Source organism: Podarcis melisellensis (assembly GCF_964234715.1).
Source record: "Podarcis melisellensis genome assembly, chromosome: 7".
In the NCBI taxonomy this organism is placed as follows: Eukaryota; Metazoa; Chordata; class Lepidosauria; order Squamata; family Lacertidae; genus Podarcis; species Podarcis melisellensis.
The window spans coordinates 32,941,596-33,085,774 of record NC_138539.1 but is presented as its reverse complement, the minus strand read 5'-3'; the positions used below and the strand labels follow the sequence as shown (position 1 = coordinate 33,085,774).

At 42.7% G+C, this 144,179-nt stretch overlaps 3 protein-coding genes and 1 long non-coding RNA gene across 7 annotated transcripts; 1 reads left to right on the top strand and 3 right to left on the bottom strand.

Annotated features, from left to right (window-relative positions):
* Positions 1–35,265: 35,265 nt before the first annotated feature.
* On the bottom strand, positions 35,266–51,227 carry TRAM1 (translocation associated membrane protein 1). Of its 2 annotated transcripts, none has more exons than XM_081919819.1 (11): positions 50,930–51,227; positions 48,387–48,450; positions 47,317–47,438; positions 47,041–47,157; positions 46,825–46,883; positions 46,417–46,501; positions 44,699–44,769; positions 41,009–41,113; positions 39,909–40,052; positions 37,667–37,824; positions 35,266–35,856 (listed from the first exon to the last, which is right to left on the bottom strand). In XM_081919819.1, the coding sequence occupies exons 1-11, from the start codon at positions 51,050–51,052 to the stop codon at positions 35,783–35,785; spliced, it is 1,122 nt and encodes a 373-aa protein (XP_081775945.1). In that variant the 5' UTR covers positions 51,053–51,227; the 3' UTR covers positions 35,266–35,782. The 2 variants fall into 2 exon arrangements, with proteins under 2 accessions (XP_081775945.1, XP_081775946.1); XM_081919820.1 differs by lacking the exon at positions 50,930–51,227 and adding an exon at positions 49,461–49,532.
* Positions 51,228–52,592: 1,365 nt separating this feature from the next.
* On the bottom strand, positions 52,593–63,841 carry LACTB2 (lactamase beta 2). Of its 2 annotated transcripts, none has more exons than XM_081919861.1 (7): positions 63,678–63,841; positions 62,027–62,187; positions 59,873–59,999; positions 59,248–59,426; positions 57,434–57,582; positions 54,131–54,212; positions 52,593–52,838 (listed from the first exon to the last, which is right to left on the bottom strand). In XM_081919861.1, exons 1-7 carry the CDS (start codon positions 63,797–63,799, stop codon positions 52,795–52,797), a joined length of 864 nt encoding a protein of 287 aa, XP_081775987.1. In that variant the 5' UTR covers positions 63,800–63,841; the 3' UTR covers positions 52,593–52,794. The 2 variants fall into 2 exon arrangements, with proteins under 2 accessions (XP_081775987.1, XP_081775986.1); XM_081919860.1 differs by having other exon boundaries at positions 62,027–62,190; positions 63,678–63,840.
* A 118-nt stretch (positions 63,842–63,959) lies between these two features.
* Positions 63,960–84,297, top strand: XKR9 (XK related 9). 2 transcript variants are annotated; one of them, XM_081919814.1, is made up of 5 exons: positions 63,960–64,582; positions 68,994–69,099; positions 70,812–71,323; positions 78,475–78,698; positions 80,474–84,297. In XM_081919814.1, the coding sequence occupies exons 3-5, from the start codon at positions 71,064–71,066 to the stop codon at positions 81,169–81,171; spliced, it is 1,182 nt and encodes a 393-aa protein (XP_081775940.1). In that variant the 5' UTR covers positions 63,960–64,582; positions 68,994–69,099; positions 70,812–71,063; the 3' UTR covers positions 81,172–84,297. The 2 variants fall into 2 exon arrangements, with proteins under 2 accessions (XP_081775940.1, XP_081775941.1); XM_081919815.1 differs by lacking the exon at positions 63,960–64,582 and adding an exon at positions 65,543–65,565.
* A 23,269-nt stretch (positions 84,298–107,566) lies between these two features.
* LOC309374739 lies at positions 107,567–114,711 on the bottom strand. The gene is made up of 3 exons (XR_014170700.1): positions 114,625–114,711; positions 109,598–109,668; positions 107,567–108,310 (listed from the first exon to the last, which is right to left on the bottom strand). It is a non-coding gene; the product is annotated as an uncharacterized lncRNA (long non-coding RNA).
* Between the last annotated feature and the right edge of the window lie 29,468 nt (positions 114,712–144,179).

Genomic DNA, 144,179 nt, shown 5'->3' with positions numbered 1-144,179 from the left:
GTTTTGTGTTTTGTTATCTTGTATTTTTATGTTGTGAACAGCCCCAAGATCTGTGGATGGAGGGCAGTATACAAATGTAAAAAAATAAACCTACTAATGATAAGTAATCCTCCTTTCATCATTGGTGGCAATCTGTCCTTCCACTTATTTGCCACTAGTATGTGGGCAGCAACTATTAAATTCCATATCAACTTTTTATCCTTGAGTGGTTCAGCCAAATATCCTAACAAAACTGTCAAAAGATCTGAAGATAATAGCATAATGGACCATCAATGAAAATATTTTAATCAATGAGTATGACCACCAAACATGTTGCACATATGCCCTTGGTGATCTACACCTCCAACATTTATAATCTCATCCGTTACAGTACATATTTTACTCAATCTATGTGTTTCCATGTACCACTGATAAATCTATTCATAATTATTGTCTTCTATATATACACAAGCAAATCTTACTGGTCCCTGGTTAAAGAATCCCCCCCCCCATGCTTGTTCAGAAATTTCCCTGCCAACTACTTTCATTTACTTTCTCTGAAAACTTATACCATGTAGATTTAAGTTGCACAATAACGCATACACATTGGAAAATACCTCCTTCAACATTTTTTTTTAAATTGTAAAGGTAAAGGGACCCCTGACCATTAGGTCCAGTCATGACCGACTCTGGGGTTGCAGCACTCATCTCGCTTTACTGGCCGAGGGAGCTGGCGTACGGCTTCCGGGTCATGTGGCCAGCATGACTAAGCCGCTTCTGGTGAACCAGAGCAGCGCACAGAAACGCTGTTTACCTTCCTGCCGGAGCGGTACCTATTTATCTACTAGCACTTTGACGTGCTTTTGAACTGCTAGGTTGGCAGGAGCAGGGACCGAGCAACGGGAGCTCACCCTGTCGCAGGGATTCGAACCGCCAACCTTCTGGTCGGCAAGTCCTAGGCTCTGTGGTTTAACCCACAGCGCCTTAGCTTTTAAAAGGATCATTGACATATATGCCATTTTTTTGCCCTCTCATAGTTTCTTCTATGTAACTTCTAAACTTCCAGTTAACTGTGATTGGTTATATTTTACTGTAAAGTTTGCAAAAGTCACAATGCAGAACTCCTGAGAACAAATGTGCAAAAGATCTGACTGTTCCGTCACAGGGACTTTCTTCCGGACTTGCCCTGTGGCAGCACCTAGCAGCAAACTACGCTTCAGCATTTACTGATTTACTGTTGGGAGCTGCTCTGGGGAAAGCGTAGAAGAAATCTCAAAGTATGTATGAAGATATTTTTACACATGCACACTCTGTTCTTCCGGTTTGTGTTGCATGTGCATTTTCATTCACTGATCATTGGGCTTATTCCTCATTAATCCTGAGCTATGTTTCATATTGTTATTGATGTTTTTATTGAATTTGCATTCTAATGTAATCCTTCTAGGCACTGAATTAGTCTTTGGTGCTGCAAATATTACTGTAAATAGTACTTACTTGTTAGAGGGCAAAGGCCAACCAACCACTGAGTTTACTACCCAATAAGAAAGATAAAGTACAATGGTGCCTTGACTCAAGGAAGAAGAAGAGGAGTTTGGATTTGATATCCCACTTTATCACTACCCGAAGGAGTCTCAAAGTGGCTAACATTCTCCTTTCCCTTCCTCCCCCACAACAAACACTCTGTGAGGTGAGTGGGGCTGAGAGACTTCAAAGGAGTGTTGACTAGCCCAAGGTCACCCAGCAGCTGCATGTGGAGGAGTGGAGACGCGAACCCGGTTCTCCAGATTACAAATCTACTGCTCTTAACCACTACACCACACTGTAATCATGTGCACAGTTAGGCTATCTAATTCCCATGTGCCTCAATGGGTCAAGCAGTCTGCCTGTGTACACAATGGTTTACAATAGCCCAAAACAGAGGCAGTGGCATTTCAGAATGGGGTGGAAAGGAAGGATCATTTGTGTTGAAGCAGTAGACAAGCAGCAGTTGGTTTCCTGCTTGCAGACTTAAGTCTTGGACACAGTGGAGTAGTGCTTTATATTTAAATAGGCTGTTCTCCACTTATGGGCATACTCTAATTATCTCCACTAGATGCAGTCTCCAAAGGCTCCTTAATTACCAGTAGTATATGTGCTCAGCCTTGTACTCTGTGTAGACAGAGGGGTTCTCCCTTATTGTTTTTGTTTGGTATGGATCCCAGCTTGAGACAAGTCTAAACACAGATGAGATAAAAGGACTAAGGATGAAAGGGGTATTGGTTAAATTGGCAGCTTATGTGGATATTGTTTTGCCTTGCCTTGCCAGACATTATTTCTCAAAACGTTTTGAAGTGAAAGCAAAACTTAAAACTAATCTAACTCTTACAAAGCCAATGTCCATTACAGATAAGTGCTTCACAAAAATAAGAGAAAAGTGGGAAAGGCCTACAGATTCTGAAATGATGGAGGGGATGTGTTGACTATATTAGAAACAAAGGCTAGGATCCAAAGAACCGTTCTGTGGTCTCCTACAGTCCAAATGAACTTTGGATTTGCTCCTGGAAAATCAGTTCTCTTTGGCACACTGGTTTCAAGGAAGTTTCAAGTACTGCATATGACATGCTATGTGTGATCTTCCCCTGAGAGATATGGTAAATACTTTAGAGAATTAAATGGGAGAGCCCTGAATAGCTTTTTGTTTGTGCTGGCTTTCAGTTGCTGAAGTCAAGCCATCATAGGATTTGTGTCCATGATCATTTTTTGATGGAAGTGTTTGCTGCCCAGCGGCCCAGGATTCCTTTGCAAGTAAGGGCAGGGTCTAAATTTAATAAATAAATATTGAATTAAGTAAGTGGAAATCATGAAGGAAGAATATAAACAAGTAGCCAAAATTTGCAGAGAAGCTCAGGCAGGCAAAAACTCAGAATAAGCTGGAGCTCAGGCTTTTCTTTCTTGTTGCAATCGTCTGCAGTTGTGCCTTCAGTATCTCACCATTAAATAATAAAAAGGGCATCTAAAGAAACCAATGTGTCCCGCATAAGGAGCTTACAGATTTAAAATGGGCATACTGTATTGGGTAAAAAGTCAATCAAAGCCAAATTACACCGTGGTTAGGGGCATGTACCTCCCCTCCAAAGTAAAATGCCACCAGATGGGATAAAGAATTTCCTCCAGTTTCAAGATTCTACTTCTCGATGGCAGAAACCATTAGGGAATAATCCTATTCATGCCTATGCAAAAGTAAGTCCCATTGAGTTCAGCAGATCTTGCTCCCAGTAAGCAAGTATAGGATTTCAGCCCAAGGCTGAGATAATACAAACCCAATTAATGCTTCACACAGTTACCTGTGAGCAAGTTCCAATGAATATAGTTGGACTTACTTTGAAATACCGTATTTTTCGCTCTATAAGATGCACTTTTCCCCTCCTAAAAAGTAAGGGGAAATGTGTGTGCGTCTTATGGAGCAAATGCGGGCAGGAAGCTCTGCTCAGCGCTCCCTTTAAAGAGCCGCGTGGAGCGTGTGTGTGGTTCTTGGGGCCTTTTCCCCGAGGAGGGAGCGCGGCTCTTGCGGGAGGTTGGGGGGGAAGCCAGTAGGCTTGCTTTCACTGAAGCCAGGAGGGCAAGAGGGATCGGTGCGCACTGATCCCACTTGCTCTTCTGGCCCCACAAGGCCTCCTGAGCAAAGATGGAGGAGCGCTCCCTCTTAGCTCAAGATGCTTTGCGTTGCTTTTTTATTTCTTGTTTTCCTCCCCTAAAAACTAGGTGTGTCTAATAGAGCAAAAAATACACTAGGTCTTAAATACCCAAGAAGAGGAAGCTCAGGCTGAAAGTCACACGTGCTTAAATCACAAGAAAGCCAGGCTATCAAATTAGAGTGCCCCTCCCCCAAAAAATTATTCTAAAATATTTCTTAAATACCATTTTTATTTATGGAAGAGTTTTTCAGGATATGATGTTTACTGTTTTCCTTCTGGTCCCAGGATTTTACCTCAGCACTACCCTTGCTCCGAGCTTCTCTTCAGCCAGTCAAACTTGAGTTTAAATTCCACTGCTCGGTAACTTAACAGTTATGTTTAAAAATAAATAGGAAAAGTGCTATATTCAGTGTAACAACAGAAAATAGCACAGAAAAGCGTAAGCATTGGTTCTATTTCAGCAAGCTCAGGGCTTTCTTTTTAAAACACTAACCTGCAATCTGAAGCGTATTCAGCCCTACTTTCATTTCCTCCCTAGAACAATCTGGAAATTGACTTTGCAGTTTATTTTAATATTTCCTACCATCAAATTACATGGATAAGAAATCCTTTATATTCAAGTCATAATCCCATTTCCAACAGCAAAAAAGTATATATGGGCTTATATATGGGCTGGCAGCAGAATATTGTCACACCAGCTAATCAGTGTCTTTGCATTTTAGACTGCCCAGACTCAGAAATCTATTCATGTTACCAGGATCCCCCCCTCCCACCCAATAAAATTGTTGGTAGATGAACACAGGAACTTCTACTTGGGGAAAAAAATGAGATACTATCTTTAAAAGATGACCAAAATAATTGATTGTGAAGTTGCCATATGGCATGAGTTCTCTTAAAATTCCATTAAGAAATGAAGAACAGCACTGTAACCATTGCAGAAAAACAACATCACACAAATTAGATTTTTCTTAAACAGCATTGAGACTGGATACGTATTTTGCAATGGAACAAACAAAACTCCATGTATCAGAAAAACAAACCCCCAATAAATAAATGACTTTCCTTCTGCTTTTATGTAGCACATTGGGTTTTTCCTCTGACAACATGCTAAGATACAAAATAATAATAATAATAAATTTAGTTTCTTAGAGAAAGTATTTTGAGCATGCACTTCTGCAGCATGAACTAACCTGCTATGATTGAATTCAGTAGAAGAGCTGCACAATTACGGCTGTAAACACACCAAACATTTAAAGGGCATTGTTTTCCCCAAAGAATCATGGGGACCGTAGTTTACCATTAACAGAGCTACCATTACCAGCACCCTTTACAAACTCCAACTCCCAGGATTCTGTGAGAAATCATGTGCTTTAAATATGCTTTAGTGGTGTGTATGCAGTTTAGGAAGCAGAGAGACAAAACAGGCAGTGAGGAAGAGGAGCTTCACATGGCCATTTTCCATTGCAAAGGAAAAAGGGCAACATGAAAATTCATCTGTAAAAAATGGATTACATTTTGTATCACTTTAAGTCAAGCAAGAGTTTTTTAAAAAAAATTATTGGAAAAGCACATTTTTCACCCTTCCCAGTTTCCTAAACAGACAATCTCACTGAGGTCAGAAAAGAAAGCAACAAATGATAACCTTATTTTAATTGCCAAACTGCAATTTGTTTGAGCAACTTCACAGTTGCTCTTCACTATCTTCACTATGCTCTAGTATGCATGTTGGGAGAATCTCAGGTATGAAGGAACACATGCATTTCCACAGCCAGGGGCGTAGCGCTGACAATGGACTGTCCTTCCATTTATGTTATCATGAATGCTCTTGTGGGCAAATACTGGAAAGACAGTTGAAATGTTTGTAACAGTTCTTGTTTTTATTTCATTTCGCAATATATACTAAACATCTTTTTAACAAAATCCATTGATTTCTGGAGATTGGGCTACTACTACTAAAGTTGTGTACACATTATACCTTTAAAGCAGGTTCAGAACAAATTATTTCCCTCAAATAGTTAAGGTCACAGTAGTTTGTTGAATAGGCTTCCAAAGGTGTATAGTGTGTAGACAGCCTCAAGGCACAAGAACAATCAGCTTCAGTTCTGCAGTTCTGTCATCAAGCCCTCTCCAAAGCTCAGCACTCCAGGCAGGGTAGAGTGGCTGCAAGGACTGCCAGCAGAGGCGCCAATTAGAAAAAGGATGTTCAAAGAAAGCTGATGTAGAAGGCCCAAGCAAAGAGATACCAGTGGTGGTAAACAAGCAGAGAACCAAGCAGGCTGAGTGCAAGTAATGAGTTAGATAAAGGTAAAGGACCCCTGACAGTTAAGTCCAGCCGCGAACAACTCTGGGGTTGCGGTACTCATCTTGCTTTATAGGCCGAGGGAGCCGGCATTTGTCCGCAGACAGTTTTTTCCAGGTCATGTGGCCAGCATAACTAAGTTGCTTCAGGCAAAACCAGAGCAGCGCATGGAAAAACCATTTACCTTCCCGCCAGAGTGGTACCTATTTATCTACTTGCACTTTTTGGCGTGTTTTTGAACTGCTAGGTAGACAGGAGCAGGGACCGAGCAATGGGAGCTCACCCCATCACAGGGATTCGAACCGCCAAACTTCTGATCGGCAAGCCTAAGAGGCTCAGTGGTTTAGACCACAGCACCACCCACATCCCCCAATGAGTTAGATAGGCAAGGCCTAAGCTAAACTTTTGCTAGCCTGGCCTGGCAACATGTTTAGCTAGGGCACATCAGAGGAAACCAATGAGCTCTATGAATGGTGGAGCTATGCCAGACCCTGAAGTTTCAGCAAATGGGGTGCTAGAATAAGGGGTCAATGGAACACAGGGGGTTACTAGAATCCAGGCTGAACCTCTTGGGTTATACGGAACAGCCATTTGGGATAGAGAAGCCTGACCAGCATGTCTGGCTGCAGATACTTTAAAGCAGCACTTCTCTGCCTGAGGGCCACATTGCCTCATGGAAAACCTTCTGAAGGGACCTCATGCCACTGGTGGGTGTGGCCAAAGGAAAAAGTTGGCAGAGCAACCAATGTGAGACTTACCTTTGTACAGTAGGCTGCATTCCACCCCCCACAAAAGTTAACAGGTTTCTACACACCCATCTCACCATCCATGCAGACAAGAGGCATCATCACAGTTCAAGAACACATTTAAGAGGATGCAGAACAGGGCCAGTAACAGATGCGGCCTGGGGAGCGGTATGGTTTGGGGGGAGTCCTGAGGGCCAGATAGAGGGGGGCACATTTGGCCCCTTTAAAACTAAGATATATGCAACAGCATTGTAGCAATTTCAGAAGTGCAGGATCACGTCTTCATAGCCAGGGCCATATTCCCTTCTGATATTATATAATCTCATAGTATAATAATAAATAATAATAATAATAATAATAATAGATGCAATGCAATGGCCAATCTCCATATGTTGCCTTTCAACTAGATCTACTATTTTCTGTGCATGTGCATGGACAAATGATTTGGAGTTCATCTAATATCTTCTTCTAGAGTGACTTAAGTTGTGTTTTCCTTGAAGTTCCGTTGTGCATAGCAGAACTTGCACACCATTCTCTCGAAACTGAAGCACCTTCTGGTTCTAGAGTGCCTTGGAGCATACAAAACAACTTTACCTCAGTGTTCTTCCTGCATGCCTTCTCCAGAATGACCCTAGGAGCCAATCCTTACCTCCTTTCTCTCTTATTGCCTCCAGTCAGCACAAGAGGTGAGAAGCCTTCTTCTCATTGCCCCAAAACCTCCAATTTCATGCTAATTGTATGGCTCTTGGACACTGGAGACAGGAACCCTGCTGCAGAAATAGTAATGGGTCTTCAACCTTGCTGTAATCTCAGATCACTACACCACTGGATATATCAATGTGGGGCATTATGAGGGCTTTGTGATGGCCAGCATGTTCCTAAAGGTATGTTTATATTGGCATTCAACTCCTTCCAATGCCCTTTAGATGAAGGGCAGTGGTTTCGTTACAGTTATTTCTAATATCACAGTTTTGCAACCTGCCGAAGTTGCACAATAATTCTGCAATTATATTTTCTTACTTGGGTTGAGAATAAGTCCCTTTTTACTCAGTTTTTGGTAGAAACGTAAAGGATTGTGCTGTGAACATCTGTTATTTTGTACAGTTTTTTCATCAAGCACAGAGAGACTTTACTCACCTCTTTCCCAATTTCCTGGATTGAGAGTTTGGATTTGATATCCCACCTTTCACTCCCCTTAAGGAGTCTCAAAGCGGCTAACATTCTCCTTTCCCTTCCTCCCCCACAACAAACACTCTGTGAGGTGAGTGGGGCTGAGAGACTTTAAAGAAGTGTGACTGGCCCAAGGTCACCCAGCAGCTGCATGTGGAGGAGCAGAGACGCGAACCCGGTTCCCCAGATTACAAGTCTACCGCTCTTAACCACTACACCACACTGGCTCTCCAATTGCAGATTTTAGTCTTTTCCATGACAAATAAAAGGCAGCTGACTTTAAGTTACTGAGACCATGAGAATCAAGTGAAAGTGGGCTCCCGTCTCCTCCAGGAAGTTTAAAACAAGGATTTAAGAGGCACTTTTAATTCATTGCTACAATGCAGTTACTTTTTCTGAATAGCCACTATACATTGTATCAACATGCATATTATTAATTTTCAGAGCAGTGAGAATGAAATGTCAGTAATGCCTATCACTTTACATTTAGCAAATGATCTCTGAGGTGTGTCACTCCCCTGCTCAACCCCATCGCTGTTATACAAAATACTGCCTGCACATTATAAAAATGACACAGTAAATTTAAAATATTAATGTTAACCTTCTCTCCTCCTTTTCTGCTTGTTTTAAACCAGAAAAAAATGTATAGAAAAACAGATCACAAACAGATTGCTTGTCCACTCAGTTCTGAAATCAAAGACAGCACATAGCAAACAAGTGTATGGCATATTTAATTTTGCACCAACAAAAATCACATCTATTTTTATATACAGTACAGTTCTACCAGGCATATTGTATGTTTCTAAAAATGTAAGAATTGAGGAGAAGCAGAAATAGAAATGGAGGGGTGGGGACAGCTTGCTAAGAAGAGCTTTTTGTCTGGCAACACTGTGGGTAAAGATAATCTTTGTTTATTTTGTATGTTTAACTAGTATCTAGTATATCCAAGGTGTTGGAAAAAATGTGGAATTAGAACTGAGTGAGTGAACACACCCATAATAGAGGGTATAATTTCTAGTCATGCTGAAGGCAAGGAAAAACAAACTCAGCAGTTATTATGGCATATTATTTTCTCTGTAATCTCTCCAAGACTTCTAGTAGGATAATTTAACAACTAAAATATACTCGGGCTGGCAATTTTACATCATGAAAGAAAATTATGCTGCATTACTCATGCAGGCTTCCATACTTGAAATGCATCTTCACTACAGTTTGATTCTGAAACAATTTAATGATAAAAGTTCAAGAGAGAAGGAGAGCTTATAGCTGCAGAAAACCGAGAAGAATTTAAGCATTTAGAGCCAGCCAATCACTGCAATATGATTAATGCAGCTTGAGGAAAACTCTGCTTTTTCTTCTTCTAATAACAAAGCAGGCTGGGAAAGACATATTGAGCTTTTAAATGAAAAAAAGGCAGCAAAATTCTACAAAGCTAAAGCACAAGTTATAACACAATTGCTTATTTTCCTCAGTGTGATTATAGCCTCCCATTTCCCTCATTACAGGCTAGATATTATTGAAGTAAAGCCAACAGCAAGTTAGAAAGCCAGCAGGAGAGCAAATTGATTATACAGTTAGCAGTGGAAAAACTGAGGGATTTTTTTTTATTAAGGGAAAATGAAATACAGTCAATTTATGCTTCATCTCAGCCCTTTCCACACTGCACTTGCTTAGTTGACTCTTTAAAGACTTTTCCAGATGGTAGGTTCCTCCATGTAGAGTTTCATGCCATAGTACTAAACCAGAAAGGGGGAGATGAATGTACCATAAAAGCAGGTACCATGTAACACAAGGTTTTTGGACTGTGATGCTACTCACATGGATCCTGCCCAGACTGGAAGGAACCAGCACAGGGAATTGGCACAAGTTCACACAGCCTGCACATGTCAAAGTGCTTGCCACTCTGAATCTTAGTTCTGACTATATCTACTTGAATCCACAACGAAAAAGCTAATATTTAAACATTGGGCCAGAACTTCCACTCTCTAAATCCCTGGTCAGCAACTAATTTTCTTGAAGGACACTTTGAAAATGGAGTGAAGGTAGGTGAACTAGTATTTCAACAGGCTTCCTGGAAGCAATCAGCAAAGTAAACACAAAATAAAGGTAAAGGTAAAGGTACCCCTGCCCGTACGGGCCAGTCTTGACAGACTCTGGGGTTGTGCGCCCATCTCACTTAAGAGGCCAGGGGCCAGCGCTGTCCGGAGACACTTCCGGGTCACATGGCCAGTGTGACATCGCTGCTCTGGCGAGCCAGAGCTGCACACGGAAACGCCGTTTACCTTCCCGCTGGTAAGCGGTCCCTATTTATCTACTTGCACCCGGAGGTGCTTTCGAACTGCTAGGTTGGCAGGCGCTGGGACCGAGCAGCGGGAGCGCACCCCGCAGCAGGGATTCGAACCGCCGACCTTTCGATCAGCAAGTCCTAGGTGCTGAGGCTTTAACCCACAGCGCCACCTGTGTCCCTCAAACACAAAATAACCCAAAGCAAATCCCAGCAGAATCAGCAAAGCCATCAACATCACCCAAACACTGCCTGAATAACTGTGTTTTAATCAGGTATAAGAAAGGAAACAAACTTAAGTCCTGGCAAGCTTCCCTGAGGGCAATCCATAGTATTTGTGTCACAACTGAAAGGGCACTGCTCTTTGTCCTCACTTGTCAAAAAAGCAAGACCTCAAATGTTGACCAAAGTACCAATATAGGTATATGGAGACAGTCATTTCAATACTGTGGTTTGAAGCTGTTTAGGACTTTAAATGTGAGAACCAGCACCTTTAATTAAATCCAGAAATGAATAAGTAATCAATGAAGGCAATACAGTACAGTGGTACCTCGGTTTTCGAACGTAATCTGTTCCAGAAGACAGTTCGACTTCCAAAATGTTTGAAAACCAAAACATTTACTTCCGGAAAACTCAATACGAAAGCCATGTGACACGTTCGACTTCTGAAAAGCGTTCAAAAACTGAAGCAGTTCCTTCCGGGTTTTTGGCATTCGAAAACCGAAACGTTTGACTTCCGAGACGTTTGAAAACTGAGATACCACTGTACCGAAAATAATATGCTCCAGCCAGACAACCCCAAGCAAAAAAAATAGTAGCAGCTTTTGGCATGGGCGTAGCCAGGATTTTTGTTAGGGAGGACAGAACCTCAAATTTATATTGATTTGTATGCCCACCCAAGGCTTTTGGATGCTGTATATAAGCAGTCCCAAGCAGAGTAAATAAAGACTACTATAAAGCATGAATAACTGTGACCAGTCTTCTCCAGGAAACAATGTGGCAATTCTGGCTACTACTACCATCTAACCAAACACAGTGCCTTTGACAGGTGATTTGTAGAAACACGAGGTTAAAGTTGCAAGTCCTGATTTTCAGCATCACATTCATGACTCACAAATATCAAGGCATCCTAAATTTACTAGGTTAAAATATGATTCAGGATCTACAATTACTACTTATGCCTGGCTTCTACATACAAAGTGCTTACAAATTGCATCCAAGTCCCTCCTTCTCAGGCAGGTGGCTATCATACAATGCTAGCCCAAGGCCCAATGTGTCAGGAAATAGGAGCTCATAATTAGGCGTAATCACTACTTTGGCAGTGTAACATCACACAGTCTGTTGTGCCGGTACTTTGATTCAATAGTGGTACATGTAAACTTGACAGCATGTCCATGTCAGCTATACCTTCCTCTGATTCAAGGGCTAGTTCCAATACTAGCACTTGAATAGGAGGGAGGGGTTGTTAAGGAAAGCACGCCTTATTTCTGTACTGTTCATACACATCAAAACTTTCCTGCTGAACATATTATTTTTCACGAGGGCTCATAAGGTACCATTCTCCATCAAGATATTGACCTCAGCTCTTTTCTAGGAAGAGGAGTGGATCGCACTTTTGTGTGAACAAACAGTTCAGTAGTAGACGAGCATGCTGGTCTTTAAATAGAAGCCCATAACTTGATTCATCCTCACTTCTTCCCTCACTGGGGTAATTTCTGGTGCTGAAAGCATCACACCAGTTTCATGCTAGAAGGAATTTCCTAAATTCCGAGGGCTTAGCTGTACCTCCTTCACTCCGCTAAGACTCCCCCCAGTCTCCAGTCACCATGCCATAGGACCAAAAAAGCATAAAGAGAACCCTGCTGGATAAGAGCCAGGGAACATCAAGTCCAGCATCTTGCTTCCCACAGCAGCAAACTGGATGCCTCCACAAAGTCCACAAACAAGGCAAGAAGGTGTCTGCCTTGTATGCAGAAGGTCCCAGGTGTGATCACCAGCAGGTAGGGCAGGGAAATACTCCTGCCTGAAACCATGGGATGCTACTGTCAGCTGATCTAGGCAATGTTGAGCAAGGTGGACCTTTGTCCAGACTGGAGCTAGAGGGCCTAAGGACCCCTGCCTCTAATTTAGAGGCATAAGGCCTATCCCTGAGCTATCGTGCCTAATCTCGGTTGATAGGCCTATCCTCCATTATGAATGTATCTAATAGGCCTTTAAAGCCATCCAAGACAGTGGTCACTACCATATCTCATGACAAGACATTTCTGTAGCCATCCACACGGAGTGCATGAAATGTTAGGGGAAGGGTAGGCGACATGTCATTTCATTGGGTGTTCCCAGTTTCTAGGAGAGAAGGAGAAAACTTCTCTCTGTTCACTTTCATCAAAGCATTGGAGGCAACTGCCTCCCCATGACAGAAATGTCTTGCTCCCCTCTGCGCTGCCAAAATCCTGCACCTGAGGCGGTTCCTTTCCTTTACATTTAATAAGGCTACTTCTGGGGATTGCTTACAAAACCATGGGCTTATCTCCCCTGTCAGAGAGAAAACGAGCCCTCAATGACAGCAGAACAGAAATTAAAATATGTTAAAGATTTGTTAAATAGTACTCACCATTCCTGTAGATGAAGCCCAAGCCTTGCCTTTTTCCTGCAACAAAACGAGCATGAAACTCTCTATGTACAAGCCTATCAAAACAAGACTTGCTCGTCTCCCTTGTCAGAAACCAGTAAGTTGCATGTCGGCTAAATTTAAATATAGGAAATAGCATTGCATAATAAAGTTTAAATGATAGGTATGACAAGCTGAAAAGTTTAAGTAAATACTGTGCACACAAGTAAAGCTTTTGTTCACTGTCTCAGCTGAGCACTGAATAGAAGTTTATTAGTGCAACTCCGAGAGCAGCTACAGGGGTGGGGGGTGGGGATATGTCATTTTAGAGGAGCACAAAGCTGCACTGAAACTGTTGTATAATGCAAGCCCTGGGTGCTTGCTTTCTGACACACAGGGAGTTGTCTACACAAGGAGTCATTGCAAGGTACACAAGGCTGAGTAATGAGGAAGGGCCTCAGATGCAAAGCTGATCAGGTTTCCTAAAGGGAATACAGGAAATTCTACAAAAACAGGTATGTAGCAGTAGTAATACATCTGAAACAGCATGATTTCACACCCAGTGGTTTTAGTGATGGGATGCAAACAAGGGAGCTCTCCTTTCTCCCCCCCTCCCCCTTGTTTTCTTTGGGTTTTTTTTTTATAAAACATTTTTTAAAACTGTTCTCTGTTTGCTAGACAGTGATTCTCCCATCTGCACCTGTCTTTGTTTGTAAGGTAATACTCCAGAGGCACAGTGCGGTCCAGATGAATAGGTGCCATGAATCTTTGGACGGGAGAAATTTGACATTTTGTATCTTCCAAAGAGTTGGTTGGAAGAGCAGATTCCACATCATGATACCCTGCCAGTCACATACAAAACCAGCATCCCATTACTTTACCTTGCTGTCTGGAATTAAAAAAGCTTGCCACCTGCAACCTTACTTACTAGAGACAATTGCTGGAGTTAATTGCCTCTTCCTGCAGCATTCCCTGCCTATGCAAGTCCCCCTCATAGGTCAATTATGCTTCTATCTGTCAGTCACTATCACCCCAATTAAGCAGCATAAAATATGGCATCATGCCCATATATGTTGTCACTCATCTTTTAGCTACCTCCAGAAGCTACCAGCTGCATTAAGTGAACTGGTGTCTGCGTAGGAGTGAAAAACAACAGTTAGCATCAAATAAAAGAATTCCTGTTCTAACTAGGGTCTTACGTCAGGTGTTTAGTTTTTGAACGTTTAACGGCGCAACAATCTGCAAACAAGTCAATGGATAATGAGGCTCCTGCATACAGCTGAGTGCTTGATTTGGCCTGGGAGCAGGCACTGAGGAGGCAATTTAAGTAAATTGATCTTTGTTGCAATCTGAGATGTACGAATGATTTTTGACTGCAAACCAGCCTCACCTCTGACTTGCAATATCGCTAGTGGATTGTATTGCAAGGATGCTGGATGTTACTGTCTCGCAGCACAGACCTCCAGCTTACAATACTGTAGTAGTATAACAGCCAACCACTCAGCAGGACTGTTGTAGTTTCTGCTATTGAAGCCTGAAGGCATGGAGAAGCTTCTTGGCCGGGTTTGTGCAACCACTTTTGTCTTGGGCCCTTGCCTCTCATGGCTTGTACAATCTTGCAGCTGGATGGGCTAGGAAGATAATCAACACCTCACTTCAAGAAGGAGAGATCCCAGGCTGACAGAAGGCAATGGTACTATGACTGTTTCTAAACAAGCCTTCTTTGGACCCAGAATATCTTAACAATTATAGACCAGATGCAGAGGTCCACTTTATGGGCAAATTTACTGAGAGGGCCATTGCCAACCACATCCAGGTTCTCTTGGGAGGATATAGATTTTATAGATCCATTTCAACTGGGATTCAGACCTGCTTTTGGTATGAAAAGTGCCTTGATCTCCTTGCATAATGATTTCCCTGTTTGGGGAGAGAGATGGGGGGACGTGACTCTGACAGTAGAGGTAGAACATATCCATTGTGGCTTGTAGACATTGATAGCCTTGTAATCTTATTGGAGACTGGAAAACAGTGAAGCCGTTGGACAGATGATAATCACAGTTCAAGTAGGCAGCACAATCAGACAGTTTAGGTCAGTTTTAGGATGTTTGAAATTGTAACTGGCTGTTAAATCCATGTGATGTATTAGCTTTAAACAGGACAGTCAGGCACACACATATGTAAGATTACTCTGGATTTACAGTGCAATTCTACACATGTCTACTCAAAGGTAAATCCCACTTAGGCCAGTGGGACAGGAAACTAGGTACAGGATTGAAGTCTTAGAAAATAATTGCCACCTCTTCCAGGGGATGGTAGGGACAGGAAGAGGCACCCTTCATTTTAACATGTTATTGTACACTGACTCATCATTGCCTAATGTTGATTGGACAAAATGTAAAAACCAAACGGTAGTTGGGTCAGTTTAAGAAGTTTAGAATGATTCACCTGCCAGAATTAAAAACATTTCCTGCATGTCACCAAAGAAATGAATGCCATGTTGCAAAACTAGCTAGATGTTACGCTGCCTTGCCTCCATGAAGAAAAGCTAATGAAAACAGACTAAAATAAACTCTGGGCACATGCATAAACATTTGTTATTTTACAGTTTTGTTCACTTGCAAACCACAGTTCAGAGCCAGTATCGTTGGTTCTTATAACCTAATGGCTACTGGTTTTAATGTCCAGAGTTCCTGTTCTCTGATTCTAATGACTGCATTTCCTGGGAGAAAAGGAATTAAGAAAAAACATGTAAGAAGAGGAAAAGGCCAGTAACTACAGAAAGGCATTGACACAATAAAATGTATTGAATTAGTGAAGGGTACAATCTAGCAAAAAAATACCATTTTAGACAGCAGTCCTATACAGTGGTACCTCAGGATGCGAATGGGATCCGATTTTGAGCCCTGTTCGCATCCTGAACGGAACGTAAGACAAGAACGTAAGTCGTGTTCCACTGCTTCCGCGCATGCGTGTAATGTCATTTTGAGCATCTGCGCATGTGTGAGCGGCGAAACCCGAACGCGCTCAACCTGAAGCACATTCAACTCGAGGTATGATTGTATTGACATACCTTTGGGTAGGTTCCATTTACTGGTAACTCAATGGGACTTATTTCTGAGTAGGCCTGTTTAGGATTGGGCTGCTAAGGCTATAATCTTAAACACACATACTATAGAGTAAATCCATTAAACTAAATAAGGCTTCTGAATAAGCATGTGGGTGATCAACCCACATATTTCAATGGGAGAGATTTAAATCAGTGGTACCCAAGTGCTTAACTGCATCATGCCCAAATCTTAGTGTTTTAATCGTGGTCAATACACCATCCTTGTCAGAATCAGGTTACAAAAACTAATTGCAATCCAGCCACAGTTTATGCATTTTTTAAAACCTACTGATTTTAACAATGCTGCCAAACACAAGTATTATTGGAATTCAGTAGACCAGGTGATAAAAGCCAACTAACTTTTTATGTGTATGCACAGAAACTCTTTGATACTAACCCTTTCTCAGCGAAACAGTGGCTGCTGCGAAGCAAACAGCCTTTTACTTCATAAGTAAGCTATTTAAAAACCAATTCTTGCAGTTGTTTCTTAAAATCCTCTGAGGGGCTTGTTTTCCCCTTCAAATCAGAAACCCTCTCTTGTCCCCAGGTGTGTTTGTTTTGGGGGCAATATGACAAGGTGTATGGATGCTGTACCATCAGCATGCATGTACCCCCATTATGAGCTGGGAGAGAACCCTGGGAAAACAGACAAGCTTTTTCTGAATGCTTGCCAAGAAAGCTTGTAAATACTGAGATGGTTCCAAATTGAGCTGAGGGGAGTTCGCCCATCACTAATTGATTTCAGTGGGAGAAGTTCATCAGGTAATTAAGCAGGCCATAAAAGTTGCCTTTTGTCTAAAAAGCTAACTTGGAACATCATGCGCATCTGTTAATGTGGGAACTGCAAAAGTCCAGTCTGGACTTTGGTCTGCATTGAGTAAAATGGAAGAAGATACCTAAAGTAATAGGTTTTTGGAGCTGGCTGTTGTTCTCTTTGATCTCAGGTGCTGGGGTTACTTGGAGACTACTGTCATCTGCCCCTGTCCCTAGTTGCTTGCATGTACCAGCTCAACTTGCATATCTGTAAACAAATTGATAATATGACAGAACTATAAATCTCCACTGTGCCCTTCTCCCAAAAAGCTTTTCCAGAATTGCCTACCTGGGAAAATGGGAATAAAGATGTATGCAAAATCACAGGAAACCAAGACTAATATTTCCCAAAGGGGATTCATATATATATATATATATATATATATATATATATATATATATATATGCAGGTTTTGGTGTCCTCGGGTGTCTTCCCGTGTAAAAGTTGGGGTGTCTAGGCGACGTTTCGACGAGGTCTCACTCGTCATCTTCAGGCTGGTGCTTTCGGCTTCTTGTTACTGGAACAGAGCAGGATCTCAGTGTTTGAGTTCCTATAAATACTGTTGAGGGGGTGTGGTGTATAGCCTCCAATGTTCTGGGCAGAGAGGAAGTTCCCAGGCTAGTGTGCCTTTTCTTCTTTTGTTCCTTAATTACTTGAGGGATATCTTGAGTGATTTCTTGAAACGTCGCCTAGACACCCCAACTTTTACACGGGAAGACACCCGAGGACACCAAAACCTGCATTCCTGTACCCGTGAAAATCTACGAAAGCAAATATATATATATATATTATTAAGGGTTTTCTTGTTTTACAGTGTAAGTGTAATTAATATTGTAATAATTATTATTAAGGGTTTTCTTGTTTTACAGTGTAAGTGTAATGCCTCGTATTTTTTTTCCCATGTAACATTTTTACAAATCCGTTTCATTTGTTGAGGCATTAGGGGGAGAAGAAAAAAAAAGAAAAAAAGAAAGGGGGGTGGAGGGAGGGGAGATGGATGGGGGTGGGGTCGGGTAGTGGTGTTTCTATTATGCTTAATGTATGTAGAGTTTGGTGTCAGCGTGCTTGCGTTGTTCACTTGTGTTCCTTTGGTGGTGAGAGAGGTTGGGGTTGGCCTAGGGTGTGATTGTTTGTTTGTCCAAAGGGGATTCTTCATGCTCATTCAGCCTGCAGCAAAACACACTAAAACAGTGAAGCCTATTATAGCTCATTCATATTTTCATTTCTAAATAGTCTCTCATTTGGGGTGTTAGAGGAGGGGTAGTACATCTAGTGGGGGACACATTGTGCTACTTCTGGAATAGTTTGTCCACCTTTGATCCCCACCCTGCACTCAGCTCTCACCTGTGGCTCCTACAAGCTGTCAGCATGTGGCAGCAGCCACCAGTGGTGGAGGAAGGGGTGTGTTTTTGCCCCGTCTATCATTATCGGGGGGGCGGGGGGAGGTGTGACAAAATGAGTTTTTTAAAAATGGGCTCACGAAACTTTTTAGGAGTGACATGGTGGCTTAGGCGCCTGCAGGTTCTGTGCTGCCTGAAACGGCAGCATGGGACTTGCCTTTGCCCACTGCCTCTCCCTCAGCTGCCCTACAGCTGAGGGGGAGGCATAGGAGGGGCTCACCCTGCCCCCATGAGCAGCTCACCCCGCCCCCATGGGCTGATTGCCCCGCCTCTAGCTGCAGGACACGCCCCTGCACCAGGCACCCGAGCGGCTAGCTACGCCGCTGGCAGCCACACTGCAGAAATGGCTTTGACTGTCCGGCTAAACCAGGTGAGGGTAGTCAATGGGTCTCAAGCCCTCAGTGAGTTAGGGACTTCCCCTGCATATGAAAACAAGCTCCAGCGGATTGAGTGGATGAGACCAATAATGGGCCCAATGGTCAAGAAGGCAGTTTCTGCGTGTGCTGTAGAGGAAAGTGAAGGGCAAGTGGGACTCGTCAAACTGCCCATGGCAGTTCCCCATTTATTCTTCCTCCTGTGTCAGAACCTGCCAATCCAAAATCAGTCTCAACAGTGCTGAGGGGCTCATGGCAGCTACATAATCAACAGTGTTGCTACCCTACAATACAGAAGATGTCATGAAGCACACATGAAGGTCACTTGGGACTAGTCCTTCAAAAACCCAAGGCGGTTGGGTAAAATTGATAGTAATCCTTTACTTATCCACACCTATTTTGCCTGATAGACAATCCAGGTAGGGAACTTCACTGAATACCCCCTTTCCCTGTCAACAATACCTCATATATTTCTCTGAATTTTCTTTTTAACACTATGCAGTTTCTACACCATCTACTCTTATATTAAAATTATTAGCTCTAGAACTCAGTTTTTGTCACCTCTTAAGTTTGAGAGAATATAAAGAGGTGTTTACAAATAAACCATTTCAGATCAATCAAAATCAATCAAAATCTACAACTCCAAATGCAAAATCAATTTTAGCAGCTTGATTTTCCAACTAAAACTACTAGCTGAAATATATTGTCTTCTCTCTTCCTAAATATTCAACTTGACCAGTGTTTGCTAAATTTCCCCCCACCCAAAGAATCTAAAGTGCAAACATTGTTGCTTTTACAAGTTTATTTTAACATAAATATACCTACCTGTCTAAAGCAGGGATGGGGAACCTGTGCCCCTCCAGATGTTGCTGGATTACAGGTTGTTTGTTTGTTTAATTAAAGTTATATCCCTCCCTTCTTTGTAAGATCTCAGGACAGTTCGATGACACTGCAACTGCTGCAATTCCCACTAAATTTATGTAATCCACACCCTCAGTCAACAACAGTCTCAATGCTTTCCCCCTATAAGCTTACCCTATATGGGGATAATCCAATAAATTCAGAAAAATTGGGCTCCAAACCAATCCACTCTGGGTTCCTGGTGATTTGTTTCTGTTTCTGGAGGGATGAATCAGTGTTCACTTTCTGATACTCCCCTTTCCACACCCACTACTTTTTCAGTGTTTTCATTTCTTTTCCTGCCATGCTCATAACTATATCTGGCGCACTCCTGAACGGAGGAGCGTAGCCTTAAATTTATACATTTCACTTGATTCTGCACAAAACCAGAAACCTGCCCAAACCACATTGAAAAGTGTGTTCTGAGAATTTACAGTTGTCTGAGTGCTTCTGCATACTTCCTGGGTGTTGTTATTGTGTTTAAACATGGTGCGTTTGCCCTGTCAGTGCTTAATTGGGCATAATAGAGTTAACAAACTAGGAGGTGTCAATAAACACACAAAAATAATGCTTACTGGTATATATGCTCCTCATATATAAATTCAAATATATGTGGGTGTGAACTACAGTACTCTGGTTTCATTCGAGTGGGGCAAGGGAGTAGATTAGCAACCAAATAAGGCTGCATCCCCGCTTCACCTTGGAGCTCACTGAGTGACCTTGGGGCCATCATCAGTTCTCAGCATCACCTACCAAGGTGAGATATAAATGTGATAAGAATGAATTAATACATTAATTATTCTTTCAGCAACAGCTGCTTCTCCCCACAAGGGTTTAAAAGAGCTTTCCCTCACTGAAGGCCATCCTTCAAGTGGAAGGCTTGAAAATATATTCCCCAGACAACAAAAACAGCATCACTTCACAATCTCAACCACTTTATATACACCTCATACTTACTTTTATAATACACATATAAACAACCCACCGTTCCTTTGGCCCCAGAGGTGGCAAACCTTTTTCGAGACTATACTTTATACTTCAGACGGGGGCTTATGTAACAGGAATGGGCCTCTAAACTAGGGGTGAGCATGGAAGTATATGAAGAGAGGATGTGCTGCCCTCTAGATGTCCACTCACCACATTCCTGTTTGTATATATCTAATCCTCTGCAGGGCCAAGAGCAGGGAAAACCAGCTCTACCAGTCCTGAAGCAGCCACAACTGTTGAGCTGGTATTGTGAAGCAACAAAACCCCTCATCACTCCCCCAGCAACCTGTTTTGAAGTTGTATTTTAAATATACTTTAAAAAAAATTAAAAGAAGACATTTTGATTGTTTCAACATACACTTTTCGGACTTCAGGGTGGCTTACTTACCGTAGTTTTGCTCCTCTCCTTTTTATCCTCACAACAACCCTGTGAGGTAGGCTAGGCTGAGAGCGAGTGACTGGCCAAAGATTTCCCAGTGGGCTTTGTGGCTTGGATAACTCAGTTTGTCAGAGCATGATGCTGATAACCCCAAGGCTGCAGGTTCAATCCCCATATGGGACAACTGTGTATTCCTGCATTACTGAGAGCCAGTGTGGTGTTGAGAGCCAGTGTGGTGTAGTGGTTAAGAGCGGTAGACTCGTGATCTGGTGAACTGGGTCTCTGCTCCTCTACATGCAGCTGCTGGGTGACCTTGGGCTAGTCACACTTCCTTGAAGTCTCTCAGCCCCACTCACCTCACAGAGTGTTTGTTGTGGGGGAGGAAGGGAAAGGAGAATGTTAGCTGCTTTGAGACTCCTTCGGGTAGCGATAAAGTGGGATATCAAATACAAACTCTTCTTGCAGGAAGTTGGAGTAGATGATCCTCAGGGTACCTTCCAACTCTACAATTCTATGATTCTGTGAGATTCGAATCACTTAGGCCTCCCAGATCTTAGTCCAAAACTTTAACCACTATACAACACTGTCATTTGTTGTTGTTGTTTTTTACACCACACTGTCAGTTTGAAGAATAAAGAAAGGGGGGAAGCTTCATTGAAGTGGGCAGGCTGGAGCTGTGGTGGGGTGAAATAGTGAAGCAATTGATGGCAAGTACTTTCCCCCAATGTCTTATGCAGGTGGGGGAAGCTGAGCTCACTAGAGGGCAGGACAAAACCACAGAATAAGTATGAGACTCTTAATCTCAGGGTAGTGAGCCCCATGGTGGGCAAAAGATCCCTGCATTGCAGATGGTTGGACAAGATGACCCTTGTGGCCCCTTCTAACTCTATAATTCTACAAGTCTAAGTACTGTTTGGAGTTAGGTCTATAACACGGGTCCCCAACCTGTGGCCCATAGGCCGGAAGCGGGCTATAGAGGCCGTTTAACCGGCCCATGAGCTGCCTCTGAACCAGGCTGCCCACTCGGTGAGTCCCTGCACGCTGCGCTAAACCAGCACAGCGTGGTCCGGGGACTCTCTTTCGCGGCTCTGGAAATCACTTCTGCGCCTGCCCAGATGCCAGAAATCGCTTCTTCACATGTCTGTAGCATCAGAAATCGGTTCTGTGCATGCCCAGACGCCAAAAAGTGCTTCTGCGCAGGCCCGCTTTTGGGCATCTGGGCATGTGCAGAAGCAATTTCCGGCATTGCGCTGCGCCCGCCTGGCCCATGAAGGATTGCGGGAGTGATCCGGCCCATGCCTGGTTAGCCTTGCCAACCCCTGGCCTATAATATACCGGTACTCAATATCAGTGTTGCTGGACTACTATATCATTCAAGCTGGCTGGGGTTGATGAGAGTTCTACAGTGGTACCTCAGGTTAAGTACTTAATTCGTTCTGGAGGTCCATACTTAACCTGAAACTATTCTTCACCTGAAGCACCATTTTAGCTAATGGGGCCTCCTGCTGCTGCTGCGCTGCCGGAGCACGATTTCTGTTCTCATCCTGAAGCAAAGTTCTTAACCCGAGGTACTATTTCTGCGTTAGCGGAGTCTGTAACCTGAAGCGTATGTAACCTGAAGCATATGTAACATGAGGTACCACTGTATATGCATCCTAGACATTAGGGACAAATGTCATAGATTAGCTGTCAGACCTGAAATATGGTTGCCAGCAGTGCTTTATTTCTGTGAAAAAAGGTGCCGGTATTCACCGTGCCCCCCCATCCCACCAATGTTTGCCTGCTTGCATCCCTGCCACCTTCCTGCCTCTGCCACTTACCCGCCTGCCCACCCCTTGCTCCACCCTCCTCCTCCTCATCTGCTGCTTCCACTGGCAGCAGGCACAGCCTTCTGCAGTCGCTTTAGAGCAACCCTTTTACTTCCTTCCTTCCAGGAATTTGCCTCATGACCATAAGAGGGTCATTCCTAAGCGCCTCTGCTCTGGTATAACCTTTTTAAGATCAGCCAGGACCTTCCTGGAAGGTGCTTTGGTGATAATAAAAGGGTTGTGCCAGAGCACTCCCAGGAGGCTGTACAGTGGTGGTGGCAGGCAAGGAAAAAACAATTGGTGGGACGGTGTAGCAGCGTGTACCGCCTCAAGAAAAAGCGTTGGTTGTCGACATAGTTCAGCAACAACAAGAATAACATTTCAGAGTGAGACTCCAACCTGAAACCAATGAGTTTCATTAGCAAATCTGAAACTTGGACTGGGAGAGGCCAGCTCCTTACAAAAAGTAATCTCCCTCTTTAGATGCTTATTTACACTAATATATTCATGTTGCTTTTCTAATTCATAATCAGTAGCTTCTTGATGAGACTGGATCACACCCACACTGACTGAACGCTTCTGCCATTTGGTTGGATCTTGTCTTACATTGTGCTCTTCAGAATAATGCAGCGTGTCTGCTGTTCCTTGCAAACTCCTTAGAAAAAAAAAGAGCCCATGTTTCTCTGACATTTCCCCATCTAGTAAAGTGGCTTCTGCCACAATTAATGTGTTAGTTTTAAAGATTCAACAAGACTCCTGTTGCTTTTGCTGCAACAGATTGACACGGCTCTCCTCTGGATATTGTGTTCTACCGCTTCTCCACCCAATTACTATGATGAATTCAAAATGCAGGTTTGGAGGTGCTCTCCTGTGTCTAGGATCATTCAGCATTCTTGTTTGCAACCTTCTTGCTTTAGTCTCACAAACCATCTGCACACACTGTATCAGCAGTCTTGAGGGGAAACCCAAGTTTTGCAGAAGTACAGTGGTATCTCTGGTTACGAACGCTTCAGGTTACGAGCTCCGCTAACCCAGAAGTAGTTGCAAACTCTGCCCCAGGATGCGAACGGAAATCGGTGCTGGATGCACGCATGCAGCGGGAGCCCCATTAGCAAAAGCGCGCCTCAGGATAGGAATGGTTTCAGTTCATCACCAGAGGCACCACTTGTGGCGTTCACACAGGGTCCCCCAATCGTCTCACGGACTATTGACCCGTACACCACTAATCCACTGCCACCAACCAGGTCCTCCCTGGTAAAATCACTTCAGTCTCAGTCAGGTTCTCAATTAATAAAGAAGAGTGTATTTTATTTCAGACACAAACAAACTTTTACGGCATTCCCAATGTTGTTGCTCTTTACTTTCTTAGTCTTATTTTTCTCTCTCTATCTCTTCTACCTCCCCACACTCAAGAACCCACTGCCCTAACTGTCTCTCTATTACCAACTGCCTTTTCCAACCAGCCAACCCACTAAAACCAACCAGCTATCCACCAACAACTCCCAACCAACTCCTCCCAGAACTGGTTTTATAGTCCCACTGACTCCACCCCCCTGGGTCCTGTCTGTGCAACCTATTTAACTAATTCCCCTCCAGCACTCTCTCATATATGTTAATGTCACACCACTGTATAACAAAATAATTTTTTAAAGGAAAAATAAACTAAGAGGCAAAACCCTGAAAACAGCCTGAAGAGAATTGAACATGGACTCATAGAATTGTAGAGCCGGAAGGGACCCACAATTTTTTGCCCTACATGGAGCTCAAACCCGTGACTCTGAGACATGGGCGTAGCCAGGATTTTTGTTAGGGAGGGCAGGCTTTTTGGTGGGGGAGGGGTAGGCCTTTTGGTGGGGGGGCAGAACCTCTGTTTGCTATGTATTTTTATTGATTTGGGAGGCAGTTGCCCCCCCTGCACTACACCCATGCTCTGAGATTAATAGTCTCATGCTCTACCAACTGCGCTACCATGCTGCAGTGTGACTGCTGGAGATGGGTGGGGGGAAACCGGGAAGGACAAGGGAATAAAGTGGCTAAAATCCTGAATTAGAAGCAATCCACGCTGCACCATTTTAGTGCAGTGGCCCAACTTGTCCTGGTTAATAGACATTGATAGACTTGTCTGTCTTGATTAGTTTCTTTGGATGACTGAAATTCTGGTGTTATGAGCAGGAGGGAAACCAAATTTATCTTCCCCCACTTTCTTCACACCCTGCATTATTTTATAGGTTGTGTGTGTGTGTGTGAGAGAGAGAGAGAGAGAGAGAGATTGCAGATTCACTTTTAATCCTGAAATGATAACCTTACAGTGCTTCATAATAAGCTGATCACCTACATTCCCCCTGGAACTAAACTCCTGACCCCCCTCTAGTGTTACAAAATTGAACTGTAATATCTATATATGGAACCTGCTACTAGATTGTGGCTTGATTTAACAAAATACTCAAAACAAAACCCATCCTGGATAAGTACAGCACAATAGTACTTCTGATGCATATTTCTATCATCTGTATTGTTCTGGGGGGGGGGAATCGAGCTCATAATTCTCGTACAATGAATATTATGAAGCAGATATGTACCCATTCTTTTTATGTATGCAGCTTTAAAAATTATCCACATTTCCCCAAAATGTTGCAAAGTCCCATTCCACAGACATCCTGAAACAAAAACCAATTTCTGCTGGGTTGCTGTGTCTTTCAAAATTCCAAGTAAGTGATAGAATTAACTTTTAATGACATCTGTTGAATGAGGAACAGCTGCTAGCATGAAATAGATAAGTTTCTGCACACACAGCCAGTAAAATAAGTAATTAGTAAAATAATAGACATGTAACTTTGACAGGCAATTTCAAACAGCATAATGTCAATATGTCATAAAATATGCTACGCAAGCAGACAGAACAATGTTGCATTAATGTAGCTCGATGTAATTATTATCACATAAGCAGCTTTTCATTGGGAAGGATGACTATTCAAATCCTTTCTTATTTTAGGCAAGCTCACAACAGCCTTGCAAGGTAGTAACTTTTCCAATTCCACCCTGGGAAACCAGAGCAGATGCAAGTCTGCCAATTGCTTGACCACGGTTAAGCAAGCAAGAGTAGACCATAGGATTAAGCTGTCCCCCCTTCCATTCCTTCTGGAACAAAGTAAGAGTGAACTGTAATTATTGGCAGCAGGTCAGGACTAATCCGAGTTCCTGCTTAATCCAGAATCAAATAAGAATGTGATCAAATAAGAATGAGGTATGTGTATTCTCATCATGCTTAAATGTCACCAGGCCCTGTTCAGATAAAGCCTGGCTTATTATCTGTTTAATAACAAGAGTGCTTAAACTTGTGTTGGATTGATTTCTTCCCACCAAAATGACAGGTTAATATCAAGCATTTGGGACTAGAGATTCAGAAAGACATGTTAAAATAGTAAACCAACAACTCAACGGGGACACATTTTGGGTTTCAGAAAAGATAGATGGACAGAGCATAAAGTGAAAGGACACTGCCTGGACAAAGAAAATAAATAGTTTCCTCACAACCCTAATTGTCCGAGGGAATAACTTTGTTTGAAAGCTGCGAACAACATTTTTTATTTGTTCAGGCTGACTTTAAGTACATTATGTGCAATACTGTCAAATATGAGATCTGTTGCACCACTGAGGACAGAATTTTCACAAGCACTCAAGGACACAGTCCTGGCTTTGAAAACGTTTGTTCATAAACAGCTGCAGCTCAAGGCAGAACACATGATTTGTATGCAGAAGGTCCCATGGTCAATTGTTGGTACTGGGGTCGGCTCACCCATGAAGCAAGGTGAGGCTTCTGCCTCAGGTGGCAGGATCCACAGGGGCAGCAGATCCCAATGTAGATATTTATTCCCCACTTTCTTGATGTAGAATAGATCTTCAATCATCATCACTTCTTCCCAGCAGGGAGAGGGGAGGCCATTTTGCCTCAGGTGTCTTGGGCTGGCCCTGTCTGGTATCACCAGGAAGGGCTTTAAAAAGGCTGTAAAAAGGCCCCTATCTGAAATCCTAATCTAGGGTAGACACTGCACTAGATGGACCAATGGTCTGACTTGGTATAAGGTACCGGTAGCTTCCTATATTCCTACAGCTGTAACATCCAAGTGATGACCATTTTAGGTGTGCCCTTGATCACCAACACATGGATTCCTATTGGACCCTGAAGAGGCCAGAACGGGGGCATAATGGGGCCATGCTGGGCTCCCAGTACATTTCAGAGCACAATTCAAAGTGTTGGTGCTGACCTTTAAAGCCCTAAACGGCCTCGGTCCTGTATACCTGAAGGAGCATCTCCACCCCCATCGTTCTACCCAGACAATGAGGTCCAGCGCCGAGGGCCTTCTGGCAGTTCCCTCACTTCGAGAAGCCAAGTTACAGGGAACCAGGCAGAGGGCCTTCTCAGTAGTGGCGCCCACCCTGTGGAACGCCCTCCCACCAGATGTCAAAGAGAACAACAACTACCAGAGTTTTAAAAGACATCTGAAAGCAGCCCTGTTTAGAGAAGCTTTTAATGTTTGATGTATTACAGTATTTTAATATTTTTTGGAAGTCACACAGAGTGGCTGGGGAAGCCCAGTCAGATGGGCAGGGTATTTATTATTATTATTATTATGGTGGGGTGCACTTATGCCCGCTCCACCGATGCGTGCAGGGGCCAGGAACGTAACCCCCACATGAAATGATCCTCACTTGTCCTTTTTTATTGTAACACTTACAGTACTAAATTGTATCAAGATTTTACTCCAAGTGATTTATAAAAAAATGAAGTTGGGGGAACCTTGGGAAATGCAGAGTACTGGCTATGTTATGTGGCTTGAGGAGAAAGAGACAATCCCCGGAATAAAGATCAATTAGGAGGTAAAAGCTAACACTGGTTTTCAGTGCAGGTGGTGAGCAACACTATAAATATTTTACAATAACCTTATTGCAAGCATATCAGGTAACTACTGGAAAGGCATACTCCACATATGCAGTCTCCACAGCACAAACTGTATACATGTACAAATAATGGGGGGGGGGGACTAAACTGATGAGAGGATCATTTTCAATTGAAATAATTAATATTGATCTGAGATCCTGTGATTTGTGGGAGGGCATTATTCAAACAAAAGCTTCTCAAACATTCTAGGAGGCGTAACATGACCAACGTAGATTCAGTGAGCTTAAAAATTTCCAGTCAGCCAAGAATGCACAGTATAAAAACATCTATGAGGACTAGTGTGGATTTTTCACAGCATCTGCTTGGCCAATCTTCAATCATTTCCTACAGGAAGTCCTTTGCTGCTAGCTAGTAGAATGTACTACTAGCTGGCAGCAAGGTCAGCGGTTCGAATCCCGGTGACAGGGTGAGCTCCCGTTGCTCGGTCCCTGCTCCTGCCAACCTAGCAGTTTGAAAGCACGTCAAAGTGCAAGTAGATAAATAGGTACCGCTCTGGCGGGAAAGTAAACGGCGTTTTCATGCGCTGCTCTGGTTCTCCAGAAGTGGCTTAGTCATGCTGGCCACATGACGCGGAAGCTGTACGCTGGCTCCCTTGGCCAATAAAGCGAGATGAGCGCCGCAACCCCAGTCGGCCACGACTGGACCTAATGGTCAGGGGTCCCTTTACCTTTACCTTAGTAGAATGTAAGGAAAGTGCGTATCTTAGTGCCTTTGGGAACTCATCATCCTGCTTATTTCAGTTTAATTTTACTTTGTTAAACATTTAATAGAGCAAAATTGCCCAAGAAAATACACAAAGTAGTATTAATTACAAACCTATTAAAATAAAACAATAACTTTTATATTTATGTCTACATTTTTTAAGAAAGCAAAACAGGTTGACAAATCTCCAACAGGGCCCGTTTCTCTTCCTTGTTCTTACAGGAGCACTTAGCAATTTATTCATGTATTTGACATATATTTGTCAACCAGGCATTCTAAATGGATGCGTATGGCTTCTGCACTCTGTAGTTTTATAAATATTTTTACTGCCATATGGTTTATAATTTTTTTTAAATAAATGTTACTTAGGGTTTTTTTTTAAATAATTAGTATTTGTCTCGAACATTTGGATGTGGCATAAAATTTTTCAAGCAAGTTATCACACAATAGTCATTGATCCTTATCGGTTTGATGTAAGGTTAGTTGAGCTACTCAAGAAGAATATTTCCTAATAGGAATGCTAACTAGGCTAAATTGGTATGGCATCTGAGTGCAATGTAAATTAAGCAGAGCTCAGCAAGCTGAAGATAGTCACATTTTTGAAAGTGTGAATTTGAATACCCAAGGGGGATTTTGCTGAACTCTTAGATTTCAGAGGCAGTTTGAACTCTTAGATTTCAGTGTCAGCTGCATAATTGCTTCAATTACTTACTTAGTAGCTGGAGGAACAAGAATGCTGCTGTAACACTTTTAAAGAAAATCTAACGTTTGCATGGTAATGGGAGACTGAAAATACAACTCCATTTGCTGACATGATTATAACAACACTGGTCTGTTTCTCTCATTATTGCTTATCCGTATAAGGGCTAAAATTTTGTCAGGCCTTCTGATACTGAACTTTCAGTGTGTGGAAGTCAAGGGGAAGGAGCGTTTTTAGTATCTTTCCTGTGATGCAATGGGTCAGTGTGTCTGGCTGTTAGCAAAAAGGTTGGTGTATTGAGCCCACACAGAACTGCAGGGGGTTGGACTATGTCACCCTCAGGGTCCCTTCCAACTCTACAATTCTATAACATACCCTTTCCCACCGTGTGTACTAATAGAGATCTCACTGCTCCATGTACCAGTCTTTAAACAGCCAAAACAGCACCACCCAGACATTACGTAAACATGCTTGTGTGAATGTTCAGGTCTGCAGAATTGCTGCGCATCTCAAGGAAAATAACTCTACGAAGACAAACAGCCCGAGCATGTTCAGGAGACATGGAATACCGACTGTGGGAAGAAAAACAAAAAACTGGATGGAGAATTGAATGAATGTGTTCTGATCGCTTCTTGGCCTTTTGGCTAAGATCAAGTGTAGAATGAATGTGTTCTGAACCCCTGGCCTACCTGGTAGCAAGTCAGTATGTCAAGGCCAAAGTCCAGGGGACAAGCCACACAAGCAAAGTTCAGAGTCCAAGAAACGCAGTCCACGGTCAATCCAATTAGCCAAGTCTGAAGTCTAGCAGTTAGAATACCGTCCAGAGTCAAACCTGAAGCACAGTCCCATAGGAGCATCCAAGCCAAGACCCATCTGTTGTGGAGGATGGGCGCAATTAAAAAAAGATCAGTCCTCCTGTCCAATTGGAAATACCTCCTCACTCATGTAGTTTAGGATATTCCACCATTCTTCAGCAGAGTTTTCTTTTCTTTCAGCAAAGTAAGCGGCTCACGTATACGTCAAACAAAGCTTTAATAATAAAGAAGATCATAACACAATAACATACCATCTGAGAGAAACTCTAACAACTTAAGGCAAGAAAGAGGCAAAAAGCAAGAATGACAGTTGGTATCTAACTGAACTTAACTGAACACCCAAAGGAAGGGGCCGATTCCGGAGCACAACACAAAAGCTCCGCCCACCAGATGTCAGACATTCTACTATTAAAATTAGGCCCCAGTGTTTTCCTAACACCATCAACATGGGCAGTTGAGCAGACACAGCACCTCAGCTCTGCTTCCCTTTTGTACTTTGCATGTTGATGGCAACATCTGGGCTTGATGAGGCAGATGACCCTCACCTGTTCTAAGTCTACTGAGGAATCACACACCTCCTCCCAGAACTAGCAAGCCCCACCTGCCTTGCCTGCCTCAGCCTCTTAAAGCACCCCTCCCACTGCCCCCTACAACTCAGAGCCTGCCATGTTTGTGGGGACAGGGCTCCCTCTAGCTCTGGTGATGGGTTCAGCTGCTCTGGGTCCCATGTATTGACCTCCATTTCCTCACCATCCTTGGTCACCCAGTGAGTACTTCCTTCACCATCCCCCGCATGCCCCAGTGTGTCCCAGCCCCAGCTACACCTCCCGCTGGGATCCTCTTCCTCCTCCCTGTCCTGCCAGTTCACGACAGCCCTGATGCTGATATTGTTTACTGTGCATTTAAAAATATGTAACTGATTTTTACTTTTAAGCTGCCTTGGTAGGATTTGTAACCTGAAATGTGGAATGTTAATAATTGTAGTAAATCTAATATGTAATTTGGAAAAAAAAACAAACCAAGGCTATTGCTTTGTTTCACATCAGCTACAGCATAGCCATTTCTGCTTTGAGTGTTAAAGAGATGAGCTGTGCAGTACATTTCCACATAAAAAGTAGCCAGAGGTTCTGCAGACATTCTGAGACATTCGGACAAGATCACAGTTCCTCCTCCCCTCCCCTCTCAATTTCTGCTGAGATGCTATGTTTCTCTGTTCCTTCCCCTTCCAAGAAAAATTACCGGCTAAGCAGAGAGGGGCTGTAGGACAGAGAAAGGTGGCTAATGGCTCTTAGCTATTGTGTAATTGCCCACAGGATATCCCAGTCATCTCCAGGGGAGGTTTCCGCATTCTCAAGAGTGAGAGCTTGCTTACATGTGACTCCTTGTCAACTGGCAGATATAACATGTCACCAAGTGTTGAAGCCCCTATTGAACACTCAAATGTACATTCCAAAAGATGTCCTTTCCCCACATCACACACCCAACATATGCCACTGCTCATTTGTAGCCAAGGCTGTGCCAAGGCGATCACAACACAAAGGGATAAAGGGGTGAATTTGCCCAAGGGAAGGATCAAAACTCTGTTTTGGCACTTTCTGAAGCCTGCAATCAGATCAGGCTCTCTCTGCATTGCTTGCTACAAAAAGAGTTTCCCTGAAGACATGAGCCATTCAAGGACACTGCTGGAGTCTGCAGCTCTTCACCCATCATTCAGAGAAATGGAAGTGACAGTTGTTGATGTTAATACCAGTTCCACTCCCTTGGCAAACAAGCACCTGCCATCCAGTTGTGCAACACGTTATCAGAGCCGACTTATAACACAAAACTGATTTAAAACTCGCTTCTCCTTTGACACATACATTTTCTTGCCTTAAAGATGGAAACTTGCCAGCTTCTGCCAAATACATGAAGGCAGAAACTGAAAGAAGGCATGCTCTTTAAGTGTTTATTATATATTTATATTTCCAAAGCAGCAATAGCATACCCAATCCATCTTGCAATAGCAATAACTTATTCCCAATCCATCTTGAAAATCTCTTCCAGAAGCTTCATCTGCTATGATCTCCATTTTGTAATATTACGCCTTTTTTTGGAACTTGTGATGGATGGACCTTGGGTCAGCCTCCTGGGGATCCAGAAACCAATCAGGGCTAGGTAGAGTGTTATCCAACCAGGAGAGAGTGGATAGTTAGATTCTGACTTAAAATGTCAGTTAAATAGGCTTAGCTACAGCCTGGATAAGGCTTAACAGTCAGATAGGGCTCAGATTACAGCTGGGAAAGGTCTTGGTTAGTGGTTACCTAGGCAGGGAAACTCAGCTTCTCTCTCTGAGGGGAAGATCCTTGAAGAGGCTGGGAGTTTTACACCCTAAAGTGAGTGTTTTAAGTGTAGAAAGTTTTGACTGAAACAAAGTGTTGTGCCTCATCAGAGTAGCCATTAAGCCATAGCCCACATTGTGTTTAAATACAATTCCAGTTTTGTTTACAAAGTGCCTCATCATTACTTTAATTTTCTGATTGAGGGATAAGTGGTCACAGATTTTTGTTCATATTATTAGAAATCCTTGCTACTGGATATGAGGAAACATTACCACAGACAGATAATATCAGACCTCTCAAGTGTTACTGATAGGGAGAACCTAAATTTTAACGCACCCAAATCTGGTCATGTTACCTCCCTCCCTTCTTTATTGAGGGAGGTTACCAGAGAAACATTTTCCCAGGTGAGAATATTTGAATCTTTACAGTGCTCCACTTTAGGCAGAAAAGGAAATCTTAAAGCAATTAAGATTTAAGCTTCCAGGCAACAAAAATTAGTAAAGTAATCCAATTACTCCAGGTAAAGAAACATTCAACAAAGACTACTAATTCCAATTGTAATGAAGTGCTATCTTAGGAGCACCCTGGTCGCAAGGGAAACAGACCCGGTACGTATGTGGGATGGGTCTTGGATGGGCAAGATGAGGAGCAAAATGCATGGGACTCACATCTTGCATGCATAAGATGCTTGGGAAAGTGAACATTCCAGAAAAAGGAGCCAGTCATTCTATGGGAAGAAGGATTGATGTGCATGATTTGCACTAGTACCAGATCATGTTCAAGATCTTGTCATAGTAATAATAATAATAATAATAATAATAATAATAATAATAATAATAATAAGTTATTTATACCCCGCCCATCTGACTGGGTTTCCCCAGCCACTCTGGGCGGCTTCCAACAAAATATTAAAATACAATAGTCTATTAAACATTAAAAGCTTCCCTAAACAGGGCTGCCTTCAGATGTTTTCTAAAGTCTGGTAGTTGTTTTTCTCTTTGACATCTGGTGGGAGGGCATTCCACAGGGCGGGTGCCACTACCGAGAAGGCCCTCTGCCTGGTTCCCTGTACTTGGCTTCTCTCAGCGGGAGAACCACCAGAAGGCCCTCGGAGCCGGACCTCAGTGTCTGGGCAGAACGATGGGGGTGGAGACGCTCCTTCAGGTATATTGGACTGAGGCCGTTTAGAGTTTTAAAGGTCAGCACCAACACTTTGAATTGTGCTTGGAAACGTATTGGGACCCAGTGTAGGTCTTTCAATATATAAAACCCTAAACAACTAGGATCCAGGTTACCTGAAAGACCCCCCTGCCCCTGTATTGACTTGTAAGACCAGTTGGATCATCTGGAGAAACTCTATTCATGGCACTGCACTCTACATATCATAGGGCGATGACCTATGCTTTTACCCCTGTTCTGTGGAATGTCCTCCCCTCTGCCATTCAGGAAGCAGCAACCACCAGCTGCTTCAGATGTCTTGCAAAGACTTCCTTTTTGGTCAGGCTTTCCCTGACCCATATGACTGGACCCCAATTTATGTACACGAATCTCCTGAACTTGTTTCACTTGCTTTTATATTGTTTTAAGGTTGTATTTTTCTTTTAATGGACAGTGTGTTTACGTTGTACATAGTGGACACCATTTATGAGAATTTAAAAATATCAAATAGCTTAGAAATAGTTTTAAATAAATAAACCAATGATCTGTAGCAAGCGACGAAGCAATAAAAGCACAGAAGAGAATGCAAGAGTCAACAGCACTGTTTGGAATATTTAGCATTTGGACTGCTGATGGTTCTTTCTGTAGAGCCCAGTACACTCCGTATTTGGGAAATTTCTTGGATACTGTTTCAATTGCATGTGGCTTGCTAGATGACTTGACCCTTATTATCAACACAGCTTTAAAGACTTGAGTGTTCTAAGTAAAACTGAAAGACAGCTGTGGTGAGAGGACAGGACTTGTTGCTTAACAAAAGAGCAACGCTGGAAACTACTCTAATGATGCACTCCTAGCCAACTTCCAATGGTAGGGTCACTCCCAGGATCCTATGCCTAGCCTATCCTTCTCCAATTGTAACCAGGATGCTGCTGTTGTTCTCTTTCTTACTATGTACTCAAACATCTCTGCTCAGTGATCTTCCAGGGTGGCAGCTGTTCCTCTGGTTTGACCACTGTGCCTTCAAAGTTACATCAGGTCACTAAATTAAGGAAAACTTTGAAATAGCCACTACAATGCGCCTTTCTGAATAGTCAATACTGGCTCTTTTGAGCACCATGCTAGCTACCACCTGCCCTATTCCATACTTATAAGCGGCCCAAAATGCAGTGACCAGGCTCCACTTAATGAATATAATCCTTGTTTTAAAATAGTTGCACTGGCTGTCAAGTTGTTTCCAAGCCCAATTCAAGGTGCTTACTTACCCTGATGCTTAGGGCTTTAAACAACTTAGGCCCCGTCTTCGTTCTTGGGCATTCTTTTAGTTCCATCACTAAGAATTGGGTGGGAAGAAATGGCAGCCTGGGAAAGGGTTGTCTCCATGTCAGCCCAAAATTGTGGAATTCCCTTCCTACAGAGGTGCATCTAGCTCCATCGTTATTCAGCTTCACACCAATGATGCATATATTTACCTGGACCTTTAACAGTTTAGGCATTTCCTGCCTTCTGACATTCCACCCAAAGATCTGAGGCTGCAGCTGGTGGAGATGGGAGACCGGTGTGACTGGGGCTAGTAGTGTGTGATGCTCGCTCCTGTTTCAGCATGCTTTCAGGTGCACACTTGAATATGGCTTGGCAGAACAAGATCCGATGCCCTGGTTGGCGTGTAGGCACCAGGAAAAGGGTGTTGTAGCTGCTTTGCTGGTGTGTTTGGCTTAGTGCATTGTCCAAACCCAGTCTTGTGGTTTAGCTTCTCCCTGACAAACCACAAGCCATAAAACAAACTTGTGGTTTGTCAGGAAAGAGATAAACCACGAGTCTGGATTTGGATGAGACAAGAAACCAAACTGTGACTTAGCTCACCATGGCACAGCAGAAAAACCCCCAGGGAAGAGGAGCAAAGCAGCTGTGGTATCTTCACAGGGAGCCTTCAAATTCAGGAATTTGTGAATGTAAACCAGGAGGATGCCAAGCAGCATTCAATATGTACTCGCAGTGTTTTGTCATTGGCTATCCAGACATGCTGATGTAAGTTCTGATGGCAACAAAACTCACAGTATACTTGACAATATACATACACAGCAACATTTCAATCAGTCCAACTGTGTTTTAATAAGGGAATTTCTTGAATCATGGTAGAGATTGTCTACAAAGTAACAAGGATTATCTTGGTAGTTTACAAATTCTGTTCGGAACTGTAAAATCAAAATATACACCTAAGTGTTAAGAGAATATCTAAAAAAAAATATGGCACTACTATTTTACTTAAATGTTCAATTTCTCCTTAAACAAGAATTTCATATTGTGTTTTTTGGAATGGACTAGATTCATCACTGTAAAGCTGGAAGGAATGGCAGATTGTATCACTGATTTTTGGCAAGTGGATTCCAATTAACACTCACAACATTTTCAAAGATACTAAAAAAATAATGTGGCCCCCTTTTTCAGTTTAAAAAGCTGCACAAACATTATGGTAGCAATAACAAAAAAGTATTAATTTTATTTTATTTGTTAACCATAGGAACTTGGGTGCTGAAGGACTTTCCAAAGTAAAAAGCAGTTCTCTTTGGGGATATTAGTCAATTAACTTAATAAAGTTCTGTTTTAAGAGGATTTTTCTTTCCTGCTGCGAGGCGAGTCTGCTCCATTTGAGGTTAATGTTCCATTTATTCCATTTTCTAAAAATAAGACAATATACATTGTTAATCTCTTTTCTAGGTACCATATCTAGAAAGCATTAAAAAAAAGATTATTCATTTAGTAGAAAGCCAAACTTAAAACAAGACAAGACTAGCCCTGCTGAATCAGACCAAAGGTCGATTTTGTTTAGCATCCCATATCCCACAACAGCTTTAGAAGAAATGGTAAAATTATGTCCAGACAACTTTATATTACAACCAGATTTTCAAAAATAACATTCACCATACAAGTTAGGTGTGGGGAACCTTTGACTCAGCATATATTTTTGGACTACACATCCCATCATCCCTAGTCATTGGTATTGTTTGTTGGGGCTGATGGGACTTGACAGTCCAGCAACATCTGGTAGGCCAAAGTTTCCTCACACCCGATATAGATATATGTTAATAGTGCCCAGAGTGGCTTAGGACAAATAGCTACAATAGTATTCTATGCTTGGCAGAAAGGCCACACTATCTGAAAAACACCACTGAGGGCTGCCGCCAAGAATTAGAAAATTGGCCTAGAAGTGGGTAGACTTGGAGAAGTGTTTCCCAAACTTGAGTGTCCAGTTGTTTTTGGACTACAATTCCCACAACCCCTGACACTGGTCCTGCTAGCTAGGGATGATAGGAGTTGAAGTCCAAAAACAGATGGAGACCCAAGTTTGGGAAGCAGTGACTTAGAGGCTCAAATCCTCAGTCAGTTATGAAGCTTACTGGGTGATCTTGGGCCTGTCACCAACTCTCACCATATCCCACTTCACAATTGTGAAGAGGAAAGGAACTGGATCCCTGCACACTACCTTATATTTCCTTGTAGAAAAGGGGAAACAATAAAAAAAATCTAGATTTCCAAATAGGTAAAGCCCTGTAATTTATGTCATTTTCAGAAGATCCAGCAGGCAATGAATGCCTAGGGGGGCACTTGGTTACCCCTTTCCTGCCCTTCTTAACTTTTCATCCTAGGTCAGCTTACAATGCAACTAAAAACCCCAAACAGTAAAATGCACCAGTAACAAAAATATACATAATAAATTTCAAGAGTCAACGAGTGAAACTAGGTAATGACTCCGTATGTCTAATTCTCAGCACTTTCATGACTGCATGCAACCCAAGAATCTAAAAATAATAAAAAAAGAATTGGGGCTTGAGCAGTTGAGTGCTACTGAATGAGTGACAACCATTCTGTGATCCACCCTGAGATCTTACAACGAAGGGCAGGAATCCAATAAAAAAACAACTTAGCCAGAATTCTGACATTAGAAACGTCTTGCTTTATTTGCAGAGACCTCTCGTCCTTTATGCGCCGCTAGAAGGTGCAGTAAATTAAGATCACCACTCAAGCCTGTGGATTGTCTACACTCTTCAGTTGTGATCACTAACCCAGGGCAAGAAGATAAATGAAAAGAGACAAGAGCTCCTTCCAGAGACAGAATACTATGAAGGATGCTATGTGTGACACACCCACACCATACATTTAAAGCATTATTTCACTGACTTTTCACAGTCATGGCTTCCCCCAAGGAACCATGGGAGCCACAGTTTTGCAAAGGGTGCTGAGAGTTGTTGGGAGAACATTAACAAATGAAAGTTCCCAGGATTCTTTGTGGGAAACCAATTTTATCCCCCAATGAATCTGTCTGGCCAATATTTGGTTATGTAAGAAATTAGTATCACTGCCCTTGAATTCAGGGAACGTAGCATTGGCTTAAGCGTCACTGGTAACGAGGTTCCTCAATGTCTTGTGGAACTTGTTTCATTTCCCCCTCCACCAAAACTGTACAGAGTAAAGGACTGAAGTACAAACCTCTTTCTTTCTTGGAAGGCTTGCTTTTAGTTGTTGCAAACTTCTTTTTCACTGGTTGGGGAGGTGAAGAATGTTCTCTCCACCTTCTCAGCTGGAAATTGATGAACTTCCACATCATAAAGGCCTGTGTGAAACAGATAGATGCCAGTACGCTGATTCTACAAAGAGAAGACAGATTACTGTACTAGGATTCCTGAAGATCCGGAAATGAGAAGAATCAGGAAAACTGTTCCCACTGGGCAGGATGTTTCTTGGCCATTTATCAAGCCTTTTATTTCCTTGTTATCTAGGAAAGTACATAGAAAGCCCAGAGAGATTAGGTTTAATGGAAGCATAGCAAAGCTTCAGGAATTTAACAAGGTAATAACACAATAGGAATGCATAGACTGAAAAGCATGTTCTGAAATTGGCAAATTCTCTCGTTCCCATGCAATAACTAAACTACACTTGGCTGTGAGTCCTGGAAGACCTGCTCCCTGCCTTGCAGGCCTTTTCCCACTTGACCTGGGAAGGCAAGGCCCTGACTGACTCCAGCTACAAAAGCTGAGGCTGCTGAACAGACTCTTGGTCTCGGGTTTTGTCTGTGGGGTTTAGTTGTGTGCTGCCCGGAGCATGGTTTGAACTGTGGAAAGGCAACATACAAATAAAATTTATGTATTATGACAAAGAAGATAACATCCAATTCTCTAACCAGGAGGGCGACACTTTTTGTACTCTGATCTAGATGAAGATATTTCACACTTCGTTATCAGTGACATACACTATGTGGCTAGATAAACAGCAGCCCATGATCTGCAGCTCACTGAAACAACATCCTTCCAGGAACTATAAATATAGTCACGGTACTGTGTAACTAGAAGCTGAAATTCATACTGAAACTGAGCCAAAATTCTTTGTGGAATGGTTTCAACACTTTCTGGAGTCATCACAGATAGACCCTAAACATCTACCCTCAATGTGAAGGAGTTGCACCAACAACATCAGGTGCTCAACATGCTCAAGTGTTTAAATTTAAGGATTTATGCTTGAACTACAAAAAGAAACGTTTCCTGAAAAGACAGGCAGTGCACACCACACATTTTTAACAGCATGTTTTACATCACATTTTATTCTGCAAAACATGTACACAAGGAAAGTTCTTATCTACTACAGTGGTGCCCCGCAAGACGAATGCCTCGCAAGACGAAAAATCCGCTAGACGAAAGAGTTTTCCGTTTTTCGATGCGCTTCGCAAGACGAATTTCCCTATGGGCTTGCTTCGCAAGACGAAAATGTCTTGCGATTTTTTTCGCTCCCCCCCCTTTTTCTAAGCCGCTAATAGCGCTAATCCGCTAATAGGGTTGCTTCGCAAGACGAAAAAACCGCTAGACAAAGAGACTCGCGGAACGGATTATTTTCGTCTAGCGAGGCACCACTGTATTTTTATAGTTCTACAACTCAGGTAATTCACCCTTAACGTACCCTAATCCTGCATAGAGAGAGGTAATTTTCATCTGTTTTACTATTTTAACTTTTGTATGTTTTAAAAGTATGGTTGTGATTTTTTCTTGATTTTAATGTTTTATCTTTTTTTGTAAAATACTTTGAGGTTTTTTTATAATAAAGCTTAATTTTAATAATAATTATACTATAAAGTTCATGAAATAAATTAAAAATATTTTTTTGACAGGAGCCAAATATGACCCTCCAGACCTCTGTACCCTGTCTTTGGGATACTCCTCCATACCTCACCAACAACACTGCCTTGTGTCATCTTCATTTTTGCCTGGCTGGCATGTGTCCCTTACCTACAAAAACAATACTTGCTTGCCTTGACAGAGGGTGACCGATGGGGCAGATGGGGTGTAGAACACACAAATTAAGAACCTCAGCCATGGCCCCACCCACTTGTGGCTCTAGTCCCACCCACTTTTTGTTTCTCGCCCTGCCCACCAATGGAATGCAGCTTCTGGAAGGCTTCCCTTCCCGCCTTCCCCTGCTTTATGAAAATGCTGATTAACTGGGAATTGTACAAGTTCTAGGTAAAGCCAGTTCATACAAAAGCAGAATACTCAAACAAGTCTCATTCACATGAAGCTATGACTTTAAAGCACCACAGAAGAAAGAAGCCCGCCAGCTGTTCATCTGATGCAGCCTCTTCTTTCGAACAGAAGCCCACCAGATGCTTTTAGGAAAGTGGCCCCCAAACAACTCATGAAGTTTCACTGCCTCTAACTATGAAGCTGTGCCTGTCGTCTCATACCTGATGGGCAGCACATTAAAGTTTCCGGTACTAAAATCCAATGTTTGATCCTCTGCTCTAGCAAGGCCAAATCCAACAGTAAGGACGGAAAGAATTAGGGTCAGAAGTCTTCCCAAAACAAAAAGGACGGCCCAGATTGAAAACCTAGAGGGAAGAGACCAGATATGAACATATTATTACTGCACCTCAGTAGAATTCCATCCATTCATTGTACTACTTGCAGCAATTATTTCAGAGGCAGATACGATTAACATATGTATTGAATATTAAGGTGTCATGGGCCAAAAGTACTTCACCACACATACATTTTAGAACACTGTTAAGCCAGAACACTGTCCCTTCTCACACATCCAGGAAGGCATTCTAGAGGATATAATGTGGTGGGGCTCTTCTGTCATACTTCTTCCATCTCAGAGGGCTCAGAAAAATGTGTGAAGCCATCTAAGCTTCAAATAGCTTCTACATTAAGGAATTGTTCAATGTGGATATATATATCATCTTCTATAAACAGGCTGGTCAAATCCTTTCTTCAAAACTAATGAAGCTATTCCAGGTTGGGGGAGGTTTTTTTATGTGCATCTGAATGCACACCAATCTCAAGAAGAAGTAGTTGGTAACTGTTTTGTGCATAGGAATTCTGTGGTTGTACTGAAGGTAATGAAGGCTTTGTAACTGAACAGCAAGTTGTCTTTATGCCAGAGGGGAAAGGAAGGAATATATCTGGCTAAGCCGCACTGATCCTTGAGGGCAGGAGGTGGCAAGATCAAGGGAGTGAGAAGTGCCTGGAACATGGTGTCAGAAGTGAAGAAAATCTAGGAGAAAGAGGAGGGGGTGCACCTGACCAAGAGATACACAGGTAAGCCAGGCCAAAGTCTGTGTACCTGAAGTAATCAGCCAGATATTTGCTTGCAGACTTCAATTTTTATCTTAAACAGAGAACAAAACTATCTCTATTATTATTAGATGTTCTTTTAATGTACAAAAGAACAGATATCATTTGCTGAAGCAGCCCAATGTTAACTGTACACGTTCAAGCATTAATTAGAAGTTGCATTTCCAGACATATTTTTAAAGGTTGGAAGTTACCGTAAAGTACTTACCCTTTCTGATATTTTTCGTCACTGAAGTAAAACAGTCTGGAGATGTGGAACAGAAACTCCACAAAGTAATGTAGCACAAGAAGAACAAGGCCAAGGTGGGTCAAACTGTAAGAACAAAAATGAAAGGAAAGAAGTTTCGAGTTGGTAGAGGGACACAAGGTCTTTGATTAAACCCACTCATTTGGCCTTGCATTAATTAAATTTGGCACAGGAATTCAGGGCTCAGTGACAGTTTCCTATGTCCGCTTTCAAACAGGCCCAGGAATATACACACATGTTCTGCAGCAGTATAGATTCCTCAGTGATGCAGATCATCAGAATGAAAATCTGATGCATGCCTTTTGTTTTTTAAGATATTTATTATTTTTTTTAAAAGAGATACATAAAAACATATAAGAAATAAAACAAAACATAAAGCAAAGAAAATAAAGAATACATAAAAAAGAAAGAATAAGCATTTTCCCTTTAAAGTTCTGAGTTTCTTAACCCTGTTTCTTGGCTTCCCCACACCTCCCTTCCTTGTGTTCCTGTTTACCATCAGATTCAGCAAATCCCTATCCTCTTTCAAATCTCATTATCTGTTAAAATATTTAAGTAAGTCTTATTTCCATATTTTCATCCCTATTACATTCCTTATTGCATAATCATCACTTATTCACTAATGCCATATTATTTTATATCTCACATGCATGCCTTTTGGTTCCCTAGCCATCCAAGGCACAGTTCATAGGTGTGAAGGATAGGTTGGCTCAGTTGTGGTGCCAGTTACAGAACACCTTCCTGATGGAAGCCCATCCGACTCTGCCTTTATCACCCTTCTGCCAAACAACGAGAACAGAACTCTGCCCTAGAACAGTTCAGGGCACGTGTCCTTGATGGCAACTGTTATGAATTCTCCTGGTCTTTGCACTTTGACAGTTTTACTGATTTTAATGTTTTATTGGCGATTTTAAATTGATTATCCACTGAAGCAACTCTGAATATAAATAAAAATACACACACACACACACACACACACACACACACACATATATATGCATACACACACCCACACACCCACACACCCCAAAACAACAACAACTTGATGTTTAAAAATTTAAATACAAGCTTTTCTAGGGGACAAATTTTTTTTGTAAAAATACACTGCCATTAGACATTCAACTTGAAAACTGAGCATTCAAAGTGAACCATGGGCTTATTGCATCATTCCTGTGAATGTGAAGTTCAAGCAACTGCTTGACCCATTTCAAAGGCAGGGGAGAAATGCTATATATATATATATATATATATGCAGGTTTTGGTGTCCTCGGGTGTCTTCCCGTGTAAAAGTTGGGGTGTCTAGGCGACGTTTCGACGAGGTCTCACTCGTCATCTTCAGGCTGGTGCTTTCGGCTTCTTGTTACTGGAACAGAGCAGGATCTCAGTGTTTGAGTTCCTATAAATACTGTTGAGGGGGTGTGGTGTATAGCTTCCAATGTTCTGGGCAGAGAGGAAGTTCCCAGGCTAGTGTGCCTTTTCTTCTTTTGTTCCTTAATTACTTGAGGGATATCTTGAGTGATTTCTTGAGTGATATCCTGAGTACCGCTTAGGTGGGTCATTAGGTGTGGATTAGTTGCTAAAGTCTTTGTGTCTTGACCTCTTGAACTTTGTGAAGAGTTTTTCTGAGAAGATGGCTGTACTGCACTTAGTTGTGCTCTGGCTTGGCTTCGTGTATAGGGGCGAGCTGTGGTTTTGTGGCCTGTGTCAGCCAGATCTGTGTAGGGATTGCAGGGGGGTGCAGCATCCGGAGGTGCCACCATGGTTTGGCTACTGGATGGTGTCTGTAATTTATCTGTGGAGAGGGTCTGGGTTTGGGTCTGGTGTGGTTGATTGGTGATGGCGTTCTGTGTGCCTCTGGATCTGGTGTCAGTTTTTGTGGGGAGGGCTAATTTCCAGATGTCTGGCAAGCGGGATGTGTCGTCGCGCTTGTTCATGTTGTGAGGGTGTTTCTCTATCTCGATGGCTTCCATGATTATTCTCTTGTGGTGATGTTCCATGTTAAAGAGCAATTTGGAATCTGCAAAATTAATTTCGTGTCCTGTTTCTTTCATGTGTTGGAAAAGAGAGGAAGTTTTTTCTTCTTTTTTGACGGCATTCTTGTGTTCTGCGATACGTGCATTTATTCGTCTGTTTGTTTGTCCAATGTACGTGGCTGGGCAGACTTTGCAGGGTATTTCATAGACCCCTTGGTTTTCCAACTGGATTTTATCCTTGGGGTTTCTGAGGATATTGGCTATTTTTTGGTTGGTGCAAAAGGCTGTTTTGATATTGTGTTTATGGAGGATTTTGCTAATTTTATCCTCCAAATACCCTGCAAAGTCTGCCCAGCCACGTACATTGGACAAACAAACAGACGAATAAATGCACGTATCGCAGAACACAAGAATGCCGTCAAAAAAGAAGAAAAAACTTCCTCTCTTTTCCAACACATGAAAGAAACAGGACACGAAATTAATTTTGCAGATTCCAAATTGCTCTTTAACATGGAACATCACCACAAGAGAATAATCATGGAAGCCATCGAGATAGAGAAACACCCTCACAACATGAACAAGCGCGACGACACATCCCGCTTGCCAGACATCTGGAAATTAGCCCTCCCCACAAAAACTGACACCAGATCCAGAGGCACACAGAACGCCATCACCAATCAACCACACCAGACCCAAACCCAGACCCTCTCCACAGATAAATTACAGACACCATCCAGTAGCCAAACCATGGTGGCACCTCCGGATGCTGCACCCCCCTGCAATCCCTACACAGATCTGGCTGACACAGGCCACAAAACCACAGCTCGCCCCTATACACGAAGCCAAGCCAGAGCACAACTAAGTGCAGTACAGCCATCTTCTCAGAAAAACTCTTCACAAAGTTCAAGAGGTCAAGACACAAAGACTTTAGCAACTAATCCACACCTAATGACCCACCTAAGCGGTACTCAGGATATCACTCAAGAAATCACTCAAGATATCCCTCAAGTAATTAAGGAACAAAAGAAGAAAAGGCACACTAGCCTGGGAATTCCTCTCTGCCCAGAACATTGGAAGCTATACACCACACCCCCTCAACAGTATTTATAGGAACTCAAACACTGAGATCCTGCTCTGTTCCAGTAACAAGAAGCCGAAAGCACCAGCCTGAAGATGACGAGTGAGACCTCGTCGAAACGTCGCCTAGACACCCCAACTTTTACACGGGAAGACACCCGAGGACACCAAAACCTGCATTCCTGTACCCGTGAAAATCTACGAAAGCATATATATATATATATATATATATATATATATATATATATATATATATATAGTAATCTACTTTGGATATTGAAATAAAGTTGCTGTGTGCATTCAAGATAAATTCAACTGTTCAGGTACGATCTTGTCTCCTGCGGTCTGCTCAGGAAAAGATGGAATAAATTAGTTATTGCAGAAAAAAACTTTTCCCTTTGAGGGAAACACCTGATTGCTAAACACCTAGTGGACTTCTACAGTCATTTTACAGGGTACAATGTAAGGTATGTTGGATTGCAGTATCTGAACACTTGATACTGTATTTCACTATCCAAATAGTTATTTATTATTGAATTTAACCCCACCCCCATCTTCTCTAAGGGGCTCTGTATGGCAGCAAAACAAGTAAGTCACTTACTTTAACAGATAAGCTCCAGCGATATGGAAAAGATAGAGTCCAATGTAAACAAGCTGCCGAGGAATGTCTTCCTATGAAAAAGCCACAGCTTTATCAATTCTGCAGGGAGTTCTCATAACTTAAATACATTCACCAGTTTCTGGCCATTACCCAATCTGGACAACCATTTCTTGTCTTATACTATTCTGTTTCTAATAGCTGATCCTGGAGTTTGTTGGTACCCTGAAATCTTACTCAAATCTTTAAAATAAATGTTCTGCTTGATTTATTTCATGAATGTTTAAAAGACATACAAACATGTTTCTATGTGTGCAAACATAAGAATACATGTAGAAGATTTGCATGGTAGTAAGATTTCTATAATATGCAATCCTCAGTTCCCCACATCTAGGTTTCAAATTGCAACAGGCCAGAAACTTTGCCACCTAAGAAGTAATAAATGTACTAGTGCTGCTCCAACTATTCACTGGATGTTGCAACACTACCCTTGGACAAATGGTAAAAACCACACACTGATATACTGTGGTCATACAAGACCTTATTCCTGTTTGCTAACCTGCCATCTTTCAGAACATAATGACCAAATTACTCTTATTATCATTCAAACCATGAACTGTTCAACCAAGCAGAAAATTAATTTTTGTTAGCAGGAAATGAGAAAGATCTCACTGTATTTGCCCTGGTAGCTGCTAATAAGGCTGATTACAATGCTGAAAGTTGTAAACGTTTATACCATGCAGCTGTTCTGCATCGAGATCATCATAAACCAGAGCTGACAGCCACTGCAATATGCAAAGAGGGGGAAATGACTGCGGTTACTTTAAAAAAGGAAATGAAAGCTTCGTGACTATGCTGGAGGATGGGTGTGTGCTGCTGCCGCTCCCATACAGGCTAAACCTTGGTTCTGTGCTGGATCTCACCATCACCATTTTGGAGCTTAGCAAGGCAGCGACACAGCCTTCAGAGGTTTGCCGTTCAGCAACTAACTGTATTTTTCCATGTATAAGATGCACCTATGTATAAGACACCCCCTACTTTTGGGGACCCCAAATTTAGAAAATAGGGATATGCACTATCAGTGTATAAGATGCTCCCAGATTTTAAACCTTATTTTAAAGTAAAAAAAACCTAGTCTTATACATGGAAGATGTTTCCCAGGTGCAGTTTAGTGTTCCTAACTAACAAAAGACTCCTAGGCATGTCTATTCACTTGTCCCACTAAGTTCACTGGCACTTAATTCCTAGATAAATGTGTATAGCAGTAAGGAAACTTTAGCTGTCTAGATGCTGCTGAACTCCCATTAGCCCTAGCAAACATGGCCAAAGGTTTTCAACACCTGCTGCATGGGGTTCCAGGCTAATCATTAGAAATACAGGGTGATACATAATGAAGTATGCAGTTTCCATTTGCTATAAATGAAAACTGTATACTTCATTGTGAATCAACCTGCATATCCAGGTAAAAGCAAAGTCCCTTGGAAAAGTAACTCATAGAAATCTTCCCTACCTCTCAGAAGACCCAAGTACAGTGTGGGAGAATGCTACAAACGTTGACAGTAAGATATACAGAACTAGGCAACAACCTTGCTTAAAGCATTGCCATGAGCAAACAATTTGCTAGAAGAATTTACTTTTCTTTCCTACCAGCTAATTAAGACTTTAAAATATATACATATATTTTTAGAGGCTTCTCAACATGAAACCAAAAGTGGACTTACTTTTTTTGTCTTCTGGAAATAGAGTTCTGGAAAAGCATGCAACCAGTATGCCAGTTGGGAGATGTAAAAAAATTTCATTTGGAACCTACAATACAGCATGGAAAAGGTCAAAGATATTGAAACAGCTCTCGAATAAGACCTTGTTTAAATTAGGTGTTACAATGGAGTCATATCTGAAATATTTTCTACAGAGATTAAGAACTAATGGTAGGATGGAAACTACCAGTCACACATTTATGAAAGAACAACATGCTTGGAATTGGCAACAGAAGACCAGGAGAGCAGGCTTTTGTTTGAAGAAAAGAACTTGAAATACCTGCAAGCAAGTTGCTGGTTGATTTAACACCCTGGGACAAGTTAAAGAAACTATATGACACATGCCCCACCCCGCAACTCTGATAAACTCACGGCAATGATGTATGTGGATAGTCCCGCCAGAGTGATGTTGGGTCAGCTACATAATTCTCCTGAAAATAAGAAATAAACATGTCAAATACCCTTTATGGTTAAGACTAAACTAACTACAGGCCTATGGAGAAGTTAGTCCCATTTGAGATCAATGGGACTCATTCCTACTAAGTGATACAGAATTGCAGCTCAAGTATGTACAAGTGAGATACTCACAGAGACAAGAATGCTTGTTCCCCAAACACAGGAGAAAAGGTAGAACGCACTGAGTTGTCCAGATTCATTGAACTTGCTGTGCTTTGTTTTGGAAAAGTGCATCTTCCTGTTAATTTTCTAAAAGAAAAGGAATCCGTGTTAGTGATCTGCGTAACAGCTTTCATACGAAGTTATCTGTCATGCGAAGCTAAATCCAAGACTCATGTTGACAACACATCCATACACTCAATCAAATACCACTGTAGCAATACTCAATATTGTCCTGACAATACTTACATCTAACACATATTCTTGAATGATAGCATGTATGATTATTGCAACCAGCATGTAGAAGAAAACCGTAGCCAAATCTTTGATGCCGTAGTGATACAATGTGACTGTTTCTGTAGATTGTTTCTCTAAGAGAAGAAAAGACAGCAACATTAAATATACACTTATTTTACCAGCCCGCTCCTAATCTGAAATTGGAACTGAAGAAATTAAAGAGTTATTTCAAGTTTAATGAAGACTGCAAGGACTAGTTTGTTATTTACTTCTTCACTAACACAGCATTAGTTAATGCAAGTAAAAGTCTAAATTAAAATATATGCAGTACGCTAATATGTTGGAACAAATCATGCCTTTATTATTTCGGTCACCAGATTCAAAATCTTATTTATCTTTAAGAGCAGCACAGCAAGGAAAACTTAGTTTCCACCCAGAGCTAAGCTCATATTGACAATAGGCAGGGTAAGTCAATGCAAAAATGTGGTTTGGTGCTAGAGTAACAAGGGAAGCAGGACCGTTGCATTTGTGTGCCCCTCTTCCTCCGGCATTCATGATCCCCTCCCTGGGTTTGTGGTTTATGATCCATTGTTTCTGATCCTTGTTTTCAGGGAGTAAGTGTAAACCATGTTGCTGGAGGAAAGACAAACTGATTTGCTGCAAACCAGAAAGGAAGGGATGAAATAATGATATGTGATGAGTGGGGAAGGGAGGGGGAATCCTACAGCCTTTTAATAATAATAATAATAATAATAATAATAATAATAATAATAATAATAATAAATTTATACCCCGCCCATCTGGCTGAGTTTCCCCAGCCACTCATACATGTTGCACCAAGCCATGGCTTGGTGATACATTCAAACTAGCCTATAGGTCACAAAGCAAACATCATTACTGGTGAACTGACACTGAAAAATTGTGCTGATGTTTCTCATCCTTCTGCTGTTCCACTAGTACAGTGTTTGCTAGTGTAGCATGTTTTAGGACTAGCCTATTAGATGATATGACAATATGTTAGCAATGAATCAGTATTCCTTTTCTATCTAGGACAAATGCCTAAATATTTTTTAGAGCTTTACCTGTGGCAGGAATGGTAACATTGTACTGAAGTGTAACAAAGACAACAGCTGCTTTTGCTGTAACCTGAAATGAAACAAAACCCAATTAAATAAAATTATTTCTACAAAGAACACACCAAGGATGAAATTCTAAACATACTAACAGCACAACCCTAACCATGCCTACTCAGAAGCAAGGAAAATAACATTATTATTACAATTATTATTTATTTGTGTAGCTGAAGCAATTACAAAAGAAACGACATCAAACTAGGACAATGGGGCACAGAAGACTGGTTATTTCCACAGTTCTTTACTATTTCAACAAATATACCCATTAACTCAAGTTCACCTATAAAACCCACAGATATTTCAGTCCCCTACCCCAATCTTCTTGCCAATACATTCCTATTGTTGGCTGTTATCTATATGCAAGCCTATCCAGGCTTGCCACAGTGGCCCAGATGAGTGGTTACTTATAAGCTTGTGTCTGTCCAAATAACACAAGCAAATGCACTGTTGAGAACACATAACTGCTCATGCCACTTTTAAAACAGCTGTTCCCAACAAAAATTGCCTCAGGACATCACTTATGGGCAAGCTGGTATAGAAAGAACAGAAACTGCTGCAATCTTTAGCTTCAAGAAAGAAAAATGCTAGACACATTACTATTTACCAATGTACTGCATGGAAAACCAACGACAACTATTTTAGAAAGGCATTTGCATACATGCTTATAAAAGTGCATCTGCTCCTCAGGATACTTTCCTCCAAAGTGTCATCAGAACTTGGGGTAGCAGTTACTGAAGCAGGTTTTCAACAGAGCCTTAAAGTTATATTGCTCAAATACTTTACAAAGAAGCACTGCACTACCATTTAAAACTGCTCTGGAGCAAGTCAATAGACTGCTTAAATCTTCCATACCCTCATTAAGCTCTGGGGCTAATAAGTTCAGTTTCATGTTTTATTGCTTTCATATGTTTTTTTTAAAATGATATAGCAGTATATAAATATTTTTATAAGTCAGTTATTTAACTATTTCAAGGACATCTTCTCCTTCCCTGGTTCTAATCCAGAGCCATGGCATGCACACACCTTGACACGTGTCGCATCCCCTATCTGGAGGGGCGCCAGGCAACCCCATCTGGCTGCGACCAACGACTGCAAGCGACCGCCACGCTCAGAAGGCGGGCCGTGGGGCTCGCTCTATGTACACGTCACCGTCCAGCTCACCTTCCCTGGAGCCGAGAGGAGGGGAGGAGCCGCTCCCGCAGCGCCTCATGGGGCTTGTAGTTCTGCCCGTTGCACACAAAGGACTGCGCGCCCTCTCCCCTCCCCTTAGCCCAGGCAAGCGGAGCCAAATCTCCCTCTGCGCGCTCCCCGCTCCGCACACCCTGCCAGCACCTCCCGTCTCCAAAAACGTCGAGTCTCCCCGCCCTCCCCATAGTGCTCCAGCTCCGAGTGCCACGTAACCTTGACGAGACCAGGAACTACTCAGCAGGCAGCCAGGCAAGCAGGCAAGCGCACAACCCGGTCAGAGAGGCGTGCACGGCGGAGGCTCTTTCGCCACACACTCCGAAAACCCCGTTTACACTGCGGCGGTTGCTCCGCTTCGGAAACCCTGGAGGCAGCAAAGGCGGCGGGGGCTGTACCTACTTCCCCTCTCCGAGAGCGGGGTGCTATGTGCAGGCTTACTCAGGAGTAAGCCCCACTACTGTGCTCCGTGCGGCTTACTCCCTGGTTAGGATGCTCAGCGCTGCAGGTCTGCATTTCGGCAAGACGGAGCTGAAGTGGGTGTGGAGCACACTCGGCTCCCCCCAAGGTGGCGGGGGAGCATGAGAGACAGATGTCAGGCCCAGCAGACTTTGACTGAGGACGGAGGCAGCCACATCTGCCGGGGAGGGGCGGCTGCTCCTGCTCGCAGGATGATGCACCGCTCGGGCTACCTACCAGCTGCTCCTCCGCGCAAACCCACAACAGCAACTGCTGACGCGGACACAACAAGGCGCATCCGCCTGCCTCCCCCCCCCCCGCCTTGACACAAGGACCTGCTGACTTCCCACCACCCCACACTCTCCCTCTTGCCAAGACGAACGGCTCGAGGAAGAGCCTGCCAGATGTTTCCCGGGGCGGGGTGGGTTTGTGGGTGGAGGAAGCCGCTGCCTTAATCACCCAACTCCGTGTCCTCTCCCCCTCCACCACCCACGCCACGCAGGATCCTTTCTAAGACCCACACAGGTTTGCGGCCAGGGAGGAACTCCAGCTCCCCACGACCATGTTGCTGGCAGCATTTGGACGGCGATGAATGGGTTTGTGGATACACTTAGTATACACACAATCGCCACACCACTCCCCTCCTCTCTTTACACACGCTAGAAGGGAAAGAGGAAGCGGGAGGGACGCCGACGGCAGGGACTAGGAGCTTGTCCCCGTTGCAAACCAGTCTCTTCCCCAAGCCGCGCTGGCTGAGGCCGGGGAGCAGCGGACCTCTCTCCCTAACGACCGTAGGAAGGCGCCAGCTCCTCTCCGCCTTCCCCCCATCCCTCCTGGTCCTCCTTCCTCACCTCGAACATGAGCCCCAGCAGGAAGACCATGGCCATGCAGGAGACAATGTCCGCGTGGTTCTGCACGACGAACTCGTGGCTCAGCACGGGCGGGTTCTTGCTGCTCTTCTTGCGGATCGCCATGGCGGGCAGAGCGCAGCGCAGCCACCACCACCAGCCCTTCCTTCCTTCCTCGGCCCCTGCTCCAGCCGCCGCCGCTGCCGCCGCTAGCCTATAGCCCAGCCCAACCCCGCTCGCGCTCTCTGCGGCGGGGCCCCGAGGAAGGGGAGGACGCCCAGGCAGCCGCTCCGCCCAACTTCGCCTCCTCCTCCTCCTCGCCTCCCTGCCCCTCCCCCCTTCCGAGTCTCCAGCAGCCCAGCATTCGAAACCGCGACTCGTCGCTTCTTATCTCTCCGCCCGCAGAGAAGGCTCCATACCGGCAGGCGTTGGGAACCTGCGAGAGCGCCACCTTCCGCTCCGGAGGCCCCAGATCCGGAACTGGACGTGGATTGGGTTAACGAGAGGGCGAAGCGGGAGGTTGGGCCCCTCCCCGCCCCTTTTAGAAAGGGCGCCCGGCCAATCACAGAGGCCGGCTCAGAGTCCTAGAGGTACGAAGGGGGAAAGAGAGAGAAGAAATGTCTATGGTGAATAAAATCAGGGGTCGCGTGTGAGAAAGGTGAACATGCGCGTAGGAGTTGCTTGGGTTACCTGTTACTGAAAGAGCACGGGTTGTCTGCAGCAGCCCTCGAGAACTATATGTGTGAGAGAGGACGGTCTTTGTGCCCTTTTTAGATCTGTACGTTCTGCTTCTTAAATACAAAGGTGCATATCCGGAACAGACAAGCTGCTCTTACCTCCAGCAGCATATCCGGAACAGACAAGCTGCTCAGTGCATCTGATTCCTCCTGTGTACAAAAGAAGGTGTTCCAACCCACCTGCACCCTCTCCATCACTTCACATGGCTGATATGAAGCTTGCACACCTGGACTAGTCCCCATCAAGCTTTCCCCAAACCAACTACATGTATTCAACTGAGTTTGAAATGATACATAACCATTACCACCATGTTACCTGCTAGCTTTTATGCATCTTTGTACAACCCTATATTCAGGGCCAGCTCGCCTGCGAGGCAAGGTGAGGCAACCCTCTCAAGCAGCAGGATCCACAGAGCCAGCAGATCTGGCCTCCAAGGACTACACTGTCTATTGCCTCTGCCACAGTAGTAGCAACAGCTGCAACATGCTTCTTAGAGGCCAGATTTGCCACCTTCTTTGCAGCCCCCACAATGCCGCCTCTACAGCAGTTTCTTGGTGAAAAGGAAGCACTGCTGGTCTCCATTTAACCTTCTTCCTGTTGCATATCTTCACACCCCACTTTGGCACCCACCTTGTGCTTCGTGTCAGGTGTCAAAATGTATTGGGCAAGCCCTGTCTAATATGCAGTGTGTCCTTGCCCCCCACAAATGCTTAACATTCTTTAAAAGTGGCGTGCTTAAATATTTATTTTAAGAATTTATTACCTCAATTGAAGAGATATACAACAATTTTTAAAAGAAAAAATCACCACAAATAAAAATAATTTGCAGTAGTTCTGCTGTTTCACAAAATAAGACCGTAGACATGCCATTATTTAGAAAGGAAGGCCTGTATAATTAAGAAATTCTAGTTAAGAAAACACACAATAATTTATATGTGAATAATTGCACTTTATTCATTTTGCTGAAAAACAGAATTAAGTAACTTGGTCAAATTTTATGAATTTACTCTCGCTATGCTGAAGTACTCAAAATATCTTTTGCCAAGAAAAAAATATTGTGTTGACAATTTGGTGCTTCTTTAGAGGGAGGGCACAAGAACATCAGCCTCACACTTATTATTGTGTTTTGTCTATAAACTGCTTTTCCAACTGAAGCTGGGAGAATTTTCATTTGCTGCAAAAGAAGAAGAAAATATTAAATAAGCTGGTATCTGAAAACATTACCATTTAAAACAAAAGTTTTTTGATGCAAGACGTTAAGCAGAAAGTGATTTACAAGCACAACTTTAATCTCAATTTTTTTCTGTTAGTATATTGCATCTTTCAAAGATTATCAATTTGGGAATATGATTTTTTTTAAAAAAACAGTAATCTGAATATTTTTTTTAAAGCCCATTAAAACTATTTGAATATTAGTGAGGCATTTAAGTATTTTGACAAGTTATCCTCTATTAAAGTTCCAAAATGCTGTTTTTCTAAATAGCAGGAAGCTTAACATTTACAGTTCAGAGATGTTCTATAATTATTTATGATCCAGTGAATTCTCTTGGGCTTTGTTTTGATGCAGTATGCCCATAAGCTAGGACTGAGTTGCCAATGAAGGCAGCGGAGATGAAAAAGTAAAGGCAGCATTTCCCCCATTCCATTGCTGGGGCGAGAAGCACCCTTTTCTTTACTCTGTGTGTGTGTGTGTGTGTGTGTGTATGACTGCATTTGTGTGTGTGTGTGTTTGAAACAGAGTGCTGTGTGCCAGCATGTGCTGTGAGGATGCGTGTGAATGCTGGGGAGCGGGGAGGTGTGCTTGTGCCATCTGTATGGCTGGAGTGTGTATGTGAGCATGCGGGAAAGCACTGAGCACACCCACTACTGGCATATGTCCCTCAGGAAGGTGACTGACAGTCATTGTAACCCTTGGGCTGAATACAGTTAGCCACCCCTGATTTAAATAAATAAAATATGTGTGTCCACAGTGTAGAACTATTCAAAAGGCTCTGTGCAGATCTGGGTCTCTGAATTCAAGCAAAAAAATAAATAAAAATCATTTGGGAACAAAGAATTGTTGCATTAAAAATGCCTTATTGGCATGATGGACAGCTATAGTATACAGTGGTACCTCTGGTTATGTACTTAATTTGTTCCAGAGAAACTGTTCTTAACCTGAGGTATCACTTTAGCTAATGGGGCCTCCTGCTGCTGCCGCTCTGCTGGAGCACGATTTCTGTTCTCATCCTGAAGCAAAGTTCTTAACCCGAAGTATTATTTCTGGGTTAGTGGAGTCTGTAACCTGAAGCGTATGTAACCTGAAGCGTCTGTAACCCAAGGTACCACTGTACAAGCATCCAATAGTACATTCCAGATCTACCTTCTGCCCACCCCTGGGCTTAGACACAGAAAAATTCTGGAAAACTGGATCATAAACATGCTGCTGGAATACAACAGATGTGGGTTAAAGACAAAGCCACTTACACACTTTCCCTTCTTTTTTTAGTTTCTTCAAGTGATGGCCGAGGTTAATCTCTGCAGCTCTATGCAAGTGTTCAGGTGTGTCCTAGAGAAAAAAATAATTAAAAACACATGAACCACACGTTTAGGAAGCAGTCTTATATACACTATCTGTAAGGAAGTTCAACGGATAATAAAAGAAGAGTCTTATTTCTGATTTGAGATGTATAAGGTTGAACTGTTAAATGGCAACACTGTTAAAATGGCATCTTGGTAATTTCATTTCAGTCAGGATTTTAAAAAGTCACACAAGCACACTAATGCCAAGTTAAAGAACAGAACAGAGCCAAATGTTGAACTAATTAAAGCACTCTTGGGGGTTTCCATCTTCTTGGCAAACAGATAAAGGAAAAAAGTGGTATGATTGCAGTACCTATTCATATATTTATTAGCAGGGAAATAAAGAACTGCTTAGGCTCACACAAGAAGCTTGTGTTAGCCCAATGTAATTTTTGACATTTATTATTATTATTTAATATATATTCATACTCCGCCTTTTTCCCTGACAAGACTTAAGGCAGCTTCCAAGAAAAAAACAAGAACCGCTAAAAACACAGGAAAAATCCATAATTAAAATTAAAATGCAACAGAATTAAAATTATATGCAAATATAAAATATGTTTAAAACATACCAATAATTATAATAAAAACAGCACGACAACAGCCCTTTGATTAAAAGCAGTCAATTCCCAAAGGCCTGTTGAAAGAAATACTTCACCTGCCAACATGGACAGCAAGGAGGGAGCCAGTTTAGCTTCTTTAGGGAGGGAGTTCCAAAGTCTGGGAGCAGCCACTGAGAAGGCCATTTTTTATATCCCTACCAAATGTGCTTGTGAGGGTGGTAAGACCAAGAGATGGGCCTCCCTGTAATGTTTCAAACCTAGGCAGGTTTGTATGAGAGAATACGGTCTTTCAGATAGCTTGGACCTCAGCTGTGTAGGCTTTATAGGTTATTTCCAATGTTTTGAATTGTGCCTGGAAACAGACCAGTAGCCAGTGAAGCTGTTGTATCAAGGGAGTCATATGCTGCCTATAACCAGCCCCAGTCAACAATCTGGCTGCAGCTCTTTGACTCCATTGAAGTTCTGAGGACTTTTCAAAGCCAGCCCCACAAAGAGCACGTTAACAGTAATCCAAACAGGATATAGCTAAGGCATGTGTCACTGTGGCCAAATCAGACATCTTTTCTCCGAATAACTCCTCCCCACACCAGATTACAAACTGCTATTTAAATATTTCCCTCAGTTTCAGAAGCAGTAAGCGATCAAGCACTGGGGAGAGGGGCAGAACCCAACACAAACCTGAAGCCTCCTTGAACTCACAGAATAAATTACACCATTATTTGGATTTGGGCTATTGTCATTATATTTATACTCCAGCTTCCCCCACAATATCTGGTAATCACATGTATTATTATTATTTTATTTTACAGACTTGTGTGTGCTCATAGTATTAAGTTCATTAGTGCCTTCATCATGTTAATGTTACTGTCCTCAAGCAGCCTGTGTGTGAGAGAAAGAGAAAGAGAAAGAGAAAGAGAAAGAGAAAGAGAGAGAGAACTGTGCAAATGTATTCTTCCCATAATTATAGTTATCATATAAAAAACACCGCTGAGCTTCTGCTTCCCTGGCCAACTGGTAGTGGACAACAGACTATGGATTGCTTGATATTGTGTTATTGTTTTTATTTTGATTTTATATATATATATATATATTGTGGTTTTATATTTTGATTTTGTTCTGTGATCTGTCCTGAGACCTCCAGGTACAGGGTGGTAAGTAAGTAAGTAAGTAAGTAAGTAAGTAAGTAAGTAAGTAAAGGGTACTAGGCTGGGCTGGATGAATCCCAAGCCGGAATTAAGATTGCCGGAAGAAATATCAACAACCTCAGATATGCAGATGACACAACCTTGATGGCAGAAAGTGAGGAGGAATTAAAGAACCTTTTAATGAGGGTGAAAGAGGAGAGCACAAAATATGGTCTGAAGCTCAACATCAAAAAAACGAAGATCATGGCCACTGGTCCCATCACCTCCTGACAAACAGAAGGGGAAGAAATGGAGGCAGTGAGAGATTTTACTTTCTTGGGCTCCATGATCACTGCAGATGGTGACAGCAGCCACGAAATTAAAAGATGCCTGCTTCTTGGGAGAAAAGCAATGACAAACCTAGACAGCATCTTAAAAAGCAGAGACATTACCTTGCCAACAAAGGTCCGTATAGTTAAAACTATGGTTTTCCCAGTAGTGATGTATGGAAGTGAGAGCTGGACTATAAAGAAGGCTGATCGCCGAAGAATTGATGCTTTTGAATTGTGGTGCTGGAGGAGACTCTTGAGAGTCCCATGGACTGCAAGAAGATCAAACCTATCCATTCTGAAGGAAATCAGCCCTGAGTGCTCACTGGAAGGACAGATCCTAAAGCTGAGGCTCCAATACTTTGGCCACCTTATGAGAAGAGAAGAGTCCCTGGAAAAGACCCTGATGTTGGGAAAGATGGAGGGCACAAGGAGAAGGGGGCGGCAGAGGACGAGATGGTTGGATAGTGTTCTCGAAGCTACCAGCATGAGTCTGACCAAACTGCGGGAGGCAGTGGAAGACAGGAGTGCCTGGCGTGCTCTGGTCCATGGGGTCACGAAGAGTCGGACACGACTAAACAACAGCAAGTTCATATGCTTTGTATGTGGAAAGTCCAGGTTGAACCCCTGGCATCTCCAGTTAGGATTGAGAAAAAACCCTGCCTGAAGGTCTTGAATACCATTGTTGCTCCGTGTAGACAACCCTGAGCTATATGGACCAACAATCTTAACTAGAGATGAGGCAGTTTCTGTGTCCCTAATATTTTTGCTGGTGTATCAGCTTAGGAAGCCTTGATCACATAGCAGTAATACCGCATATTGTACAAATTGCATTTCCATGCTGCATCTTATACGCTTTTGCATATGTGACATATTCTTTATCGTTTAGCATTTTGTATGTTTAAAATGCAAAGTTTGAAGATCTGCTTTTCCTGAAGAGGGTCTGCCAAAATAATTTTAGTTCTGGGGGAAAAAAGGAAATTGATGAAATTCTTAATGTCCCAACTAAAAAGTTTAGATACAGGACAGCTTCCAATTTGCCTTGCTACAGTGAACACATACACACGTCACTTTTTCCTTGTCATAGAAACTACGATGTTTGTGAACCATTCATCTTATTGTGACTGCTTCTACTAGGGAAATTAAACATCTTATTCCTAATTCAAAAGTAAGAGTCAGTTAGACAGCTACCTTGTATACAATTTTCACAAGTTCCTGTGTTGTAAGAGATTTCTCAGCATTCTCTTTCAAGACATTGAGGATTTGCTGTTCCCGTGCATTTCGGTGAGAAATGTACTCCTGAATTTTAGCTCTTGCCCCTTTTACTACTGGACCATGTCCTGTAAGGGGAAAAAAGTGGTTAATATAGAAAAACTACAACAACGATACACGTTTACAATCTCTACTTCTGCTGCAGTATTTGTTATTATGATGTTCAAAGCAAGTGGCATAGCTGTCACGTATGGTTCCAGTATCTTCTGATTTTGCTGGTGTCTGCACCAGTACGTTTAGAGGTATTATTACTTTCTTACCCTAGCAGTTGCATTAGATCACCACAACACTAAAATTTTGAAACAAAAACAAAACAGTTTAAGAGCAAAGCCTTTACGTTAATATTACTATGATTTCCAGTTTAGGGTGTCATCAGACAAACACATACTCAGAGGAGACTCATTGAAACCATGTCTATTGATCTCAACAGGCCCGCTTCCGAGTTCATCAGATACCACCCCATATCTTTAACATCTCTTCTATAGTCACTTTTAAGCACTGAACTCTGAATTGTTAGGTCAAATGTGAAGAAAAATGTTGGCCCTCTGGTGGCCAAAGGACTTTTCACAACTCAGACCATTAGTACACACCTACCCTAGGAAATGGTCATGTGCTATCTATGTATGTGGCAATTTGCAAAGAACAGGTATAGTTAATTCCTTCCTCAATGGACTTATAAACTAAAATAGACACTGAGAGACAAACGAAGATGCGAGGGGGTAGCAGAGGTATCAGTAGGTTGAGGACTAGTATGTGATTACTTAAATTGCACATATTTTGGCTTAGTTATGTAGTGTGAGGCTTCCTGCAACAGGTGAATCTCAAGGAGGGACTTAAGGGAAGTGACTGCACGAAGGCATCTTGGGAGGCAGTTCTAGTCATAAGGGGCATCAAAGGAAAACGACAAAGTAGTTGCAGAGATCAGGAGCTCTCTAGACAGCTGAAGGTATCAGGCATCTGGTTGACCATTAAGAGAACAGGATGCCTGGCCTGATCCAGCAGGCTCTTCTTTCATTCAGTATGACATTTTGTCATCAGTAGTTGGAGCACTGCAGAGATTCCAATGGTAGATGTTAGCCAACAAAGAAGTTACCGAATCAGTCTGTGTCCATATATTTCAACAAGGATTCACAGATAGATGGCACCACAATGCATCTTCTCTATTTTGGCAGTTATATTTTATGTATCCTCTCGATAATTTTCAATAGATTCTAGGAAACTATGGGCGCTATCCAACAAAGTAGTTCTGATAGCACAAGGATTTCTATTTGCCAAGAGTGTTGGGGAGAAACTCAGAACAAATTTAGGGAATGAGAGGAGAAGGAATTCACAGCCGGAAGCCCTTGTGCTAATGGGACTACATATTCACTGCATATTGCACTAAATGATTTGCAATAAGGCCCATAAATCTAGGATGCACTCTGGCAACATACAAGACTTTTTTTACAAATCAAACGTAGCGCAAGTTCAGGCAGCAATTTCAGCTTATGATGAATAGGAAAGCTAAAGCATCACAAAACACATTGTAAACAGGATTCAAGAGACACAGGAGACCTTCTCTATGCTTGCTGTAACCTGCCATGAAAGGACAACAATCAACAGAAGGATCAGAGGGCTCTGGCGATGTAGAGCAAAGGATTAGGGATTTTGAACAACAGTTCTAGTCATAAGAACTGTACCAGAGGAGGTCAAGAAGTGATGTGTTATGAATTCAGGTCAAATGTGGAACTAACCAGGGTAAATTAAGTCAGCTTTCACTTCTAGTAGCTTTTCTAACGATTTCATGTAATCAAAAAGGTCTTCAAACACTGCTGTTCCTTCTCCTAAAATGCAGTCACCAGAAAATATAGCATTTTCTTCTAGGAGATGTAAAGCCATGTGGTCATCTGTATGTCCAGGGGTATATAATACCCTGCAGATTGACAAAAAAAGATTATTAAACTCATACCTGACCTTTCCACAATAGAGCCCTCAAGGCATCTGACAAGAAATACAAATACATATAAAAAGCATGAAACATGAAGCTTTAAGAATCTGTGGTAGAGTTAAAACTACTTGAATAAGGCAAAGGCCTATCTAAACATGAATTTTCATTTGTCTTTGGAAGTTAACAGAGACAGGCTTGTGTTCCTGCTAAAGGCACTTGTGATGTTTGTGGGACTTGGAAAAGCAGTCTTCCTGAAGAACCCAAGAACTCAGACAGGTTTGGGTCCAATCCAAACCCAGATACACACAATTTTCCTAAATATATAGTAGATAATACCATGATAAAATACATAATTGCGCCAATATTAAAAATCTTGCACATGAAAGAGAAAATCTTCATACAGTGGTCAATGTGCAGAAGTTATCAGTTACCTCAGAGTAGCTCCCTCTGTCTTTAAAAGATCTCCATCTCTAAGGTATGTATACTTTTGCTTTCCTTCTCCTATTATTTCTTCCGAGTGTGGGTTACGTGGAAGTTTGCTTATGCAGTACTCAGAAGCTAGTTTTGAAAAGAAATGTGGCATTAAATATGTTTTAGAAGCAGCTTAGTCACACATTATTTAAAATTTCCTGAAAAATCACAGTATCTTAGTTTTTAAACACAAAAATAAAAAAGCAGCATTACTTTATTTTACATGTTGTAACATTGCTCCCAAAAGTGCATGCTGACATTGTTTTACAGACATTTGTCATATAAATTGCTCTTAAGAAATGAATGAAAAGATTCCAGAATGAAATAAGGATAAAGTGTGCCCCAGCAAATGCTTATGGGAGGAGAGGCAAATGATTCATAGGACCTGGGCTAACATTAGCACAAGGTATGAAACATGACTGCTTTTGTTTAGATGCTTGGGCCAATAACCCAGAGTCCAGTGTGTTTAGGAGACTCTTGCTCTCTTTAATGGAAAGGCAGACTGCTTCATCTCCCAATGGTGCATGTTATGTAGCTTCCTGCTGAAATCCTGTAACTTTTCATATCACTCAGACCTCTTCAGACTGGGGCTGGTTTTTGCAGGTGTATTCTGTAACACGTCATTGACTCAGTCATAGTGCATCAGTGATGGATTTACACTGGATCAGCCACACATCATTCCAATTTGCTAGTTGTTCTGCAATGCTTCCCCGACACATACCATAATTGCTGTCTGTAGGGGCACTCTTGTATGACAGCACAACAAACACTAGAATAGGATTTTGGCAGGAATCTACAGGACATACACCGATTCCAAGTGAAGCAGTTTGACCACCTCAGAACTTTTGCAGAAGCAAACAGTACTGAAAGCAGGATTGCATACAATTATCCTGGTACCATCATGAACGTAGATCAGGAATGCACAACAGAAAGAGCATCTGGAGAGACCCCAAATGTTCCCCACAGATGGCAATAATGCAGTAATGCTTGGGAACCATTGAAGAACTACAGTACTAATGAAATTATGTGTGGACTAATGCACTATGACTCTGTCAATGACATACTGCAAAAAGACACCTGTGAAAAACTCCACCAATCTGGAAGGGCCCTTGCCTTCCATGCACCCACACTGTCTCTTAGTTTTTCTTCTTCTTCTGCAGGTTAGGGGTAATGTTAAAACTAATGGCAACTTGGCGGCCATAACGACCAAGCAAAGCCCTGCCAACAAGCTGTCCTATACACTTTACATTTGGGTTGAAAAGAATGGCATACATTTGGTAGTGATGGGTTGACAGATAAAGGATGTAGACGCACACACACTTAATTGCCCAGGGCAACTTTCTATACCATTATGATGCTAACAAGAGAAACAGTTTTTATGAGTAAGCATGCAAAGAAATGGCTTTGCAAGAGGTCTGGCCAATTTAAAATGCACAAGTTAAATTTCCTGACTTTATAAGCATAGCAAAGCAGTCTTGTTTTCACTTCATGAGCTGTTTCCCATGAAACGTACTGAAACAATTAACAATAAAACATTAACAATAAACACATACAGTTAAACCTCAGAACTCCAACGACTCCATTGCCAAACGTTTCAGTTCCCGAGTGCCAAAAACCCGGAAGTAAGTGTTCCGGTTTTCAAACAATCCTCGGAATTCGAATGTCCAAAGCGGCTTCCGTTTGAGTGCAAGAAGCTATTGCAACCAATCGGAAGCTGCACCTTGGAACTCAAACGTTTCAGAAGTTGAACGGTCTTCCGGAACAGATTACATTCGGGTTCTGAGGTTTGACTGTATTAAAAAAACAATTACAAATAGCTACACAGACTAATGTACTTTATAATGCAAAAACAGTTACCTTGCTGGTTTTACTTATAGCCTGTGAAGTAAACAATCAACTATGTAGAAGTTAGTTGCCAGCATTCAGTGTTTACCAGCAATAATTTTATTAGACACTGGTATACAAGCCTTCAAATGTTCTTCCTACTTTATCTTTCTGCTATTTAACAGTATTTAATGTCAGATTAAAGTACTGAAAAACAGCTTGGATACATTTTGTATAAAAAACAGAATACAGACATTTTAGACAACAACAAAAATAATGAAACTGCTTACTAGTGGGAAAGTTTTTACAAATATCAGATATGCCTCCTGTGTGATCTTGATGCCAGTGTGTTACTAAGATTTCCTGGATTGAGATGCTGAATTCGTTGAACGCTTGTTTCAAACAGCCAATATATTCAGGGACAGCTGGTTCTCCTGTATCAATAAGGATCCTTCTGTATTAAAGACAGAATCACCCCCCCCCCCAAAAAAAGACACCATAACTGGAAAAGTCAAAGCACAATTAATAGAAAAGTAAGGTTGGATCCTAGTACAAAATGTCTGTGACATGGAAAGCAACATTTTCTTACTCCAGAACATCCTTACACAAGTGGCAATCCTGATGGATCATTTCTCAAAAGTAAAGAAAGGTTCGCTCTTCTCACTTGGCAGGTCTTCTGCCTTTTTCACAACACCTGCAGCTGCTTTACATCTAATGACACCCTTTATCTCAGTCCTCAGCGCATCTTGGCTGCAAGTCCTGAAATACCTGCTCCTTGCCCTGTAGGCCTTTTCTTACCTGGCCTGGGAAGGCAGGGCCCAGACTGACTCCAGCTACCAAAGATGAGGCTGCTGACCAGACTCTTGGGCTGCGATGTTGTTTGGGGTTTTTTGTTGCGGGGTGTGTGTGTGCGTGCACTGATACTGTTTTTTTTGGTACAGTATCTTTATTTGAGATCTTGTCCTGGTTTATGTGGAAACTCTTCAGTTTGGTGAAATATTTTTTAATGTTTTGTTTGTTTATGACCACTTTTGTTATGTTGCAGTTATGCATTCTTCTCATGCTGAAAGCCACCACCTTGATAATGGTTTGAACTGTCGAAAGGCAGCATACAAATAAAATGATTCCGGTCAGTATTCACTGACTGGCAGCAGCAGCAGAGATCTCATTGTGGATCTTTCCTAATGCTACCTGGAGATGCCTGAGGTTTGAACCTTGGACCTTCTGCAGGAAGTGCATGCGCCGTACCAACTGAACTCGTGAAACATGGGGGGCTCACTACATAAATGTGTGTGTGCGTATTTATGCGCTCACAAAGGTATGTATGCGTGGGTGGTGCTGTGGTGTAAACCACTGAGCCTCTTGGGCTTGCCGATCAGAAGGTCGGCAGTTCGAATCCCGCAACGGGTGAGCTCCCGTTGTTCTGTCCCAGCTCCTGCCAACCTAGCAGTTCAAAAGCACATCAGTGCAAGTAGATAAATAAGTACCGCTGCAGTGGGAAGGTAAACTGTGTTTTTGTGTGGTTTCTGTCATGGTATTCCGTTGCGCCAGAAGCAGTTTGGTCACGCTGGCCACATGACCCAGAAAGCTGTCTGTGGACAAACGCCGGCTCCCTCGGCCTGAAGTGAGATGAGTGCTGCACCCCATAGTTGCCTTTGACTGGACTTAATCGTCCAGGGGTCCTTTACCTTTTTACCTTATGTGCTCACACACACACAAACACATATGTATATGTACAGATACACACACACGCCTACTCTGGTGAGGAAGAATCCCCACCTGTTGAATTTCTGCCTGCCTATGCAGCTATTACGGGCAAAGGATGCCCTGCCCATGAAACAGTTATCCGAAGCCAGCCCCAAATCGCTACTTTTGCACCAGGGTTAAAGGGAACTATAAGCCACTCTCTTCCGCTGGTCCCTCCTGGGGGCTGCTACGTACCTGGGGCCGGTCCCTACCAGGTAGGTGTTGGTGCCCTGCAAGGTCATCGGCCCCGGGTTGCAGCCCAGCACGCGGACCACCCGCGACGACAGCCTCTCCACCCGCGGCAGCACAGACACCATCTTCGCGGCGGGGCTTCTTCCAGCGGCTGAGCGGCCGAAACGTAGAGATAGGAATTCTGCAGAGGTGCTACCGCTAAAGAAGCAGCTTCCTGGTTACCTCCGACACTACTCCGCCTCCCTGGGCAGGAGTGAGAGCTTATAAGAACCCCCTGGGTTTTAGGGTAGATGTGATGGGTGTGTTTGTGTGTGTATCTAACGCCCAGAAAGAAAGAAAAAGCAGGTGCATGTTCATGCACTTTCAAAACGCAGGCTTTCTTACGAGCCTTGTTTTCCTCCGAAAGCGTTTGAGCGCTTTAGAGATCGCAGCTAATATCGCCGTATACTTGGAGAGCGGGGAGATGTGGCGGAGATAAAGCGGCTTTTGACAGCCCCTGCGGTGTAGGGCAGCATATATTGTAGGTTAGAAGTGGGGCTGGTTTGGATTTCCCATCCAAAAGTCGCTGACACAAAACTCTTCTCAGAGCGCAGGAGACGTCCCGCGCAGAATAACACGACCTAAGTTGGAGCACGAATCCTGTCTTCTTTGTTGTTTCCATTCGTGAGGGGGATGAGAGAAGGGAGATGATGACAGGTACCGCTAAAATCCTAATTTTTCTGTCACTTCAGTTCTGACGGTGAACAAAAATGGCGTCGAAAACTAACCCGGAAGCTGGCCACTCCGTGTGACTCTATACTCGAGTCCCCGCACAAACTGCTTCTCCCAGCGGGGTTTGTTTACAGTCTCACGCTGGACAGAACGGGGCGTTCTAAGTAACGCACTGGATTTAACTGCGTGCCCTTAGCGTGTGTATTTTAAAATTTACTTTTGCCTATTTCCTTAAATGTGCCTCTCTTCCTCCCCTCTCCTCTCCCAAGAGCAATACATAACGCTGCTCAACTGAACCGAGAAAGCAAGGAAAAATACGATTACGCTTAAATTACTCCAGAATTAATTTCTGGAGATTTAGCTGTAGCAAAACAGCAAGGAGTCTGTTGGCACCTCAAAGGCTTTAGACTCGTTGTTATTCCATTGTTGTTGATTGCAGGTTTTGCCCTGGGAATGTTTCTGAATCTAGGAACAAATTAACTTTTCCAGAGTGAACAACGGACTTTGCTAACGACGAATGCTTAGGAAAGGGTTGAAAGCTGCTTTAATATTAACAGAAGTGTACAGTATTTCACTAATGAGATGCTGGAAAAGGCCACACATTTTGTTTTGTGAACCGAAGCTGCTCTTGATGACACCGGCAAAATAAGACTAAACAAGTTCCAGCAGGGTCAGTCAGGGTCTGGATGGGTGAGCATCTGAAGCCACATTTATGCTCCCTTAGCTTCCACAACTGAATAAAGGAGGACTATAAATGTAATAAACAAACCAACTAGCCATCCATCCAGCCAACAAACAACCTCCTAGGGGCCCAAGTCAGATAGCAACAATGAAGAAAACCTGTTAAGTTGTGGGCAAACATATCAGATGACACAGCGATTCTTCCAAAGCAGCTCTTTATTTGTAAGCAGGAACAGAACTAACTGAGGAGCTCAGTCAGCCTGCTGATATAGAGCTCCATAACAATTGTAACTGTTGCAACTTTCTAAAACTATCCAATCACAGAATGTCACTTTTCGATCCTTCATTTGCATACAAACTATCCAATCACTGAACTTCACTTTCGACCCTTCATTTGCATAACTATCTACAGTATCCCCCTGCTGCCCCAGGGTGAGAACATCAGTACATAACAAAACACATTTGGCTGTTATAAAGAAAGCAACACAAAGTGCATGTGGTGAGCTGCTTGCTGCCATTGACAAAAGTAATGAATAATGCTACCGGCCAACATAAAGAGTAGCCCCATTATCTTCACTAACAGGGAATGATGTATTCAGGCTGTCACCACTGAGAAAGCCTTGTCTGAGTGGGTGGAACAGAGAACAAACCGTCTGCTGCTGATCTTAAAGTCCAGGCAGGTTCATGGGCCGATACAAGATTAGATATGAGAAGGCAGGAAGATTCTGTCTCCTGAATAAGGGTTGCCTTCCTTCCATTACCCTCTCACTTTATGATTTTCAGGCAGCCTATGCTAACTTCTGCTTCAGCTGTGTGTACACCATACATTTAAAGCACATGGCTTCCCCCGAAGAATCCTAGGAGCTGGAGCTTGCTGCTCTCACAGAGCTCCAATTCCCAGCATCCATAACAAATTACAGCACCCAGGTTTCTTTGAGTGGGAAGAGACATGTTCTCTGAATGTGCTCTGAATGGTGTATACACAGACATGGACTGAAGCACTTGTGTGCATGCTGATGTCAGGTGTGAACTTAGCTTGAATCAGCTTTTGGAATGTCACTGCTGAGTTGTTGAGCATTGCTTTCCAAGGACTTGATGGAGGCATGCAATGATCTGGACCAGGTTGACGATTGTGCATCCCAGCAGCCTTTATATAACCCCCTTATTGTTCAATCACATCACTATAAATTAGCACAGGCTAACTGGAAATCTTGAGAGTCCCATGGACTGCAAGAAGATCAAACCTATCCATTCTTAAGGAAATCAGCCCTGAGTGCTCACTGGAAGGACAGATCCTGAAGCTGAGACTCCAATACTTTGGCCACCTGATGAGAAGAGAAGACTCCCTGGAAAAGACCCTGATGTTGGGAAAGATGGAGGGCACAAGGAAAAGGGGACGGCAGAGGACAAGATGGTTGAATAGTGTTCTCGAAGCTACCAGCATGAGTTTGACCAAACTGCGGGAGTCAGTGGAAGACAGGAGTGCCTGGCGTGCTCTGGTCCATGGGGTCACGAAGAGTTGGACACGACTAAACGACAACAACAACAACTGGAAATCAAAATTGTTGGGCGCTGAGAGGATTACAGGAATAAGCTCAGAGACTGCAAGAGCAGTTTTTTCTTTTAGCACCTTAACTTCCATCATTCTAGGCCTGATTTTATGCCAATTTTATACATGAAGCCTTGCTGCCAACTCATACCAAAACTGAAACTAAACTGGTGGACCTGCTTTGGAGAGCATGGGGAATAAATTGTATGCGCGATTATCAGTGCTGGACTGATTTTAGGCAATCCTCCCACCAAAAGCTCAATAACTCTGACAATAGGTAGATCACTGTCAGTTTTTTAATATAATGGGAGTAGATCACAGTCTCTTCGGAGTTGGACGTGTCTATTGTAGACTTTTTTTGAAAAGGCTGCTAAGTCATATTTGGTCTGTAGATGGCAGTACCAACACCATCTGAAGTAAATTACAAGTTCTGTCATAACAAAATTGGTGCAGAATGATGATGTAGCTAATATGGTGCGTTCTCAAAGCAGGGTGCAGCCTTCAGAGCTTATTTACACATACAATCCTGAGCAAAGATCTGTTACTCAACTCCCATTGAGATTGATAGGACTGAAGCATCCTTTTAACTACACAGTAGATTGTAGTAATTTGTTTTAAGACACGTTGAACACTTCTCCCGCCTTTGCATGCAAACAGTTGTCAGCTGAAACCCTGGAGATATTTCTGAAGTGTTAGCAATTTTGTCAGCTCAGCTAGAGTGGTTAAAGTCAAATTCCTTTCTCCCGATTTTTTCGCTTAAAGCACAGTTCTGTATTTTTATTCAAAACATATTGAAGATGGTTTACTTTATTTTTTTTTGGGGGGGGGGATAAATTGACGTATGTGAGAAAAATGAACGAGAGACCCCCAAGAAGTAATATGTTAGCTTTTCTTAGATTGCACAGCAGCAGAGCTTTCTCCCACTATCACAGGGAAAAATCTAGTATGGCTAGATTTCTTTCTGTGTGTTGATTTTGTTTGACTCCCAACACCCAGTGATGCTCAGACAGTAATGACTGGTGCCCCTAAATGCTGGTGCCATGCAGAAGGTCTCCTAACCAATCTCTCCCCTAGGTCTGCCTAGGAGCAGCCTGCAGGACAGGACAGGGCCAAGGTGGAGGAAAGTGAAGGTGGAGGGCGAAGGTTGGAGGGTGGCATTTGCTATATATATGTACATACTTGCGCAATAATGTTGCCTAAGGCAGGAGTCAAAACCTGTTCTATCTGCACATACAGGTGGGCATGTTTACAAAGCAGTGTGCATCAATGTTCTCAGCTCCCCTCCCCTCAATCAGTCTATGCACGCTTCCTAAGCATTGGCAGAACTCATGTGAAAGCTTGCTGCACATGTGCATGCACGCTTCCCTCCTCTACTTAATTTTTTCCTGTGTCTTTTTTGATATCCCAGAAGTTTGATAGGAGAGGGCAAGTGGCACAGCCCTGCAACTTCACTAAGTCAATAGGAGGTGACCTAAGAAAACATTATCTGTGTACACATGGCAGCAGCAAGCACCTGAGAAGTGTATTCTCAGCACAAAATAGATTAAAACAGTTCCTTATCATTATCATTTAGTGCAGGCTTCCTCAAACTCTGCTCTCCAGCTGTTTTTGGCTTACAACTCCCATGATCCCTAGCTAGCAGGACCAGTGGTCAGGGATGATGGGAATTGTCATCTCAAAACATCTGGAGGGCCGAGTTTGAGGAAGCCTGATTTAGTGTGTTGATGGAAAAATGGGAAAGGAGCATTCCATACTGCAGCATTTTGTTGCAAGACTCTTTTATTCCCTCTGCCTCTGATGTTCAGGTTATGAGCTCTGTTGATTATGTATGCAGACCACCAATGCACAAGTGAGAAGACTGAGAAGGAATCCTGAGGTTTGCAGAAGTACAAAAATATATATATATAAATGAAAAACTCTTAAGCAGGAGTGGGCGGGGAACCCAAAACTATCCAATCAGGAGAATTAAGCATGCTCAGTAGTTATGGGATGCTGATCTACTCTTGGAGTGGGGGATATGGGGAAGGGAAATGGAATGGAATGGAGTGACCAGAATCCTGAAGAGAGAGGATTCTACATAGCAACACTTTGTTGCAGGTACAACTTGTCATCACCATTAAATACACAGAGCTTGTTATTTAAGCATGTGGAACAAAGCAGCCAAACAAAGGATTCATTTTTATATCTTGCAGGGATTTAGAAAGTGGTCACAGATGATTTAAAAAAAATGATTTATTTACTTTTTAAAAAGGTTGACTCAGTCAAAGCAATGACAGGCCACGTAGCTAGAGTATTATTAATTGAATCACATGGCCCAGAGGAGATGGGCGTTTCAGTTTTCATTCTATCCCACACCCTTTACCTTTTCCTGGTTGCAGATTGCAAAGTATCACAGTTCAACAGTGTAAAACATCCAGACTTTCAAGGCACCTCTCTGACTATGGATTTGCTACTGGAATGTTTATTTATCTGGAAAGTTTTAAGGTAAGTCTTCTTAATGAGAGGGGTGTTGCCTGTAGTTAAAAAATCTAGGTGATCATATTCTACATCATCTACAGTCTTAGAATGACAATCCAGAAGCCAACCAAAGTAGATGTGTCTTGTTTACTTCAGTGGTTATACGGCAGGGAAACAAACAAGTATTACTGTGGGTTCCAGAGCTGTTCCGTTATGGTTAACTCATGCCGTCAAGCAGTCTATCAAAGGATGTATGTTTCCCTAGATCTTGGAAGAAAAACTAGAGGGATTTTTTTGGGTATGGAATAATAAGGGATATGTTTCTTCATGTTGATTCTCAGTAAATGCTCTCCACATTGTTGAAGATGTTATTGTAGGTGGGAGATGAAAAATTGACACTGAAGGCATTTTCAGTTTGTTTCATTCTCTGCATTTCTGTCATGCTTATGTCAAACTTACATTGGGTAGAAATAAAACACATTCAGTTTCGAAATTCCCAATTCCCACTTTCTGTTCCACATAAACAAACAAACACACACACACTTGTGGGTCGCTTTCAAAATGCCCTAGGGTCAAATTGTCCATCTGATAAATTTGCAATCATAACCCTACTTATCTGGGAGTAAGGCTCCTAGAATTATATTAGGCTTACTTCTGAGTAGAAAAGGTTAGCACTGCACAAGTGCCTGAAGGAACTGGCTATATCTCTTTGAAGGGATTAAACAACAATTGTTTGCCCCTGAACCACACAGACAGCAATTGTTTGCAGGGGTGTGTGTGACTATTGTTTATCAGTATCCACAGCACTAATCTAAATTGCTGGGATACTGGGATTCTTGCCTAAGCACATACAATTAGCATTTAGCTGTGTGGATGGCAGTTGTACTAATGCCATAGGTGACTGTCAGATGCCATGGACACTATGATGCAATTGCAAGCACCTTTAACCGTCTACCCGTGGCATTTTAAATGGCTTGTTAAATTGTTCCTCTTTTGGGACTTCCCCCTTCTTTTTTCCTCAGTGACCATGCTCTCTAGCCACAAACATCTTACCATCTCTTGTGCCTTCCCACAACGCCAGCCTTTCACCCTTTTAAAATGTAATGGGTATTGCTCCGTATGGCTATCACTACCAATGAGTCATAAAAACGACACATTGCTGTGCAGGAAAGGATTTCCCCCTGGAAAGGGTCTCAGAGTTAAATTAAGCGAAATGCTTCGGAAAAGAGCGGCCAATCGTTCTGACAAATGTGCCAAAGATCAAGTGCAAAGTACAAGGCAAACAAGCCATGGAAGCAGAAAGCGGGAGGAGAGGAAGTAGAAGTCCTGTTACACCAGCAGAACTCTGCTGGCACAGCATTGGATAGAATACTTTGTTTTCAGATGTGTTTTCTTCCATTCCAATCCCCTGAGAGAGAAGAGGGAGTGTCTGTCCTGAAATGCTGCCTTTTATCTTTACTTTATGACATACCTATATTAAAAACAAGCCACTTAAAAAACAACAATTGTATTCCCTATTAATTTCTTTTGTAAAGGCTTTTATGGATTAATCTATCTGATTAGTAGTTTAGGGCTGCAATCCTATGCACAGTTATCTGGGAGTAAGCTCATTGAACACAGCAAAACATGCACAGGATTGCATTGCATTTGTTGCTGCTGTAATCATTATTTATGCTGCTGTTAAGAGGTTTTTACACTCTTCTGATCCAGCTAGTTACCTATCCATTTATTCTTTTCAGGACTTATCAGGAGGAATCAGCTTCACCAGTACCATTCAATGTGCATATGGATATGTACGCAAATGAATCTTCAGTACTGAAGCAGAGCTAATCTATCCGAGTATCTGTGGTTTTGATTCAATTTGCCACTTCAACAAATACACACCCCAATTTCCCCAAGGAGAAATACGCTCACATATTTTCTTAGTATGTGATGCACTGAGAAATGGCATATTTTGCTTCTGACCTGAGATGAAATGATCCATCAAGACAATGAGATATACAAAGCAAGAGTTTGCTACAATGGTTCTTGGAATTGTGGTTTATGTCGCGGATATTGGAGCAGATCTCTGGGTAGCAAACAAATATTTCCATGAGGGACAGTATCTCTGGTGTGCCTTGACATTGGCCACAGGGCTTTTTTCATCACTAGTTGTCCAGTATTTCAGTTACACTTGGTTTAAAGATGATGGCACTCACAAGCTGAGTTGGATTTCTTCGTTACATTTCTTACAAGCTGGAATATTTGCAAGGTACTGTAAATATAAAACATAGAACATACAACTAACTATGCTTGTAATGTCCTAGATGACTTTTAACGGGGAAGAAGACGATGGTGATTGGTTAAACTTTCAAAATTTCAAATGTGTGCAGGGGTGTGAGGCATAGGAGCCAACTCCTAGGGGTCTTCACCCTCCCAATAAAATATTTGAGGGGGTCAGCCTCCCCCAAGTTGATGGTCACTGCCATTCAAATGGTGTTCTTGCACTGCGTCATGTGATTATGTGGGGCAGGGCTTACCTGCCCTCCTCCATGTTTTATTCAAGTTGACACCCATGGTGTAAGATAAATAGAATGGGTTGCTTAGCTGCCGTTTTCTGACTTGCTTTATCCTAAAGAGTGACAGTTAGGAAGGAGAAGCAGGGATCTGGAGTGATGTACACATGAATTTGCTGGTACGCGATCAAACCCCACCCCAAAACAGCAACAGTTTGGAAACTACCAAAATTCCTGTTGTTCTTTTATTTTTGTTTAATATTCTTTCACCCCCCCCCAATAACTAAGGATGTCAAACACCGACAAAGGAGCATCTATGTACATAGCATCCAAGTGACAGTGTAGCAGTTGCTTTGCCAAGATTCCTTTAATGACTGTCATGAGAACTTGTGTGATTTAAAATGTTCTTAGTTAATTACGTTTCTCACAGTCATTTTAGCCAAAGGAACTATTAGACAAATTAACTTTTCCTCTGTTCCAGGCTGTGGATGTTGGAAGTGCTAAGGATGCTTGCTTTCTGTACTTGCCACTAAAATGTTTCTTCGTCATCTTAAGAAGGCGACTAGAACAAAAGAGCCATACATTTGCTATCTTCCCCACTATATGCTCCATCAAGATGAGCGCAGTTTGTACAAGTGGCAAGGAAGTGACCACTATGGAAAGGGAATGTGCAATATCAAACAACCTATTAATAATAATAACTCAGTAGCGGATGATGTGGTGCTGCCACTCGCCTGACCTCTGGTTGGTTGCATTGCTGTTGCATACCAGGAGATAGATGGAGAAGGGCAAGGCAGTGGCAAGGGTGGTGCACTGCTAATGCACCAGCAGAGCCAATCTAACCCTCCTACTGGTGCATTTGCACCATGCCAACCTCCCTGCCCACTTTCTACCTTTCAGTAAGCAGGTCAGGGTGAGCAGTAGTACTGAGTAGACTTCAAATTCCTAACGTGTTTGTTGGATGGTGGTGGCGGCAAAGGAGAGAATGATACTCTTTTATCATTTGCGATGTAAAAAGCATTGTGGAGCAAACGGTCTAACAGGCCAGGCATTTGTACAATACTTTCCCTTCCATAACATTGTGTCTTTCAGATCTTCAAAATAATGTGCTATTTGTAGAATATGAAGCATTTTTTTTTAAAAAAAACCGCTCTTTATTTCTATTTAATATTTTCCCCATCCAATCCAAACATATATTAGTAAAACTTTTTTTTTTTAAAAAAGCGGTTAATGTATTTAATTTGGCATTAATACAAGGCCCAAGAGCAGGTCATATGTCTGTCAAGAAGCAGAAGCTAAACATAACCCAACAATTTCTCCCTAGGTAAATGCCAAGTGATATTCAGTAAGCACTTTACTTTGTGAGAATCCTTGCCAGGCGTCCAAAGGTCACCTCACACCTTATCAAGCTTCTCAGTTGTGAACCGGGGAGGTTTCACATAAAGCTGTGAGCTTGCCCCAACACACAGCTTGGACAACCACAAGCTTAGGTGTATGAGTGTGTGTGTGAGGAACAGATTGATTTACTCAAGCAGGTTTTCTGGAAAATACTGGGCTACACAGATGCCTCAGTCTAGGATACAAGAACCAGATGTTTGCGTTTCTGATTGTTTTATAAACTGAGAATACTGCAGGGCTTTTGTCATTCAGAAATACAAATGTGTGTCATCAGCACCACACAAGAAAGCAGCTCTGTATAGAAATTTTATTCCTTGTTTTTACATATTAAACTCAAAGCCATGAACGGGATCCCTACAGTTTCTGTCAATGCTGCAGGCATTCCCGAAGGAACAGTGAGTAGGTCTTGGATTTTTAGTTTGTTATTCCAAAACTGCTCATGTATCTTAAGGGCAGCAATGAACTTCCATGAAAGGAATATGCACCCTTCTTTAGAGGGCAACATCCCTGAAAGGAATGCACACCCTCCTTTAGAGAAAAATGGCACCATCATCTCATGTGTTACAGGTAACCTGCTCAAGAGCCTATGCCTAGCCATTTGCCCATCCAAAGTACTTTTGCTACCCAGTTCAAGAGTTGCTAGCAATGCCTCAGAAAGAGCAGGAAGGGAGTCCTTGCATCTGTGCATAGTTATTAGATCCTATGGTTCAGCCCTCCAGATACAATTTAACTTCCATCTGCCTCAGCCAGCATGATTAATGATAAGGGAAAATGGGTGTGGTAGTCTATTAATTATTATTATTATTTATTAAATTTGTATTCTGCCCTATACCTGCAGGTCTCAGGGCAGTTCACAACATAAAGTCACAATATAAAAACACAAAATACATAATAAAAAAGAACAATCAAATAATCCCCCCTCCATACGTTGCTAGGTGTAGTCTAGCAACATTTGGAGGAACACAGATTATTTTGTTTTTTTGGGGGGGGGAATAGATATAGATCACCCATGTGTGATAATTAATAAAAAACTTGCTGGATCCCTAGATCCAAAGTGCAGATTAAACATATTACTGTATCCCGTAAGAGACAGCTCCCAGCAGTTTTCAAGTCACAGAAGAAAGCAGCAGAATAGCATGGGGATATAGGCAGTCAAACCTTTTAAATGTATCCTGTCCTGAGTAAGTTTTAAAATGCTTTACAGTGGTACCTCAGGTTACAGATGCTTCAGGTTACAGACTCCGCTAACCCAGAAATAGTACCTTGGGGTAAGAACTTTGCTTCAGGATGAGAACAGAAATCTCGCAGTGGCGGTTGGCGGCAGCGGGAGGCCCCATTAGCTAAACTGGTACCTCAGGTCAAGAACAGTTTCAGGTTAAGAATGGACCTCCAGAACGAATTAAGTTCTTAACCCCAGGTACCACTGTACTTACAAAGTTCAAAAGGTCAAGTTCATGCATTTATCCACGCAGCAGCAAGTAAACATAGGCAATAATCTTAGGATACAAAATATAATAAAATAGCTCATGGTCTGAGCTCCTAGTGAGCAAACTCAGGCACGTCCTATTTTGATGAGGTCACATGGTGATAGAGAACTAAAAAAGGAGGAAATTAAAAAAGGAGGAAACTGTCCTTGCTGTCTTGCCCTTCACCTCTAAGCAACTGGCAGTGATGTGTGGCTTTGGGAAGTTAGGTCAGTATCGCAACTTTGCCCACACCACCAGCTGCTACTGCTTCTAGGGGCTGGAAAGTGGGGCAAGGCAGTCATTGATGACATCCCCTGATCACAAACACAGGGTCTCTCTGCCCTGTGGACTACATAAGCATGCATACAGTAAGGCAGGGGTCGGCAAGGTTTAACTCGCCTGGACCGGTTCACTCCAGTGGAGATCCCTCTGTGTACCGGATCCTGCGTGCGCCCACGATTTCCGGCGTCTGCGTCTGCGCAGAAATGATTTCCAGTGTCTGCATCTGCACAGACATGATTTCAGGCAGCACGGAAGTGAGTCCCTGTGCTGGTTTAGCGCAGCACGTGGGGCTGGCCAAACGGGTGGCTCAGTTTGTGGGTGGCTCATGGGCCGGTTAAACGACCCCCATGGGCCGCTTGTAGCCCATGGGCCTTAGGTTGCCGACCCCTGCAGTAAGGTTTCATTAAACATCTTGTGCAATTGTCAAATATTTTAAGCCATTCAGGCACACCTGTGCATGGAACTTCTACCCTTGGGTTAACCTTTGCTATAATTATCAGAATAATGAGGACATCCTGATACCCCAAAATCTATTTTAAGGGGTGAGAGTTGTTTTCAGTGTTCAGCTAAAGCATTGTGAGGTGAGCCACAGGCATGGAGGGCCACCATTGCTGTTCTGAAGGAAGATATTTATGTATAAATTTACCCAAGATTTCTGCAGGGTACATTGGAGCTTGCCACAAAACTGCCAGCATGTGAACTTCAAAACATTATTCAGAAGTTCCCACAGGGGCAATCGGTACTTCTTGGGATATGTTCCTGTAAGCAGAGCTTTTAAAAACAACAAACTGAAGAGGAGTGAGTAAGTGCCCTGTCATTTTGAGAAACAGCAGAAAATGAGGTCGGTTAAAATACGTTTTAAGAGGGGCTTTCTATCTTCCTTTTATCTCTGCTTGCAGTTGCTTCTTTGTGAAACATTTGAGATGCAGTGCAAACACACCTTTGCATCTGCTCAAAAATGTGTCTTGTACTCAAATGAGAAGATACCTCTGTTTCGAAAACTAGCATCCAAATCAGCATCTTGGGTATTGGGTTAACGTAATTCTTGCGGAAACCAAGGACTCAGCTATACAGCTGCAAATAAAACGTTTGAAGTGCAATATACAATGTGACACTGGATGGTGATGGTGAGCCTTATGGAAAATTCAATTTATTTTTAAAAACACTTTTTAAAAAAGCATTTTCATACATTTTTTAAAATACAGTGGTATCTTGGGTTACAGACGCTTTAGGTTACAGACGCTTCAGGTTACAGACTCCACTAACCCAGAAATAGTACCTCGGGTTAAGAACTTTGCTTCAGGATGAGAACAGAAATCTCGTGGCGGTGTGGCAGCAGCGGGAGGCCCCATTAGCTAAAGTGGTACCTCAGGTTTCAGGTTAAGAATGGACCTCCGGAACGAATTAAGTTCTTAACCTGAGATGCCACTGTATGTGTATAGATTCCACCCAAGAGTGTTTCTCCGAGTTTGGCAAATGCCAAACATCTTTTCTTCAGTGATGTACGTGTTTCTTGCCAGAGGATGTATGCTGTGATTTGATAGTGGGAATAAAAACTGCATCTCCCAAAAGAAAATAGAAATATTTTGAGAAGCAAATGTTCTTCATGGGGCAATGAATTAACACCCCCGAAATGTTTAGTGTGTTTTCCATCTATGTTTTATTTTATAGGAAATTACTTCATAGCCTTAAGGACACATTATTCAGTGTACGGCTGTGGGAGTTGAGATATAATGCAGTAGTAAACATTAGTGTGCATTAGCCCCTCATTTTCCACTGTCTACCAATGAAATGCATGTCACCGCAAGAAATTCATGTGCCCTAGGAATTACAATAGAGTTTGCATGTCTATTTATACTGAGCAGCAGGTGCCTTCTGTTAAAACCTTCAAATGTCTACAGAAAACATTTCAGTTCCTCCAGGCTTCTGCAAGCAGTTAAGAATACATCTTTCCATAATAGTTAGCTGATCTCTGATTGTAAATTTTTATGTGGATTTATGCATCACTGTTGTAAATAGCTCTGATATCCATTTTATGAATTGTGGTATATAAATAGGGTTCTTAAAACCAACCAACCAACCAACCAACCAACCAGCAAACAAACAAACATGCCTGCTCAAAAGTAGGTCCCATTGAATTCAATGGAGTTTACTTTCAGGTAAGCAAATTGAAGACTTAAGCCGCCTTTGGCATTCCTTGTAAGGATAGCACAGGAATTCAAGGCTTTACTATATATATAAAAGTGGCTTTACTATACATATAAAAGAAAAGCACAGGTGGAATGTGCTGTTACCAATAGGATTGTAGAAGCAGGGACTGAATATAAAATTTTCTGATATAAGTTTTAAACTCCCAAATACCGTTACTTTAATATTATTGCAAGCTACATTGGATTTTTTCTTTAAAATGGAAAGCAGGCAATAATTCTAAATAAACAGATAAGGGTTTGTTTCCACAGGGGAGGGGGGACACACAGCTTTTTATAGAGCTCTGAAGAGTCCTCAGCAAGTCATTTATCCTATCTAGGATGGCGCTCTTGTTATAGGAAATAAAGTTGCCATTACCAAAGAAAAGCTTAGCATGTGCATCATGGGCCCTATCTGCATTATATATTGAAAGCAGTATCATACCACTCTAAACAGTCAAGGCTTTCTCCAAGGAATCCTAGGAACTACTGTAGTTTGTTCAAGGTGCTGAGACTCCTGTTCTCCTCCCAGAGCTATAATTCTCAGAGTGGTTTTACAACCAAACCTTATTCCCCAAGAACTCTGGTAAAGCAGCTAGCCCATTTGCAAAAGCTAAGCAGGGTCTGGTATGGTTTCACATTGTGTTGGGTTACCTTGCATTTCCTGCATTGCAGGGGGTTGGATTACGTGACCCTCAGGGTCCCTTCCAGCCCTACACTTCTATGATTCTCACCACCTTTAACAAACTACAGTTCCCAGGATTCTTTGGGGCGAAGCCATGGCCATTTAAAGTGATACGATACTGCTTTAAATGTATAGTGCAGATGGGGCCACATTCTCCCATATTTTGATTTAAGTTGGGGGGGGGGGACTCTGAAAAAAGAGGGAAAATAAAATGGAAAGAGGGAAGTGGGAGCAATAGTTTCTATGGGATCTGTCACCATGCCAACATTCTCTTTCCTTTAAAATTTCAGAACTTCCCCGCTAATTCTGTGTTTCATTTACCGGATTTTTCGCTCTAGAAGACGCACTTTTCCCCTCCTAAAAAGTAAGGGGAAATGTGTGTGTGTCTTATGGAGCAAATGCAGGCTGCGCAGCTATCCCAGAAGCCAGAACAGCAAGAGGGATTGCTGCTTTCACTGTGCAGCGATCCCTCTTGCTGTTCTGGCTTCTGGGATTCAGAATACTTTTTTTCTTGTTTTCCTCCTCCAAAAACTAGGTGCATCTTATGGTCTGGTGCGTGTTATAGAGCGAAAAATACAGTAGAGGCTTCTTAGAGGTTGAGTTTCTTGCATTCCCTTTGTGTGAATGGGTCTGAATGTGAAGGAAAGGGATGATAAGCCAATTGTGCTCATGGCATGATGTGTTTCACGATCCCACTGTGAAATTCAAAGGGGACCAGAAACATGGCTGGAAGAGACAGACTTAAGCAACCCTCTCCCTTTCCGGTCCTCCGTTGCTGCTTTACATTTGAAGAAACAAACTCCATGAGATTGTTAACCATGCCTGTTGCATCATGTTTACTTTGGCCCTAAATCTTACAAAATGCCCGACTGTGAATTTCTCCATTGCAGGTACTGGGCTGCGCTGAAATGTGGCTACCAGGCAGCATTTAAAACGAACAACTTGGAAGATGGATTGATTGATGGTTGCACCAGCCCCATTCACAAGAGTGCCATTTGTGCAATGACTGATATAAGTATGCTCAGACTATTTAGGGCATTTCTGGAGAGCACGCCCCAGCTCATTCTTCAGATCTACATCCTGATGACATCAGACAGTTCTACCCCCAGTCAGTGTAAGTCTGCTTGTGGTGATGGAAGCCATTTCCTAACAGTGTGTGGAACATGTGACGGCGCAGAATGTTCACAAACATTTAAACTGCTCAGAGAACTGCTTCAGTACATATGAAATGCACCTTCTGTGCCTTAAGACAGAGATCAGTCACCACCAGTTCATTCCTCACTGATGTTTATGTGGCATTTGATTATTGTTTTTTGTCTCAATGTGCATTACTTTAGACTTGCATTAAATAATGTTTGCCATGCTGTTGCCCATTCACCCAACTCCATGGTTGGAGTGTCTTTAAATCTATGTCTCCATATTTCTTCCATTTCCCCTCATTGCTTCCTCTCTTTTCTGCTTCTTAGTCTATTGCCCCCGGCTCTACTTTCTTTAGCCACTTTGTTTCTTGTCTTCCCTTGTACCTCTCCCTCTCTCTTTCCCTTCCTCCACCACCCATTCATAGTAGAAAATCTTTCATACCTCAGTACAGTCATACTTTGGGTTACAGACGCTTCAGGTTGCGTTTTTTCGGGTTATGGACCTGCCGAAACCCGGAAATACCAGAATGGTCGCGCATGCACAGAAGGGCTAAATTGTGGTTTGCGCATGTGCAGAAGTGCCAAATCGCAACCTGCGTGTGTGCAGACGCGCCACTGGGGGTTGCGAATGCTGCAGGCTGCGAACGTGCATCCCACATAGATCAAGTTCGCAACCCAAGCAACCACTGTACTCTCTTATTTACACCTTTCCCAGGCCATACCAATCACTGGCCCTCCCTCAAACTACCCTCCCATTCTTTATTTTCTAATTTTTTGACTGTCTAGGATGTTTCTTTGGACTATAATAAATGCTCCTGCTTGCCTGGATAGAAAGATGGGTGCATAGATGATATGCATCCCGCTTGGCCCTTTGGTGGATGGACTTCTAACCTATTGCACAAAGTTAACAGTCACACCCATTGTGCCACCTAGTGTTGTCATGTGGCCCCTGGAAGGTTGCCCACTAGGCAATAATGCCTCCTGAGATAGGCCTTTGGTCTGAACCAGCAGTGATCTTCTGATGCTCTCAAAGAAGGAGCTAAGGAAAAAGGAGGACTTTGGTAAAACCTCATGAAGAGCCTGGAGGCCAAAGTGGCTGTGTGCTTTCATTAGGGAGGGAGTAATCAGGCAGAGTAGTTGGGGCAGTGGGTAGAGAGCCAAGGGGCCATTTTGTCTACTGTTGAGAACCTGCCAGGTCAGCTGCACCTTCATGAACTGCATAGAAGAGATATTCTCCCACTCAGTGCTATTTTTGTAGAAAAGGAGGTGCCGGAACTCTCCATGAACGCCTCCCTTGTTCTCTTATAATGGCAAAGGTGCCCACCTGAGAGGTGCTGGAACTGAGTTCAGGTGAGTTCTGGATGAAAAAAAGCCCTGCATCATACTTGTGATTTCTGTTGACATCTTTCCTCTGGGATCTGGCAGCTTTCGTAGGGTAGTGAAGGAAAACAAGTTATGGGATGGGACAGGCTGAATTGATATGAATTCACCACCAGCCAGTTATTTGACCAAAAGCTTCCCAGTAGTTAGTACAGTCATACCTTGGGTTACAGATGCTTCAGGTTACATTTTTTCGGGTTATGTTCGCAACCCAAGCGTCCACTGTATATCTAATTTCCATAGCTTCTAAGAGTATGTCTCTCTGTCTATCTAGTTCAGACTATTGTGCCATTTTTGTGTGAATATTACTTAATAGAAAACACTCTTCTTTTTCTAACAGAGCTAACAACTTTTATTTCCTTTTATTTAGATGTAACCATTGCAATGTCTTTCTGCGGCATCTCCTGTGCAACTGTGGACTATCAGATAGCGTTACGAAAATCCCTGCCTGAGAAAAAAAACTTTCCAGGGATATTTTCCAAATTAATATATCTTTTCTATAAACTGTTGACTTTGACTTCTTGGATACTCTGCATCGCTCTGGTCACCATACTAAGTATAACGTCTCTCGTTCTACTTGTGTTTCTTTGGCTTTTGAGTATATGTTGGGTCCTGAAGCAACACACAACATTTTGTACATCTAAAGGACCAGAAAATGTCTACAGGACTGTTGTGGGAATCATTCTTATTTTTACCTTTTTTAATGTCAAGGGAGAAAAGACCAAAATACCTCTGATTGTTTATTATACTGCTCGGGGGTTTATAACTGCAACAATAGTGTATGTTTGCATGTCCTGCAAATCAGTGTTTAATGGGAAAATATATTTGTTATCTGTAATCATGGTGGTCATTATCACCCTAATATTGGGCATTATTTTTCTTATTTCGTATTATGCATATTTTCATCCTAGGAATTTTTACACACAAGATGTAGTTGATGGACCAGGAATTTATTACACACAAGATGTAGTTGATGGACCAGGAATTTATTACACACAAGATGTAGTTGATGGACCAGGAAGTGAAAGAACAGAAAACTGTAGAATGAGGGGATTCCTGATGCAATAAATCTCATGACAATTATCTGTTGCTGCTGCTATGCTTCTTTTTATTTAATAAGATATGATAGCCACCCTCAAATATCTAAACGGCTGCCACATGGAGGATGGAGCAAGCTTGTTTTCTCCTGTTCCAGAGGCTAGGACCTGAACCAGTGGCTTCAAGTTACAAGAATGGAGATTCCGACTCAACATCAGGAATGATTTCCTGACAGTAAGAGCTGTTTGACAGTGGAACAGACTTGCACGAGAGGAGGTGGTCTCTCCTTCCTTGGTGGTTTTTAAATAGAGGTTGGATGGCCATTTCATATGTGTGATCTAGTTGAGATTCCTGAATTGCAAGGGGATGAACTAGATTACCTTTGGGATATCTTCCAGTTCTATGATTCTATAATTCCCTCAGTGCAAAAAGTCACTGATGCAGTAATAGTGCATTGGAGGGCAATTTATACTGGGCCATCATGTTTTATTTTCCCAGTAGTGATGTATGGAAGTGAGAGCTGGACCATAAAGAAGGCTGATCGCTGAATAATTGATACTTTTGAATTATGGTGCTGGAGGAGACTCTTGAAAGCCCCATGGACTGCAAGAAGATCAAACCTATCCATTCTTAAGGAAATCAGCCCTGAGTGCTCACTGGAAAGACAGATCCTGAAGCTGAGGCTCCAATACTTTGGCCACCTCATGAGAAGAGAAGACTCCCTGGAAAAGACCCTGATGTTGGGAAAGATGGAGGGCACAAGGAGAAGGGGACGACAGAGGACGAGATGGTTGGACAGTGTTCTCGAAGCTACCAGCTTGAGTTTGACCAAACTGCAGGAGGCCGTGGAAGACAGGAGTGTCTGGCATGCTTTGGTCCATGGGGTCACGAAGAGTCGGACACGACTAAACGACTAAACAACAACAACATGATGCTTCCCCAATGTTTCCACATTATTTCTGTCTGGGTGAGTCTTCTTGCATATAATACAACATCAGTTGAAAGATAACCCAGAACAATTGTGGCATATGATTTCAGCAGGAAGCTGCAGGACATGCGCTGATTGGAAACAAAGGTCCCTGAAACTTTGGCAGAATTGAAAGTGTGATCACATACAACTAGTACGCCAATATCATAAGGAGCCCAAATCAAGAATGAACAATAAAATACATTTGGAAGGCTCCCGAGTGTATTAGACTTGCAGGCTTGCTTTGCTCCTTGTCATTCAGGTAGGAACTATAACTAAATCCTTTCAGTGACTTCATCTGGAGGGGAAAATGCAACCTTTCTTTCAGTTTGGTCTTGACAGCTTCATTCATGCCTTTTAATGCCAAGACTTGATTGCAGAAATGGTTTCTACAGTGTGTTTCGCCTGAAGATTGCAGCTGATGCAGAATGATCTAGACAGTGCATTAGTAATCCAGGATGTTCAATGGTTTATTATGCCCTTATAATACATCACAATTTGTGATGCTAGTTTTGATCTGTGAATATGTGAACAGCTTGAGCCTTCCGTGACTTTTCTGTGAAATGTCATGTTCATGGCAGGCTGGCATTTCCTGGCTGGAATTATTGTGTGTACAAAGCAATTTTCAATTATGGTATAATGAGCCTTTGTATCTACAGGATATCATTTTATTTTATTTTATGTGCTGTATTTGGTTTGGCTTTCTGTTTTGTTATTTTGGGTGACTTTCTATATACTCTTTACAGGGAAATGTCCCACTCAAGGTACATTTCTCTGCAATTCCTTCAATATGCATCTTATAAGCATGTGAAACTGACGAAAGGCTACGTTAGTTCAACAAATGGAATTCACATGCTCACATGTGATGTTTGACTTTCACCCCACTGGAAAGAAAAAGCCACAGGTGCTATGAACGGTATGTTATACAACAAAGGGGGAATGCTTTATACAGCTTGACCAGGAAGCTCTTTGTAAGGGCAAAATCCAAAGGGCTGTTCCACTTATTGTTTTGATTCATGACAGAACCACAGAATCAGGAAGTATCTCTTAAGGAGGTACTTCTTGTTGGAAGGATTAAGAGCTACCATAACTTGTTATATAAGAGTAGCTCTGTCTCTATGCTGTTTCTGCTAGGCAGGGACTAAGTCTGCATATCTTAAACTGTATAACTTCTCCAAATAATCCTAGGAAGTGTAGTTTGTTAACGGTGCAGGGAATTGTAGCTCTGTGAGGGGTAAGCTAGGATTCTTTGTGGTAAGTCGTGCTTAAAATGTTTGCTGCCTATGCAGCCAGGGACTGCTGCTGCCATGAGCTTGTGGCTAGTGGATGATTAGTTTTCTGCTTCAGGTGCCAATTGCCTGCAAAGTGCTTTGTGTGGAAATGCCCTCAGTAATACTATTGGCATCTAACAATAGCTGGTGGTAGGTTTTAGATGAGGAGCAGCCCACTTTGTGTCCTCCAGATGTTGTACTGCACCTTCCAGCAGGCCCAGCCAACCTGGCAAAGGTCAGGATCCGACAACATATAGAAGGCACCGTATTTGCTGGCCTTATTTCAAAGAGAATGGAAGTTATGGAGTGAACTGGCCCCAGCACAACATTTATAAAGATATGTCTATCCTTTTTCGCACATGCTGCATAATACACTATTGAACCTTTCTCCTATTCTTGTGTTTATGTGAAAAATAGCAATGCAGTTCAAAATAGTCTTGTATCAGGCTTTTTAATCCATTAATAGTGGCATTGAAAGGTAGAGTTGCATCATAACCTTCTTGCACTTTCTGTTACCTGTGAACAGCTGTGGTTTGTCCGAAGCACATTTTTTATCTTCCACTCACCATTTTCCTGCAGCTTTTCCTATAACACCATCTCCCTGTTTGCAAGTGTTGTTATTGACTGGCATGCCCTCCTTATCAAATTCCTCTTCCTTTTCTACAAATCTGGCCTTCTACAGTATGACTGTTCTCTTCACTCTTTGTTTTTCCATGAAGCTTACAAGGTAAGAGAAAGTCACTGCTGCAATTGTTTTCTTCTTTAACACGTCAGCGGCTCAGGTACAACCAGCAGCTGTGACAATGACAATCTTTTTACCTACGGTAAACAGTTTCATGGAGAAGTGGGAAATAGTAGCAACGCTCATTAACTGTTGCAGTGGAGATTCCTGAACGTTGATTAAAGTACTTAAAAATGCATGCATGATTCCAGTCTCTCTCTCCACCCATCTTGCAGGACAGTCCTTCCGTCATGTTATATCTTGATTTCACCACATGAGGGCTTCTTTGTAAGAAACAGGAACGAGTAACTACAGAATTACAGCAAAATGTAATGATAGCGTTTCCTGTAAACATTGCCTAGAATAAACCCATAGGCTATAAAACTCGAATGACTCAGATGTGCTTAAGCCTCGTGTCAACTGAATGTGTCTAAATCGGTACCAGTGTATCTGAGGTCAAGCAGAATCATGTAAATGTGCATATCATTAAGGGTGATATTTCAAATTAAAAATGGCCACCTCGAAAATAAAATGGTAAAGGCCTCTTTGGATTTCAATCTATTACAGATGCTCAGGCACACTTCCGCTTTCTATTCTGGGCAGCCCTTAAAATCCAGCTGCCAGTCAGACCGTGGATTGTGCTTGACCTTGTCATTTTAATCTAACTGCAAATTGAAAGCAAATGTTACCCGCCACATCCACCCCCACCCCCCAGTATAGCCATGACATCTTGCAACAAGTATTTTAATAAGTTAAATGAAAGATAATAAACAATTTCTTCCTGTTTTGACTACTGTCAGTGCTGTGGATGAGGGGGCAGGATCCCACCAAATTATTTTAATTACTCTGCTGGTCTCAGCTGCGGCATCTGGTGGCACTGGCAAGCTTGCCTGATGTGCCACAGAGAGTCCTGATTTATGAAGCTGTAATTGGCTTTCCAATAAACATTTGTCAAAATAATGTACTCATTCAAACCAAAGCCTGCTTTATATGTTCATATAAAAGAGCACTTAACTTTCAGCAAAGAATTGTCTGCCATCAAAAACACTCTATAAACGGGGGAAATTTATGAAGACTAAGTACTTGAGGGTGATCACTGGAGGACTAAAGTTCACTTTCAACCTTTGGAGTGTTGAGTTCTGCTGTATGCTGGTTACTGATACTATATGTATCTCTCCCCCCCCCCCCTCTCTCCAAGACTTATACTGAAAATCCAGGGTGGGCCCCCCCACCACTCTGGCATGAAAATATAAATCTATCTTTTCAACATAAATTATTTACTGAGCAATCTGTAGGTAAGTAGGAACATAAGACATAAAGGATAAATGTAATTAACTGAAAGGAGATTTCACCTTAATTACTGAGTTTAATTAAATAGATGCACATCCCATTGTTTGCAAGGACCTGCTAATATTTCTATTTAGAACTAAATGGCTGAGGTGGCTGTTTTTTTATGTTACTGGTTAGCTACAGTTTTTGCACAAGACTATTGATAATGTGTTGCAGAGGAAGGAGCACCTGTTTAGAAATGAAGCTCCTTCCCTGGACTTGGACCAAACATCATCGCTGTTACGAGCCTGTACTGAAATAACAGAAATATTACTATAATATCAGAAATGGATGCTGGAGGAGATTCTTGAGAGTCCCATGGATTGCAAGAAGATCAAACCTATCCATTCTGAAGGAAATCAGCCCTGAGTGCTCACTGGAAGGACAGATCCTGAAGCTGAGGCTCCAATACTTTGGCCACCTCATGAGAAGAGAAGACTCCCTGGAAAAGACCCTGATGTTGGGAAAGATGGAAGGCACAAGGAGAAGGGGACGACAGAGGACGAGATGGCTGGACAGTGTTCTTGATGCTACCAGCATGAGTTTGACCAAACTGCGGGAGGCAGTGGAAGACAGGAGTGCTTGGCTTGCTCTGGTCCATGGGGTCATGAAGAGTCGGACACAACTAAACAACTAAACAACAACAACATCAGAAATGGAACAACTTTGTGGATAATTCAGTCTTAGCCCAAGATGTGAGATGTTCTATGTATGCCTAGAGAAGTGGTGAGGCATCCCCATGGACTACAAATTCCCATCATCCCAGATCATTGGGGCTGATGCGAGTTGGAATCCAACATCTGGAGGCCCAAAACTCCCCCATCCTTGGTCTACTCCAGAGCTTCCTTGAACACTTCTGAAAAACTGCTGAAGGAGAGTTTGTAAACTCTCATGTCAGCATATTCTCTTAGTAAATTGTTTTGATAGCCAGGAAGGAAGGAACTGACTTCCCGTGATTTATACCCTAATGCACCTTGTGTTGGTGCAGAGATGTATGCATGAACAGGAGGACCGGGAAGATCCATGTTCAAATGCCCACTTGGCTATAAAGTTCCCTGATGACCTTGGGCCATTCACTACCCACAGCCTCTCCAACCAGCTCTAAAAGTTGTTGTGAGGAAAAAATGAATTGGGGGTGGGTGGGAGGAGAACTATGTACACTGCCTTGAGGTCCTTGGAGGAAACTTGCTCCTAACTTGCATTGCTTTCTGACCACCCTGCTATCGCACAGGAACATAGGAAGCTGCCTTATGAGACAGACCATTGATCCATCTAGCACAGCCTTGTATACACTGATTGGCAGCAGCTCTATTGCAGTTATTAATATTGCACATATGGAAGCAATAGGATGAATAAAAGCTGACTCTTCCTGAAGTAAAATTGTCCAGATCAAAAACATGGTTCCAAAGCTTTTCTAACAGAACTTGTTCCAAAACAGACTTTCAACTATAATGGTGCATCCATACTGTTGCGTAAAATCATGTACTTGTCCAAGCACCTTAAAAATATGAAATTACTTCAAACAGAAATTGAAAACCTTTCTCTCCACACAGACTCCATTCTAGCCTGAGGCATTCCAGGAGAGACATCATTAGCACACCCTCTGTATATTCTGTGGCTTGAGAACAAAGACCAGCTCACACAAAATGGAGATTTGGAATTGAATACACCTCCCATGTGACCTAAGTTAAACACCACGGGAAAGCTAGCAGAGACACATTCTTAGTTAATTATGAACATATTAGGCACTCAGAGAGCCTCACCTAGCTTCAGTGGCATTTAGCAAGACACATCCAGAGTTATTTTCCGTTTCAAGGTACAATTAGACAATTAACAAGCTCTCCAGGGTTTCAGACAGGAGTTTCTCCCAGTCCTACCTGCAGTTGCTGGGGAATGAACCTGGGCCCTTCTGTATGCTCTACCCCTGAGCTACAGCCCTTCCACCACAGTGTTCCAAAGCCTGGATCAGCAGCCTAAAGGGGTGGAGGAGGACATAATTCAGATGAGGATTAGATCAAGGTGTTCTCCATTTACAGTGGTACCTTGGGTTAAGAACTTAATTTGTTCTGGAGGTCCGTTCTTAACCTGAAACTGTTCTTAACCTGAAGCACCACTTTAGCTAATGGGGCCTCCCGCTGCCGCCGCACGATTTCTGTTCTCATCCTGAAGCAATGTTCTTAACCCGAGGTACTATTTCTGGGTTAGTGGAGTCTATAACCTGAAGCGTCTGTAACCCGAGGTACCACTGTATTTGCAGTTCCGGTTAGATCTTGTTAATGAGGTACAGTATTTCTGGCCCTGGTCTGGAGTTGTGATGTGGGGCCCTAGAATTCATCTAGACTGCAGGAGAATTATTATTTCCAAAGCAAACTAAATATTTAACTGGATGTATACAAACCAGTTATTAACATTTACAGAGAAGACGCTGCCATAAGGTCAATCTCGCTTGTTCCCTATTGCAACATTAATGTTTACCCGGACTGCTACTGGAATTGACCTCACTTTCATGCTTGCTCGAATCGTTATATAACACTGGGCAGAACACTCAGTTGGGGCACCGTGTGTGAAAAACAATTCCCCGAATAACATGTAGAACATTGTTTGGGTTGGCCTTTTCAAACCTGCAGCCACAATATATGGCTTTGGTTTGAGCATATGCAGCAGTGTGATGTTTTGTATCTATTGCATTTTCTGCTAAGTGCATTTATTCACTTAAAATAAGAGCAGTTAGTAAAACACACAGGAATATTGAGGGGAAATGTCTGGTTTTCATGATTAGACCATTCAATGAAGCAATATAGAATTGCTGTTATGTATTGGTGCCCTTCTATGATTCGTGTGCATTTCATTCCAGTCCTAAATAAATATCACTGAAGTCAATGGAATCTTATATTGAATAGGTTTGCATGCTTTGTCAAGTCCTTTGTTATAATGATTGATATCATTTATTTGCTGAATACAAAGGCTATTTGTGTTTCGTATGTATCTTGCTATGCCAACACAGAACCTGTTATGGAAGGTAATCATATCTTTTTTTTTTTTTAAATAAAATTAGTTTTTATTAAAGTGATCATATCTGACACTTTTGATAGGACTTGCACAGGGAACCCCTAGGGTTGGATGCAAAGTGGGCTTGGAAGCTCTCATCTTCCCACCAGAAAAAGACTCTTGTTGTGAATCATGCCCAATTAATTAGGATCACCATTCTGCAATTCCATGCTTACTTGTTGTTGTTGTTTAGTTGTTTAGTTGTCCGACTCTTCGTGACCCCATGGATCAGAGCACACCAGGCACTTCTGTCTTCCACTGCCTCCCGCAGTTTAGTCAAACTTGCATACTTATTTGGGAATAACTCAAACTTCTGCCTTCAGCTAGTAAAGCATATTGAGCTAAAGAACTTCAGCCAGCTGAAATGCAAACTTTAGCTGTTAAATGAGAAATGCAAGCAATTTTGTAAAGAAGTGTTACAACTGAAATTGCTAGTAGGAAGCTGGAACCCCATCAAAGAACAGGAAAGTCGTATTCAGCCTCTGCTTGATCATTTCTCTCATTCTCTGATTTCCTCTATGCTGTTCTGTCACAAGCAAACCTCATTTACTTGCCAGAGCAAGGCCATTCTGTCATTTATCCTGGCACTCTGATAGATGACACTCTTGCTTGTTTAAAAAACCTCTGTGTTTTCAATCAAAATTGGAGGACTGCCATAGAAACTTTAAAATATATTTGAAAAGTTGTGCCATAGCTGTCCCACTTCACAATGCTTTTGGCCCTAAGAATACAGCTTTGTTTGTGTGTGTATGTAGGCACATTTTTGCTGTTATGGTTACCCTCTGTTTATTTAAAAGCAGAAATAAATTCATTGTGGTACATGTCAAAAGCTTCTTATTTATTTAACAAAATGTATATACTGCTTGATTGTGAGAAAACCTTTAAGTGGTTTACAAGAAATATTGCAGTTACTAATAAAAAGCATTTAAAAAATGATTAAAATTAACAATAGAAGAGATTAAAACACATCAACATCTGTCTGCAGAGGCTTGCCTAAAACAAAAATGTTTTAAGCAGGCAATGAAAAAAGTTCAGTTTACGCAAATACAGTTCTGAACATACGGAACCATCTCCAAAAGCTTTCTTTAAAAGGGAATGTGCCTTCTTCAGGACTGTTGTGTTTTTAGTAGTTATGCAATACAGAATTGCTAAGAGCTGGTGTGCAACCTGTAGGTTGTCTCCGCTGAGATTGGCCACTTGTCAGCCTTTCTGAGTAGCTTTGGTGACCAACAGTAAACAAAAGTCGTTTCCTGTCCCTTCCAGTTATAGCCCAGTGTCATCATCCTGAATCAATCAAAATCATTTAGCTCTTCAGATCAGCTGTCGTCATAATATCATATGATTACATATAATCATTTTTCAGGGCCTTTCTTTATTAAGACTTTGAACTAATTTTTCCTATCCCTTAAATGTCTCCCAAATCCCTCTTTCATCTATCTACGAAACAATTCAAGATTAATCACAATTGCCATGTCTAGCCGATTCTCTTTTAATGCATACAGAGTTTCATGCATTTTAGCAGTTTATTCTAATAAGTGTTCTAGAATTAATACCCGTTACACAACGAACCTGAAACCAGCTAGTTCACTGGCTTACCGGCCGGTGGGCTAGGGCCAGCTAGGGGCTTGCAAATTGCCCCTGTTCCCTTGGCTGCATCCCAACAGCTGGACTGTTTCTATCAGCCCCAGCCAGCATGGCCATTTGTCAGGGACAATGGGAGATGGAGACCTGCAACATCTGTAGGGTACCACATTGCTTGCTTGCTTTGAGACAATGGCAAGAGGGTAGAGTGTTGCCAAATATCTACAGAGTCACTCAAGAGTCTCATTTGAACTTTCTGCTTTCTGTACACAGCAGAGTACAGCCTATCAGCAAGTCAAGTATAAGAGCAGGAGACTCCTAATTTCAGGGTCGTGGGTTTGATCCCCACATTGGGCAAAAGATTCTTGCATTGCAGTGGCCTGGACTGGATGACCCCTGTAGTCCCTTACAACTCTACAATTCTATAAACTAAAGGCAACAGACTTCTATTGACCACAAGAGCCTGCATCAGGTATGGGAGTGGTGAAACCTGGATTCAAGGCTCGTTTCTAGTCTTTGAGGATACCAGATGACTATCACCATCTAGGAAATTAGGGAGGGGGAGGAACCATTATGAAAATATATTTAATTACCCCCCCACAGTAATTGGCTTCAAAGGGAAATTAGATGTTGTTCATTATTGACCTAGCTAGATTTATTCTGAAAACTGGTTCCTATGTATATCTGTCTAAACCCATATTGATGAAACTAACATGCTGACAGAGATTTCTTGTAACATTAAATTCCCCATTTTTTCTTTTTTTTAAAAAAGGCTTGATGCATGGAGGGGGGGCACAATGATTTATTCATTTATTGAGTGGTTAGCAATGACCAGAACATCAAAGAAGCCTTGTTATTGTAAATAAGTACTCCTTGCCAAAAAGATGACTAAAAATTTAGTTGTAACCAAACACTTACTGGAAATCTTTTGCTTGCACAATCATGCCTAAAATAAGAGCTCTGATCAGAATTTGTATGACAAAAAGTATGCATTAGGAAATCATCAGTTTCAGATTTCTGTTTTTAGACAAATGCCTACTGAAATGAATGAGGGCTAAAGGAGAGGATACATTAGCTCTGTATCTGTGCCCTTAAGTGCAGTGATATTTGATTTTTTTTAAAAAGGGCAAATTGCTACTTCAGGGCCCTAAATCTGGATGAAGACCTTTTTGTGGGGCACTGTGGCAATCACACAGGGTCCCCGGACATTTAACGTCTATTGATCCCTGTGCCACCACTGTGCTCGCTTCCCCACTGCCACCAACTCATTACTCTTGGGTAAAACTCTGAGTCCAGACAGTTGTTAAAAGAGAACCAAAAAAAACCAACAAGTTTATTTTACAAACATTAACAAGTTTACGGTTTCTCAGATAATATTCATGTCAGTATCTTAACTTTAGTTTATTTACCGGCCTATAACTTCCTAATACCTTCTGACTGATTATCTCAATTATTTGACTGACTCCTCTTAACAAATTCTCTCACTCTCTCACACCAGACTAGCCCAACCCACAGACTTTTCTTCTCTGTCTCTTCTAACTCCACCCTGTCTTCTCAACCACCCTAACTCTAACTCTCTAAAAATACACCCCTGTGCTTAAACCTTATACACAGTTAACTCTGTCCCATAGCTGTCAACTTACAGATTTGAAAATAAGGGACCAGCAGCCAAAATAAGGGACCTGCAGCCTCACCTGTTCTAGGCACTCCAGTCTTCCTGTCCTCCTGCAGTCTGGTCAAACTCATGCTGGTAGCTTCGAGAAGACTGTCCAACCAACTTTGTAATCAGAGGTTCAACTGAATAGAATCTGAATCACATGCACCACAAGGCCTATGCAGCCTCAACTTAAGATGGCTCCCTGGCCTGGCTTTCCACTGCGAAGTTTGCAGCAGCACATGCAACAAAATGGTGTCCAGCATTCAAAAAACCCCTCAGCTTGCATTAACTAGCCATACACAAGGCATGCAAGCTCCACCCCCCAGTCGTTCTTAGACTTCTTATTGGGTGAGCAACACAGCCAAGCAACACAGTTGGAGCCTCCCTCCTCCCTGGCCGGCAGGGAGGGTGGGTGGGAGAGGAGCTGCTTCCTTTGAAATTTAAGGGACATCATTTAAGGGACATCAATAAGGAAGGGACATGGCGCTGGAATAAGGGACTGTCCCTTCAAATAAGGGACACTTGACAGCTATGCTCTGTCCCCCGAGTTCCCATTGGTTAGCCATCTTACAATTAGTTAACCCTTTCCCTATGAACCCAGTATGATGTCACACACATAGGAGGGCAAACGCCACAGGCACCTTTAACTTTTTGACTGCCACTATGATGCTGATTTGGATTGAGGGGTAGGGGGAATTGCAATTTGCAAAGGAAAAATATCCCTCTCATTTGCTTCATTGGAAACTGTTTTCCTTATGTGTAACTGCTCTGGGAGCAGGTCTGCTTTGGAAGGAATTCGTTTGGTTGAGGATGAAGGAAAATACATTTTCCAAAATGGCTCCTAGATTTTTGAAATACATTGTCTGGGGTGAGCGGAATTAGCTGCCTCTGCTCCCGTTCCAACTAAACACCAGGAAGAACTTTCTGACTGAAAGCGCTGTTCAACAGCGAAATGAACTCCCTTGTGCTCCCTTCCAGCTCTGTGATTCTATGATTTAATGTTTTTAACTGGGCATTGAGAACTGTATTAGCACAGAGGGCATTTTAAAATGCATCCTCGCCAATAATATTAATATATACTGCTTAATATGCAAAATCCTGAAGTGGTTTACATAAAAAACAGGAAGATAATAAAGAAAAAGAAAGCTGTATATACAACATTTAAAACCCAAAATACCAAGAAACACATCAGTAAATACCAGAGAAGCCATTAATAAAACTTTCAGTTAAATATCAATAAATAATAGAGCAATGCGATGAATCTTGTGAGTTTGGGAATGGCTTCTTAAATAGATGGTTTTTTAGGTGGTGTTTAAAGTTTGTCACTGTTTCTGCCTCATGAACAGCACATGGGAGCAGATTTGGAGTGCTTGTCCCCATAGTCCACTCTCATGCGTTAAATTGATGCAGAATCTGCATACCTGAAGAGGTCTTAGGCCCGTGTCATTGCTTCCTGGGAGGAAAGATGCACACCCTTGCTCTGGTACTGCTGCCATTCAGGAACTGTTTTCTCATGGGGATGTGGTTTCTCTATAACCAAGCCTTGGGCTGATTGAACATTCTGTCAAAGATCGATCTAGGGCAGCGAGACCAATTTGGTCGCACCGGGTGAGGAGCTTCTGGGAAGCTGCAGCATACACCACAACGACGCCCAACAAAAGGTGATGGGAGAGGCACCAAATTTTGGCATCGCACAGGGTGCCACTGAAATATGAGGTGTCAAGGTCTGCCACTGATTCTATGGCCTTTTAAATGTATTTATGGGAGGGGGGGGGATTCTTGGTTTGTGTTTGTTCTGGTTTTATTATGCATTTTGTGTTCTCATTTTGTATTTTTATGTTGTGAACCACTCTGTGATCTTTGGATGATATACACATGTAATAAATAATAGTAGTAGTAGTAATAATAATAATAATAATAATAATGATGATGATGATGGGAATCAGACCCTCATGTTTCTCTTAGAGGCTCTGCCTATCCACAAACAATTAATTCTTCACTTGAAAGCTGTTTTCAGGGATGAAGCAGCTAGCAAAAGTAGTTTCCTGGAAAAGCAAAACTCAACATCACATGCTCCTTTGCTGTTATATGCAACTTCCTTAATTACTCCCAACTTTTAAAAGCTTGTCAGAATGAAAGCAGTACTAATCTGATTAGTAACTGTGATAGAGTAAATCTACTGTAAAAATGGATCATACCCCAGGTTTTGAACATGATATCATTCAAGTCACTTGAGACTTGCCACTGTGAAACAAAAGTCTCTTTGATGGAATATTTATTTCAGGATATATCTTTTTTTAAAAGCATAAGAAACATTATTGTTTTGTGTCCCTCAACAAAAAAGTTGCTTGTAAAAGTTTATTAGCAAAGGAGGAAATATTACAAACATGAATGAATACACTGTACAATGCTATAAGACGGAGAGGAACCGTCAGCAAAATAGAAATTCAAGCACTTTACTAATTTACTTGTTGCATTTACATACCTCCCTTCTGCCAAAGCAGTTTATGTTTTTTTTTATTAAATCAATTGGCAAATAGCCATTTGCAAGTAAACCATTGTTTACAGAAAATAAATGTCTTTCAAGAGCCTTACATTGGCGTAATTACACTCCAGTAATTGATAAAATAAGTCCATCTCTCTATAAACTAATCAATCCAAAAATTTCCATCTCCATTTGTCAATCTCTGCCATCTCTAGACGTTTCAGTACCCACTCCCTTATAGACAGATCTGCTATTAACATAATTGGCATCAAGAAGTTCAAGTTGTTACACGTGTTTTCCTCAATCACATTAAGCAAGATAAGAGAATTTCAACAAAAATGGAAATGGAAATTGCCAATGTCTGCATATTTGTCCCATGCCCAGAATGGAAATCAATCCAGAAAAGATTGATTGATTGTATTTAGTCTGCAAAGATACGTAACTAATGACACCCCACCCACCCCATTTAAATTGCATGCCCTCTTCACTTAAATGTATAGAACAATGACATCATTAATTATATTAAATTTGTAACTAGCATAAAATTATGCACATAATTCTATTAAATTGACAGCAAGAAGAATAGTGTAATATTCAGTGGAATCTGAACTGCAGCAGAATGGAAACAGCACTGACTGAGATGAAGACAAGATGGAACAGAATTTACTGGTTTCCTACACCCCTAACTAAGACTAGCACTAGAGTGTATCTTAATTTGCAATCTATCATTTTCACTATAGTTCTGTCTATCTTCCTCCCCAAATCATAAACCTTCTGACAATCCAGCTGCATATGTGACAAAGGCGCATTTATAGCTGGGAACGTCCAATGCTTAAATTGTGCGTCTGAATGAATTTTATTCAGCTTAGCTGGAGTGAAATTCCAATGTAATATCAGCATAATTTAATATATTAACACAAACAAACGGTATAAAATATTCCCATGCTGACTTCAGGAACAGACGACACTGGCTGCATGGGTTGGGCTTCTCCTCTTCTGCCTTTGCTCAGGGCAGACGGGACTTAATCAACCCCAGGAAAAGTGGAGCTGGGGCTGCCCCATAAGTTCAGGAGTTGTTGAGTATGTGCTCCCTGGCTCCAGGTGTCTTCTCCTAGGAGCATTCTGCTGCCCCAATTTCTTGGCAGCATCAGCTGCACTGAAGTTAAAAGGGGGAAATACTTTGGACTCTGTGTTTGTTAAGTGGAAAAATCAGCACATTTCCTTACGTGGAACTTGGAAACTCTCTGTGCCTCCATCTCCTTCTGTTTCTGCATGTCATTCTGGCACTCGCAGCTACTCATTTTAAAGCAGCGAAGGCTCTTCATTCCTCATTGCGTGTCATATGCAACTCCTATTAGATTTATTATAAAATGACAAAAACTCTCTGGCAGCTGCAGTTGGGGCCAGAGATATGTCAGCATCGATGATGAATGGGCTCCCTGAGAGGAAATGGAGAAAGGCCTGAGTAGCAAAATGTAGCTCTGGACCTACGTGTTGAAAGCCCCAATCTGGTGCTTTATTTTGGACAACTGAAGGCACAGGCATCAGTTTCTAAATTTGGTCACTATTCTGTTTTTCTGGTGCTGCTTCTTTTGCTTTTTAAAAATGCTTTCCTGGAAATTTGCAGAATTGCAAAGGCAAAAGGGACCAGGCAGTCCCACAGTCCAACTCCAGTGGCCCAGGCTCATATCTCAGCTCAGGAAGGACACCCATGAGTAAGTAGGACAGGCGGCCTGGGAAAGCAAGGACGAGCATTTTCTCCTCATCGTCTTCCATGAACTGGAAGCGGACTATCTGCAGCTCTACTAGTGTAGAACCTCTATGTGATGCAAGACCATGGGAAATCTACACGATACAGGGAGCCTCCATTAGTACAAGAGTCTCCCTGCTGCTAACTTGTGGAAGGAGATGGAGATGGCAACAGGGTGGTGGAGTTAGTACGCTTGTCTCCACTCATCTCACTTGCATGTTTTACTTGCTCATGAGGATAATGCCTCAATACTGCTATAGTGTCAGGGACTGGGTAGAGGAGGAATGGTGGAGATTGCCTCCCCATCCTGACCCTTCCAGGGAGGAGGAAGACAGTCTAGATTTACAGCAGGAGTTTGAGGGAGGTAGCAGCTCAGAGGCAGATTAAGGGGAAAGCTGGGAAATCATGGAAGAGCCAGAACAACACCCAGTTGACGTGTTGTCATTAGAAAGCATTCCATCTCCCAGAATCTGGTGAGCCTTAAAAGTAGGAGAGCAAAGAGTTCAAAGACAGAGGGCACATAGCAGAACCAATAGAGGAGATGATGAGAATGACAAATGAGGAAGTGGGAGAGAAAGGGGGTGGAGATTCACTTGGGACAACACCATTATCCAAGAGGCTGGATTCTATAGCCTCTCTCTGTAAAGACTGAAATAAAAAAAGGGTGGTAAGAAACTTTTCCTTGTCTTTATACTTTCCTGGGCAACCAGCTGGGAGCTGCTGAAAGCATCCTGACATGTAGGGCCAAGGTGTCTCAAGCTCTCTCAATATCTGTTGGGAGGGGCTGGGCACCCTCATTGCTGAGGACATGGAGGAGACGGAGCGTGGAGCTGAGCGTGTCACGGCTTCAGTGGCCAGCTCCTCCTGAGCACAAGAGAGGAGGAGCCACCAGCTATTGAAGCTGCACTATGCTGGGCTCCAGGCTCAGCCTCCCCTGAATTTTTTTAAAAAAGCATAAAACATACTTAGAATTTTGAATCTCCATGGCAAGACATGTATGTCCTCTTCACATCAGTTATGATGCAGATAGAAAACATGTAATTGGAGCTGTCAGCCAACCTAAGGAGCAACTGGGAGCTCATGTTAAGCAAAGGCAGAACTGGGAGCTTGCTTTGTAGCCTTCGGTTCACTTGCCCTACACCTGATGTCAGGTGTGACAGGTGTGTGTTGTTTGGAGGAAATAGGTTTATGGGCCAAATTGAGACCCATGCTAGGCCTAATTCAGCCCACTGGTAAGAGGTTTCCCACCCTGATTCAAGGATACATTCCAGTCAGGTAAAAGCAACCACAGAGAGTGCAGACTGAGGCCTGGGGAGTCCTGATGGGTAGACAGATCTGGAGATCAACATTCTTTTTTTAAAAAAATCTATTTTTTATAGATTTTTGAATTTTCATTTCAAAATAAACATTTTACAAGCTTTAAAATATCTAATGACTTCCCCTTTTCCATATATTTGATAAATATTTTCCACTCTTCTTTAAATACACATTCTTCTTTCTCTCTTATTCTGTGTGTTAAACCTGCAAGTTCTGCATATTCTAACATCCAGTCCTCTTTACATGGGACCTTGCTCACTGTCCATTTTTGGGCTAACAGATTACTGGCCGCTGTTGCACACATAAATAAACTTTTCTGGAACCTAGGGATTTCTGTCTGGGTTATTCCCAATAGAAAGGACTCTGGTCTATTTGGGGAGGTAATTTTAAGCATTTTCCCCTCAACTCATTATAAATCATTTCCCAATATTCTTTTACCGTTTTACATGTCCACCACATATGAAAAAAGTTCCCTCCACTTATTTACAGTTCCAGTGGATAGCTGATTCTACTTTATACATCTTAACCAACCTACTCGGAGTTAAATACCAACTATGAATCATTTTCAAATAATTCTCTTTCAATGAATAACATGCAGTAAATTTCAAGTAACTTTTCCTGAGTTTCTCCCAGAGGTTTAAGTCCATATTGCGTTCTATATCTATTTCCCAGTATGTCACTGAAGTTTTAACTAGCTCGTCTTTTGTTCCCCATTCTAATAAAAAATTATACATTTAAGGCAAAAGTTTATCCTTATTTTGTAACAGTTCTTTTTCAAATTGTGAGCTTTGGCCCCAACATACCTGCTGGAAGTTCGCTGCCCCTGTCCTAAAGTAAAGTAGCAGCTTAAAATCTCTTGAACAGGTGAAACAGGTGAAGCTGCTATACCTCTCTAAGGTTGCCAACAGGGGTCTTTCCTCAGCTTTGCTACCTAAGAACCAGGGCTGGCCCACTCATGAGGCAAGGTGAGGTGACTGCTTCAGGCAGCAGGATCCAGAGGGGCAGCAGATACCGTCTCCCAGGAATGCATCACTTGCTGCCATGCTCTTCTTGGAGGTCAAATGGTCTTCTCCTCAGCAGCCCCCCCATGCCACCTCTAGGCAACTAGGAGGTGGTACTGGTCTTCTATGGAGTAAATGGCAGGTGCTGCCCTCTGGGGTCTGTACCCACCCTAAAGGGTGGTTACGGGTGATTTGAAGTCTTTGTGGCAGAGGGAGAGCTTTGTTTTCAGCTCTGAATAGAAGAAAATCACATTTCTAAGATGCTGTACCTGTGCTTGGACAAACACATGATATTATGCAATGGTTTGGATGTAACATTATTGTTTTGAGTGCCTGTTTGAACCATATTTTTTGACTGGGCAATTTTTATTTCCAGAAGTTTTTATTCACCCTATTGCTTCCATATACACAATAACCGCAATAGACCCAGAGAGCCAATGACAGGTGGAGCTAGAGTCCATGACATGCAGAGGTAACTAATTCTAGTTGTGTCCTCATCATTTCCCCTGCTGGGTTTTGTAAGAGGCAACACTGAGACTAAGGAGGAAAAAGTTGATGGCCACTTCGAGGCCCTGGATGCAGGTGGAGGCTGAAAGCCAATTGAGTTTGGTGGGCCAGTGTCTAATCTGCCCGAATGGATTAGCCTTCACTAGATGATGTCGATTGGACTAGTGTACATGGCTCCTGGGTGGAAAAAAATGTCAAGACCTGAGCCTGTTTTCTTCACCAACTTTGCATCTTCTTCTGAAGCTAAGCTGTTTATACCAAGCCAACAACAAGAATGATGTTAATTTCCTGGATATATAAATCTCTGCATTTGTGTTTTTCCATACACAAATTGTGCCTGGAATAACAGGGATGCAATTTGCCAAAAAGTGCACATGAGGGTATGCACACATCACTGTGTGTGGCTTGATGCACAGACTAGATAGCCAGACATCCAAGGCCCTCGCGTCTGGGTTTATGACAAACTGCCCGAAACCTTGCAGGGATAAAAGGAAAGACTGAGTTAAGGCAACTTTTATTAAAAAAAAGAAATTCAGCAGCAAATTCATTTCCCAGAGAGCTACAGTCCAACTTTGGCTTGAATTAAATGTTCTGTGGTTAACATTTTTATTTCACTGCCAACCATCCGTATGTGATGAGAACAGCAAAATGTTATATAAATCATGATTGGGACTGCTCCCCCCCCTTGTGGTCCTGTTATTAAGATGTATATCAATGGATGCAAAGCTCATTTTATTGGCAATGTAGGCTTAAATTTAGATCCAGTACAATAGTAGCCGCAATGGAAAGAGAGAAGGCAGGTGAGGGGCCTCTTACTGTGCACAAAGAGTACTATCCCAACCTAGATGTAGTTAGCATGGGGACATAGGAAGCAGTTGTACCCCCAAGTCAAAACATTGGTCCATCAAGCTGAGTAGACTGGTAGTCTGGTTGGCAGCAGCTCTGGAGGGTTTCAGGCAGGGGGCATTCCCAGTCTTGGAGATACGGGAGATTGAACCTGGCATCATCTGTATACAAAGCAAATGCTCTACGACTAAGGCATAGCCATTCGCCATTGGGCCATGTGATATTTTCTTAGGAAAAGCGGTAGGAGTTGGCACCCTGAGTGAGACTGGGATTAGCCGTGCCACATTTCTGAACCCACGGAGGCTCCAGACCAGCTGGCCTTTAAAGTCACCCAAGAAAAGAACACAAGAATGGCATTTACCTTATTTTCCTTTGCCAGAGAATTGTTATAGCAAGTGGTGGTCTAGCTTTAAAGCAGGGGTAGGCAACTTAAGGCCCGGGGGCCAGATACGGCCCAATCGCCTTCTCAATGCGGCCCACAGATGGTCCGGGAATCAGTGTGTTTTTACATGGGTAGAATGTGTGCTTTTACTGTATTTAAAATGCATCTCTGGGTTATTTGTGGTGAATAGGAATTCATTCATCCCCCCCAAATATAGTCTGGCCCCCCCACATGGTCTGAGGGACGGTGGACCAGCCCACAGCCAAAAAAGCTGGCTGACCCCTGCCTTAAAGGAAGACCCAGAGCAGGAACTACAACCAGCCTTCTGGCTGGAGCTTACCGTTAATAAGAACATCACCTCCTTTCCACAGCATGCTGCATCTCCTGCAGAGCAGCAGATTAAATTCATAGCCTCAGTTTGTCATTGTCCTTTAGACAGGGATGAGGGATCAGTGTGCTTCCAGAGGCTTCTAGCAGTTGTGGGACAGAAGGCAGGAGGACTGATGGTATGTGGAGATGGAGCCAATGACGGACAGAGTCAGCTGATTCTAGTTTTGTCTGCATCCTCTTCCCTACTGAGTTACCAATAGGAAACACAGACTAAGGAGGGGAAGCTATTAGGCAGTATTTATTTCTTAGTCTGGGTGGGACTGGCTGACTGCAGACTGAAGCTGGTGAGGCCGCACCCCATTCGCCCGAGTGGACCAGCCTCCATTGGTTGCTGGACCACACTCGACATCAATCACAGGTTCCCCATCCTTGGCTCAAGGCTTAGCTACCACAGCTGACAGGGATGACAGAATCTTTAAGGGACCTTCAGCATGCAGACATACAGGAAACAGAAGCAAATCACAGAATTGCAGTTGCAAGGGATCTTGAGGATCACCTAGTCCAACCCCCTGCAATGCAGGAATATGAAACTGTCCCATACAGGGATTGAACCACACTCTAACCAACCGAGCTATCCAGATATTGTTTGTTCTTGTGGGGTAAGCTACGTTTTCTTCCACCTTTGCTGTTCAAATGATACATATATTTGCCTCTGTAATAAATGTGGATTTCCTTGTTCAGTGGTACATCGGGTTACAGACGCTTCAGGTTACAGACTCCGCTAACCCAGAAATAGTACCTTGGGTTAAGAACTTTGCTTCAGGATGAGAACAGAAATCGTGCGGCGGTGGTGTGGTGGCAGCAGGAGGCCCCATTAGCTAAAGTGGTACTTCAGGTTAAGAACAGTTTCAGGTTAAGAATGGACCTCCAAAACGAATTAAGTTTTTAACCTGAGGTACAACTGTATGGACACACACATACAGTTTGTGTGTGTGTGTGTGTAAAAAAATGAGGTGTTGGTGCTCATATCTTGATAAAAGTGTCATGGATGCCAATGGAAAATGGCTACCATGGACATCAAAACAATATGTGACGGTACTCCTTATCTGTGAGTATTGTCACCAAAAAGGATGAATATTTTTTTTTTAAAGCCTGTTATTCTTATTCTTATTACCCCACTTACTAATTACCTTCAACACATCATCTGGAGACTGTCCCTCCTTTACTTTCCCCCAGTGAACGAACCTCCTTGCCTCCTGCCCACTTTTATTCAGTGTGCAAGGAGGGGCTGGCACTTCAGGCAGGTGACCACCCATAATGTAAACAGTCTATGGCAAGAGTAGACATCTTCTGTCTGGGATTCCCCTAGTCTCCCAGAAGTATTCTATGACCGACACACCAGTCTGGATGAATACGGTTCCTACCAGAAGGAGGAGAAGGAGAAATAGAAGAGTGCTACTGCCTGTGAAACACTCACACAAGAGTGCTATTTTTCTAGAAAAAGAGGTGCCAGAACTCACCATGAACACCTCTTTCTCCCAATGGCAATGGTGCCCACCTGAGAAGTGCTGGAACTGAGTTCTGGCTGAAAAAAGACCTGCACACAACCTCCCAAAAAACCCAGCTTCAGCATAAACATTTGTTGCTGGCTACTAAAGTCTAGTTATACTTTAGTACAAAAATATATGAAATCTATCTATAGTGAAATAAGCAACTCATCACATTGAAGCTGCCAGTGGAACAGGCAATCCTGATTTTTTTGCATTAAAAATTTCCCCACAGATATATTGCTGTCGATAGCTATTGATTATCTGCAACTGAATTAATATCGAATGAGAACACACTAACTAACTTAGTTTGCAATTATCATTTAAAATGGACGGGGTGTTTTTTGCCCCATCTATATTTGATAATTCTTATTGTATATAATTTCAACCATTCACATCAAAATACTATTTATATGTCTTGTTTGGACTACTACTACTTCAGGGAAGGGAAATGGATTTTGGGGTAGTTTGGAGGGTGGCGAAGCATCATGTAGGGAAAGTGTAAAATTTTCCTGCAAGTTTTGCACTTCAAATCACTACTACCATAGCTAACTTTACTTTAGAAAAAGCAACCACTGCGAGTTCATTACACATATTTGTGTGAGACGCATACTTGGACTCTCATGCAACCCCATTTCACTCACAGGCTTATACTATGTGGCAATACAAAGTGTTGATTTTATGCCCCTTCGAGTACATGGTGTTTACAATCCTTACACAAAATGAAAACAAAGAAGCTCAGTCCTGCAGCAGATGTGGTCTTCTTCCCCCTCTACCTCGGAAATGAATTCCACATTTCATCTAAAGAATGAACAGGATGCAGAAAACGAAGATTCTGATACAGAAAAGCCCGGCATTCATAGATAAATGCACCACCGTCAAAATGCAAAGCTACGGTCAGGCTGTGCTCCTGTCCTTCAGGAGACTGCCAGCAGATGGCACTAGTCCTGCGTGCATCATCTCATGTCCTCATCCTCAAAACAAACACCAGTGAGCACAAAAGAAACTGATAGCCTAGTGAGGTCACATGCCACTTCAAAGAAACCTGATAGTTTTAGCATACTGGGAACCCATTTAACATTATCTTTCTGACTATTATCTCATCTCTATATTTTATCTGACAGTTTTCTAACTCAGCATTTTATATACATGCACTGTGCCATCCTAAAGGTCAAACATTGCTATGTGCATTCTGAGCTTTCTTTACAACACGCCAAGTCGAACAAACCACGTCAGCTTTTAGCAGTAGGTTATTATTTAGTGCTTTGTGCAGTGACCTTGGCAAAACAGGTTGCATTTACCCTGTTTTTTTGGTGTTTATCATTTGGTCTCATTGTTCATCCAAACCCATTCTCACGTTCAATTAACCTAAATTTGAAAATGCAGGCAGCAGGCATCGTGTAGTGTTTTTAACAACGTATTTATTATTATAAGGAGCTAAATTCAGAGAACATCAGCCTAAATCCTAGCTTGATGGGACAAGCACTGGATCAGATCCCTTTTGATCTTCAAGTACCCGAATAAAGTAAACGAAGGAGTACACACCATACCAAATGAGCCATGTTATATAGACAATAATGCTGTGAATGAGGTTTGTTTTCCAGTGTTTAAGGGACAGATAACAAACACATGAAAATTAACAGACTGGATCAGACTAGTGTTCTGTCTAGTAGGCTATAAATAACCACCACTTCAAGGAAGGTTCATCAACGTTGTGACAGGCTCGGGTGCTCTAAACAAATACAGTTTGCAGTGAAATGGAGGCTGAAATGGAAAATCACACTTCAGACTGAAATTATCTTGTGGAACATATGCAATTGTGCCACGTCAGGAGGTAAAAAAGTACCTAAACTTGCACTGTCTGTATGCCACACTTGCTCTTTACTGAAAAACAAGAGTTAAACCCGCAGCTTTCCCCATAAAAATAAGAATAATACAAGATTGATCGCTGTGCCCATGAGATTCAAATTTTTGCACTGGGGAGAACAATTTTTGCTCTTGGGAAGAAAAATCGCAAATTAGGAAATTCTGACACACAAACACACACACACACACACAAAACAACAACAACAACAAAAAACCAGTGGCGTAGCGTGGGTTGTCAGCACCCGGGGCAAGGCAAGTAATTTGTGCCCCCTAACCCGTGGATTTGCGCCCCCTAACCCTAACCCCCAGATGTTGCACCCGGTGCGGCCGGCCCCCCCTGCACTTCCCACGCTACGCCACTGTAAACCACACAATGTGATCTGCAAACAGTATGACTGAAAATGGAGAGGTTTTCTTTCATTTTTTGCATGCAGTGGAACTAGCTTATTGGTGTATAAGAGAATGATATATGTAAGATATTGTTAGGCCACAGAAGCACCATGATTGGCATGATGCCTTTGTGAGGTTGCACAAAATGTTTGCAAAATGAAAGGCCTGGGCAAAGAGGTTCCCCACAACCTTTCCCTTTCCAAAGCCCTGAGCAGGAATTGTACATGTGCTTTCAGGTTTTCTATGGAACGACGAGGGTAGCAATTTACTTTAAAAGAACAGACCATTGCATTCCAAATTATCTGATGTTGCTAAAGAAGCATGGATCAGAGTCCAAATGTTGCATTGTGATGATGATAATTGCTGCTCGCATACATTCCCCAGTAATCCAAGCTCAGATGTCCATGTCCTGTTTAGGCTCACCATATACACAGCCATTTAAACTTGGCTCAGGCCACAGGCTGCCTTCTTTCACCAGAATGCAAGTGCTAATCACACATTCCTCTGCGAGGTTTTGTGACTCTTACCTTATTTTGAGTATGTTCATACCACCCTTCAAACATTATAATGCACATGTGTTCCCCTTCACAAAGATTATTCCCACTCATATAGAAAAAAATGTCTTAAGTGGGTTATTGATTAGTAATGCATTAAGAGCAAGGATGGCCCATGAGACGGTTGGCTCAGGGTTACTACTGTCTGTCTGGCGACGAGGAACAAACAAGACAAGACGTTAAATGTGCCTCTGCATTTAATGCACATTTTAAAAGAAGCAAATAGCAGCCAAGGTGTGATAATTACTGGGGGCTAAACAGTTTGGAAAGGGAGTTTTCCCCTTGGCTACAATCTCGACACAAAAAATTGCTCTTTTGAAGCTGCTATTTGCATTGGAAGGAAAACCCCCACTGGCACCAATAAGAGCTTTCCTCTGAGTGCAAACAGCAGCTTCAGAGGAGCAGTTTTCATCAGCACTGAAGCATGGGAGGAAAAGGGTAAACTGCCATCCTTATTGCTGTGATCCTGCTGAGATCCTGTGGATATCCTGCTATCATCCCAGCACACCAGTGGCTGCTATTTACAGAGCGGGGAAAACCATTAAAAGCAAAGACGCATTAAACACCTGCGTGTGTTACTGCATGATGTGGAGGGCAGTGCTGTTGCTGGAGGGCATCTCAAGACAGTAGAGGAGGCAGAGGGACTGTTAACATGACACTATGAAACTGTGCATGTGCTGAGTGGGGAGCAGTGACCAGCAGCGACCATTCTGGTGGCTGCCAGCCGCTCAAACGTTGCTGACTAGCATTGCGAAAAGACCTTGGGTCTGAATATCCAGAACTGTTACACTAAACTTTGGGACTTCCCAGTAATGGAGAAACTAGAATCCCAACCACCACAACATAGAACTGTAGTGTTGGAAGGGACCATGAGTTTCATCTAGTCCAACCATATTTCTTTTGTGAGGATGGTGAGATACATATATCAGCCAGATAAAGCATGACTATGGGACTTGTAGGAGTTTCTTTCAGAGTGATAGTAGCATTCTGGAGTTGGGAGGTGTAACTTTCTAGGACAAAGCCTTAAATATACATGGAATTTGATGTTATCACGGCTATAATATCTTGGTTTAATGTCACATTAATTGCTTTTTTCAGTTTGTTTTTTTAAAATTAAAGGATGAGAATTTGCATGGTGCTGAAAAACAGATGATGAAGAAGAAGAGTTTGGATTTGATATCCCACTTTATCACTACCCGAAGGAGTCTCAAAGAAGCTAACATTCTCCTTTCCCTTCCTCCCCCACAACAAACACTCTGTGAGGTGAGAGGGGCTGAGAGACTTCAGAGAAGTGTGACTAGCCCGAGGTCACCCAGCAGCTGCATGTGGAGGAGCGGAGACGCAAACCCGGTTCACCAGATTACGAGTCCACCGCTCTTAACCACTACACCATGCTGGTTCTGGTGAGCGACCTCATGAAACACCACTATGAAGAGGGCAAGAAAACACAGAACAGGTAGTTGCAGTGTGCAGGCAGAAGCATCTGAGGACAGATGGTACTGGCAGTAAAGCAGCATTGCTCCCTAGTTGGAAACAGGGAAGATAGCTGGATGGTGAATGACTTTTAGTCTTGCTATTGTCACTCAGAATCCTAACCTGCACAGTCCTGGCTCCTGTATTCTGTGATCACCCTACATTAGAGTTGTGAGAAAATGTCACTCGTTTACTGAAATGGCATAACCACCCCAGCTTATTGTGCAATCTTTAATTTTTTGGCTGCGATAGCTGTTTTGTAGGAAGTCATTTCTAGCCTGTCTTTTAGAAAGTCTTATCACAAGACAGTTTGCAAAAAAAAAAAGCCCAAGTTATTGTTTAGCAGATGATGCACATTCAAGACCTCCACTTTCATGAGGGTTAGGTGCTTGTTTTCTTTGAATAATAACTGCGACGGAGCTTAAGCCAGGTAGATCTCAATCTCTTTATGCTAAAAGGATAGCAGGGATGAGTTCATTGGTGGGAATAGCTGTGGAGCATTTGCTTTGCATACAGAAGAGCCCTGGCAACTCCAGGTATGAAAAAAGACCCTGCCTGAAACCCTGAAGGGTCGCTGCTGCCAGTCAGTGTTGGTAGCCTGAGCTCGATGGACCAATGAACTGAGCCAGTGTAAGGAAGGTTCTTATAAAAGGGGTAGGGGAGGAATGTTGCTTTGCCACAAGTATGGTCTTTATTGTTTTGCGAAGATTTCTTGTCTGCCCATTTATTCCGAGCTACTATGATCATTCAGATCATACCTAACAAACTGGAAGCGCTGCCATTTTCACAACGCGAGGCCCTGCTGCCTTATGTTTTATAGAGACTGCAATTTTACGCCTTTGCCTTTTGGGTTGCTTTGTTCAGCGAAAGCTCCTTTGGAGCATCTTGACCTGTAACTTCCACGCTACTGTTCCACTGTCAGTCGAGCCCCATAACTCACCCAAGGAGACTGACAACTTCACCTATAAAATTATGTCTTCACCTCGCCCGAGTTTTCTGGATTAGTCTCCCTGCAAATGCTAACAAAAGCAAAGAGTATCAGATCACTGCTCAGGACACCAGCGGTGATGTTTGTGGAACCGCGCACTGTCTCAGAGCTAATCTCCGGGATAATTTAGATTAACCTTTCTGGTCGCTGCAAACCACATTGCCTTTTCCCCTGACCGTGATGTGCTACTCGGACTTATAATAACCATTTTGGATCATAGCAGTGGAATCAAAGCTGGCATTGAGCTGGCCTTCTGCTAAACTTTCAAACGGAACCGAATTAGAAACATTACAGTTTGGGCTTATTTCACCTTTCTGTCTAAATAATAATATTAACAATTTTTGAAGTGCCTTGACAGAAAACCTAGAATTAACTGTGAATAATTCTCCCCCTCCCAAATAATTTTTATTTGATTTTACAAGTGCAAATTTATAACAATACCAAATATATATCCATATTTAGAGATTTCTCTGAATCTCCAGACTTCCCACCATCCCCTCCATGGGTCATATTGTCAACATTTTCAACTGCATATTATTTCATCATCCATATTTATATCTCTCCATATTTTCCATAGTATTTGTTGCACAACAAGTGTTACTAGAATCCTGCTAATGTTTTCATCTGCTTACAGTGGTCTCCTAAATAAATTATAAATCTTTCCCATTCTTTCTTAAAGTTTTGACTGTGAATAATTCTAACCAGAAATATGCAGGGCGTCTTGATGTCCTCTTGTGTTTACTTTTTCACAAGACAGATAACTGTGGCAAATAGAGGCTATGTATCAAAGACCTGTCCCTTCTCAGGTTTGGTAGGTTTATAAGTTGAGCTGCTGGGTGACTGCGGGAGGGTGTGCTTTCTCAGGGTGGCAGATGTACCCTCAGAGATCCTCAAGAGAGGATGGCCCAGAGGGGAGGGGAAGGCAAAATCGATCTCTTTCAGTTGCTGAGCTATTCTTCCATTTGTTGCTGCTTTTCATGACTGCAATTCCTGCTGCTCACGGCTATAATTAGAACTTTTAAATTTATAGCACATGCCTAAAGGCCTCGAGATGCTTGGGGGGAATTTAACTGAATCCATGATTTCTTCAGCAGGGACAGCTGCTACTGTGGTAGGAACAATTCTGAACCGAGAGGTCAACAGAAGATTCTGTGAAATGCTAAAGGCCAAAACAAGTAAGGAGTAAAAAAAAAGAGACAAAAATGAAGACTTGAAGATATTATTTAATAACTTCATCACTTATGGTTGTTATCAGGCATTCAAAGCCACCCTGCACTGCACCCAAAATTAAAATTAGACTCGACTAGACAGGTCCAGTGGCAGAATGATGAGATGGCCCCCAACTTAGATGACTTTAAAAGAGGATTAGACAAACGCACGAAGTAAAAAACTTTCATGGGCTAGTCATGATGCTTCCTATGTTCTACCTCCAATGTCAGAGGTATTATGCCTCTGAGTACCAGTTTCTGGGGAAACAAGTTCACACCCTCTAACACCTTGAAGCCAAAATTCGAGACGCCATCTTCCTGGATGCCATCTTCCTTTTTCCAATCACGAGAGCACAAAGTCGATTTTGCACCACGGTCCCTCCCTAAAAGCGCCTTTTCAGACATAAGCCCCAAAATGTGTGTTTTGAGGCACTGTGTGAGATCCAGCCCCCCAAAAGTGCTTCTCCTGGGAGAACTCATACCCACAAATTGCATGAGAATGTGGCAACCAATATGGCCACTGTTCTCTCACGATAAAAAATGGGATGCTTTTTCTGGGACACTTGTGAAGCATGTAAGTTTGGACAGTACTGTCGCGCTCATGTCTAGTTCGCAAGCTTCTCAGAGGTATCTTGTTGGTCTCTGAGAACAGAATGTTAAACTAGATGGGCCTTTGGCCTGATCCATCAGTATCTTATTGTGTTATAATGGCTTATAGGAAGAAAAGAGGGGAGGGGAGGCACTTGAGGATCATTGCGAATCTGCTGTGCATGCAGAAAGTTTAGGTCCTGGAAGGTTTAGGCCCTAGCATCTTCAGGTATAGCTGGAAGAGACCCTTGTCTGAATCCCTGCAGCACTGCTACCAGGCAGTTCAGATGATACTGAGATAGATGGAGCAGTGTTCTGACTCAGTTTAAGGCAGATTCCTGTGTTCCTTGCTCTGTGAAATTTACAGAAAGACCAGGTGGAATGGCCACTGATAGAGCAAATTCTAGGAGGAAGAAGCTGAGCAGTCTCAGCCAGACCATGATTATCAGCCACTTTTAGAACCAATGCAGACTTTTTCCAGGCATAGAATCATGCCTGTGAGAGATGGCCACACCACAATATGCACAGAGTAAAATGTAGAAATTGCTGCCTGGTGGTCATGCAGAATTCCAGAAACCTACCTGCAGTTCATGCCATGTCTTTATTACCTGCACACACACATGCAAAAAGAGTAGACTACCATGTCTCACCTTAGCAAGTTGCTTTTGAAATTCCCCATCAGTTCCCCAGTGTTCTGCCACGAGGCATGGATGGTTCCTCTCTGTGAAATACAAACCCAACAGCTCACAGTATTTGGCAGAAGTTCTCCTGCATTTCCCCCTATTATTCTTCATCAATTACCAAGAGCAGTAATTACATTTGAACATGATCAAAAGGGAGAGAAAAAAATGGAGAAATTATTGTGGAAAGGGTGGAGGTTATTTTGCTGCACTTAGCTGACTTCTGAGGTGGCCTAGCGATGTTTGTGTGCCTCTTTTCTTTCAGTCTTCAAATCTGCATCCTGCAGCCTCTCTGGGTGCCTTCACTTCCTGAAAACCCCATGACATCCTCAGCTGGGCTTTTATGTAGGTGCAGAGGGAAACCACACTGCCTATTGCGTGCCCGGCCATCGTTCATTATTTTCAAGAGAGAAGCATTTTTATTTTTCAAAGAAATCAGTGCAGAAAGCTTTTTTTAAAAAATGGTAAAATGAAACCTTATCTCAAAAACAAAGTCAGGGAGCACATCAGATGCTCAGTAGTCACCTTTCCAACTTCTCACACTTCATTTAAAAAGAGGCAATTCCTCCCACAGGATTTCTTTTTTTTTTTTTTTAGATCAGGAGACATAGGCAGCAGGGGAGGCTGCAGAGTGTTTAATGGGAATAAAAGAATATGCACCACCCACAGCTGCTTCACAATGATATATTAAGTTCAATCCTGCTGCACACATTGAAAAGATAAAGAAATTCTAAAGCACCCTGAAAAAGAGGCAGAAAAACTGAAGTCTTGGGAGAGATTAGTGGTTGGGTGTATACAGAACTAGTTCATAGTTTGTTAGGTAAAGGGACCCCTGACCATTAATTCCAGTCGTGACAGACTCTGGGGTTGCGGCGCTCATCTCGCTTTATTGGCCGAGGGAGCCGCCATACAGCTTCTGGGTCATGTGGCCAGCATGACTAAGCCGCTTCTGGCAAACCAGAGCAGCGCACGGAAACGCCGTTTACCTTCCCGCTGGAGTGGTACCTATTTATCTACTTGCACTTCGTGCTTCCGAACTGCTAGGTTGGCAGGAGCAGGGACTGAGCAACGGGAGCTCACCCTGTCGTGGGGATTCGAACCGCCGACCTACTGATCAGCAAGTCCTAGGCTCTGTGGTTTAACCCACAGCGTCACCCGCATCCCTTCATAGTTTGTTAGAACCCGGGGTGTTACATTTTTTAAAAAAGTGTTATATGAATTATACATCTGAGGGTGGAGCTGACTGAGTGAAATGGATCTGAGTTTTACGATTTATGAACTTATGCACTCTACGAGATGGAAGGGTTGCCACTTGCTGCTGCTATCCTGTTTTTACCCGCCCACTTAATCCATTTCCCCACCCCATGAGTGGAAATGTAACAGACAGGACTAAGCTTCTTACAGCACAATCAATGCATGTTGATTCAGAAGTAAGTTCCATCAGTGATAGATGGAAAGGCTGGATAACGATTTCTTTATCCACACAGAGATTCTCAAGCTTACATGAGTTATGATGGATGCTTGCTGGAGCACACGGCTTGCGTGGCATGTGGCAAACAGTAGTGGCTAGTGAGTTATTAGCAGTTATTGACATTTGTCAGCTTTCCGTGTTCTGTAGCAGGAAAACAGAAATGGCAGCAATCATGTCTAATTTAGCCTGCTATGATGTCAGGGCTTTGCGGACTCCCACTCATGTCAAGAAGCACCTAGAAAAGGTTTACAGATGTGTAGGAGGCAGTCAACTATGGCAGTGATGTTGCCAATGTTGCACATGGATCAACTAACGATTAAGCTATCAAAAGCAATCACTGGAGCTTACTGACAGCTGGCTCAATTGTTTGCACCTGTTTCCCCCCCCGCATTACACATATGTCTGGAATGGATTACCCTGGCTTGTGCTGGACACATTTCACCTTTCCCTATCATGATGTGCCAGAACAACATCTTTATGAAACCTGGGACTCAGAAAAGCAATAGGTATGGTACATCATGTGCATATCCTTATGGGAAGGACTCACTCGCAGAGATACCAGGAAAAAAACCCAACTGGACTCATCCCTTGACTCCAGCTCTGCTTTATAACTCCTCTGGATCTATCTATAATAAAACAGTGTCTAACACTGTCTATCTATAATAAAACAGTGTCTAAAACAAGGCCTGAGATTAGATCCCAACTCAGAGAAGGTCCCCACCCCCTTCTTTTTGCCGAGACTAGTGTAATACAAGACCATTTGTACTTCAGTAGAATTAGATCCATTTTGACCAATAAAAGCAAGGACCTTGTTTCTGATTGGTTGGCCATGCAGTATACAGAGAAGAGTACTAGTATTTCCTAGGAAAGGGAGAGCTTCTAATGAGCAAGCAAAAGCTCTCTGGCTCAAAACACAAACGTTAAATGGCTACTTCATAATAGGGGACATAAAACCTCCAACAGTCTCTTTCCCTCCAAGACAATTGTTCTTTTGCAGGTGGGGTTCAAACAGTAGATTCAGGTTGCACAATTAAAGTGGGTTTAGTGCTCAAGTGCAAAATACTCCCTCCTCCCTCTCTTCACACACCCACACACCCCTTGCAGTAAGGAATGTGATGTGGAAATGTGCTGGAAAATGTAGGATAACCATTACTTGACCAACCACTCAACCAGCTGGTGGTCTGGCTAGCCACTGTGAGAACAGAATGCTGGATTAGATGGGTCTTTGGTCTGATCCAGCAGAACTCCTCTTCAGTGCTTATGTCATTGTATAACTTCCCTGCAGACAAATGCTCAGTAAGCAGTTGGGGTTACAAACTTTACCTCCCCCCAAACTTTGTGCAAACAAATCACGATGAATGCTCAATAAACAGGTTGTGACATGTTTCTCTCTCACACATGCACCCCTTTGGGATGTATTTTCCTTTCTTAATCAGAAGGCAAGAAACGGTTTCTCTCCCACACACTCTCGCCCTTCCCTTTGGGATGCCCTTTTCCTTCTTAATCACGAGACAAGGAATAGTTTCAGCAAAGGTCCCCCACTCAGCCATTGTGGATTCTTACATTGGTTGCCAGCTTGCTTCTAAGTTCCTTTCTTCCATTTCTGAACTCCGTGCTCTGTTGTTTTTAGGAAATACTCAATGTCCTGTAAATACTTCTGGAGAACAGCTACAGTACAGTCGTACCTTGGTTCTTGAACGCCGAAAACCCGGCAGTAAATGTTCCGGTTTTTTAACATTTTTGGAAGCTCAACGTCCAACGCAGCTTCCTCTTGAGTGAAGGAAGCTCCTGCAGCCAATCGGAAGCTGCATCTTGGTTTTTGAATGGTTTGGGGAGTAGAACGGACTTCCAGAATGGATTACATTTGAGAACCAAGGTACCACTGTATTTGATGTTCTCTCTCTCTCTGCTGAAAGGTTCTTTATGTGAGTCAGTGTGGTGTAGTGGTTAAGAGTTGTGGACTTGTAATCTGGTGAACTGGGTTCGCGTCTCCGCTCCTCCACATGCAGCTGCTGCGTGACCATGGGCTAGTCACACTTCTTTGAAGTCTCTCAGCCTCACTCACCTCACAGAGTGTTTGTTGTGGGGGAGGAAGGGAAAGGAGAATGTTAGCTGCTTTGAGACTTCTTCGGGTAGTGATAAAGCGGGATATCAAATCCAAACTCCTCTTCGTCTTCTTTGAACATGACGAGGACATCATGTTCACCACCTGTCTGATGTAGAAAATCCCTAACCCCACCCCCAGTTTCCACCTTGAGACTCTTCATCGAGTGCACTCCGCTCTCTGTTTTGGTAAATGGTACGTGCATGAAGTTAGTCCAAATCAATACCTATCTTGTATCTATCCTGTTCTTTCTAATGAAATACTGTGTTTTGATGTGTTCCCCCCCCAACTAGCTTTGATCCAAACTGAGAAAAAGAACAGCTTAGCTGCATTTTTAAGCCGTTTGCACAACCAAGGTCACTGCCAAACAGCTTTTACCGTCAAGACTTTTCTCCTGATGTTCTGTTGAAATCTACCCTTCTGCTACTTCAGCCCATTTGACACAGGGCTTATCCATACTTCCTCTTGTTGTGCTGCTTTCCCCCAGGGAAAACTATTCTGTAGCACTCAAGCTACAGGTTTTCTCCAAACTGACATTTGCTCCGATTTAGCACGAAAGAGTGGGTTTTCCCTGAGAAAGAAGCAGGGAAGGGAAAACTGCTCAGACCTGTGGATTCTAGGCATGGGGCTAGTGGAACTGGGGGCGAGCCCCTAGGTCTGCCCTCTAGGGCAGCACAGAAAAAGTCTTCTATGGTGAGTTCATGCAAGATCAGGCTACACACAATTATGAAACAAAGCCTTTCATTTCATTCGATTTTTGTGTTGCTGCTAAACAATGAATGGCTTTGACAGCAAAATCCTTTGCATGTCTACCTGAGAAGTAATTCTTGTTAAGTTCAACGAGACTTGCTCCTAAGTAAGCGTGTAAGGAGTTGTAGCCTTAACCTGTTTATTTTCATTAGGGTGGATTTTTTCCCACCCAACAATGAGATCCAGGCCTGTCTGAAATACAGCAGCTGAAGTTTGCCAATGGTTTTCAAGAAAGCCAAACATGTGTTCAAAGCTCGATGGCTCTTGGCAGACACTTACGTTTTAAAGAAGCCCTGATGCCTTCTAGAAAACACAAAAAGACAGTCTGTTTGGAAATAATCTGCTTGTGTCACATTGAGTGAAATCTTAGCTCCTGTGAAGGCAAAGGAAAGTTTGTCATTCACTTTAATGGGGGCAGGCATTGCCCAGGCACATTTATTCTCATGGAGAGGACGTTCACACTTTGAAAACATCTTTTGCTTATTTAGCCCATTTATTTCCTTGTTCTATAGCAGCCTATTTAACTATATACAAAATTAAAATGAATTAACAGCAGCACATTCCTATCCATGTCTACTCAGAAGTAAGTCTAAACTGAATAGAGGTGCATAAGATTGTACTGTATAATATTTCCCCCCACTAAACCCAAACATACATCTTCTACTCACTTACCTGAAAGGAAGTCCTGTTGATCTCACCTGGACTTACTCCTGAGCAGACACATATCTGCTTGTCTTTCCAGGCTCCAGCTGTCACCCAATGTCTCTCTTTCCCTGAAACAAATGAGTTGTACAGGGTCTTCCTTTTGTAGATCTTGACAGGTGACTGTTGCTCATGGATATTGTTATTTTAGAAATGTGACAGGCTCTTAATGAAATGTCTACATCAGCAAATATAGGCTTTTAAAAGCTATTACACTAAATGTTTCATGTGTTAAAGGCATGCTGAATCTCCTGAGGATCACACCCAAAGATTTAGGAGGTGAGAGTCCGGGAGCTCTGGGTACTTCTTGATATGTTGAGGCCAGATCTAGTGACTCCTCTTCAATCAGGCAATGACGCTTTGTGCTGCTGGATTGGCCAAAACCGTTCACATTTAGTGAATCAAGAGGCTAAGTTGCTGGGCTCTGGTTGTAGGTCAGTGTATGGGGTCATAGAAAAGCTCTAATTTCACTTACTGTAATATTCATAATATATTTTTGGAGATGGCTGGGAATGGACCCAAGCAGAAATAACCGGCTCCCTGCCCTCCTCTTGGAAATCTGAAAATGCAGGCTTAAAATCTTGAGACTGGGGAAATGCAGAATGGTTGTGCCAGAGAAAGTAAGATAAAACTGGTTTCACCCATGACTAGCGATGGGAGGGAAATTTGATTCAGTTTGCATTTAATAGCAAACTTACCCAATTTGCACCTTCCAAAACAATATGAGAATTGTGACATAGTCATCCTTTGAAATTTGCACTGCTCTGACTTTTGCAATGGCATGTGTACAAAAATGTATTTACTAGGGTAAAGTGTTCGTATAAGTGCATACATTAGTGAATATAACAAAAAATTGCATTAGACACCGACTGTGCAGGGCCCTAGGTGCCTAAGCACCCACAAATCATAAATGAAGGGGCTGACCCCTCCCCCAAGATTGCACTTGGCCATGTTGGCACCCCCCCCAACATGTGTTGAGTGATGTCAGCATGCTGCTGGTGTGCCAATGTCACACGCATACTCCTCGAGCCCCCACTCTTGCAGGGGCAAGGCAGTGTGGCTGATGTTAGGAGAAACTGCATAACTTTTAGGCAAAACTGCATACTAAAATGTGTATATCACAAGAAGTTTGCACTAAGGAGCTGATGAATTTTCATGAGGACTTAAAAATAAACAAATCACAAACCGATGTGGAAATGTGATGAACTGATTTTAAGTTTGGAAAAATGAGAAACTGAGAAAAACTGAAATTGACATACTCACCCATCCCTGCTCATGACTCCACCGTTCTTATGACCACGCAATCCCTGGTTCCTTTTGGATGCCTATAGACTCAGTTTCAATAATCAACTTGCATCCCTTGGGCTTTTTCTCTCAGTTTAATATTCATCTCAAGGAAGCATATTTATTTGCCTTGCAGAGGCCCAACATGTGCAACTGAGCCAATGGCATGAGTCTCTCTCTCTCCTGCATTTCCCAATATTGGCAGAAGCGATCAGACCTCGTTCTGCTGGCCCTGCTTTGGAACTGTGGCTGCTGCTCCTAAGCTGGCCTGGAGCCTCAGCTTCCTGTATTGCAGTATTAGAACCAAAAAAGTAGCAGCTTTCCACCCCACCAGGGACTGGGGAGTGAGCCCAGTTAAAACTGCCATGGGGAAAAAAATGGAGTCAGGCAGTGAGCTGTGCCTGAACCACACAAAGCTATGGGGTGCCAAAGAGGGCCCAGCACAGATGGTGGCAGCTGCAGGAATGAACGCTGCCTTTCTGGACTCACTGTACTCTTCCATGCTGCACAAAACCAAGCCTGCTTTGTTTGCTCTCTTGGGCAAGTGAATTTGGACTTTGCTGTTTGTCTGTTGGAGCCCTGATGGGGTTTTAGGCAAGGGTTCAATCAGCTCTACAGAAAGGGAGGGGACCAGGGCTTTTATCAGAGCCTGCAAAAATGGATTTGCGGGGGAGTTAGCAGAGCATAAAGGCTCATAAATGCTTCCCAAATCCTATACTTTCTCTCACTTATATTGTTATGCTCACCCACATATTGGAGTACTGAGATATTCCAGGGGGTGCAGCACATGTTTCCTTGGGATGGGAGGTCACTGGAGGCTTAATTGGTATTTTGTGGTACCTGCATTTGTTTACAAATATACAGTCTGGGCTAAGGTGGAGGTGTAGCTCGATTCCTCCAGAGGTGGCTAAATCTAGTGGCTCACATCAGATCTTGAGAGAGGGGCAGCTCTTACAATGCTCACAGAGCCTACAACTCAACTCTTTTCCTTGTCTTCTGTATGGCCTCCAGGTTAAGAGCGGTGGACTCGTAATCTGGGGAACCGGGTTTGCGTCTCCACTCCTCCACATGCAGCTGCTGGGTGATCTTGGGCTAGTCACACTTCTCTAAAATCTCTCAGCCTCACTCACCTCACAGAGTGTTTGTTGTGGGGCAGGAAGGGAAAGGAGAATGCTAGCGGCTTTGAGACTCCTTCGGGTAGTGATAAAGCGGGATATCAAATCCAAACTCCTCCTCCTCCTCCTCTTCTTCATAGCTGCGATGCCCCTGTGGCGGCCCGAAGGCTCCACACCCAGTGCGACCACACTGGTTGCGCTCCCCCAAATCTGACTCTGCCTTTACAAGCTATACTTCCCAAGATTTTTTGAGGGAAGCCATGACTGTTCAAAGAGATATCATGGTGCTTCAAATGAATGGTGTGCATATGGCCCTGGAAAACAGGTTTCAAGGGCTGACTCACGGTTGAAATGAAGTAGCAATGATATATCACCGTGTAGAGAGGATACCAAGAACATGCTCTAGAAAGAAGGGGGTGACATCAGACATAGAAAAAGAAATGAAAGTGTCATTTAAGAATGCGCCTTGCAAACACAACAGTAGAAACTTATTTTTAATAAAAGTGCAACAAAGGGTAGCATTACTTATATTTATACATTTGTATGAAAAGATCAGAGCTGTTTCCATTGAAAACATATGCTAAATGCACGAAATGTTTCTACACTTGTAACCACTGTGGGAAATGATATACTATAATGGTTGCAAATGTGGAATAAAAACATAAGATTGCTTTTTTTTGAAAGCAGTTTGTTTTATGTCTCTTTGTTGATATGGCTGAGGGCTAGAATTTTAACCAAGCTCTTTTTTTTTAATAAAACAGAAGGTTTTGTGACAAGGCCTATCATTTGGCATGTCAAAAGCATGAAATATTTTTACAGTTGACACATAAATCAGTCCTTACCATGGAAATGCAATGTACTTAAAAAAATGTCCAGACATAGGTAAATGTTATGCTATATAGCTAAATAAGTAAATAAATAGTCACAAACAGCAATGACTGTGCAAAAACAAAAACAAAAAATCATTGGGCAAAGTGTCTCTACTATCCTATATTAGCAAACTTTTAATGTTCATTAAATGCCTGTGTGTCGTGGTCTGTGGGGCAAAGCTCCTGGGAAGTGATTGGGTTCTAGAAAATACCCTATAAAGAGAGTCTCCCAGCACTGTAGTCCTGATCCAGATTGGGTGGCCCAGCGGCTGCATTTTCAGAAAACAAGGGAGATTTGATCCCTGATACCATACACCTAATTTGGCCTCCAAAGCACATCATTCTAGGTAAGTTACTACAACTGTATGCTTGCTAGAATCTTTCATTGCATCCCTTCTTGGCCAAACATTGCAACACACATGTAAACATCAAGAACATCACAAGCTGCTTATACTGAGTCAGTCCATTGGTCCATGTAGATTAGTTGTGTTTACATGGTCTGGCAGCTGCTCTCCTGTGGTTTCAAGCAGGGGTCTTTCCTGGCCCTACCTGGACCAGGGGTTGAACCTGAGGCCTTCTGCATTCAAAGTAGATGCTCCACCACTGAGCTACTCCCTGAAGCTATGGTCTCTGATGTTACATCTGGCATGATCTCTGATAGGATTATGATCTTGCATGTTTATCTTGTGACCTGGACCAACTGGATTATTCCCCCCCCCCCAGTTCCGCATGTCTTCTTTGCCTACCATTTGTTGTTGTTGTTTTGTTGTTTAGTCGTATCCGACTCTTCGTGACCCCATGGACCAGAACACGCCAGGCACTCCTGTCTTCCACTGCCTCCCGCAGTTTGGTCAAACTCATGCTGGTAGCTTCGAGAACACTATCCAACCATCTCGTCCTCTGTCGTCCCCTTCTCCTTGTGCCCTCAATATTTCCCAACATCAGGGTCTTTTCCAGGGACTCTTCTCTTCTTATGAGGTGGCCAAAGTATTGGAGCCTCAGCTTCAGGATCTGTCCTTCCAGTGAGCACTCAGGGCTGATTTCTTTAAGAATGGAGAGGTTTGATCTTCTTGCATCCATGGGACTCTCAAGAGTCTCCTCCAGCGCCATAATTCAAAAGCATCAATTCTTCGGTGATCAGCCTTCTTTATGGTCCAGCTCTCACTTCCATACATCACTACTGGGAAAACCATAGGTTTAACTATTTGGACCTTTGTTGGCAAGGTGATGTTGGCCTACCATTAGCGTAAGCAAACTGCACAGACGAGTTCCTTTCATACTCCTGTTGGATTTGGAGCAGGCCGGCCACAAGAGTGAGAACAATAGCAAAAGAATGAGCTGGTTCTTGTGATGTGACTGTTGTTTCCCTCCCGCTCTTCCCTTCCTTGTTTAGTGACAGGTGGCATTTTTCTAAGCCTCTCGTGGGCAGCTGGTGGATGGTTGACTCCAGCTGGCCAGCTTCTCTCCATTTAGCCCCTGCCACACCTGCTTTGTACAGCAAACAAGAGCCTTTTAAAAGATGGGCAGCAACTAGCAAGGGAGCAGGACCCTCTCTGCTCACATGAGGAGGGAAATCTGGGCCCAAACACATCTTCACATTTCTCCTGCTTGCAGATTCTGACCTGCTTTCTCAGCCCAGAAAGAAAGAATCTAAGGTGTCTTCCTCCCTTTCCCTTCTTCCCAGTGCTTTGTTATTTTCTTCTTTTTAACACAGCCATCTCTCTCTCTCTCTCTCTCTCTCTCTCTCTCTCTCTCTCTCTCTCTCTCTCTCTCTCTCTCTCGTTTGATCAGATTCCCCCCCCAAACTTCCTTTCCCTTGAAGCACACAGTGACAGGAGAATGCTTGCCCCTCGGAGCCTTTTTTTATTGTTCGGAATTAAGAAATGGCAGAATGGGCTCATGAAAGATTAATGACTTCCTGTAAGCATCTTTGTACCTGAGGACAAGCAATTACAAAAATATGTCCAAAAGGTGGGGGGGGGAGGCTGGGGGTGAGGGGGAAGGGGAAAGAAAAACCAAACAAGAAAGGATGTTAAGGGTAGACTGGCCAGGTATTTCCTGACAGCAGACGGAAAACTGAGCTTTGCTTCGCTGTGGCTTCACTGAGCGAGCAAATCTCGTTTCCCGGGTGAAACGTCAACTTGTACCTAAAGTTGTCAAGGGACGCCCTTTATTCAACTCTTGCATGTCTCGGTGTAAGAGAATGGCTGTCCCTGAGCAGCGCTTTGGTGCTGCTGTTTCTGAAAGGCAGCTAGCTTGGGGTTTCTCAGTGCCACAGGAGGAGCGATGAGGGAATTCATGACTGTCGTCCAATAGGGTAGCCCCCAAAAGAAAACCCATATCCTGAAAAGAGGACAGAAAAGGGGTGTTACATCTGCTAACTTGCAGGTATAGATTTATTTTTATTTATTAATTACATTGGCGCTGTGGGTTAAAACACAGAGCCTAGGACTTGCCGATCAGAAGGTCGGCGGTTCAAATCCCCGCGACAGGGTGAGCTCCCATTGCTTGGTCCCTGCTCCTGCCAACCTAGCAGTTCGAAAGCAGGTCAAAGTGCAAATAGATAAATAGGTACCGCTCTGGCAGGAAGGTAAACGGTGTTTCTGTGTGCTGCTCTGGCTCGCCAGAAGCGGCTTAGTCATGCTGGCCACATGACCTGGAAGCTGTATGCCGGCTCCCTTGGCCAATAAAGCAAGATGAGCACTGCAGCCCCAGAGTCGGCCACGACTGGACCTAATGGTCAGGGGTCCCTTTACCTTTACATTTCCTCCAAAAACTCAATGTGGTGCATATGATTCTCCCCTCACCATTTTATCCTCACAACAACCCTGTGAGGGAGGGCTGTGAGACAGTGACTGGCCCAAGGCCACCCAGAAAGCTTCATAGCAGAACAGGGATTTGAACCCTGGTATCCCATGTCATACTCCACATTGGCTCTAGATGCCGATTTTGAGACTTTGGGTTGTATGCAAAGCAGTAGCAGCTGATTTCTGCTGCCACAGAAGCACTTCTGTTTTGTTTCCTTTCTTCTCCAAAAGATCTACTTCATGTGTGCGAGGCTGATTCTTCCTGCAGAGCAAGCTTTCGTGACCAAGATCCATAATAGGCATACCCAACCTTCAGCCCTCCAGATGTTTTGGGCTACAATTCCCATCATCCCTCACCATTGTTCCTGTTAGCTAGGGATCATGGGAGTTGTAGGCCAAAGCATCTGGAGGGCCACAGGTTAGGGATGCCTGACCTATAACCTCAAAGAGAAGGATCTATGGGGTAAGTAATAGCTGTGAGGTAGTGATGATCTCATAAGGCCAACTCTTGCCACTAGTGGCATCTCGGTCATACATCAGCAGCTGGGGCAGCAGTTCATTCTTCTGCATCCTGATACCCAGACTTTGAGGCACAATGTAGTAGGAAGGAATCCACTGTGGGCTGTCTTTTTCTTCTTCTTAAAAGGAACTTCTAGTTTGGATCAATTTGTGCTGCTGCGCAAGGAGAACAGACCCTTTCCCCTTACACTGATGCCCTGTTGTGAATAAAATATACACACAAACTTGAGCTGCTATTAGTCACAGAGAGAATACATCTAGGCTCTTCTATGGCCAACATCCACTCAGGGTGTGTGTGTGGATTTGATTGGGAAATCAGTGTGGGGGAAAGGGTTAACCCCCCTTGTGCCATGGCCCTGATCCAAATGACCTCTGCCACAGCTCTTTTTCAATTCTTTCCCATGTCATGTGACATGCTGTTTGGCCCTGAATCTCAAGCCCGTAGATGATGATGAGGATACAGGCAATTCCCCGTTTACGCTGGGGTTACGTTCTGAGGCACTGCATGTTGAAGTGAAATTGTGTATATTTGATACACCATTGGAAAAGCCTGCAAACAGTGGCATAGCATGGGGGACCCAGGGGGGCCATGGCCCTAGGCACAAAATTCTGAGGGGTACAATAAGGCGCTCCCACGCAGGTGCTGGTTTCTGCTGGGATCTGTGTCCCGGTGGCTTGTGGGATTGCTAGATACTGTTTTAACACCTTTTTTTGCCCTTTCTGGGCTCTTCCAGGGCCGTTTCTGCCATTTTTAAAGTCACTTCCAGGTTTGGTGCGATGTGTGTGTGGACGCACATAAATTTGTCATTGCCTGTAATATACAGTGGTACCTCAGGTTACAGACGCTTCAGGTTACAGACTCCGCTAACCCAGAAATAATACCTCATGTTAAGAACTTTGCTTCAGGATGAGAACAGAAATCGTGCGGTGGCAGCGGGAGGCCCCATTAGTTAAAGTGGTACCTCAGGTTAAGAACAGTTTCAGGTTAAGAAAGGACCTCCAGAACGAATTAAGTTCTTAACCCGAGGTACCACTGTAAATATAAATGTAATGCTGGCTTACAATATATAGCTTTTTTCATGCCCCCTCCCTCCCCGGAGTCCTGTGTTCTTGTAAAGGTTCATTTTCTGCTTGATTTCCTAGCATTTGCTTTGGGTTCACAGAGAGAGTCAAGGTAAGAGCCTGAGAAGAAACCCTATATACCGAGTACTTTAAAGTGAACATTCATCATTCAACTTGCTTTCTGTCACTGCCTTTGAGGGAGACGAGGGAACTAAAAACTGTTTCTCTCCAAAAAGCATCAACACTGCAGATAGACACAACTGACTGGAACTCATTTATATTCAAAGGAAGCATACATCTATTATTCAATTAAGTAACAAAAAAAGCCCAACTGATGTCAAAATATCACAGCATGAGAACAGAATCTAACTTAAGAAAATGACACAAAAATATTGCTTCACTCATCATAAGTAGTGTACAAAATGCAAATGGATGTAAGCAGACAGAAGCCCTTTTTTTGTAGTCTTTCAGAGCCTATATAAATATATATATATGCACATAGAAATATGTTCCACAAGTGTTTGACCATCTGGTTAGTGTGCATAGGATTACAACCTCAGTTCTTCATTAATTAATTCTAAATTACGGGGCTTTGTATGCAGCTGGTGAAGGAAGAGTTATCTGCAGTGCATATTTGCTTAGGCATGGACATGATCCAGTCAAAAATAACATCACACATTTGTCTTGCTCTTTTTGTTGTAGCATTGACTCCAAGCTACGGTGCCCTGCATCTCACCTGAGTTGGCCTAAGAACTGATTCTGAAACTATTCCATAACAACGACACCACATGGAATAGCCTTTCAGTTAGGTCTTTGTTGAAGACTGTCACTACTCTTTAACATGTGATTAAAAATAATGGTTACAACTTCATGAAACTTCAGGACAGAACTTCCACTTAAGTGGTTCTTCAGATGCAGATACCCTGTTGAGAACGCTCGTTCCATTTGTGTGTTTGGTTTGTGCTGGTTTAAAGTACAGTGGTACCTCGGGTTACAGATGCTTAAGGTTATAGACGCCTCAGGTTACAGACTCCACTAACCCAGAAATAGTACCTTGGGTTAAGAACTTTGCTTCAGGATAAGAACAGAAATACACAGCGGCAGCAGGAGGCCCCATTGGCTAAAGTGGTGCTTCAGGTGAAGAACAGTTTCAGGTTAAGAACGGACCTCCAGAACGAATTTAGTTCTTAACCTGAAGTACCACTGTACAAGCAGGGGATGCACAAACCCTGCTCTCAGCATACCAACGTGCTCCAGGTCCACTACAAACCTTCCTGCTTTTAGCACAAAGACCTGAAGGGCAATTCTAAGGGTGATTCTAATTGTGTCCCCCAATATCAGAGGGTTCCTGACACTTCTAAGTACCTTCTGAACACATATCAGCCCATGTATGTCCCCCTCATAATGCTTTTAATTGTTTTCCTAATGTTTTAACTGTTTGCTTTTGGTTTTTGAATTGTGGATGTGTTTGCCATCCTGGGCTCCTTCAGAACTATGGGCTAGATATAAATTCAATCAATAAATGAACGTATCACAATTAACAGGGTTTCTGTCTGTTCTGCAAAATGGATCTAGGTTTCAGAGCAGGACTGCTGGTCCTAGTGCCAGATTTCCCAAAGTGTGGTAAGCATATCCCTGGGGGTACGTGAAAGTGTTTGAATAGATAAAATAGTATTATTGGAACTACAGCAAAATTATCTTCATCCAATAAGGGGTGCACTGGTAAGACTCAACTCTCAGGGGTATGTAAATATTGCAAATTTCAGAAACACTGTCCCAGTATATGCTGCCCATTATCTTCTAAATAAGGCACTCTAGTTCTCCCAACAAAAAACAGCAACCCAGAAGCAGAGAAAGTTCAGCAACCATCCCACTGAAATTAATGGGTGCTATTAGTTGCAACTGGCTTGTATTGATTTCAAGGGGATGTGTGCCTTGAAGAGGGTTAATGATTTTGTTGGACTCACAAGGCTTCAGGTGATAGGACACTTTCTACAAGGCAGTTCCATAGCCTGTAATGCGATGACCACGCTGGAATAGGTCCCCTATTCTTCACATAAGGCAATAGTCATATCAAAGGGCTCAGTATATGAACAGCTCATCCTTGCGGAGCACATCTCAGAAACCCTCCACTTAGGTTTTATGTGGCAACTGCATCCTAAGAGTGTCCTGATCACAAGTGTGCTATTTCACCAAGGCAAGCTCAGCTTCCTTCTCCTGACTTGTCTGCGCTATGCCCAATAAGGCCGTTACGTAAGTGTGAAGAAAATAATAAATCTGTGTTTTACAAGTAAGTGATACCCCATCTCACATTGTTAAATATGATCACTGGCCCAAAGGGAGAAACACATGGCTTAGCCTAAAGAATACTGGCTGGTGCCAAAAGTTGAAGACCTGGAGAATTCAAACTGAATAAATGAGATCCTTCTTGGAATCTTAATGACACAAAGTTATGGAGTGGAGGGTGGAGGAACACACACACCAAGGGTGGTGGAGATAAGTTTGTGCTACTACTTTTGCTATCTAGAGCAAGATAAAAATAGTTGGCCTTAATCATGACTGATAACCATGGTAATTGTAGGACTCAGTATTGGTCTACCTGAGGTATTGAGGCTTATTCCAACACCAGCCCTTATTTTGCAGCATAAATCTTTATGTGTACAAAGTGAATATAGGGAGGCCTGGTGTCAGCAGTCCTCACAGTGAGGCAAATGCTGGGGCCCTTGAGCTCTGGAAAGCTCACCAAGGGATGTCAGTCATTCCTTTTTTAAAATTTAGAAATTAGCTTCCTCTCTCAGCTCAGCAAATGCTCAGAGAAGCACCGAGCAAAGCAACATCTACCATCTTTATTACCCCAGAATGCCCCTGGAAGCCAGCAGAGGGCTGTAGCTCAGTATTACAACTACTTTGCAGGCAGGGCATTCAATCCCTGGCATTTCTAGGTTCATATTGTATTGTATGTCTAAGTAAGCACCAATAATTCTAGATTCAGGTAGGTAGCCGTGTTGGTCTGACGCAGTTGAAATAAATAAAATAATAGAAAATTGTCCAGTAGCACCTTAGAGACCAAGTAAGTTTGTTCTGGGCATAAGCTTTGGTATCTGAAGAAGTGTGCATGCACATGAAAGCTTATACCCAGAGCCAACTTAGTTGGTCTCTAAGGTGCTACTGGACAATTTTTTAATTTTTTAATTTATTTAAGCACCCATAGCCAGCGTTTTCTGGATAGAGGTGACACTGGGGAGCTATGGGGTGCAGGAAGGATGGAAGCAGAGTCAAGGGAGAGACTTGTGTGGTGAGGAACCACAGTAGGAACTGGAAGCACTGAGGCACAAAGGACTGCTAGGATTGAACCTGTGCCCTTCTGTATGCAGAGCATGCGCTCTTGACACTGAGCCACAACCCTTCATAATGGACTAAAGGCTAGTCTGACATTCTGCGAGATGGAAACAGATTGATATGGGAAATTCGTACTGGAAGGGGGAGGAAAAAAGAGTGAAATGAAATGGAACGAGAATAGTGGTCTGGATACAGAATACAGGGCAACAACAGATTTCCATATACTTATAGTCAGCGTGTAATAATCTGTTAGTGTGCACTGGAAACGTTCAGGGGAGTCTGTTTGGAAAAGATGGAGCTTTTCTCTTCAGGTGGGAGTGTGCCAAGGAAACTGGGAAAGTAGGGAGCCATCAATTGTTTTAGGCAACATGAAGCTGTCTACAAAAATAACACAAAATATAATATGAACTAGCAGCCTGTTTATTACGATCAGGGCAACAAAATATTTCCTAAACTCTCTACTCATGTCTCTTTCCCTCACTATTGCAGCACTTCATGAGTAATTTTTGTCCTAGTGGATCGTTCTGTTTGGGCATTAAAAATGCACCAATAATTAACTTAACGTAAATTACCTGCTTGCATTAAGCCTTGGCTTAGGGCATGTAGGTCTTTCAACAATGAGACTTAACATTCTGACCTAACATTTAATGCATTAATACTAATTTTATCCTGGTACTAAGACTCTGTGCTGCATTAAATCAATCCAGGTTAATTCAGAATTATGTCTCTCCCCACCCAGAATCAATAGAGGTACTGTTGGTTTTCCCCAGAGCTGACCACCCACTTTCCTGAGAATCTGCAGTGAATTAGGAAATCTGTCATTGCAGGAGAAGCCGGACAGCTAGGATATGGCTTGTCATTCCACCTATACAATACTCGCTCTTTGTCTGCTATCTCTTAAACTAACCTGACATAGCCTAGCCTCCCTGGTCAATGGCAGCTTTATTCTCTTGGAAGGAATGCAGCACTCACCGGCATTATTAAGAAATTTCTGGACAATGTTTTGTAGCTGAGCAATAATCCAAGCTTCTATTAAAAAGCCATCTGGGTAATTAATAGCACATTTGTTCTCAGCCTCCTCCCAATTTGTCCATTAGTGGAATAAAAGCACAGGACAAAGGGTAATGTGGTTAAGTTATATTTTACAAGAATTCTTCAGGAAGTTAAAAACACATGATAGTTTTCCAAAGATGCATAAGTTTATGAGCACTCTGTGAGATCAGCAACATAGCGAGCCCCAGAGGCTTTTAATCAGCCTTTTCCACTGTCAATAGCTGATGAGCAGACGTGCAGGGCAGGCTATACCCTCCCTTGCGCTGACAAGGTTCAACATGAGAGGAAGAGGAGGAGGAGGAGGAGGCAGCGGTGGCGGCATGTGAATCACTGGTACAATCTCCATTATTAAATCAGAAGCTATTCCAAGACTCATGTCAAGGCTCCACATCAAAAGCGACACAGATAACTTTTATACCCTCTCACCTGATAGCTGAAGACTTTGTCGAGGTTTCTCTTTAATGTCTCCTCTTGAAAGTGGGATTCCAGCCTCAGGCTGCACAAATTGTCTCTCTTTTATTTTCCTTGGGGTTTTCCCCTCGCCCTCCCCCGGCAAGCTCCTGCCTCTTTCTCTTTTCAAAGCACCTCGAGAGATTTGAGAAATTTGTGGTTAAAGTTAAGAAGCAAGATTCAAAGGGGTTTGGGCCGGCCTCCCACTCGTCCTCAGGCAGATAAAGAAGGTCCTTCTTCAGAACATGTTGCTTCTTTGAAGCTACTGTATAAAATCCAACGAGAAGCCATCTTTGGCTAAATACCTAGTTTGGGGTGTGCGCGCTGAAAAAACAATTGTTCTGCACTTTCCAAGCACAGTTCCATTCTTTCCCTGTCCATGTCAGGGCACTTTTTGTTTGTTTGTTTTACCCTACCACTTTCCCCAGCAAAATAATGATCTTCCATTGAATTGGAGCAAAAGGCAGTCTGGGTTTTCTGTGGATTGCTGTCTGCTCCAATTTAGCAGTAAAAAGCGGACTTCCGTGTGCTGGAAGATGATTTGCGCAAGTGAAGTGATACGGTTATGGCTGATCTTCTAATAGGTCAAGCACGTGCCCCATGGTTGGGACATCTTGGAGGGGAGTTCAGGTATGTAGCTCACATCATGCCATTCTTTTTATATGGAATAGTCTTATAGCGGACATTTGAAGCATGGGCATGCAGCAAAATGTTGCAGTGTTGCTAGGCAGTCAGCCAAACAGACACGCCTTCTTTCAGGCCCTCTCTAGCAACCTGACAGCAACCTCTACTTCCTGAGATTCTGCTCAGTCCTCACTGCCCTGTTTTGGCCTCATATACGATTCAGTTTGGTGAGCTGCTGTCTGTGGATGCTTTCAAGTTACAGTTTCAAGCCCAGTCCTAAATATATTTACAGTCGTAACTTGGTTGTTGAACGCCTTGGTACGTTTACGTTTCGACTCCCGAATGATCAAAACCCAGAAGTGAGTGTTCCGGTTTTCAAATGTTCTTTCAGAAGCTCAACGTTTGGCACAGCATCTTGCAATGGATTGACGCTCTTGCAATGGAAGCCGCGCCTTGGTTTCTGAATGTTTCGGAAGTCGAATGGACTTCTGGAACACATTCTGCTAGAAAACCAAGGTACGACTGTACTTAGAAAAGTGTTCAGTGGTGTTCACATTGTTCTGAAATAAATATGGTCCTATTTCACCATACAGTATTCCGTACTGTCCTCCTTATGAATGCTTTGGGTTATGAGCTCCGCTAACCCGGACGTAGATGCCCCTAGTTGTGAACTTTGCCCCGGGATGGGAGCACTGGTGGAGGAAGAGGGGGCAGGGGGAGCACACTGCCCCCGGCAGCATGATCCTGGTGGGGTTCCATCGTGGCTGCCCCCCTGCCCATGCTGGGCGCCCCGCCCCCAGAACGCACGCCCCACCCCCAGGACACATGCCCCACCCCTGAGGGCAGCACGCTCCACCCCAGGACATGCGCCCCACCCCTTTGGGCAGCCACCCCACCCCCGGGTTGAACACCAGCCCCACCCCCACCTGCTCTCTGCCCCTGGTGCCAGAGCATGAAGCTCTGCCACTGGTTGTGAGCAGAAGTTGTGCACTGGCAGCGCAGCAGCAGCGGGAGGCGCAAGTAGCAAAAGTGCGCCTCATGTTAAGAATGGTTTTGGGTTACAAATGGACCTCTGGAACGAATTAAGTTAGTAACTGGAAGTGCCACTGTACCTCTGTCAACTGTACTGGCTTCTAGTCCAATTCCAGGCCCAGTTCAAAGTGCAGCTATTAACATTTAAAGCCCTGAATGACTTGGGCCCAGGTTACTAAAGAATCACCTTTTCCCTTATATACCTGCCCAGACCTTGAGATCTGCATTGGAGTGTACAGTATAGCACTTTGCTGAGTCACTGACAAGAGGGCCTTTTCAATGGTGGCACCACAACTCTGGAATGCCCTGCTCAGAGAAGCTCATTTGAAATCTATGCACCTATGAAGCCAATAGGTGCCAGGTGAAGACATTCTTATTTTCTCAGGTGAAGACATTCTTATTTTCTTCCTTTTATTTTTATTAGTTTAACAGGATTTATATCCCACTTAATTATCCAAACTTCTAATAGAGCATTCATCCTCTTGCTATTTTGTTTCAAATTGCTGCTTGGCTTCTGCTATTTTTGCTAGCTGCTATTACTGCTGTTATTTATTTTGGTTTAAGTGTTTTATTTTGTAAGTTGGAAACTGTATTTTGTTGTCCCCCCCCCCACCGTAAACCAGCCAGAGAACTTGCTTGTATAGGTGATATCTAAACGTAACAGCAACATCTATGATTATGCATTTCACAGCAGCCTCATAATAATATTCTGTGATTAAATTGAAACGGTGTGTGTTCAATCCAGGTTTATTTCTTTATTTCATAAAATTTATGATTTTAAAAAGGAAGAAACCCTCTAAGTGGTTATACCCAAGTAAGTGTATACAAGATTGCAGCTGAAAAGATTTGAGTGGACTGACTTCCAAGTAAGGATTGTAGTTTTCGTCTCATTTTTGTCACACAGGTGTTAATACACCTTTACAGTGGTACCTCAGGTTAAGTACTTAATTTGTTCCGGAGGTCCGTTCTTAACCTGAAACTGTTATTTTTTTATATATAATATTTATTGAAATTTTTGAGTTACAATATAACAAACAAACAAAATTATAACATCACATAGCATATTTTCTTATCTTCTTAGGACCTCCTCACGTCTCCCACCCCTACCTTCCACTTTAAAATATTTAATCCAACAAATTATCACCTTACTTCCATCCTTACTGTCTAATTTTCAATGTTGTATCTCAAATTTTAGAAACCTTAATTATACTCCATAACAAATTAAATTTAACCAAATAACAAATTAAATTTAACCAAAACAATCTTTTTTGGATTTATTTGGTTGGTTAAACCTGAAACTGTTATTAACCTGAAGCACCACTTTAGCTAATGGGGCCTCCTGCTGACGCCGCGCCGCTGGAGCACAATTTCTGTTCTCATCCTGAAGCAAAGTTCTTAACCCGAGGTACTATTTCTGGGTTAGCGGAGTCTGTAACCTGAAGCGTATGTAACCTGAAGCGTATGTAACCTGAGGTACCACTGTATTAGCTGTATGGTTTCTTAACAAATAATTCTATTATTGTCAAGGAAATATAGCAAATGTTCAAGTAGCTGTTCTTAGGATTATTACGTTTTTTTGCATTTGAATGTATAAAATACACTGCAACTTTTCTTTCAGAATATAATGGAGGCCTTACTTTCTGTCTAAGCCCTCCTTCCTTCATGCAGGTCTCTTCAGAGGGCCAATAGTGAATATAACCTGCAAGAGAGTCAGCCTTGATGCACATATAATTTCAAGTGTGTGTCTGTGAATTTATTGCATGGTTTTACATGCTGTGGGTAAATATATGCATGCCTTGAAAAACATATATTTCCATTTATGTTTCAGTTTAATAGAGCATGCTGGGACTTCAGGCTGGACTGCAGCCAAATCACATCATGCGTGGAGCGGAGGGACAATTTGGAATGCCCAGTGGGACACTGGGAACAAGGTTTAGGTTTCCCCCTCCTCCTGCATTCCTATCTTTTCACCAAATTTATGTGCATCATTGGACCCTTTTCCATAAACATAAAAATTATTTGTTGGACATTTACAGCCTATAAGCATACTACAGTAAGCAAGATAACAGTTCTGTTAAATACTCAGAGCAAATTTAGCCAAGTGTAATGTAGCTACATATTGACCTGAATGTACAGTTTGACTGCATACTGCAGAATGTAATTCCTGTAACTTTACTGAGCTGGGATTATCTGCCAAAGCATCTACAACAGTACTGTTATTGCAGTCTTGAATCTTAACACTTCAGATAATGAAGTTATTAACGTTATGGTATGTATTGGGGAAAGCCCTTAATTATGAAATGAATCAACTGTATCTTTTTAGTTGCCCCACTGGAATTTCTGATAGTTCCAATGAAGCGTTAGCCCTCTGAGCAGTGTTTATAATGATTGAGGGGCAGGAATTCACAGATAAAATATATAGTTTGCCTCCTCCCCCAATGGGAAGAAGATAGCCAGTGTGGTGTAGTGGTTAAGAGCGGTAGTCTCGTAATCTGGGGAACCGGGTTCGCGTCTCCGCTCCTCCACATGCAGCTGCTGGGTGACCTTGGGCCAGTCACACTTCTCTGAAGTCTCTCAGCCCCACTCACCTCACAGAGTGTTTGTTGTGGGGAGGAAGGGAAAGGAGAATGTTAGCTGCTTTGAGACTCCTTAAGGGGAGTGAAAGACGGGATATCAAATCCAAACTCTTCTTCTAACACAAAAGGCTTTGGGTTCAGGCTCCCATGTCACCCCCTAATAACACCTGGATGGTACAGCCTGATCTGCCTTCTGCTCACTCCTGGTGAAAGCAATTTAGCAGCAATCTTAACATTGTGTAGCTTGTGCAATTTTTTTTAAAAAATGGTTTCACAATTAGTCTGTCTGCTTCACATCCTAGGTCCCATCTGCACTTTACATTTAAAGTGTCATGATACCATTTTAAACAGCCATGGCTAAGAATAATGGGAATTGTGGGAAGCATTCTTTCCTGGTGAACCATGTGCATCATTGCAGATGGCTTCTGTCACTTTCTACACCTCACTTACAAAGCTCCTATTTGTAGTTAGTGTACAGTGGAACCTTGGGTTACATACGCTTCAGGTTACATACGCTTCAGGTTACATACGCTTCAGGTTACAGTAACCCAAAAATAGTGCTTCAGGTTAAGAACTTTGCTTCAGGATGAGAACAGAAATTGTGCTCCGGCGGTGCAGCAGCAGCGGGAGGCCCCATTAGCTAAAGTGGTGCTTCAGGTTAAGAACAGTTTCGGGTTAAGAATGGACCTCCGGAACGAATTAAGTACTTTACCCGAGGTACCACTGTATACAGGTTTTATTTAATGCATCTCAATAAAGCTCCAGGCAATTGTACACAGTGCTGTGAAGATATTTCCCCCCGAATTGGACCAATGTCCTAAAACTGTTGCTTGACATCCCATAAAGCACAAACCATCCTTTAACTCAATTCCCTCCTTTTTCTCTCCAAGAAATATAATAGCATGATGGCCATGAAATGTTGCCTATAAGACTCCCAAAGACAAAATATTATTTCAAAGCAGAAAGATTTGAACTGAAAATGTCCTGTGTGTCTGACTATCCTTGTCTTCTTTAAATCAGCTATATTATATTATAGCAGTCTCCCGTATGTCTAAAAAAATAGTAGACCACTTTAAATCTGTTTCAGTGAGAATCCAGGAAAACACACTCAATTCATTTCATGTGAGAACTGGAATTGACAGATCCATCCGTCGCAGACTGTTCCGGTGTATCTCTTTATCTAATAGTTACAAACTTATTAATTTCTGCACAGCTTGTATCCATATGTTTTGTGCTTATATTTTTGTTTAATGTAAAGAAAAGGAGAGAGAGGAGAGAGGAGAGAGAGAGAGAGAGAGAGAGAGAACTTCCTTGGTTGAGGTTCAGGAGATGAACCTCAACAGATGAAAGAAATCAGAATTTTGCAGAACTCTGTGGAAATATTCTGCAAAGAAAATTAAAGGCATATTATGTTGACAGTCCACTTTTGTTTATTTGTTTATTTGAATAATTATTTATCTGAAATAAAAATGACCAGCTAATATACATAATAAAGCATAATAATTGAGCATAAATTGATATGGCCCATTATAAACATTTTGTGACCAGAATCCATAGCACTTCCTCAAAAGAGGCCTTGTCTGAACACCATCATTCCACACAGCTTGAAAGTGTGTGAGGTGACCAGTCATGATCTACTATAAAACTAATGAAGCTTAAGCTTTGGGGTCCTGAAGTCGAGAGGGGCCCCCAGAAGCAACTTTAGTTCACATTGCTCAACATTTTGGGGTCTAGTAGACCCAATTCCATCATTCTATGCATGTATACAACAGTTCCCTAATTTTCATCCCATAACTTGAAAACTATAAGGCACAGAAAAAGGTTATTCCTACCAAGTGACTTTGACATGTGAGATAATCCAGTATAGAAATTTGAATCACAATCTGAGATGTAGTAGTTAAATTTTTTTTTTAAGTGGTGATCTGTTGTGGAACAACCCCATTGAAGACAATAACAGTGGTTACCCAGATCTCGCTGCTGGTTGCGAAGGAGCCCCCATATACAGGGGCCCCAAGTGTAGTCCCACCACTGGGTGTGACTGTTTTGAACTCTGGTGACCATGCTGATCCTGTGAGCCTTAGGTTCTCCATTTGGGCACAGAGATTATCACACACCAGTGTGGCTTCCAGGTGTCCCAAGAAAGGGTTTCTATGCGTCTAAGAACTCCTCTTGCTTAAAGTTCTCCTCTATGTTATTCTGTAGAACAGTCACAGCACTTTATATCTTAGGCAAGTGGGACATCATCTGTTTTTGCCTCGTTTGCTAATGGTGGCCTAGATCACCCTCGTTTTGTGTCTGTTTAGGATCATTAGTCGGTCTGGCTGTACTTGGGTGAACTGGTGGAGAACAGAGGCTAGGAATGTGGAATCATAGAATCATAGAGTTGGAAGAGACCACAAGGGCCATCGAGTCCAACCCCCTGCCAAGCAGGAAACACCATCAGAGCACTCCTGACATATGGTTGTCAAGCCTCTGCTTAAAGACCTCCAAAGAAGGAGACTCCACCACACTCCTTGGCAGCAAATTCCACTGTCGAACAGCTCTTACTGTCAGGAAGTTCTTCCTAATGTTTAGGTGGAATCTTCTTTCTTGTAGTTTGGATCCATTGCTCCGTGTCCGCTTCTCTGGAGCAGCAGAAAACAACCTTTCTCCCTCCTCTATGTGACATCCTTTTATATATTTGAACATGGCTATCATATCACCCCTTAACCTCCTCTTCTCCAGGCTAAACATGCCCAGCTCCCTCAGCCGTTCCTCATAAGGCATCATTTCCAGGCCTTTGACCATTTTAGTTGCCCTCCTCTGGACACGTTCCAGTTTGTCAGTGTCCTTCTTGAACTGTGGTGCCCAGAACTGGACACAGTACTCCAGGTGAGGTCTCACCAGAGCAGAATACAGTGGCACTATTACTTCCCTTGATCTAGATGCTATACTCCTATTGATGCAGCCCAGAATTGCATTGGCTTTCTTAGCTGTCGCGTCACACTGTTGGCTCATGTCAAGTTTGTGGTCAACCAAGACTCCTAGATCCTTTTCACATGTACTGCTCTCAAGCCAGGTGTCACCCATCTTGTATTTGTGCCTCTCATTTTTTTTGCCCATGTGTTGGTAAACTGAGACCTCGGAAGTCCCCAGTTCAAATATCACTAGCACTGTCCTGAGAAGGCTCTTGGCCTTCTCAGGACAGTGCTAGATGGAAGATATATGGAACTGCCTGCCTCCCATGTCTCTCTTCTTTGTACTGTGTGTACTACAAACACATGTGTAAAATGGCGGCACTGCACTGTGTGTTTCCCTGCTAGCCATTTATGTAAAGCAAGGAGCAGGTAGGTGCCCAGTGTAATGAAGTCACGGCATGTATTGTCTTATAGTATGTGGTGCAAGGAGAGGAAAAATGGGCAGCACTTCATTGTCTAATGCTGCCTTAAGACTATAGCTTCCAGATGTAGCTTTGACTGCAAAATGAAGATTTCTTGAATAATTGATTCTGCCAACCAATCAATGCAATTAGCAGAATAATAAAGTGTTTTATCCTCTCTCTTTGTCTTCCAATAGGCTCTTGTTTGTTCTTGGCCTTTTTCTGTTTCATAAAAACTGACGAATTTTCATCTGGCAAATGGGGGTAATTATTGCTATTGTTAATGACTGTGTGATATAAAGGAACAATTTGTACACTTGGAAGATACTGAGTGCTGCTCTGTCCTCTTATACTCTTAAATATATAATTTTTAAAAAATGTGCCAAGGAAATCTAAATTCTGCACTCAGAAAAGCTGGATTCTGTAAGCTGTGTACAGTGGCGTAGCGTGGGTTGTCAGCACCCGGGGCAAGGCAAGTAATTTGCGCCCCCTAACCCGTGGATTTGTGCCCCCTAACCCGTGGATTTGTGCCCCCTAACCCTAACCCCCAGATGTTGTGCCCGGTGCGGCCGGCCCCCCCTGCACCCCCCACGCTATGCCACTGGCTGTGTAAAGTTATGCATTTGCTTGCTGTACATAATTTATTGTGCCAGTCATGGCAGATTGGTATTTTGGGATTGAAAACCACTTACCTGAATATCATAAATGATGGCATCTAAGATTTTACACATTTTATCTCCATATTATGAAGACTGAATGTAGTCTTCCCCCCACCCCACCCCCCAAATTTGCGCTCATGTCTGCTTATGTGTATGCTTTTTGCATTGCAACTGATCAAACATGTGTTCCTACATTCTTTTTCTGTTTAAAGATGGTTCCGTTTTTCAGAGGTAGAAAAGGGTGCGTTTTAAAGGCAAGTACAATTCTTTATCTTTTCTGTTTTCTCTAAAAGCAAACTACATGGTAATTTTGATCTATACCAGCACCACCACAGGTGGAACCATCCTGAAGCTGGCTTAATTCCTATGAACCTCGGATGTCCTATCACAAGTGATCACAAGTGTCACCTACTCTAGCTGGGGAAGCCTGTGTCCCACTAGCCTAATTTGGCCCACATGGCTATGGCTATTTTCCCCTAACCATGGCCATGTTCTTTTACTCAGAAAGAAAAGGAAAAGCTGTTCAATCCTGAGGGAGAAATTGAAGATTTATAATATCCACAGCTCAACTTCATTGTTACGGAATGATGTGCCAGCAAAGGGATGTTGAGTGTATTCTCTGGCATTTCATAAAATGTCCGAAATGTCTCCAAGCCATGCTTCAAAATCTTTCTGTTCTGAGCCGTACAAGTCACGGATAAAAGGCAGCGGAAGTCATGGCAATGCCAAGTTTCAGCGTCAGATACAGCTGTGTTTAGCTGAGTCTGCTAAACTTTGCAGAACTTGCAAGATCAAACAGGCACCTGTAGATTCTGGATTGCAGTATTCCAGCGACATGAAGCAACCAAGATATGCAAAACGTCCCTGTACATTCAATGTGTTTTCCAGAAAGTCACAAGAGAAGTAAAGGGATTCCATCGGCAGTTTCATTTGGAATTTTGGTTTACAGCCAGGACTGGTGAAGACCAAAGGAATTCATACCAGCCTCAAAGTGCTGCAAAACCACAGTCATTTGTAACCCCGAGGGGCTCATAAAGAGAGTGCCAACATGCAGGACTGGATTAACCATTATGTTACCCCAATGGTGCTTTGGAAGCCTCAACAATCTCTTCATCAGTGCTTGCATAGCCCTAGTAATCAGTGGATTGTTGGGGCCTGCATAATGCTGTGCCTTCAGCTGCACAATTTGATTTCAAACTGCATGGGTAAAAATGAGTCACCTGACATCATTGTGATGTCAGATAATTGACAGTCCTCCACCCATGCCTAACTGTCCATTTTGGCCCATGAAGGGTGGATCCAGTTCACCCCCTCTTTTTTCTAAACTGCACAATGCCTTTTCTCTCCATGGGTGGGAACTGCTGTGGGTCCCTTGTTCATGCATGAACGACTTCTTTAGGTTTCAGTCTATTGCTCTGGATTGCAAATAAAGTTACAGCAGTAATTCCAGAGCTGCAGTATCTTTCTTAGGCTGCCTTGGCTCTCTTTCAGAGTGATATGTTGCTGTACAAAACAGATGCTGCTTGTCTTTAGAAGTTTGAAACAACAACAAAAGGAAACCCTTCAGAATCAAATAAATTAGGAAAAAGGAGGCTGTGCAATTACTATAAAGACTGTGTCCAATTGTGTTTGAACAGTACCATCTGGGATGCTTCAGACTCTATTGCTACAGAAATCTCCTTGTGAATCAACCATAGGCTGTAAGAACAGTGGAGCCTGACAGTGGTTTAATGGAGAAAAAAACCACTCCTACTTTTAAAAAATCTGATTTGCATTTTGTTGGCGTGGTAGTAAAAAAAAACAACAACCCCAAATGTGTTATCAGCATTTTCCTCCCAAATTTTCCATGTGCATGCAGTTGTCAATAAGAACTCACAATCTCCTTTCAAGATTTTTGCTAAACTGATGGAGGGAAGTCAGGCAATTATTTGATCCTTGATTGCCTTGCAGGGTTTCCAAAGCCACTGAAATAAATGCAATCTTTCTACCAATTCTTCACAAATCTATGTGGGATCATGATTCTTGACTGCAGATCTGCAACAGTCATTTAACACACTTTAAACAGCTTGCTTTAAACACAATTTAATATTTTAAATACCATTATAATTATGACACAAGGAAATGCTATTTTGGGGTCTACAATATTGTGAAACGCTTTAAAAAGATGGAATAGGACCAGCCTGTAATCTTTAGCAAGAGAAGATGATGTTTCCCCCTCACCTCTTGTTCATTTCTGCCTAGTTTATAAGAGATGCTCCCTCGCAATCCCCACAACCTGAGGCTTGCTGGCCTACAATTTCCACTCCATTATTATGCAATAACGACAGTAGCTGGAATGCCTGTTAATATATTTTATTGGTCCAACATAAAAGGGAATTTACACGAGCAATTGGGGCAGCCTGGCTTCCCCCGTGCTCCAGGTGTGAAATGCGAATGCAAAGCATATGAGCCTTTTTACAGCCATAGCAAGCCTGCTACACAATGTCTTCCTTTGTTGCAAAGGCAAGCCAGAATTATTGGATCCTGAAAATCCGCCATCTATATGATCTTAATCAAACCAGCAGATGTTAATCAGCTGCCAGCGCTTTGTTCATTCCGTGTGTTATGTTTTGCTTCTGTGGAAAAGGATTTAGAGGGGAAAGCTGAATGCAGATGTCTGTAGCTTAAGATCCGCCCCCTCCCCAATACCAGATGATGAACTAAGTATGCGCTGCTTCTGTGTCACTTTACAAATCTTTCAGAGTTGAATGTGTTTCTGTTCTGCTCTTTATTGTCAGCCATGTTGCTGGTGTGCTGTTATCCCCATGGCCCAATCTGGCCCAAAGCCTCCTTTCTTCAAATGTGGTTTCCATTTTCACCTGCAGAACTACTGCCAGCATAAATCTGCAGAGCTCTGGTGGAGGCCATAAATACTTTGCTTATCAAATCAACAGGGTTAGGTTGAGTGGGTGACTAGGCTATTGCATTAATATAATGGTGGCATAAAAAGAAGCAGCAGCAGCAGCAGCAGCAGCAGCAAACCCATATGCACTAATTAAGAGTTGCCATCTTGGAATAATAATGACAAAAGGGAGTAAATAAAATGTTCTACACCAGCTGCATATAGAGCAGTGATTCTGGAGGACATTGTTGGTTCCATGTGTTGGAAGGTCCTCAAGATGTCCTCAGTAGAATCCTTCTCCTTCCCACTGTGGCTGTCCACCACCTCAAACTTGACTCTCACTCTGGACTACCTCCCAGATGGAGGCAACAAGGTATGTTATAGTATTACTGCTCCTTCTTCTCACTCAGCTGGAAAAGGCAGGTGAACAAGAAGCGTGGAGGAAGTGGCCAGGATCAGGAGCTTCCATAAATTGTCTTCCATAAATTACCCTATTAAAGCACAGATCTCAATACTAGGAGTATGTACTGTTTACTTTGGAAGCAGTGTGTTCCGACCACTTTGAATCCATGTACACATGACCCACGATCCACAAGCTTTTTGTAATTTCTTCTGAAATACTGTGTTTTGCTGAGGTTCCCCCAAGCCAGTTTCTCTCTCATTTGACAACTTTAAGCTTAGGATCAAGGCCTTGGGATCAGGGTTACAAATTGGCCTCTTTTAGCCACCCTGGAAGCAGCTGGGAAATGAATCCACCTCTTAGCCAATAATGTCCAAGTGTAGGTACCTAAAATAGATGTGTTTGTTATGGCATAGGTATCAAACCAGAAAAGCATTCTTCACCCACTAGTATGGACATGCAGCGAGAGATTTTTGACACATAACAGTTCATGCTGATGTGAACTGTGGTGTGCTAATATGATTTGAAACACAGCAAGAGAAAAATAAGAACTTGCTATGTTTTAAGCTGCATACACAGCCTTAGTGATGCCATGCACGATTGCCAGCCCTGCTGGGGAATGCCAGAGAAAAGAAAGCAAATTTCAGCAACCATTTTATTTCTCTGTAAGAGCTTCCCAGTCCAAGTTAAGTTCCTCTGTTGCACGCTCCAGTCATTTACTTGCATCACTTACAATTTTTGCAGCCGCCAATTATCACACCTCTTTCAGTGTGGCAAATCATGGACAGTTCAGCAGTTCATACATCAGTGGAACTAAACACAGAGCATCATGTTTGGTCACACAATTCTGTTTTCACCCACCCGCTCCATCCCAAAGATGGACACGCTCCAAAAGGAACAATTGCTAAAAACTATGAATGGGTGACCACCCCAATTTGCAGACTTGGTTCATGAGGTTTGAGGCATTTCAACAGCTAGAGTCCAGTATTCTGTAATACATGCCAACTTTTGCAGCCAAAACGAAAACACAAATTCTACGCATTCGGAACGAATTATGCACACTACGCTGCAGTACTTAATGTACTTAACCCTCTAATTCAATCCTGATGTACAACCTGAGGTTTAGAAAAATAAAGGAAAGATTCTTGGTGGACATTAGTATGCCATGGAACATGGAATGGCCAGGATGGGAGAGGTTATGTGAGAGTAGATAGGAGAGCAAGTGTTTCATCTCCAATCTGGGGGCCTGTTTTGGGGATTTTGAGGGTGTATCAGCAAAAAAAAAAATCCTCAGTTTTAACTTATGACTTTTCATATTTATCTGTTTGTTATGGAACTTTTACCTTGCCTTCCCACTCCCAACAGAAGTAGTCAAGTCTGCTTACAATATTAAAAAACACACACACTAAAATATACACACTAAAATAATAACAATCCCTTATAATAATGACACAACAGCAAGATGTGATAATTTGATTGGGATAGTCCTCCCATGACCAGCCCATGCTCCCACATGGCTGCCATTTTAACATTCAGTCCCATGTAGCATGGAGTGGCCCCCCAGTGAAACTGTTCCCATGTGGCTATGTGTGCATAGAGTCATACAGAGGGATAAGGTAGCTCAATATTCTGCTGTGTTACCTTGATACTCAAAGGACCTGTCCCTTTCCTTGAAAATCTACCTTGCTCATCTTGGGCAGCTTCAGATCTACACTATCGGAATCAATACTCAAATCAAGTAACACATTTCAGAAAACAGCTATTTTTTTGATTCCAGCAGGCAATAATGGCTCTGAGCTTGAAGCATAATTTCAACTTCCGACAGCTGGCAGTGAGACCCAGTAGCGCTTGCCTCTCTGGCATCCAGTTGTGTGGCTAGGCACCTCATGGCTTCTTCCATCTCTTAGTTGCCACACGCAGGCACCAGGTCCCACCCAACATTGGGGATGCCCAGACGTGAGCATGATGTCACACACATGGCGTGCATGTGTGTCATCACATGGTGAGAGGAGGCCATGAGGCCGGCCACAGTTTCAGGGAGGCCCAACAGGGCCCACTGCAGCTGTGGGGAGGCCCAGCAAGGCTTGTTACAGCTGCAAATAAGCCCAGAGAGGCCTGTCACAGCTGTGGGGAGGCCCTTTGAGGCCCGCCATAGGCCATGAAATATTGAGGGGCCCCGGACCCCTTCTTGAAAATTTCAGTAGGGAGGTTTGGCCCCTCAGCCCTCCCTTGATGGTGCCCCTGGTGCCACAACACTCTCCCGGCTATGGTTCCTGGTAACTGATATTCAGAAGCCTACTGACTCCACCCATTCTGCTACAACTAAACGAATATGAGGGGAAACATCTAGCAAATTGCAGTGACTTATAGCCTGATCTTACAGCACAAGTTCATAGGGACAATACAAGTCAAATGGCATTTCTCAAGAGCTATACTCTCTCCAAATAATAATAATAATAAAAAATTAGGGGTGGAGGAAAGGCTGCTCTCGGCCCTTGGCAGAATCATTTGCCTTTTTACCTCCTTAATTTTCATATTTAAGCTTGAAAAGCACAGGACTAAAACAATCAGCAACAGATGTCCTTTTCAATCTGCACGGTGTATGAGTTCAGTTAGCATGCAAATTGTCATCCTTCGACTCATAATTCAAGCAAACTCCTGGGAGGGGAAAAAAGTGCTTCTGCTTTGAGCGCACAAACACATGTAGACACAAGTATACCACCCCTACACACACACACACACACACACACACACACACACACACAAGCTTTAGATAATGAGTGTGGTTTAAATGTCTGGATCCAATCATATATTTAATTGCTACAATCCTTTTCTTTTCCTCAGCTCAAATGACTGATAGGTATTATGACAAAAATATTGAGAATGTACATGAAGGATAGTGGCACTATGGAGGCTGATAGGTGGTCTGTGTTTGATCAGTGTGATCAAAGCCCTACATCAGCCTTGTGCTCCCTACAATGCAATTGGCCTTCCATGTACAAAATGCAATTTGTGTAGCAAAATACTTTCAGAGAGAGAGAGAGAGTGCGCACACACTGTATATAGATATTGGGCTGGTTGGTTGGTTTTTTTTTTTTTTGGTACACAGCAAACTTATAGATGCTATATCAATTTTTCCATCGATCAGACCATTTTCAAATTTTGTCACAGTTTTGCATGACCAAGAACTCAAACCTGCTCAGTGCAGAACTAGGCCCATGTAGGGAAGAGATGGTGCAGACAGAATCTGACTTGATACTCAATGGCTGAGGTCACCAAAAGCATACAGTATGTTTAGTCCCACTTCTGCCCACACCAATCGTAGTCTTAACATTCCCACCTTACTTTTTCTCTTGTACACAAGAATGGTTACCATTCACCCCATGGAGAAAAGCAAAGCACTGCCCCACATAAATGCTGCAGGCAGTAAGATTTCTGAAGCTTCAGTTTATGTAGTAACTCACAAGAAGCTGCCTGTTAACCACACCATGCCTGTCTACCCAAAACTGTGACCACACTGGACCAGAGACACTGATTGCCAGCAGCTCTCCAGGGTCTCAAGCAGAGAACACCAATTTCATAGAACTGTAAAGTTGGAAGGGATCCCAAGAGTCTTCTACTCCAACTCCCTGCAATGCAAGAATCTCAACTAAATCATAGATAACATTATGTTGACGCAGCCTAGAAGAACATTTGCTTTCAGCAACCCCTCCTGGTAGTGGCGGAGCAAGCCAATTGGGAGCCTGGGACGGCATGTGTGCCCAGCCCCCAGGGGCGGGGCCAGCCACCCACAGGGCAAGCCGGGGCAGAACGCTCCGTGGGGTGTCTGAGGAGTCTGCCTGCCTACTCCCACTGAGCCCCCTACAGCTGGGAGGGGAGGCAGAGGGTGGACCGTTTTGGGCAGTGTGGAGAGATGCGTGGCTTGGGTGTGTTGCACGCCCCGCAGTGAGTGCAGCCCGGCATTTTGTCATCCCCTCAGTGGTGACACCTGGGGGGAACGCCCCCCTTCCTCTGCCCCTGCCCCCCCCAGTTATGAAGGTGTGTTTGACACCTATTTCCTGCTCTTTCAAATTGAAGATGCCCAAAATTGAACCTGGCACTGTTTTGCATGCAAAGCCATTACAGTGGTACCTGGGGTTAAGAACTTAATTCATTCTGGAGGTCCGTTTTTAACCTGAAGCTGTTCTTAACCTGAGGTACCACTTTAGCTAATGGGGCCTCCCGCTGCCACTGTGCCGCCGCTGTAAACTCTAGTCCTCTTGTCCAAATACAAGATCTAGGAACTTTTCCTTTCCAGATTTGATTTAATAATTTTCATAGGCAACATCGACTGACAAGGGAAACAGGGAGAGCTAAAGAAAAAGGAACTCACAAGCCGATTTGGGTGTATGGATTTTGTTTTGCTCTGAAATATAAATTTTGCCCGGCAGCTGAATTCTCGTCAGAATTGAAGGAAATGGGCGTTATCACAGATGCACTGATTCATGCTGTTCAACATGCACCAGGACTGGGATGCAAACAAATCTTTTCATGGTCAGAAAAAATATGTCATGGGTTTTATTTATATCTCCCTTTTCTGAAATTATGTCTAAGGAACAGTAACCACAGTTTATATACAACAGGTTTATTTGATATGACTCAGTTTTGATAATACCAATAAAAGTGGAAAATAAGTCAGAACTTGGGCTCATAATTCCCACCAATAATTCTGATTCTTTAGGACTGTGTTCCTGCACACTTTTTGGCAGGGTGATGAATGAGAGCTTCCAATGGACACCAATCATCTTGATGTGCCTCTACCGCTCAACAGCTCTTTGGAAGGCCAAAACAATATTCCTCCATTTCTTCTAGCCAAGAATTGAAAGCAGTTGGTATACAGCTGAGGCAGCAAGTCAGAATATTTATGAATCAGCAAACTGATGTACAGAAATGAAACACTAGCTTTCCTTCAAGAAAGAAAATCATTTACCTCTGACAAGGCTGGCTGCGGGCAAGGCGTCAACAATGGGAACTAAGGGTGCTTCCACCCAGAAAAGCAGCTCTTGCTTCAATCATATTCGTAAATGTGAATGCAAAACTTTCATTGGCTACTTCATTTTTAATCTTCTCTGAAGAGTTAGATATTAACATAAATAGCATTCACAAGTCTGAAATGTGATGTATGCCTCATGCCCAAAGTGCAGCCAAACCACTATGCCAGATGATCCCCAAATTATATTTAGAAGACCCTTCCACATTTTGAGATACAGTCATACCTCCTGTTACGTTTGCTTCAGGTTATGTGTTTTCGGGTTGCGGACGGCGGGAAACCTGGAAGTACCGGAACAGGTTACTTCCGGGTTTTGCTGCTTGCACATGTGCAGAAGCGCCAAATCACGCTTCATGCATGCACAGACGTGCCAAATCGCACTGGCGCCTGCTCAGACATGGCACTTCAGCTTGCGAACACTGTGGGTTGTGGACATGCCTCAGTCCCGGATTACGTCCGCAACCTGCG

Bases quoted from the DNA above. Each gene is read 5' to 3' on its own strand.
- LACTB2 (XM_081919860.1), bottom strand. From the start codon at position 63,799: ATGGTGTCTGTGCTGCCGCGGGTGGAGAGGCTGTCGTCGCGGGTGGTC. The intron at 60,000-62,026 runs GTAAGCAGTTTC...TTTCAAAACTAG, and splicing joins TTGTAAAAACTTTCCCACTA to CTTCTGAGTACTGCATAAGC. The intron at 52,839-54,130 runs GTAAGTGGCTTT...CTTCTTTTGCAG, and splicing joins AAAAAAAGAAGGGAAAGTGT to CAAATGAAAATTCTCCCAGC.
- XKR9 (XM_081919814.1), top strand. From the start codon at position 71,064: ATGAGATATACAAAGCAAGAGTTTGCTACAATGGTTCTTGGAATTGTG. The intron at 71,324-78,474 runs GTACTGTAAATA...TCTCCATTGCAG, and splicing joins CAAGCTGGAATATTTGCAAG to GTACTGGGCTGCGCTGAAAT. The intron at 78,699-80,473 runs GTAAGTCTGCTT...CCTTTTATTTAG, and splicing joins CAGTTCTACCCCCAGTCAGT to ATGTAACCATTGCAATGTCT.
- TRAM1 (XM_081919819.1), bottom strand. From the start codon at position 51,052: ATGGCGATCCGCAAGAAGAGCAGCAAGAACCCGCCCGTGCTGAGCCAC. The intron at 47,439-48,386 runs GTAAAGCTCTAA...TTCTTCTCTTAG, and splicing joins TGTTACCATTCCTGCCACAG to AGAAACAATCTACAGAAACA. The intron at 37,825-39,908 runs GTATGAGACGAC...TTCTCTTTGTAG, and splicing joins TTTAATGTGCTGCCCATCAG to AATCAGCGTACTGGCATCTA.